We start from the raw sequence: 144,179 nt of genomic DNA on the forward strand, positions 1-144,179 counted from the left end.
AGCGAAAAATGAGGATGACACCAAATGTGAGATTTTTTTTAAGAATGAGTTGGTAGATTGTCTATGTGGTGAATTGGAAGAGAGGAGTAAGAAAGCTGAAGCAAGGTGTGTTGAGTTGGAATTGGATATTCAAAAGAAGAAGAGCGAGTATGAAGTGCTTGAGGACAAATTTAGGGCATTGGAGGCTGACAAGCTTGCAATTGAAGAAGAACTTAAGGTGTTGAAGAGAGAGAATGATGAAACTAAAGAGCATGTTGATGGTGTTGAAGGTGAAATGAAGGACAGTAGTAGAAGAGAGAGGGATGTGGAAAAGATTGTTGATTTGACGGAGGAGAATGAAGAGGAAGATAAGGTCGTTCAGCTTTTGATTGAGAACAAGGTTTTGGAATGTGAGAAGAAAAAGGCTGAGAGTGAGGTTAAAGTTTGGAAGCAAAGGTTTAAGGAGTTGGAGTCGCAGGTTTTACAGTTGGATGAAAATTCATTTGTGAGGTATGCGGAACAGCCATTGATGGGAGGGACAAAAATTGAAGGGATTAGGCCTAGAGATGGATCGCATGATGAAACCGACTTGGACTATATGCAAAACAATGCAAATGTTGAGAGTTTGGTGGATGTTGGCTCTACTTTTTGTCATTCCCCCGGTAAAGGAACCGTTGATCTGCAAGCAGCAGGTACTAAATTACAGGACACAAAATATTTGTGTTTTCTTTTCTTAAAAATGCAAGCTTTAGGAGGTTAGGTTTTACCTTTTTGTTAACAAATAGATTGCGTTTGCCATTTACTCCCCTCCCCACAAAGACTTAATGATAATAATAACACTAAATAAAATGATCAACTGTTTGAGGAAATATGTTAGTGCACAAGTATCTCATTACCAATTTTGCACCTTTGGGACATTTAATTGATTTGAACTGTATTGAAGTTGATAATTAGACTAGGTGAGCCAATGATTTAATCAATTGTGTCTGCTTAAGTTGTATGTAAACAGTGAGATTAGCTGCAGATTGTTACTTCTTTTTTAATTTTGAAATATATAATTAATAATTATGCGCTCCTAAGGATTGGACCTTAAACATCCTCTGTGAGCTACTTTAGCAGCATGTTTATGACTTCTCTGCACGCAATTATCAAATTTTATTACGGTCTTCTCCTCTGAAGCAACTATCTAAACAAAGATTCTAATCTAATGCAGTCTCTTAATGTGACTGCAATCTGGTATTTCCTTGAGGGGTGAATTTCATTTTGGTGGGGAGTTTGGGTTTGACTATTGTTTATAATTCAATGCATGATCATAATGTTTCAAAGCTTTCTTCTGTCAGGAGGAAAGATATCTTAAATGATCACATAGGTAATGACATTGCCTGATTGGGTGAAATTGGCTAGTTGCTGACAATGTTTGTTTTTTATTTATGTTTTTTGGTAGGCACACCTTTCACTGACTTGCCATGTAAGCGTGATGTTTGTATTGAGGAAGGAAAAAAAGGTGTCTGTTTAGAATATGAAGTGAAATATGCTAGACAAGTTAGAAAACAATTGTCTTTTGAAGAAGAGAGAAGCCCTAGCAAAAAGTTGGCTCCGTCCACACCCGGTGGTGCTAGGCCTGCTTCTCTTGGCATCATTGATATCAGTGATAGTGACAGTGAAGTGGATAATTCTCATGCTAAGAAAATCAGAAAGGTTCGAGTTTTAGAGGATTGCATATTAGGAGGATGTGTGGGTAGTGAAAAAGAAAAATTTTCTCAAAATCGTGTGAAACAGACACATTATGATCAGAATGACAAGGAAGATATGGATGCTCGGGAGGAGAATATTTTAATTTTTCCGACACCCAAAAGAAAACGAGCTTCTAATGTTGTTAACAGTGACACAGAGAGTGATGATGATAATGTTCCTATCTCTAAACTCAAGTGGATGCATCTTCAGGAAAAAGTTCCTGAGATAGTAGGTTCTGATTTGAATGACTGCTCAGTTACTGATACTATTTCTGTGGGCAACAATGTGATGGATATTATAACACCTCCAAGGCGGCGTCTGGTGACTTTGAGAAAATGTGAAGGAAAAGGTGGGGCAGGAAGAAACAATTTAAGTCAGGCTAGTGAAACTAAATATCATCAAGGAATCCCTACAAGGGAGGATGTTGAGGATGAGGATTCAGAAGAAGCTGGGTCAGAAAGTGAGGGTGAAAGTTTGGGTGGATTTATTGTTGAGAGCTCTGATGTTTCTCATGCTGATGATGCTTCTAGTGAGTCACAAGATGTATCGGATGACAATGTGGACTTTGATGAGATCCTATCCAAACTTCAACGGAACAAAGATCATAAATCAGAATGGGAGTTTGAGGCAGACATGCTTGCGGCATTCGGAAAGGATATTGAACTTTGCATGAAGTCTGTATGTGCTCTATATCGACAACAAACTTCTGAGGAAAAACATAGTAAGGAGACATTCTACTATAATGGTCGAGGTTTTAGCAAGTTTGATGCTGAAAGGTATGCCTTTGAATGCATATAGTCATAATTATTTTATATAATTTATGAATTAATTGAATTGCTCTCACTTTTAGATGGAATTATACCATTGGACCTGTACAATAAGGCCAGGGAAAAAATATTTCACAACTTGCTGAGTTGGGATGTTGTGATTTGTGTCAATAAAAGTTATGTTAGTGGTGAGCTCATGTGAAAGTTGTTCCAATAAAAATTGGCCACATGAGAAGTTGTGAAAAAGAATTTGAAAATTATTGTGTGCCCAGCATTTCTGGTTGGTTTGTGCATACTTATTGCCAACACATTACGCTCATATTCATCTTCATTAGTAGAATGCACTGAATTATCTTACATTCTCTTTGTTCTACTGAAATTGGGTTTGTTTTTTTATCTGTAGGCAATCTGATGTAGGTCATTCAAAATAAAAACGGAGCTCTATTTAATAATGGCTTCATACTCTAATTAAATGCAAACTGCTGATATGGTTTATGGTCATCTTATTTTCTTTTATGAACTTTCTTCATTCTCACTTTATTTAAATTTTATGTATATGATTCATATGAAGAATCTCTAGCAGATCTTCTGGTTCTAAACTTTCTGTGTTACAAAGGACAATTTTCTGAAGAGCTCTTTAGTGGGCAAAATAGTTCTTCTTACTGGTGCAATGAACAGTATAATCCCTCACTTTATTGACTTAAGCAGAAAACCTTTCACTTTTCCATAAACTTTCCCATTTTGGACTTAACTGCAACCTTTTGGTTTAAAGGATTATTTCTGAATCTTCTAGTTTTCAATTTTTCACATTCTGGACAAGCAAAAAATTTACCACATTCCAGACCATGTAATCTCTGCACAAGACAAAATTTCCATCAATTTAGCCTGACCTGTCTTTAGTTTGAAGCTTCAACAACCTGAGTCAATGAGATTCCCCTTGTATCACTTTTTACTTTTTGTTTATATTAACATATAAAAAGTCTCTGTATTTTTACACGAACTCTTTGAGACCCTGTGGTTTTGAACTTTTCTTTCACTATGCAAGTGGAGCAAGGTATGGTTCCTGCATTTGCTTCCAGGCATTGAGTTTCTGGCTTTAGGCAGATGAGATTTCCAATTGTATCATGTAGAAAACCTAAGCAACAATAGCATTTACCCTTTGCACTAACAGGGCACCAATCCAGCTGGTGCCATTGCTGCCGTCATAAACTTTGAATTTCTGAGAGCATCTAGGCCTTACAACCAGATGAAATGTCATTGTTGAGTGTAATATTGAGAAATAAAGATGGGATGTTGTTTTGAATGCATCATATTTCTGATTTTTCTGTATTTTACTGATGTGTCCTCTTCTTTGGTCTCAGTTAATATTCTAGTGAGAACAAAGCAATACACGTCTCTATCCTTTTTCCATTTCTTGCCAAAATTATTTATGCAATCATATTCTACTGCTCAATTGATTCCACTGGTTCCAAAATTATATATTTCTGAAATATCTGTACTCTCGTATAGGGGCTCTAGATTGGCTGAGTTTCTGACTGACGGAGACGCAACAGGTGATGTTAAGAAATCTGCTAAGGAGTTGCAAGAGTATGACCCAAATGCAGTTGAGCTGTGCCGAAAATTGGCAACTCACTACTCTAAACAATTGTTTGAGATCTACAAGAACAAGGAGGATGCTCTTTTTCTCTCTTCTTGACATGACCTGCAACAAATTCACTGCTAAGATGTTAGTTTTAAAATCCTCCACAACAAGAATATCCTTGAGAAGGGTGTTTTGCTGGTTTTCTGTTCTCGGCTAGGCCTTCTGGTTATGCATGTTCTGTTTGTATATATAGTCATTTAGGTTATATATCCTAGAGAAGGGTGTTTTGCTGGTTTTCCGTTCTCTGCTAGGCCTTCTGGTTATGCCTCTTTTGTTTGTATATAATCATTTAGGTTATATGCTTGTATCTTTATCAGAGTTAGTGAGTTATCACTTGAACCCCCCTTCGAATGTTAGTTGTATATAAAAAGTTAATATATAATATGCTGTTGTCTATAGGTAAATTTAGTGTAGTTTATTTTCATTTATCATTGAATAATTTGCAAACTTCAACCTGTAAATTTGGAATAGAGTTGTGATGGCTTAATGGTCAAATACAAAGGCACCCGAGTTAGAAGTCTCGTGTTTATTGCTAGCAGTATTGAAATGAGTTAAAGAAGCTATTTCAATGTGAAACTGATAAGAAATGGCTAAGCTTGATCTTGTGAATAACCCACATCATACATCAAAACCTAATTATATCATATGGCTTGAAGTACATGATAAGAAATTTGGCCATATAAACGTTTGGTTTTATCATTCACAATATATAGTTCATGGCTTCATGCAGCTTGTCTAAGTGTATCAAATTGAAAATACAGAACAGAGACACCTCTTGTGTAATATCATGCTAACAGTTTTTCTAGCGCAAAATAAACATTTACAAAAAAGTTCATTCATCCTTTGTTAGATAAACCTGATAATTAGTGGACTTTCATATGATAATCTAGAGAGTTTAAGCACTCCCTTATGCTCTCTCAAAAAAAAAAAAAAAAAGTACTCCCTTATGTTAAGATCAAGTTTATATATATTGGTAAAAAATTTCATATCCAATGATAATTTGGAGATTTTCACTCTTTTAGTTATTTTAAGGAAAATGCTAAAACTAGTACCAAAATTATTATAAAATTAAATAAATAAAAAAAGAAAAAGAAAGAAGGACTTACAAGTTAATGTAGTAATGAATGTGATTGATGCTACATCAACAACAATAAATAAAATTAAAATTTTTTTTTGGTGTGTGTGTGTTCAAAGGTTAACACAATAACACCTCCTTAAAAAAAAAAAAAAAAAAAAAAGAAAAAGAAAAGAGGTTAACACATTAATTTGTAAAGCTTTTTATTTTTTAATAGGAATTAATTGGTAAAGTTTAGTTACTAAAATTTGTAGTTGGTGTAATATCTGTCATGTTTTAAAGTCTCTCCCTGTATGCAATTTCCAGCTAAAAACTTTATACTGTTATGTTCTGGTGACAGGTTCCTCATAAATTTTGGTGAGTTGTCTTAGGGTGTTTTTTTTTGTTTTTTAATGAATAGTTGTCTAAGGGTGTTTAAGTCACCAGAGAATCTTCTTTAAGAAGAAGAATCAACAAAAATGGAAGGCTTAGAAGCATCCATGCTGGCAACAAAAAAAAAAAACATATAAAACAGATTACAGTTTGTCCTTCCACCTAACACAGCTTGTAACTACCTTAAACGATGAACAAAAACAACAAAGCAAAAGCATAAAAAAGTTAAAATACAACACAGCAAAAGCACAAAACAATTGGATACAAAAAAAACAGAACAAATAAAGGTAACATGGGTGTATGGATCCCCTAAACATGCGGTTTGCCTCAAACACTATTTTCATGCATAAAACTAAAATATAAAACAGCCTTTCCTTCTCTCTCTCTCTCTCTCTCTCTCTCTTGTCAAAGCCAATGCTATAAAAACGCTTCCTCTCTCCCAACCTCATTCACCACCACCCTTTGCTTTCTAGTTCCTATAGTGATCGATCCATCTCTTTGTATTTGGTACGGGGTTTCTCTCTTGATTTCTCTCTCTCTCTAGGGAAAAATTATTTGTAAAGAATAAACATTGAGAGAGAGAGAGAAATGGCTGTTGCAGGGGCTTCATTCGGAATGGTTGCCATTGTTGCTGTCATTTTCGCCTTCATTTTGCAAGTGGCTCAGGCACAATCTCCCTCTCCTGCTCCTGCACCCACAAGTGATGGTGTGTTGTCCTTTCTTTTCCTCTCTTATTTTCTGTTTCATTTCTAGGAAAGAGTTGAAAATATTTTGGATACTATCCTAAACTTTCATGACTACCAAACAGAAGTTATCACATGCATCATTCATTTCACAATATACAAGTCTTACACAATTGTGGAGCCCAAATACAATTATTTTTTTTTTAGAAAGATCTGGAGTCCAAATACAATGAAAATATAAATGTATATATCGGATGAATAAAATAATTATTGACAAAATCGGCTGACTCTTTTCTTCAGAAATCTTTCACATGGCATGGCATTCAATGCTTTTAATTCTTGGTCTTATAAGGATCATCCAATCATTATGTTTGTGAAAATGGCATGATGTTTTTATTTCTAATTATATATGTCCTCTTTTTTAAATAAAATTAAATAAATTATCATATATATATTTTTTTATGTTTTTCAAGATCATATTTTATGCTATATGTCATTTTTTATTATTAGTAAAGTTTCTTCTTGTTACACAACAGATCTAGAACTAGAATGGAATGTCGCCTGTTATACCAGGAAAAACAGAAGTTTAAGGAAAGGAATATGACTATTTTCCATTGAATAGACAACCTATATATAGAAAATGAGCCTTTAATGAACAAAAATAATACCCAAAAAAGCAATGATTTTTCTAAGAAAGAAAAGGTTGAGAAAAACTATGCGAGAAACGGTCCATTTAAACACCTTGGAACCAAAAATAACCGCATCCTAATCCTAAATTTTAGCTACCATCCTATTTTCTGAAGAAAGAAAAGGTTGATTTTGCAAGTTTAATTTCTTTTTATAGTTTTTTTTTAGAAGCATTGCAATTCAGCCAATTTATTTCCAAAACATTTCGTTTTCATGCTTCAACTTTCTTGAATAATCATTAGAAAAGGGCAGGCCACAGTCCTATAATATTTTGAATCCATGTCTAGTTCGGTTTTTTTTTTTTTTTTTTTTTTTTTTTTTAAGTAGATTCCATTTACTTTACCATTAATACCTCTTTCACTCACTCTTCTTTGGTCAATATCTTCTAGATTAATTTTGTTTTACAATGATGATGATGATGATAATAATGACATTTGATCATCTATATATGTTTGCAGGGACCTCAATAGATCAAGGAATAGCGTGTGCTCTAATGGTTTTGGCTTTGGTACTCACATACATCATCCACTAATTCCACTCACTCGACGCCTCACCATCACCGTAGAAGTTTATATTTGATCATTAGTCGCACAATAGCAATGATGTTTAATGCTGAATGTACTTTACCTTTTGTTGTTAAATGTTAAGTTATAGGTGAATGAGTTTTTTTTTCCTGTTTTTGTGGTGGTCTTTATAAACTTGGGGCCGAAATGGGACGAAAAGGTTTAATTTGGAAAGTGCCCTATATACTTAATTATATACTGAAATGAAAATTTCTTTGTTCATTGTGCTGTGGGTGTTATTTATCTATTTATTTTTTTAATTTTTGTTTGTATTTTGCATTTTGTAGTTTCTTTATGAATTGAAAAATTATATTTATCTAGAAAATTTGGATGCCATTGACAAAGTCAGAATATGTATTAGTTTTTCGGAAAGCAAGAAAATAGTTTAGGCTCTTAAAGTTAAAAGCACCCAAAATTTTGGTCTAATTCATTTTGCTTAAACAAGGGCCACCCTCAGTAACAGATTTATTGAAAAAATAAAAATAGATAAACGGACTTAACTATAACAGATCCAATCTTGCATCCAAACACAACCTGGTTGTTTTTTTTTGCTTGTTTGTGTGCTGTGTAGTTGCGAAGAAGATGAAATTTGTTCTGACTTCCACATGTTAGAGAACGCAAGTGATTTTGTGTGTAAAGGACCATGCTGATTCCAGTGCTCAAAGTGCAAAGTTAGGGGAGAACATTCAAACAAACACTGTAGATTGCCAAATGAAGTTAATGATGATAATACTTGTTAAGAATAAATTAAGGTACAGTGAATACTAGTTTCCATAGCACGACCCTTTTCTCTTAGATCCTCAAATATGTTATGCATAGTGAGGTGTCAATTAAGCTGTAAGGTCCTTGGTGAGGATAAAGAATAAAATTGTTGTCTTGAACATGTATTAATAAATAAATAAAATGAAGAGAATGTATTTGCTACTATTTTTATTTTTTATATATACAATTTAATTTTAACTTATAGCGTTCACTCCATAACTCTTAAATCTTAATCATCAAGCAAATTTCAAGATTAACAATTCCCAATCATTTTAACATTTCTACAAATATTATAGCAAACCCCTAACCGCAACTCATCTGCCAACATCAATCGTTTCAACATGGAAATTTATAAATGATGGGATTTTCAACTATGGGGATGAGGATGAGGATGAGGATGAGTCTACATCCAAACAGAGTGTAACAGAACCAGATACGTATTGTTTTAAGATCCAACAACGAGTATGAAAGAGATTGTTATTAACAAACTGAGATTATATCAGAAAAAAACATTGAATGGGGAATAAAACCCAAATGTTACAAAATTTCTGCTCTAACCGAGCTACAAATTACAAACTAAGAACCAAAACCGTGTGGTGAGAAGTTCATTTCTGCCTTTCAAGGCCTGGAGACGAGGATCTACCATGGACAAGAATCAATACTACATATTTTTATTTTATTTTATTTTTTTTGGTAAAAAAAAGTGTAGGTGAAGGGGTTACCCATACCAGGGTTAAGGCAAGCCGTAGGCCTCAAAGAAGACCTACATTGGACTTATAGATCGCCCATCAAAGGAGGACTACTGGCAGCAAGACTCAAACCTAGGCATTTTGGGCAAAGCCTTCAAGCCTTACCAACTAAACCAATCCCCTTTAGCTGCATATTATTATTTGCATACTATGATATCCACAGAACAAAAACTTCATGCTTTCTGGTCAAGTCACTCTCTTGCCAAGTTACCAAAATTGCTTCGAGGACTTCCACAGAGAAGACTAGAAGTGAAAAAGTCAAAACTGGATAAAAAGCATCTCCTGTCAATATTACGAAGTTGCATAATGGTGATGTAGAACACATTTTACAATTTCATAAAATGAAACCACAATCCCAACTGAAGGGCCTGCACAACCAACACGAGGACCGACTACAGTAAATAGACCCTTCATCCCTCCATCCCTGTTCCAAGCAAATTTAAAGTTCAAGAGTTACAATTACTATTACCAACAGAAAAATATCCTAAAGCCAGATATAGGTAGTGGTTGGAGAATAGTGTCTTTTGCTAAAAGTAGTTCATTCAATCACAATAAGAAATTTTTTAAGACTGCAGTATCAAGAGAAACGAGATCAATGGACAACATGGTTGTCTAATTTCTATCTCATGTTCTATTTGCTTATCTTTTTTCTTTTTGATGCAGTACTAGAACATTGAAGAAATATAATTCACACCTTCATGCCCAGAACAATCAAACAGGAATGATCATAAAATTGGTTGTGCCCATTAGACTATGGATTTGCTTTAGCATTACACTTGAACTACAGAAAACCTAGAAGCATTTTTCAACATTACAAATTGTTGAAGTTTATCAATGGGTGAACCTTTTTTTTTTAACTTCTGTCTCATCCAGTCACACACACACACTTATATATATATATATATATATATATATATATATATATGATAGGTAATAAAACTTCTATTGAAAAAAATGAACATCACATTCATGATGATGAACACTCTGGACATGAAAAAATACAAAAATCTCAAGAGCTAAAGCTAACAGATTGTAGGAAAACACACACATATATATTAAAAAAATTAGTGCATAATTAAATAAAGTAGAGATATACCTCCAAATCTCCAGAAGTGTTTTCCTTGTTGTCATGATCAATTGCCTGACTGGATCCTTATGAATAATTCATAAAAGAATGGAAAAGACAGAGTTACTCATAAGATATCTAACCGAATATGGTATAATGTTGTTCGAATCTTGCCAAGGATGCAGACTATGCAGTTATATATAAAGATTAACCCTAAGCTAATTAAAGATTAACTCTAAGATGTGCAATATAAATACTTGTATAACACATTACAATATGCATTGAATTGAACCTAAACTAATATTTCTAATATCAACAAAAAAGAATAGGAATCAAAGAAGCCACAACTCAATAATATTAATCTATGGAAGAATAACACCTCAAATTCACAAACCTATCACTATCTGCATCTCTTCCTCTAGGCTTATAATTATGCTACTATATATTTTAACCATTCATGGATCCCACATGTAAAAAAAAATTGAAAATATCACTCTCCGAACCATCTTAGACACGCTATAATTAGCCTACATGACTAGACTTTCATAATTGGCTATTGGGCATGACTTTGCTTCACACAGCAATTCTGGTCCATCCACTAGGAGACATGAGGACCTCTAATTTGTAAAGATGTCAATAAGTTTGGTTCCTGGTTACTATCAAGAACAAACATGGACCAACATGCTGACATCTTGTTCTTTTTAATGGACCACTTCACAGTTCATAGACTCTGCATATTCTCTCCAAGAAACTCTACGATTTACAATCCTTCTTCGTTTAAGGAAACAATTAAACATGGTGTTCCTTCTATGGAACTCATTGTAATAATCCTGTTTTTGATTATACGTATGTTCTTTTTCTATCAATATAAAAGATATTATGGTTTCTGTAAGTTTAGTCTTTTGAGGAAAATATATTTATTGTCAACCAAATCATTCAACATTTGCATATTATCATCCTTTATTGGAAAGAAAAAAAAAATAGCTTCCATTACTTTAAAACCTATTACAGTATTAGATACTACACCATATCTATAATTTTGGATTTGTTTATTTCTGCTGATTGAGAGGTTGATGGACCTATATATGTGAGTATAATGTAATAAAGATTTAAAGACTACTATGTTTGAATGGTAACACAAGGGAAAAAAGAAGTAAATAAACAATAGTCCATGAATAGGACCAACCCCAAATTCAGATTTACGAAATTTTCAGAACTAATTAATATGGTCATATTTCTAAGAATGAAGAAAGCAACTTGTATTTGTAAATTTCAGAACTAATTAATAAGGTCTTGCCCCTATTTGTAAATTTCAAACTATATTGAAAGGTTGGACCGATACATGTGAGGATAAATGTATAATGTAATAAAGTCATATGTTTGAATGGTTCCACACATGGAAAAGAAAAAAGGTACCCAAACAAATAGGACCAACCCAAATTCAATTGAAAATTTTCAACAGTAATAAGGTTTTATGACTCTTTTCTCTAAGAATGAACATGTATTCTGGGGACTATTTGTAAATTTTTACTACTAAATTTTTTTTTTATATATATATGATATAATTTTTAACTTATGACATCCACGTCATAACTCTTAAATCTTAATCATCAAGCAAACTTCATGATTAACAATTTCCAATCATTTTAACATTTCTACAAATATTATAGCAAAAACCTAACCACAACTCATCTGCTGATTCTTCAACATCAGTCCGTTCAACATGGAAATTTATAAACGATGGGATTTTCAATTATGGGGATGTGGATGATTCTACATCCAAACAGTGTAGCAGAACCAGATATGTATTTTTTTTAAAATCCAACCACGAGTATGAAAGAGATTGGTATTAGCAAACTGAGATAATCTCAGGAAAAAAAAACATTGAATGGGGAATAAAACCCAAATGTTACAAAATTTCTGCTCAAACCGAGCTACAAATTACAAACTAAGAACCAAAACAGTGTGGTGAGAAGTTCATTTCTGCCTTTCAAGGCCTGTAGAAGAGGATCTACCATGGACAAGAATCAAGACTGCATGTTATTATTTGCATACTATGATATCCACAGAACAAAAACTTCTATGCTTTCTGGTCAAGTCGCTCTCTCGCCAAGTTACCAAAATTGCTTCGAGGACTTCCACAAAGAGGGCTAGCAGTGAAAAAGTCAAAACTGGATAAAAAGAACATTTCCCGCCTATATTATGAAGTTGCATAGTGTTGATGTAGAACATATTTTACAACTTCATAAAATGAAACCACAATCCCAACTGAAGGGCCTGCACGACCAACACGAGGACCGACTCCAGTAAATAGACCCTTCATCCCTCCATCCCTGTTCCAAGCAAATTTAAAGTTCAGGAGTTACAATTACTACTATCAACAGAAAAACTTCCTAAAGCTAGATATAGTAGTGGTTGGAGAATAGCGTCTTTTGCTAAAAGTAGTTCATTCAATCACAATAAGAAAAAAATTTTAAGGCTGCAGTATCAAGAGAAACAAGATCAATGGACAACATGGTTGTCTAATTTCTGACTCATGTTCTATTTGCTTATCTTTTTTCTTTTTGATGCAGTACTAGAACATTGAAGAAAACTAATTCACACCTTCATGCCCAGAACGCTCAAACAGGAATGATCATAAAATTGGTTGTGCCCATTACACTATGGATTTACTTTAGCATTACACTTAAACTACAGAAAACCTAGAAGCATTTTTCAACATTACAAATTGTTGAAGTTTATCAATGGGTGAACCTTTTTTAACTCCCTGTCTCATCCAACCTCACTCACACTTTCTTTTGATAGGTAATAAAACTTTTATTGAAAAAAATGAACATTGCGTTCATGATGATGAACACTCTAGACATGAAAAAATACAAAAATCTCGAGCTGAAGCTAACAGATAGTAGGAAAACATACACACATATATATTAAAAAAATTAGTGCATAATCAAATAAAGTAGAGATATACCTCCAAATCTCCAGAAGTGTTTTCCTTGTTGTCATGCTCAATTGCCTGACTGGATCCGTCTGCATAATTCACAAAAGGATGGAAAAGACAGAGTTACTCATAAGATATCTGAGTGAATATGGTATAATGTTAAACTTACTATCCGTATCTTATACGAAAACTGTATTTCAAAATCCTTACTAAAATATATTAATAGTGCATGAATTGAACACAAGACCCCATCCCATCCCAAAATTGTGCCATGACAGCATTGGCAATTCAAAAATTTATGCTATGATTCAACAAATCATGTAAACAATCCACCATTTCCATCCTCAACTAAGTTCTGAAATTTTCCTCATTTATTTTGCTCTATGAAAAATTCACATTTTCTCAGTCATCTTAAGAATAAAGTATCTATCAAAAGAAGAAGCACACCAAATGAACCTCTAAGACTTCAAGATAATATTAAAGCAGAAATTAATGTAAGTCTAAATCCCCCATAATCAAACAAAGCATAAGTTTCATTTTAAAAAGAAAAAGGGGGAAAATACCTCTATCTGCCTTCGAGTTTTTGCAACATCTAGAGGACATGTGGCAGCAGCTGCAAGACTTCCTGCAACAAAACCGGCAGAAAAATTTGCCCCAAGGACACTGACTGCATTGGCTTCATCCCCCACCAGACCAAGGAGTTTTCTCCTAATCTATACAGAAAGAGAACAGAGCTAATCATCAAAACATATACACAGAGCAGAAATATGCATTAAAACAGTTTGAAGAATAAGATCATACTGGTTCAAGAGTTGACCAACAGATTGCAGAGAACGGAACATCACGAGCAAGCTGTGCTCCCATGCCAGTCCAAAGAACACGATAGCCTTGAACTGTAACAGACAAGAGTATGTCAATTACAACTGAAAATGAATTACAACATCCTTACGGGTAAAATGCTAAAACAGCAAATCATCGTGTGTGGTACTGCCAAAAAGAAAACAAAGGTGCATAATAAGTACAATCCTTTCTTTCCTCTTCCTCTTTTTGCGGGTGATTTATTTTTTCCTGAGAACTGCTATAATGAAAGAACATTATTTATGGAAACTGCCAGTTTCTTAAAGCATCCAAAAGAATCTAATAGTTTGGTGATAGCAACTAGTTCATTTTCCAACCATAGCCTTAAATTGAAGCCTAGACCTCCAACATTTAAATAGGAAATTCCAGTTTAAAACTTCAGAAGTTCCACAAACAAGCCCCATGTCCCAGATTTCTAGTGTTAATGGAAAACTTTGCACAAGACAACATCTAGCAGATGGTAATCGAAATTAGCTTTTCCAAAATCTACTTCAACAAATACAGTCCTTCGGCCACAAAATAGAGTTGGAATACCAGAGAAAAAAGCAGTAAAAATAATTATATCATGTGACCAGAAACTTTGCGATCATGCCAAGCCCAGTGCCATAATCATACTTACAATTGTTTTGAACACCAGTGCCATTGACATGAGAGGTGACCCCAAGAAGAGTCTTCCAGACTCCAGGAGGCTTCATACCAGTTTGGGTAACCTTAAATGCCTATTATCAAGACAAGAAAGTGAAAAGATAAGAAGCCGCCACGAAAGCAAGCTGGGAGCCAGACTGATATAAAATATTCTGAAGAGCGTATTCCACAAACAAATGGAATTTATCATGTTTGCAAAGAATTCTAACAAATGCGGAACACATAATATGAAACCAGAGACTATCAACCACGTAGATATGACTTATGAGAAACACGTGGCCCTAAACAATAAACACACAGGACATATAGAATGTACTGCAATAGACACAAGAAATGGATTAAACAGAAAAGGCAGCTCTGACATGGTCTATCAACACAGAATTGTAATCCATACCTCTAATGGATTCACAAAAGTTACCCCAATGGTTTTATTATTAATTACATACATAATTTATTGTACCCCTATAACATGATATATCAACATGTCACCACGTCCACTGCATGCATAAAGATAGAAATATAAGGCACACATCTTGCTGTCTACAGGGATGTTTGACAGCAATCTTTTATGACCAAGCTATGTCCAAGTCTAATAAATATCCACACGGTCCTTCAGCTTTAATAATTACAAATCAAGAAAAACATTATCCCTATGAACTTTTGTAATGTCCAAACTTCACAGATGAGACTATAGAATGAAAATACCAAAGTTTAAAATTACCTGCATGCGAGTTCTAGCAAGTTCAATAGGATAACAAGTTGCACAAGCTAAGGAGCGTGCCAACGCGCCTGCAACCAAAGGGGCATATGGAGTCAAAGTTGGAACATTCTGGGAAGCAAGTTCCTCAAACCAATTTCGGAAAATGTCATAGCAAGGTAGGTAGATTCCCACCTGGATATCAAGGAAGAAAGTAAAAATGATATCAGAAGTTTTGTACACACAACAAATTCTGAAAATGCAATCCCTTACCCACCCACCCACCCAAAAACAAAAAAAGCTATGCATAAAATGAGGAACTTACTGTTGGTACAGCAAGTGCTAGACCTGCATTTGTGCCTCTCCATAGCCTGGCAAATCCTTCCTGTAAAAAATACTCTCCCATTAATCCATCATATTTGTAATGTGTGGTGAACACAAAAATAATACTTAAAACAGCAGATAGAACCTATTACATTCTGAAACATAAATTAAATGTGTTTTACATCACTTCAGAACAATATTAAGTTCCTGCAAGTTTTAACTTCTCAACGTTTCTGTCAACATAAATCTAGCAGTTGCCTAGTACAGGATATATATATATACAAGTAAAACATATCCCCATCAAGCATTTAGGAGAAATACAAACCTTAATGCACTTTAGAATGCAGCATAAAGATCATTTCTGCCTAACAATATATATTGTTAACTCCATACTCAAAAGGACAAATCAACTAACCTGTCTTACAATTTTGTAGAAGACATCCAGCGTTCCTTTGTATTGAAAACAATCTGGAGGACATAAAGCTACAGTACCATGAATTCCAGCATGTGTGCATGATGGGGAACATCTTAGATCTGCAAACATCTGCACAAACACATAGGAAGGCAAAATTGATTGATTAATTATTGGATGAGGATACGCTTAGATGAAAGAGAAATTCCAAAAATAGTCAGTACATAAATTTTCTGTAAGAAAGCCCTAATTTATATTTTTTTTTAAAAGACATAAAACCTAGTAAAAGGAAGGCCTTTTAACATCCAGGTAATTCTTTCCCTTCACACCCCCACACTCCAAGAACCCCAGAACACCATAAGAAAAATTTAACAAAGAAGCACATATAACACTTTCTCATTGGTAATACTTTAGGCACAGAAAGCAATAAACTAGGTTTATGTCTCCTTTGCTCCATTAAGGTTTATTTCAACATCATAGTAAATAGGATAATCACATTTGGTTTCCCATAAAATTTGAAGGCATCACTATTATGGACTCATTACAGATTATTAACCTATCACTTCAAGAATTGGAAACAGCATAAGGGGTATTTGCATCCACCCCCCCACCCCCCCCTTTTCTTTTATTTCCATTTTGCAAAACTCTTCTACTTATCCAGGGAAAAAAAGTTAAAGAGTAACTTCATAAAATCCTACAAAAGGATCCAACATAATAAATGAAAGATCCATTAATTGTTATACGGTATTTGAAATTACAAGGGAACATTCATTTTCACGGGGAATTCCAACCAAGCAACTATTCAATAATTCCTAAAATCCTAAAAGTATCAAAGTGCCTAGGTGAATTAAGGCAATGGTCTTACTATCACCAAAACATTTCAGGCACTGAACAGCCATCTCAGAACACGTCATATAAAGAGTAATTATTCAGTTCTCCGAGAGCAATGCTCCTTCCTCTCACTTGACAGTGGGTCCCACAAATTAAATTCATGGTGAATCTCCCTTTCACGTGAGAGGAGGGAGCATTACTGCATTACTTCCATTTTTGATGATTCAATAGTTACAATGGGTAGGGCGGATTTAAAATTTTAAACCTAAGATGCCAACTAATTGAACTACAAGGTACTAGGGGTGAGCATTACTTCCATATCCGAATAATTTCCCACTCCAACCGCCTAGAAACTAGAATCATCGATGGTCCGTTTAAGGAACCTAAGAAATCCTAGCTACTAATGTTTACACTAGAATATCAAACAAAAAAGTCACAAGATATACTACCACAATAAAATTTACATTTTTTGCAATATGATTAAGGGACAGAACTAGAGTATACTTACCGTTTTGGGTCCAAAATATGCCATTCGATTCATAATGTTACTCAGTGGATGTGAGTAAGCAACCCCTGCAGCCTGTGCTTGCAACCTCGTCTGATAGACAAGACACAAAAAAACATTGTTTTAGACACAAAAATCTTAAATTTGCCATTCAGAACAACAACAAGATCGAAACTTTTCACTAACCCAGATTGTCATTATATCAAATACATAATTAAAAATCAAAAAACAGCACAAAGCTTTTCATTTACATAATCAAAACCCAATCTTTTTTTTCATTTCTTTTCCCACAGTTCCACACGCCAAACCAAAAACTAAGAAGAAGAAAAAAACATGGGCATGTGAATGTGCCTACCTTGACTACATCGAGAGGGTTGACGATAATAGCAGAGAGAAAAGCGGCGCCGGCGGCGGAGACAGCTCGCTCTCCGAGCCCCAAAGTCACATCCGAAGTAGAACTCTGCGTTGCAGTTGAACCCAATCCCACCTCTTCAACTCTGCTCTCCACCGCCGAATCCTGACCGTTCATCCACGGGTTCTGACTTTTCTCTGTCTCAGTCTCCACCATCCTATTCTCTCCTAACCAACTTTCTAGAATTTTATCACTCAGATCAATCTGAAAAAACAAAAACAAAAACAAAAAACAAAAAATGTTTTTATTTGTTTTTCCTGGTTCCTTGGAGGAGGGGGAAGAGTAAGGAGAATATTAAAAAATAGAGGAAAAACGCATACCAGGAAGAGAGCGAGAGAATCGTATTTCTCTCTGTTTCTCTGTAGTTTGGGGAGGCCACGTTTGTTGACACTTGCAAAAGGAAAACGACTCTCACGGGGTTGTAGGACCCTGATACACCAGCTGGCAAACGCAGGCTCCTAAAAGGTCAAGCCCACACAATTGGGGACACTAGAATCTGTTTGATAAAAAATTTTTATTAATGTTATTTAAGTGTCGTGAAAATACATGTGGTGAAAAAATGTTGTGAAAATATATATTATGGTGTTTAAATAATGAAAATGACTTATAAAAAAAAAATAATGAAAATGGTTTTTTAAATAACAGTACCAAACGAAGTAAATAACAATACCAAAAAGACTAGGAAACAAAACAAATTTAACATTTATTTATTTGACTAAAATGTAAAATTTACTTTTTATGTTTTATTAGAATTCATTTTAGCCATTTTATTTTATTTTCATTTATTCTTTAAGATTTAATTTTATTCAATTAAAACATCTCTATTGACTTTGTTAAATGTTATGGCTAATTTTTCAATTTTTTTTTATTATTTTTTGCTTCAAATTTTTTAAATTAAAAAAATTTAACTAATTATTGAAAAATATATATTTTTAAAAAAATTTAATAAAGGTTGACAAAAAGGCCTTAATTAAAAAATTTTGAAACTTAGAGGATTTAAATGAACGAAAGTAAAGTTAGAAAATTGAAATGAATTCTAATGAAACTTAGAGTGTATTTTTCATTTTAACCTATTTATTTTTAGTATATATGGTTGGACTTATGTCCAGTATTCCTATAGATTAGATCTAGACCTATGGTTGATCCAAAAAAAAAAAAAAAACACTAAATTAAATATGATATGCAAATACATGTTTAAAAATGGTCACATGTTATCATTGCATTGAATCTTGTATATTGAAAGAGAGTGGTCAATAAGATGTGTTTGGATTTTCAGTATAATTATCATTGGGAGTTCAAGTGATAGATAATGACATTTTCTATAGTGTGGAACATAATCTTCTAATTTTGTTTATTTTTCACAATCCATATTTTATTTTCTTGAACAAACACACTAAATCTGTAGTGTCCCCGTATTTGTGTGTTTGCAACCAGCTTCCCCTCTTCCTGAATCTGCCTATTTAAATTTTTTTTTTTAAATTAATAAATTTAAGCAAATAAGTCTACACCACTAGAAAATAGGACCTTTTGGCCTTTTGTTTATAAAGACTTAAAAGAGGACTTTTTTTTTATTGTGGAAACAAACAAGGCCTTAAAATGTGTGTGGGTTTTATGCCGTTGGGGCTTCTAGGGCTTTCCATTGTGCTCGAGACGAGGCGGGATACCCGATGTGGATTGTGGACCGACATGGAGCAAATTAATGTATGGGAATTTTAACGTTAAAAAAAAAAAAGAAGGAAATTAATTGTAATAAATATTAAATACTCCGAATCTAAAATTGGGGTCAGTACAAGTAAAAATTGCATTCTTTCTTTCTTTTTCTTCTTTATTTAATTTATTGTCTTAAATTGCTAATTTCCTTTTTTTTTTTTCACAACTTATATATGCTCTTAATGATAGTTTTTTATTATCAGATCAAGATATTAATCAGTTTTTTATGTAGGTAGAAATGGAACCCTAAATCTCTTACTTAACTATTAGAAACTTTACCAGTTGAGTTAATTGAAACCCACTAAGTGGTGCTACTTTTTTTTTTTTTTTTTTTGAATTTAATTTATACAAGATAGAAATTCTACTCTAACATAATCTGAGGGTCCGTTTGGTTGGAGGAGTGAAAAAGTGGAAGGATGGAAAATTGTGGGAGGATGGAAAAGTGGAAGGATGGAAAATATTTAGTTTTCCCTCATGTGTGTTTGGTTGGAGGGATGGAAAAGTGGGAGGATGGAAAACTCTTTTGTTTGGTTGAAAAGAAAAGTGGGAGGATAGAAAAAGTAGTTTATATAAATTGACTATTATACCCTTGTTACATAATTGGTAAAAAATAAATTTATTTATACTCATTAAATAATATAAAATTTACCAACTATTATATTTTTCAATAAGAAGTGTTACGTCCACAACATTTTTTTCAATATTTTCACAACAAAATTTTTGTGAAAAGTTGTTATTAGTTCTAATTTGAACCCACCACAGAAATTATTTTTTTGCTCACCAATATTAACTAATAACAATCTATTACTTAAAATTTATTGTGAAAATATTATAGTAACATTTCTCAATTAGGATTTTTTATTTTTTATATTATTTATCTTTTCAATCTTTTCATTACCGCCATACGTTTTTCTTTTTCTTTTTTTTCTTTTTTTATGCTATCTCCTCCACCACACACGTTATCTCTATCCCCACCCCTTCTTTTTCTTTTTCTCCACACACGTTCCAGCACTCTCATTCTCCCTTCATCTTCTCTAGCTCGCTCTCTCTGGTTTTTTTTTTTTCTTCTTCTTCTTCTTCCTCCATACACGTTTTTCCTTATCTCTTTATCTCCCCCTTCTTTTCTTTCTTTTTCTCCCTCATTCAAGAAGTGCTTTCTCTCTTTTTTTTTCTCCAGCTCTCGGTCTCTGGTTTTTTTTTTTTTTTTTTTTTTATTTACTTGATTCCAGGACAGCCGTTGTATTTGTGAGGAGGGTAGGTGGGAGAGGGCATTTGTGTAATTTCACGGTAAGAGCAGCTTTCTCTCCACAGTTTTCCTCCCGATTTGGGAGGAAAAAAATTGATGGGTCCGGGAGGAAAATTTTCTCCCGGATTTTCCATCCTCTCTGTTTTCCTTTGCTTCCCAAACAGTGGAAAACACTGTTTTCCACACCATTTTCCACCCATTATTTTCCATCCTCCCTATAATCCCTCCAACCAAACATAGTGTAAGTGTATATGTGTGTAAAACTCCCTCTTGGAGATTTGAACCCCAACCCTTACCCTCCACACCTCACAAGCATTTATAGTTATGAAGTGACCATCGCATCAAAGATATGTAGTGATCTAAGTGGTACTACTTGAAAGGTGGGATTAACCAACATTTTAGAAACTTTCTCTAACAGCAATTATTATTATTATTATTATTATTTTGAATAAATGGTCTCATCACAAACTTTTGATTTGGGAAGTTGTGATTGGTAGGAAAATAAACTCTTTACTACCATGTCAAATAATATAAATAAATAAATAATATTTAAGCAAAGTAACTATATTAAAAGGATTTAGTTGTCATCTTCTAAATATGACAAAGTACAATTCATAAAAATAAAAAATGACAAAGTACAAGGACACATTTTGCCTAACAATGATTCAATATTTCCATAATGAATTAAGAAAAAAAAAATGCATGCGCTTTCCCTCTCATGTAAATTTGGTGTAACACATTATTCATGTGAGAGAGGAGGGACATGCATTTATTGTATTTAAAGAGCATTAAATAATTACATCATTTTGTTATACACTTTGTCACAACCCGCATATTTGTCAAACGGTTATTGGAAAATTTCATCAAATACCAATGATGAAATATATTATAAGCCTGTTTAAAAAACTTTATATACTACTTTCGTGTTTGTGTGTTTTAATAAGTATTACTATTTCCTAAAAAAAAAAGCATCAATGATAAACTCATGTGTAAGTAATATAATCCAATCACTAGCTAACACATATGCACATTGTTGCAAGGTGTGTGGTAAAACATGTGTCCCTAGAAGAATTATATTAGGGGAAAAGTTAATGGATGTATCAAGGGAATTGATTTAGGATTTATTTTTAGAAATTTTTTATCAGAAAAAAAAAAATTCAATGTTTTTGACAGTACTTTTTTATAATTTCCATAAAAATAATATCAAAATGTTCTTAAAATAAATTATTAACAATTGTCCTAAATGCACTCGTTAACAGGACCATTGTTATAAATATTTGGAGCCTTACAACTTTTTACACTATTTTTTATATATTACATTTCTATTTTCGATAATTCATTCTACACCGAGTGGGGGGAGGGGACTTGAACTTATTTTTCCTCCTAAAAGAGTTTTTTTTTTTTTTTTTTTTTTTTTTTTTTTTTTTTTTTTTTTAAGAACCTAAAGAAGTAAAGTTAATGTCAACAAGTTACAAAACTACAATAAAGTAAAGTAATGTTTTTTTTTTTTCTAATAGTTTTTTCAAAATTTATTTTATATTATTTTTATGAAAAAAAAAAAAAAAAAAACTCCTTTGTTTGCTCTAACTATACATTTAAGTATGGTTTCTTTTAATAAAAGTCACTGTTTGTTTTTTCTAAAAGGAGGGGTGATCAATTAAGGCTTTAGAGTCATCCCATTGAATCTATAAAAATCTTGAAGAAAACTTTAGTGAAGATCCTTTGAAACTATATATGGTTGAGAAACACCTATTGTACTTTTAATTGAAATTTTTAAATAGTCTTTGATTAGGAAGGACATGTATTGTCCTATTGGTAGAATATTGTAAATTTCATTGTTTGTCATGTTGCATCCTCTCCTCCTTTATAAGAGGTTCATATCATTTGAATAAATTAAACAGCGAAACTAATAATACTTTTCTGGTTTTCTTCAGATAACTTAATAGTCTAGTGCACAGGAACACTAGAATCTAGACTTTAGACGCAAGTCGTATACCAAAAAAAAAAAAAATTGTTAGTCCATCTACAAGGGTGGTTGCCTTCTTCCATTTACTGTAATTGCTTTTTATCCCAAAGCTTTTGACTTTCATGTAAAAGATAGTAGTAAGGTTCATGAGTCATGAGGTTAATTACTTTTCTTTGTGCAGCTCACAAGAAATTTGGTCGGGAAAAAAAAAGGTGAATGACCACATAATCTATACACATCTTACACACACACAGATTAATTGACACTTGATTTTGATTCTATATTGTTACATGCTGATTTTGTATTAACAGCTTGCATCAAATACCCACTCAAAATTCTGTCCAACTCCAAAGTTGAAGCCCAAAACCTTAGCTCCTTTTATATTAACAGCTTGAACAGAACCAATAGCAAACCAGAAAGCATTCCAATACTATTGTGTATTGAATTGGCCGAAGACTTGGTAATCATCCCATATATACCACCACCGCCCGAAGACTCACCTCCTTTCATTACACTGATTCTTAACCTTTCCCCATTTTGGCAATGATTTTTGAGACCACAAATGAAGTAGTGATCACCAGGTTTGGTGACCTCAAAAATCGCTGGTCCATTATCATACTTTTTGATCACATGGTTTTGAGTGCAGTCATCATAATCTTCCTTTTTAACCTCTAGCACGTTGTGCAAGCCCGTAGTGTACAAGAAGACTGCAATTCAAGAGGGAGAATCAACGTTAAGATTGAATTGAATAAAGATCAAATAATCAGAAGATAAGATAGAATTTGAAACCTATAATGTAATTTACGTCTACTATACGATGATTTTTTTTAATTGTTAGGCTAAGATATCAATGAGGTTGTTTTAGGTGTAAGCATATAATTCAAATCTAGGTCATTTACCTATAATATAGAAGATTTTATTAATTGAACTAACTAAAATTTTATATCAGCCCAATTCCCTCCTCCCAAATATTTATTATCTAAGCTAGGCCTAAGGATATATATATATATATATATATATATATATATATAAAAGTGTGTGTGATTTTCAAGAGCCTTTTAATTCAATCTTACCTGACACTATTACAATCATAGGTGAAAAAGTAAAATAAAGATGCTAGAAAATTGTAGAGTTGCTATTATTGTGATGAGTTAGTAATAGAGATGTGACAAAGCTTATGTCATGTATGACATGTTACTATTTGTCTAAAGTGACCAAAAGATGAAAATTTTAAAAATAGAAAATATATAAATAAGAAACTTGGTTTACCACAAGATATGGATGAGCCTACTATCGAATTTGACATAAACACTATATTATGTTACTTACCACAACAAAATGCAATTAAAAAGAAGCATATTAAGAGATTGTAGAGTTACTACTCAATATTATGTAAGTGATCAACAAATGAGACAACGTTATACATGCATTCGTATTTATGTTTTAATTTTAATTGCATTGTAACTAAAGTTTGTATTTTGCAGTTGATTCTATGTTGAATTTTTTTTTTATAGAGGAAATCATACGAAGATCTTTGAAGGAAAATATTCTTATTTCCTTACAAATGATGAAAACTTTTGCATTAAGATTCTCAAATTCCTTGTATATAAGTTGCTTTACAACCAAACATGACGGATACTAATTGGAAGGGGTATCTGATAATTAAGATGGTCTTATGAGACCACCCCTCTCGTAGTTTATGGGTCCCATATATGAAGTGTTAGGAGAGACGGTACCTTGTTAGGGGCTCTCAATAAGCCCTAAACTTGTGACACATTTTGGCATAATAATTGCCTCAAAACTTTTAGTATCATTCTGTAAAAACTTCCAATCTTTGTCATTGAAGCATTGACTAGTGAGCAAAGTCTCAATTAATTTGTCTTTTCTGATTGTTATTATCTTTTTCTTTTGATCGGTAAATAGTAGAAGAGAAGGAAGATGAGGTTCGAATAACAAATGTAAGACACTACAAAAAGATGTCATTATTGGTGGGTTATCACCACTTAAACTCATGAGAAATTTAGAAAATTCACATTTGCATTTTTGCTCATCAACCCAGAAGAAGAGGCACTTCAGGCAATCATAAAATCTTAATAAGAACTTACTCAGTTTGTCTCCAGAAGTGAAATTTCTTGGCTTGGCCCAGGCTTGGTAAAAGGAAGTATTTGCAGGGAAGCGCCAACCAAAGCTTCCTCCAACAATGTGTGTCATTGCACCCACCTGCCCAGTTAGAAAATAGCCCATAGTTACCCACAAAATTAAAGAAAGCATTTTGGCCATATTTTTTTTACAATATCTCCTTCCCTTTCTTTTTTTACTTTTTTTTTTTCCTGGGCTTGGTGAGCTTTGTGTTGGAAGAGATTTTGAACTTTCTTTATCTCCTCCAACAAAGCAGATGACTGTGGATGGCTAAAATGTTACGGAAAGTTTTTTATAGCTAACTCTGTTATTAGGTCATTCCTAAAATCATCCATGGGATACCATCACACAGACCTGTATAACAATACCAACAATGATCCCCAAAAGTTTGCAAATGCCACAATGTGCTTTTGTACGTTAATACAATACCAATCAAATTTACTGACATTTAAACCCATTTCTCATGACATGTGTATATGTTCATGGAGATCACCTAGAATATATATATAGTATCAAAATTAGTAACTTTGCTATATATACTTGTGCTGTTATTTTATTTTATTTTATTTTTTTTAATTGTTAATCAAATGTCAAATGATCCTAAAATTTTGGAACTTAGACTGGTTGTTGGTGTTTATAATAAAATGTCAATATATATAACAATAACAATGGCAACAACCTAAATTAAAGCCTGTGTCATGAATCTCATGATCATAATGAGTGTTCGTTTGGGAATAATCTATTTAACTTTTTGTTAAAAGTATGTTAAAATATACTTATGCTTTGAAAAAATGAGAAAAAAATTGAGAAAAAGTGGGATAAATTAAAAATGAATTCAAAAAGCTATACATAAAAAATAAAAATTAAAAGCTAGGAGCTTATAAGCTAGGCTCCAAAGAATCAATTGGCTTACAAATGTCAAACTAGTTTTTGTATCATGGAGATTACAATAAGATATATGATGCAAAATTTACTTTTTACTGTATATTTAATGGATCGTATAAGTCTTAGAAAAAAAAAAAAAAAAAAAAAAAAAAAAAAAAAGAAAAAAGAGAGAAGAAAAAGGATCGTATAAGCACTCCTACTTCCGTTCTCAACCTTTGAAATATGGGGTACCAAAATAACTTTGCCATTATCAATGATTACACTAAGTAACGTGAACCTATATATCATACCACAAGTTATACAGTAAAAGAAACAAGTAAAATTTAATTAAATAATAATAATACAGAGACTTTAATGGTTTAGCTAGTGGTACAAAGAAATCTCTATCTTAGACAATATTTGCCCTCACACAAAAGTTATTACAAATTCGTTTCTATGGTAAATAGGAATTTTGGAGAAAACCTACATGATTTCTAATATTTTTGAAAAAAATTTCACTAGAGGAAATAATGATTGTTTAAACAATATATATAGACCATAAAAAGTCAAAATTAAAGTATTATAACTGTTAAAAAATAGTTAGAAACAATCTTTTTAATGTTCACCTATTTAACTATCAAGTGATGTAATTCTTGGCAATTTTTTTTTTTTTTAAATACAAGATAGAATTCTACTCTAATCTAATCTAAGTATATATGTGTGTAAAGCTCCCTCCTGAAGATTTAAACTCCGAGCCTTACCCCTCACACCCCTCAAACATTTATATTTATAAAGTGACTATTACACCAAGGGTATGCGATAGTAAAAATGCAGTTAGTTAATCGAGTGTTTATTGAAATCAAATCAAAACTTTCGCTAGACACGCAATAGACTCTCAGTCAACTGCGATTTCTGTCATTTCTTTCTTTCTTTTCTAATTTAAAGTGGACTCAAACAACATTCTTCCACTGCTATTAAAGTGGGATCGAACGTTTACTGCAACTTACTTGAATATACAAAATATCCAACAAGATTAAGAGAAAATTTATTCGAAAAATGGATCTCTCCATCTCCGAAGAAATGGAAAAAAAAAAAAAAAAAAAAAAAAATCAGTTCCAACGTAGGAAAAATTCTCTACAGTGTAAATTTCTGGACCTCACCCTCCAAGGAACTCGTTTCAATTATGTTTTCTTTTTAAGCAAAACATTTTTTTTCTCCCTCAAATGTGTCATGTTGGAACAATGGGGAAGTAACGATAACATAGCCTTTTGGATCCTCTCTTTGAAAATTTATTGGATCAATGAATATATATATATATATATATATATGAAATACACCCTTGGCTTAGTTATTAAAAAAATAAAGTAAAACAACATTCTTTGTCTATTTCCTTAAGATTAAAGACTCTTAGTTGTCTTGTTTCATTCTTTCGAACTTGTGCAACATCGACACAAACAAGGTGGGAACAGCTTATGGTTGATCAGACTCTATTCTCTAGATAGTAAGAAAAGAGGCCAAGTCATATTTACTTAAATTTAAAATTACAAGGCAAATGATAAGGACTTCAAAATTTCAATTGTTGGAAACTTAGAATTGCACGATTTCACAACCTCAGAATCTATGTCCAGTTGGGTCTGATTTGATCTTAATTATATATGATTCTTATCTGTGCCATTATACAGCTATATATAGTGTCCAATAAAACCGTAAGGCCATAATCGTACCATTGGTCTTGTACGATGTGGATAAGAGCAACATGCCAAACTCTAAACGTAACAGCACTAAAAATCAATATCATGTTAGAAAATGACATCCATCATTTATGAATGTTGTGGTTAAAAGTCAATATCATGTATCAAACCGTAAATGTGTTTGAGATATTCAAATTGAGTCTTGTAATTATATCGACATTTTCAACGGACACTTCTAAAATTTAAATTCTTTTTCTCCCATTATGGTAAGTTATAGCTATCAAATTATGAAAAATATGAAGTGTTTGGTATTGCAAAAATATCTTAGTATAAAGAATGTCTTTGATTTTAATTAAAATGTAACATATGGCGGTGACTCTAAAAAAAGAAAAAAAGAGTATCCAAAACCTAAAATTTGTATTTTGTCTTCATTGCAAAATTACATCACTTACATCTAGACAAATTGATACGTACTAAATCTATCATATTCAGACAAAATGAAAATAGGTTTATTTAATAATTTTCAACTTTGATATTCCAACTAGCAAGATTTCTACAAAGTTCTGGGCTAGCAAATGCATGGCTGGTGATTAATCAATGTGACAGCTTAAATACTAGTTAAGTGATAAATTTTTCTTCATTTCTCGATTAGTCAAATTCTCGATTGTATCCATGTGAGTAGAATATCACTACAAGAAATTTGGTCTTTAGCAACGGCATATAGTCGTCACTAATGCTTTAAATATCGTTGCTAATTATATTGGCGACGAAAAATGTTGTCGCTAACTTTTGTTAAACGAATTTGGTTACAAAAAAGTTTTTTAGTAACAATATTAATGTCGTCACAAATACAATACTATTAACGACGACAAACGAAAAATGTTGTCGCTAACTTTCGTTAAACGAATTTGGTTACAAAAAAGTTTTTTAGTGACAATATTAATGTCGTCGCAAATACAATACTATTAACGACGACAAAGTTGTCACTAATAGTGACAATTGTCGTCATAAATAACTCGAGACCCCAAGACGAAATGTCGTCACTACTATCTCATTAGTAGTGACAAATTTTTTTGTCATCGCTAGTAGATTATTATTAACGACGACATGTTTGTGGTCATTTATATATCATTACTAGCGACGACGCTTGCTGTCGTCACAGATAACGATATATAAGTGACCACAAACATGTCATCACTAAAAATTGCATATTAGCGATGATATTGTTTGTCATCACTAATGATATGATAAAATATTAGCGATGATATTGTCATCGCTAATAATATTTTACATTTTTTTTTCCTTAAAATTTACATTTTGAATTTTACATGGGTACTTGTTGGGTAATAACAAAGCACAATCCTATGCACATAAAAAATTTTCAATCACAAATACTCATAGAAGCATAACAACTGCTCAATCAATAACTACTAATAAGGGAAAATAATACCCAAGTTCAATATCACATACATAATAAAAGCTCCAATCTATTCACTTAAATACTAATCAAATGATAATGAATTCCTCATGAAGATATGCAATCAAGCTAAAACTTGTTGCAATGAACAAAACACAAAACAAGAGCCAACAAGGAACAAGACAAAAGAAAAAGAAAAGAAAAGTAACCGCTAAAATTCCATATCCAATTTTCTCAATATTTCCAAACTAGTCTCCTTTTAAAAAGTACTCCATAACTCAAATTAAATTAAGACCCTTTTTACAATTCACGAATCAGTTACACCCAAAACACACAAAAACTCCAAAATTCATTCAAAACCCATGAAACTCTAAGACACAAAGACCTATAACTAAACCATGAAACGGTTGCTGATTTTCAAAGATACCCACAACTTGTTTACCAAAATTAAGGAATACCCAGAAGGTAAAATGAAGAGAGATCATCAAAAGTACCTCAATTTAACACAACCAAGAAAGATGTGAACTTTGACCCTCCCCAAAGTTGAAGTGTCAGACTTTGAGTTTAGTTTCTTTCTTCTATAAAAAATAAAAATAAAAACTTTGTTTCTTTCACATAGTGTCTGGTAAACGCCTTGGACTTACAAGTTGAACAAAAGAGTGAGATCGTACTCTTTTCTAATCACGTTTGTGCCTTCAAGACGAACCACCACTGGTACTTTCAGCATAACCTTCAAAACAAGTATAAGATAAAGAGTTATAACCAAAAGGTGTATAAAACTAAGAACATGGGTTACCTCTAAACCTTCCACAAAAAAACTTTCTCAAGCATTAACTTAAAAAGATTTTAATTTTTAGAAAGATGAGATAATGGGTCTATGCAGATTTTTATACTCCCTCTCCAAATTGAGAGTCCCACTTTGGGAATTTAACAATAAAGTGAAAATGATAAATGGTCAAAACTATACCTCAAAAGCTAAAAATATACTCAGATTTTCTTTTCTTTTTTTAAATGATTCATTTTTTTCCCTCCAAAAAGATTAATTCAAGAAGGTTCTAATTTTTTAACTTTACTTTTCAAAAGACTACATTTAGGGAAGGCAGGGCGGGGTGAATATTCTTTGTTGGAAAGATTAGGGGTAGGTTCATGCTTTACTTTATACCACAGGTTTGCAGTACAGGTGTACCTTTCAAATGCTGAGAGAAAAATGCAATACATGAAAAGCAACTCACATATATTTTGAGTGAAACTTAATCACAACATTAGTTAACGTTTGAGTATACCTATATAAGTTTGCATGAATGCAAATTTTGTTCACTTTTACAAATAAAAAATGAGAAATAGAAATTTGGATGCGATGTTTAATTTGTAAGTGTAAGAAAATTAGGGGCAAGATAGAATTAAAAGGCAAGCATCCTAATAAACAAGAATATGTCAGGCTTCTTCATGGTTTTACAAGGAAATGACATCTGATGACACCTTTAAAATTTTAGATTTATATGGAATAATTTACAATAACATTGAATTATAGAAGTAAACACAAAAGGAGGGAAAAGAAAGGGAGACTACTCACAGCCTTTGAAGACTAGGAGACCCAAAACCAAAATGTTGGAAGGCTTTGACACTTCACCAACCAAATTGTTCAGCTCCACAATAGCAGCAGAAGCCAGTTCTTTTGCTTAAAAAGCCTCTTCAGCCAATTTTTGATTCTACACACATAACCCACTATTCTCCTCTGAAAGCTAAACATGTTCCAACTTAAGTTTCTCATTCTCAATCTCCTATCCAAACAAACAAACACAACAATGAGTTCCAAAAGTGCAGGCATTTGTCAAAATGTAGAATGACACATAAACAATGTGCTTTAATACCAGACAACTGTGTAGTATATTTTGTAGATGAATCAGGAAGTTTCATAGCATGAGTGGGTCAAGCAACTGGATCTTTTACAAGGATCACACGCTAGCCATTTGTGAATTAGATTTAGCCAAATGGATTGCCATGATGTAGAAGACAAGGTGTTATTTGCATGTTATAAACAGGAGTTTTAAATTGGGTCAAAAAAGTTGCTGCCATAATAATCCGACTTTAATAAACCATATTGCCACACATCACAAATTTTCAATCACGAATACTCGTATAAGCATAACAACTACTCAATCAATAACTACTAATAAGGAAAAACAATACCCAAGTTTTATATCATATACATAATTTAAATTCAAATCTACTCTCTCTAAAATAATAAAATAATGATAAATTCCTTAAGAAGATATACAACCAAGTTTGCAATGAAAAGTGTCTCCCCTCAACATCATCCGTAGCCCAAGGCATGCGACATTTTAACCTGAAATAAAAAGAATAAACCAATGTAAAGGTGAACTAAAGTAGATGACAAAAATGTGTACAAAATAGTTTCAACATCCAAGTAAAACTTTAACATTTTTATTTTTCAAAAATACCATAGCTGAGAAGATATGAAAGCTTTATGTATTTAACAAAACTTAAACTGCATCAAAACTCAACTTAATCTTCATCCCCAAGATCTCCAATAGATTCATCATTGCTAGATAAATCTTTTTTCTAATCTGAGCTTGAAACATCGTCATCACTATATGTTTCTTCTTCATTGTTGGAATCTGTATCCCATTCCTCATTAGACAAGTCATCATTGATGAACATACTTTCATCAAGTTGCACATATACATCATCAACAGGTATTAAGTCCCCTAAATCTATTGCTGGCACACCATCTCTATGTAACAAAGTTGAGTCTTCATCATTTTCTTGTTGAACTGTTGCATTAACCCCAATACATTCACTTTCTTGGTATACCGCATTACCATTATCTTCATGCACTTTCTCTGTGCCTGTGGGAATATCATACATGTTTCTGTGCGTCATATGTTGCACTACTCGCCAACTACTGCCCAATTTGGAATCATTCAAGTAAAAAACTTGTGAAGTTTGGCATGCTAAGATAAATGGGTCAGAATGATACCATATACGAGATGTATTCACACTTGTACAATGCTCATCCCTTTGCATTCCTATTACATCCCTAGTGTCCCACCAATCACACTCAAATAAATATACACGATTATTGCCCATGTAGGTTAGTTCCAAAACATTCCTCAACTCACCATAATAGTTAGTTTTTGTTCCACCATCTTCACCCGGAACAAAGACACCGCTATTTTGAGTACGACGAGTATGTTCACGGTCTTTTGTGTGGAACCTAACACCATTCACAATGCAACCTTGGTAAACTGCAACTAGAGCATCAAATCCGCATGCAAGACTATTTAATTCTTTTGACACATTTGTCACATTACTCCCACATATACGATCTTTGAACCAATTTTCGAATTCAACTTCATGCTTATGATCAATGTTAATGATGCCTTCTCCCTGGATCTCCAAATAATGTTCACTACATTATAAATACGTAAAAACACTTCATTTTATTTTCAAGTAACATGAAAATTTTCTTTAAAAAAAATCAATGGATCTTCAGATAACGCTTACTACATAATAAAAACATATAAGCACTTCATTGTATTGCTAAGTAACATGTAAATTGAAAAAAAAAAAAAATCAATGAAACACTTACGTTTTGTTTGAATCAATTTCTGAGCAATTGCTAAGCACATACCATCGAGCCCATGTGAGATGCGTATCATCAAGTCTTACATATTTTGCTACTCCTAAAAGACGTACTGGTTGTGAAAAAACAGACAAGCCTACATCCCTTTCCCCCTGGCACCTGTTGCTATTCCGCTCCTCACAACTCCATACTGTCTCAATCTCACAAAGATACATAGAGCAGAATGTCAAACATTCAATAGATAAATATCCCTCAGCAATTGACCCTTCTGGACGTGCTCTATTTCGCACAAACCGCTTTAATGTACCAAGAAACCTTTCAATTGGATACATCCAGTGAAATTGAACAGGGCATGTAATCTCTACCTCTCGAGGTAAATGAAGAGCTAAATATACCATTATATCGAAAAAAGCGGGTGGAAATATCATTTCCATTTTGCATAAAATCACAACAATGTCTTCCTTCATTTGATTTAAGACATCTAACTTCAATGTTCGTGAACACAAGTCCTTAAAAAATAAACACAATTTAGTCAATGTTGTACGTATATTATCATTGAAATATCCACAAATTGCAACAGGAAGTAATCGTTGTGAGAGTACATGAAAATCATGGCTTTTCATTCCTGAAATCGTACCCTCATTGGTGTTCACACATCTACTAATGTTAGATGCATACCCATCAGGAAATTTCACATTTTTCAGCTAATCATAGAATCTTGTATTCTCAGCTTTTGTCAATGTATACTTTGCTTGTGGCATTTTTGTAGATGTACCAATTTTCTATAAGTGCAAATCTTTACGTATGCCCATATCTTCTAAATCCTTTCGTGCATTAGAAGTGTCTTTATTTTTCCCTTTTCCACTATCATACATCAGTATACCTAAGACACTATCACATATATTCTTCTCAATATGCATGACATCTAAGTTATGTCTTAGTTTCAATATTGACCAATAAGGTAACTAAAAAAAAATACTTTTCTTTGTCCAATTCAACTCAATCTTCGTGCGCTTTCTTTTTCTTGTAGCTTCATAATCTCCAAATTGCACTTCTGGAACATTCATTAGTTGTTGTAACAATTGATCTCCTGATAATTCATTAGGGGCTATCCTATGCTCTTCAGTTCCATCAAAAAATTCTTTTTTTTTGCGCCAGTTATGCTCTTGAGGTAAGAATCGACAATAACCCATGTAACACAATTTGTGGCTAAACTTCAAATAACTCGACTCTGTATTCTCATTACATATGGAACATGCTAACTTTCCCTTGGTAGACCACCCAGATAAGTTCGCATATGCAGGAAAATAATTTATAGTCCATAATAACGTTGCATGCAACTTAAATGAATGTTGCGTTGATGCGTCATATGTCTTGATGCCTTCATTCCATAATTCTTTTAAATCATCCACCAACGGCCGCAAGTACACATCAATTTTGTTTCCAGGTGCCTTACGTCCAGGAATAAGTAAGGACAAAATCATATATGGATCTTTCATACACCTCCGTGGAGGTAAATTATACGGCATAAGTACTACTGGCCACATGCTATATGATGTACTCATGTTACCAAATGGATTGAACCCATCGCTTGCTAAACCAAGTCGCACATTGCGAGAATCTGCAGCAAACCAAACATGTTTTTTATCAAACTCTTTCCACACTATTGAATCAGCAGGATGTCTAAGGTAATCTCCATCTTCAAGTCACTTATCTTTGTGCCACCTCATGCCTTTAGCTATATCTTTCGACATAAACAATCGCTGCAACCTTGGTTTAATTGGAAAATACCTTAAGACCTTCCAAAGAATTTTTTTACCTTTACCATTGTCCTCTTTCCATCTTGAAGTATGACATTTTGGGCATTCTTCTTTATCAGCATGTTCCTTCAAGAAAAGTGTACACACTTTTTTGCATACATGTATCAACTCATAGCTAAAACCCAAGTCTCGCCTAAACTGCTTTGCTTCATAATACGATTTTGGCAATGACTCTCCATCTGGGACCGCCTGCTTTATCAAGTCAATCATCAAATCAAACGACTTATCACTCCAATTGCAAAGTTTCTTTATATGAAGCAGCTTCATACAAAAAGAGAGTTTAGAAAACTTCTTGCAACCTGGATAAAGCTCAAGTTGGGCATCTTCCCACAACTAATCAAAAGGTCTTGCTTTGTAATCATTGTTTGATGGACCTGGAGAAGTGGAGGATTCACCTATATTTGCATCTGGAAATGTCCCCCTATAAATGTCATCTAACATTTTTCCAACGTCATCAATGTCCTTTGCTTGTGAATTATCATCATTATGCTCAGCTTGCACGTGTTTAAAAAACGGATCTTCTTTCCCATGAAATATCCATTCGATGTAATTCAAATCAAATCTATTCACAATCAAATGAGTCTCCACCGCATCTATATGTTGATAATATCGATTTGTGCATTTACAACATGGACACTTAATCCTACCAACTCGATCCTCATGGCCACGTGCCATGTTAATGGACTGCTTAACACCTTCACTATATTGTGTACTAGTTCTATCAGTTTCATGCGTCCAACTTTTATCCATCTTGATGTTCCTATCATAATTTCAACAAACACATTCTTACTAGAGATGAAGTGGGTCGATGAGTTAAACAAGTTCTCTATTATGATGTCTCTATCATAATTCATAAATACAAAAGAAGTGAACTACTTACCAAGTATAACCCAATTTTCTTCAGAAATAAAATCAATTAAAAAATATAAACAAAATTGCTTGTTATTGAAACAAAAACAATCATAATAGACTATTTTCAACTAGTCCAACCAATTCATTGTACAAGACTACAAGTGCCTCAAAAACAAATTAATATTTTTTTTGATAAGTAAAAATAATAATTATAATGAATATGTACATTGTACATACTCAATTTGTAAAATTTCAGGGTGACAGCCATAGTTTCAAAACCAAACCTGATCAGTTGATTCCACTAGTTTAGCCATACCTATAACAGACTAGTGATTACCCTAAAATCGAAAAAATTCAAAAACTAGTCAAAATTAGTAAATAGGAGGTTCAATCTCAAAACTGTGTACCAAAATTGGTTTTGGCCAGTCTTGATTTTTTTTTCTCTATTTTTATAAATCCCTCTCCTCATATCAAAATGGAAAAGAATCTCTAAAAATATTTGGACTCACAAAATAATAAATTGAGAAATATATATCTAATTACAATTTTTTATTATTTATGAGATGATACAACCATTGATCAAACTCTAATCTGACCACAAAACCAGAAATCACTCTATCCGGTTCTCTATTAAGAATGGTTTTAAAACAATGTGACTGCCAAAACTCATACCCAATTCTTTGTAACTGCCTCAGTTATGCATCAAAACTTTAAGCTGAGACTACCAACTAAACAATTCAGAAACAAACAGAGAGCATGAGATTTTCCTCAACAAAGCCTTTTTCCCATGTATTTGATCAGTTTAATGAAGTTCATTTAGTCATTCCATCTAGAAAGCACCAACGCAAAACTAGGCAATCCTTATATACAACCATGTACATGGCTCTGACCTTAATTAAGAACTCATGCCAATCTTGATTACATTTACCTCAAAACATTTATGGTTATCAATATTCATGTATGGTTCAAGTTTTTATTTCCAAATAAAGTGGTTGAAGTGTGTCTGCTTAAGTCTTGTCTAAATAGTGTTTTATCTTTTTTGCTTAGGTACAAAATAACTAATCTTGAGATTGTTTTTGTATAGGTGAATTCCTTTTTATCACCTGTAACCAACATAGAGATGTGATTCTCCTAGCTCATGTTTTTCTGATCAATATACTGTTGTGTGTATTACTCACAGAATTCTAGATCCTAATTTTGATTACTGGATGGTTCTATCAGGTGAACCTTTTAAACTTCGTCTGATGGGGGCTTTTATAGGGTGTTTCGTCATTTTAAATAACATAAGCATCTCATTAGATAAATCAAAGGTGCTTTAGCCTCTTGCTAATTTTGAGAAGTAGCACAAGGATTGCTTCTCAAAGTAACTAAGCTTCTCATAATATTAAAAAAGAAGTATGATAAAGATACGGACACAGTATAGGCAGTTCTTCAAAAACTAGGAGAGGATATTGTGGGGAAGCAACAATTAACTATTTTAGGTCTACTTTATGTTAATTTTAGGATTAGAAACAAACAAATATCAAAATATTTGACAATATTTCAGAAATAAAATCAAAAGCAATAAGAAATATAAGACAGTCCAACTAGTGTAATTGAACTCCCTTCAACCACAAAATAACTATAGAGATAAAAACAATATGAATATCTAACCTTTACACACTTTGTAGCGGCAACCCAATTACATTTCCCAAATCGCTAACCTGCAAAGTACAACAGAAAAAAAAACACTCTCAATGCTCAATTATGTTTCCCAATTACGAATTCAAGGATTGAAGGCAAAGAAGCCGAAGGAAATAAACAGACCAAACTGTTCAACATTGAGAGTGTACCTGATCGGCGCCGAAGTCTATGACAGTTGAATGGATCTTATGAGCTTGTTTGAACAGTGATGGAAGAGGAAGGTCCTCTTTTTTTCTTTTTTCTTTTTTGCAATACTCACCGATGGGATTAGTGAAACCCTAGAAATTGAAATTAAAATGGGAATTGAATCTGAGGGGTGGGATTTGAAATTTGTGGAAATTGAGAGCGGTAGAATTGAGATTTGAGAAGATCTGAAAGAGGGTGTAGTCGTGTAGAAAATTTGAGAAGAGGAAGACGATGACCCAGAGGGTGTATGTTAGTGCACTATTGTCTTTATTCCCTGCCTAAGGAATTAAGACAAAGTTACAATTTCTTTACCCTTTTTCTCTAAACCAGTGATAGTTGCATTGGTTTTTGGTTTGGCTTAGATGCAACTTAGTTTAGTTGAAAACCACCACATAAATAAAGCCTAGTCTAGTTTAGTTGAAAACCACGACCACATAAATAAAGCCTAGTCTAGCCTACAGAGTAGAGATGGACAGATGGCTTTACTTTTAAGTATACTTTAGAGTTTTTACTCTTTTTCTATCAATTAATTTGGGTGGCACGTTACTCTTTTCTATCAATTAATTTGGGTGGCACGGCACGTGTTGCATTTTCATTGAGAAAATTAAAATAAAATTTCTATTTGAAGATAAATAAAACCATGTATTTAAATTTAGAGTAACTATTTTAATATATAAGTATTTATTTGTCATGAAAATTTCTTAAAACCTATTTGCTAAAAGCAATATCCATTCACTAAAAACTTCTAAGAGTGATAATGAATATCATCTTCTTCCAATAATAAGCAATTGAGTTTTGTTAAGACATTATCACTCTATAAACTTTTGCAATGAATGATGTGATCATATATTACAATTGAAGGGCTTCATCAAATACTTGCAATTATTCATAATACAGATTTTGTTATTCTTGCTTCATTTTTTGTTATATTACATTTTATGAGTCTAACCACGATATTTAGCTTACTTAGTTTTTAATGAACACCCTTTTAAGTAAGAATAGAAATAAAAAAAAAGAAGAAGAGAATAACAAAGACGTGTCATTGAAGTTTCAATTAGATAAAATTTCAACTCTAGAATATTTAAACCTAGGAAAATCAACGTTCTTTAGGTAACAAATAGAAAGTCATATATCACCATTCAAACTTTCCAAGTATGACTACCACATAAAACTCAAAATACATAGAAATTTTTTTGGTATATTAAAATTTAGTAAGGTTATTTTAGACATTCTACAATAGAATATTTTAAGAATCATAAGATTTCAAAATGGTTTAACTAAGAGGGTAACAGTTAGGGGTATTTCCTCAATTTTAAAGTTTAGGGAGGAATAAAATTACCCCAAACTTAATTTACTTTTGGTGTAAAACTATCTTTTTATTTTATTTTATTTTATTACTTTAAATTTTAAACAGTGTGTAAAAAAAAAATCAACCCAAGAAAAATGTGCTTGAAAATGTGAATTTTGGCTTACCAAATTTGACTAAATGGAAAAAAAAAAAAGAAAGGGTGAGAGTAGCTTTTTATTTTTCAAATTATACCATGTAATATCAAATGTGTGTATAGGCGCTAATTATAAATCTTACCTCCTAAAGTTATATCCTAACCTTGTCATTGGTTAGGCTCCCCTATCATATATTATTCCATTGTAATTTAGTAGTATCTTTTCTATAAGGCAATTTTTTTTTTTTTGGGTAAGCATTACACAACACCCTGAATTTTTTTTTTTCTTGAACCTATTATAATTGGTTTCTCTAATTTAATGCAACTTTTCTCATTATAAAAGAAAGAGAAGACAGAAATATTGGTAAATTACAATTTAAATCTTATAGTTTAGGGGTAGTTTAAAAAGTTTCAATAAAACTATGAAGTATAAGACCTGTCCATGAAGTTATTATCTTTTATTTTATATATATACACAATCTGTCAGTCATTACATGCAAATTTATCTCTCTTTTTTCAACCTTAAATTCATTCTCCCAAAGTTTAAGTGATGGATGAGCTGCAACTGACGGCATATAATATCTAGGGTGCCAAAATTTTGAAGTTATTACTTCATGCGGTGGAAAGTTAAGTTTAAGTTTAAGTTTCAATTCAAGATTTACAAATACTCATGAAGATCTAAGCAAAAATATAAAATTTAGTAATCGGAAGTAGATAGGTTTTCTAGTTTAAGCATGAAGCACTGATGAACATTAATACTCCCTATAATTTAGGGATGGCACTTAAAATGATTGTGAACTTTTGCCATGCAAAAATCCCTTTCAGAAACCTCTCAACTCCACTTCTCATATCTACAAAATACTTTTTCCTTGTAAACTAAGACGCAAAAGTGAAAGTTTTGTGCATTGAGTATGACTATAAAGCCTCAAACTTAAGATAACTTATTTTTCCTAAACTATCATATCACAGGAATGGTAAAGATCCATAAACCAGATCATAAACCAAACACATTCAGTTAGCAGTACAATTAAGGAAATAAAATAAATAAATTAAATGAAATCCCCACAATCATTTCCTAATTGATTTTCCAAACCTTCAACTTCCACCACTGAAAATTTAGGCACCGGTTTTTGAAAAGTTAAAAGATATAAATTAATTGGAGCATACCAACAAAAAACAAAAACAGTAAATTATAGTGATAAAAAATGGAGATTATGTTTGGGAAACAAAATGGAAAGACCTGGGAAACCATCAAAGGAATAAGCAATAACTACAAATAAGGAAAAACAATACCCAAGTTCAATATCAGATACATAATTTCAATTCCAATCTATTGTCTCAAATACTAATAAAGTAATAACAAAGTCTTCATAAAGTAATAACAAAGTCTCAAATACTAATAAACTAATCACCTTATAGACTAGCTACCAAACCTTGCCATCAATATAGCTAGTTGCTGACATTGTTCCTCTACCTGACTCTGTAATTGTGCCACTTGGTTCTGTGTTTCAGCAAGTTTTTTATCCGACTCACCCTGTTTTTGCTCCGCATTGGACAGTTTCAGCATCGTATTGGACAAATCTTGCTTGCAGGTTTCCAACTCCATATTCATGCTTGTCTCATATCGCAAATGAGAAGAAGGGGTTGGGGTCGGAATCACAAATTTCCCCATCCCTCTTACAAAGCCTCGCCTTGTCCCTAGCACTTCTATAAAAATTTCCTCCTCAGTGCTTTGGTTCTCTTCATTAGCTACTTTTTCTATCATTAGATTCTGCACAGGTGACAAAATTTTACTAAATAATTTATGCAATTAATTCAAGATTTACTCTATAAATTATCTATATGAAATCAAACTTTCATATATATGAATACAAATTGGAATATTAATTACGTAATTTTCTTCACTGGTAGCAGTCACAAAAGAACCATCTTTCTTTGTGTGGGTCATCTTATAAAAATCCACTTTTCCAATCTCTTTACCACCTTGTTTTTTCTGCACATAATAAAGATAAAATTAACATGTATATACTAGCATTATTATAAATAATAAAGAATTAAATTGTTGCAACCACTTCTTAGTAAGCAATAAATGATTTGGATCCATAAGTGTGACCAGTTTTGTTCTTTCCTCTGTTATCCTTATTCCAGTCTGACTTTTTCTAACAAGTAATAGATAAAAAAGAAAAAAAGATAATTAAAACGAAGAGAATTAAAAATCATAACAAAAAATATATGAAAATATACTTTTGTTGAAAATTATTAACATTTTAGTATGAACAAGATTTACCTTCCATGTGGTTGTTTCATATAGATCACATAAAGCATCCCATTTGTCCTGTGTCAAATCTGGTGGAACATTGGCCCTCACTTCCTCCTTACTAAATGTCAAGTACTCCTTGTAATAGTTACTCCGAATATTATTATAGCTACTTGACAATGAAATCTCCATACACTTCTTATCCTCAATGCGATTTGGGTCCAACGTGAAATCAGCCTAAAACATAATAATTAAAAAAACAATTATCGTTCATTTTTTTACACAAATTTTAAATACCATAGCCTTTGTAGTAACAACTTACCACCAAACGATTCTTCAACATTTGTCAGTGTTCTTATGGGGCCTTAGACCAAGATTGATAGCTAAGGTTCGCATGTTCACGAACGATGAAGCCCACCCTTCTTGTAAACACACTAGCATTTTCGCCCACAGGTCCTTGGGCCCTTGGAGGGATGGTTATCGGAACAAGTCCATTTTCCCTCAATTTTTTAAACTTGGTGCATAGATTTCTACCTCTTTTCCATTTGTTGGTCATATTAACTATTAGAAAAAATAAGATAGCATAGTTAGTAACATTTTGGCAACGTAACTTATTCAAATTCTATAGTAACAAAGACAACTACATGAAAGCCCTATAATTCCCTTCACTGTCACATTCTCCTTCAGTGTCTGAGTTTGAGCTGTCAGAATCACTAAGGGTAGTGGCAAACACTTTACCCTTCCCTCTCAGGTAGTTAGGACACTCCTTCTTGAGATGCCCATGGCCATTGCATTCGTAACACACAATTCCTTGAGGGGATTGAAAATCCTTCCCATCTTTCTTCTTAAACTCCTTCCTATCACCCTTGGAGGATGAAAACTTTCCTTTGCTGAAAGGCTTCCTATTGTTTTTCATCTTCAGAAATTTTCAGAAGTTCTTTGCAAAGAATGCTACTTTTTTCTCCACATCATCCTCTTCAGAGGAGTCGTCCATTCTCTTGATGATGGTTTTAAGAGTAAGAGATTTGCTCGATTTATGAGAAGGCAGTCCCAGCTCATATGTTTGGAGAGATCCAATTAGCTCTTGGATTTTGATCTCATCCAAGTCTTTACTCTCTTCAATAGCTGTGACTTTTGCTCGGAAACTCTCCAATAAAGACCTCAAAATCTTTCTCACCACCTTAGAATCTTCAATCTTCTCTCCGAGATTGAGCTTAGCAATTACAATTTCATTGAGCTTTCCATAGAAAGAATCAAAAGCCTCATCATCTCCCATCTTAAGCTATTCAAATCTGGTGGTAAGCATTTGGAGCTTCGTGTCCTTGACTTTCTTGGTACCCTTATAGGTAGTCTCAAGGATTGTCCAAGCTTCCTTGGCTGTCTCCACGTGCGATATCCTATGAAACTCATCAAGGGACACACCACAGAATATAGCATTAATGGCCTTACTATTCGCATTAGCTAATGCAAGAGCTGCCTTGTCCCATTCGGACTTGGCTGTTATGGGTTTAACATACCCATTCTCAACGGAATCTCATACGGACTCATCTATAACACACAAGAAAGCCCTCATTCGGACCTTCCAAAAGGCATAATTGCCCCCATCAAAGAATGGTGGGGCATTGAGAGATTGTGACCGGTCCATCACAAAGGGTCAAGGATCACACTTAGGTAATTAAACCACAGCGAGTGTACCCGCTCTGATACCAATTGAATGCTTTGAAATGTGTGAAAACACAAGAACTATTTAGAACCCCAAATTAAAGTTACGGCTCGATTGATTTTACTTTAACTTAATACTAAGTGTGGAATAGAGTTAATGCGAGTGGATAAACAAACAAGCTACTGTAACCCATAAACATTATAACACAGCAATAAAATGAAAGATAAAAGAGTAGGGATGAAGAATGCAAACACAAGATAACACGCCGATGTGTTATCGAAGAGGAAACTGAAGAACTCGGCAAAAAATCTCTCCGCCGCCCTCCAAGCGGTAATCAATCCACTAGACAATCAGTTGGGATACATGGGTTAGCAAGAGACCCTCCAAGCCTATTCTACCCGATGTACCTAAGCCCTTCAAGCTCCTACTCCAACAAGGCTTCTTGGAACCGTGTCTTGTCTAGCTCTCCAGATCCCACAACAAGCTCCATGTTGCATCTGCCATCCTTGAGTTCTTCCAATGCTTCCCAGCTGTACCAAAACCTCACTAAACACTCTGAAAGGGTGTGGTAAGTATTTGGGTTATCAACCTCTCAATGATATGGTAATGAAGAGGTAGGAGTTAAGGAAAATCCACAAGCAATTGTGTAGAGGATGGTGGGTATAACAATTTCTAACTCTCAAGGTTTGTAGTTAGGGTTTTCTCTCTGAAGCACTCCTCAACTTTTGTGGGTAAAGTGGGTATATATAGTGTGGGTATAGAAAGTGTGTATTAGATAGCACAGTCTGGCAAAACAGAATGTTTCACGAGTGTCTTGCGGGAAGGCCTTACTTGCGAGCTACTCGCGAAACACAGCTGTCTTCATCTGTCCTAACTCTTTGCATTCCAGTCATGTGCAGGGCACATGCATCATTTCGCGGGATGCTTAGTCGCGAGTTACCTGCGAAAAATCTTCTATCTTCAAATGCTTAAGTCTTCACACACTCTTTCTCTCTATCACACAACCCTTACAGTTAAATCACACAATAAATACAGGATACAAAAGATTGAGTAAAATTACAATCAAATTTGGCACGGAATAAAAGCTAACAAAACACATAGTTGTAAATTACAACTTTACAAATTTTAAAATAAAAAGTTTTATAAATATAACTCTTATGTTTTTAAAAGTAATAGGATATGAAAAAAAAAAAATATATATATATATATATATATATAAGTAATATGTTTTTTAAAGTAAATAGTTTTATATATTTTGAAATCCGAAACGTCCTGAAATGGTACATCGAAATTGGTAGGTATTGAAATATTTCAATCCACTGGACAAAGGTATTTATAACATTGGAGAGAACATAGCGATACAGGTACACAACATATGTCCATCACGCACTATCCTTAGATTTGAAATCTAACCATTGGATTTGAAGAGTGCAATGAAAGGTTCATTCTAGTAAATTATGGTTACAATCAAACGGTTGGATTTAGAGAAATGTGCGGTCAAAGTTTAGTTAAAGTTAGTCAAACTCGGTCAAACTTAATAGATGGTCCCGAGACCACTGGACTTGGTGAAATTCATATTCGAATCTTGATCATTGGAATTGAAGAGTATGGTAATATATTAGTGTTGGTGAAATTTGAGAACAATTGGATAATTAGATTGAGAGAACATAGCCATACAGGTACACAATACATGTCCATCACGCACCATCCTTGAATTTGAAATCTAACCATTGGATTCGAAGAGTGCAATGAAAGATTAATTCTAGTAAATTATGGTCACAATCAAACGGTAGGATTTAGAGAAATGTGCGGTCAAAGTTTAGTTAAAGTTGTCAAACTCTGTCAAACTTAATAGATGGTCCCGAGACCACTGGACTTGGTGAAATTCATATTCGAATCTTGATCATTAGGATTGAAAAGTATGGTGACATATTGGTGTTGATGAAATTTGAGAACAATTGGATGGTCAGATTGAGAGAACATAGCCATACAGGTACACAACATATATCCATCACGCACCATCCTTAGATTTGAAATCTAACCGTTGGATTCGAAGAGTGTAATGAAAGGTTAATTCTAATAAATTATAGTCACAATCAAACGGTTAGATTTAGAGAAATATGTGGTCAAAGTTTAGTTAAAATTGGTCAAATCTGGTTAAACTTAATAGATGGTCCCGAGACCACTAGACTTGGTGAAATTCATGTTCAAATCTTGATCATTAGGATTGAAGAGTATGGTGACATATTGGTGTTGATGAAATTTGAAAACAATTGAATGGTCAGATTGAGAGAACATAGCCATACAAGTACACAACATATATCCATAATGAGCCATCCTTAGATTTGAAATCTAATCGTTGGATTTGAAGAGTGCAATGAAAGGTTAATTCTAGTAAATTATGGTCACAATCAAACGGTTGGATTTAGAAAAATTGCGGTCAAAGTTTAGTTAAAGTTGGTCAAACCCGGTCAAACTTAATAAATGGTCTTGAGACCACTGGACTTGGTGAAATTCATATTCGAATCTTGATCATTAGGATTGAAGAGTATGGTGACATAGTGGTTTTGGTGAAATTTGAGAACAATTAGATAGTTAGATTGAGAGAACATAGTCATACAGGTACATATATCCATCACGCGCCATCCTTAGATTTGAAATCTAACCTTTGGATTTGAAGAGTGCAATGAAAGGTTAATTCTAGTAAATTATGGTCACAATCAAATGGTTGGATTTAGAGAAATATGCGGTCAAAGTTTAGTTAAAGTTTGTCAAATCCAGTAAAACTAAATAGATAGTCCGGAAACCACTGGAGTTAGTGAAATTCATATTCAAATCTTGATCATTGGGATTGAAGAGTATGGTGACATATTGGTGTTGGTGAAATTTGAGAACAATTACATGGTTAGATTGAGAGAACATAGCCATACAGTTACACAACACATGTCCATCATGTGCCATCCTTAGATTTCAAATCTAACCGTTGGAATCGAAGAGTGCAATGAAAGGTTAATTCTAGTAAATTATGGTTACAATCAAACGGTTGGATTTAGAGAAATTGCGGTCAAAGTTTAGTTAAAGTTGGTCAAACCCGGTCAAACTTAATAGATGGTCCCGAGACCACTAGACTTGGTGAAATTCATATTCGAATCTTGATCATTAGGATTAAAGAGTATGGTGACATATTGGTGTTGGTGAAATTTGAGAACAATTGGATAGTCAAATTGAGATAACATAGTCATACAAGTACACAACATATATGCATCACGCGCCATCCTTAGATTTGAAATCTAACTGTTGGATTCAAAGAGTGTAATGAAAAGTTAATTCTAGTAAATTATAATCACAATCAAACGGCTGGCTTTAGAGAAAGAGGCGGTCAAAGTTTAGTTAAAGTTAGTCAAACCCAGTTAAACTTAATAGATGGTCCTATGACCATTGGACTTGATGAAATTTATATTCAAATCTTGATCATTGGGATTGAAGAGTATGGTGACATATTGGTGTTGGTGAAATTTGAGACCAATTCAATGGTCAGATTAAGAAAATATAGCCATACAGATACACAACACATATCCATCTCACGCCGTACTTAGATTTGAAATCTAACCGTTGGACTTGAAGAGTGTAATGAAAGGTTAATTTAGTAAATTATGGTCACAATCAAACTGTTAGATTTAGAGAAATGCACTATTAAAGTTTAGTTAAAGTTGGTCAAACCCGATCAAACTTAATAGATGATCTCGAGACCACTAAACTTTGTGAAATTAGGTTTAGTGGGAAGGTTTTCAATGGATTATTGGGTATTGGAGTAGTTGTTAGAAAATGTTAATAAAGAAATAATTTTGAAAGATGATGAACATCTTGTTAACATTGACTTAGATAAAATTGATTAGGCAAAATGATGAAAAAATTTATTATTTTAGCTCATATATCACGTATTATCACTTTCGATTTTAATTAATTTGAATATGTATGTTATAAATATATATAATTTGAATTATTTACTTACTTTTGGTAAATATCATTAAATAATTGATGATTGAATTGGTTATTAGTTGAATATATTGTGAATTTATAATGAATATACCTTTCATATATTTATAATGAATTTATTAGTTTGGTAAATGTTGACTGATACCTTTCTTATGACACATGATACAGAAAAATCAAAAATTGATTCCCGATACGATTCACATTTTGATAACTATGAGAATTAGTCAGTATTTTGAGTGGAATCAGAACTTTCTCAATTTTTATTATTTTATCGATTTCAAGTTTCAAATGGGTAACATTATGATTTGAGAGTATATTGAAGCAACAAGCCCTCCGTTGTCTCATATATATATTTTAACGGATTTGAAAGTTTTAAATTACTTTGGAGGCTTCAAGTTTATTTTGGTCATTATATAAGTTTAGGGGTATTTTGGTCATTTTGATGAGGTTAATGGTATTTTAATCATTTCAAAAATTTTAAAGGAATTTATGTCATTTTTAATATTTTAAGAGGCATTCGGAGGATTTGATATAAAAAAAAAAATCATATTATATCAAAATTGTTTTGGCCACATATTAGTGACGACAATCTTTGTCTTCATTAAAAAATCCCTTATAGCGACAACCTAATTCATTGCTAATATAAAATCTGCTTCCCTCTAATAATTCCCACCACTTTTTGAGAGTGAAAATTTTACCCTCCATTATATTTAGATAGATATATTTGTGACGACATGTTGTGTCATCGTTAATAGCCTTCTAATAGTGATCACCAATGTGTCATCACTGATAAATAAAGCATATATATATATATATAATATTTACTATATATTTTTGGCCACATATCTATGACGAAACATTAGGTCGTCACTAAAGATGATTATTAGCGATGATAAATGTCATTGAAAGTTCAAAAACGTGTACAAAAACACTTTTGAACGTTTAGACCCCCAAAATTCAACTTAACCAATACTAGCAATATGTCAAACAACTAGTGTGCGGAAACTTAACACATGCTATAATATGAAATTGGTTAAACAACTATCTAAGCCATCACAAAATAAAACCACAGCAGATAAAATAAAGGCAAAGATAGAGAGGAAGGAAGATGCAAACACAAAGACAACACGCGATGTGTTATCGAAGAGGAAACCGAAGTCCTCGGCGAAAAACCTCTTCGCCGCCCTCCAAGCGGTAATCAATCCACTAGAAAATACAGTTGGGATACAAGGACAGCAATAGACCCTCTAAGCCTAATCTACCCAGTGCACCTAAGCCCTCCAAGCTTCTTGCTCCAACGAGGTTGCGCCGAACCTTTTTCTTTTCTAGCTTCCCGGATTCCGCTACTAGACCGTAGCATCAACCAATGAAGATTGGCTCCTTCCTAACTGCTTCCCAGAACTCCAAACGACTGTCTCACAGAGATGATGATGGTGAGAACCAGGTTTGGTATAATGCCTCTCAAGGTTTTGACAATGGAGAGGAAGAGAGTGAGGGAATTTGAAGAGACTCTAAGGTATAGATTGTGGGTAAAACAATCTGGTTTTTCTTTAGGGTTTCTCTCTCAAAATTCTCTCTGGAAGCTCTCTTTCAATCGTGGGTTAAAGGGGTATTTATACTAGAGTGGAGAGGAATGTGAAACGTCAGGTTTTGGCAAAACAGGGGTGGCTCGCGGCTTGACCTCGCGGCTTGACCAAGTCGCGAGATCCAGTCGCGAGTTAACCGTATGGCCAGTTGTCCTGTTTTGTCCTGTAGTGCTCCAGCTAGCATGACTGTTCATCTTCCAGCATGCTTGGCACGTGTGCAGCTTCTGGCGGCTTGCAGCCGCGAGTCCACCCGCGAGTCCCAGCCGCGACACTCTGTTTTCTTGCATACTCTTGAGCAATCTTCACTCTATCTCACTCACTACCCTTACAACAAACCCACCTAAATACAGGGTTACTAAATGCTGAATTACAAGCAAATTTGGCACGGAATATAGCCAATTAGATGGTTGAATAAATTCAACCTTACAATCTCCCCCTTTGACTATTCCGTGACAAAACCCTAAAACAAACTCTAGACTTAACATGTGAGTTGGGAACAGTTGAACAAAACTCACTCACACCTAACTCTAGAAGCTGTGAAGCACTTGAATCATATGAACATAAACTCCTGAAACACAACAATACACCATGATCATTGTAAGCAGAAAATTATAAATGCATATGAAACAGGCAATATGAGATCAAGCAAAGATGGAGTTAATAAACAAACCATGGCTTGATCAACCAAGTGAACACCGCAAGATAGTGATCACAGTGCTCATTCACACTTGGAATGAACACAACGACATACAAGTTAACAAGCACAAGGCAAGACACTTGTATGCTCAACACTCAACCAATGCATAGCACACAAGGCATATGCATCTAGGAACAATCCTACAAGGGCACAAGAGTGACAGTACATAAACCAAAATGCAGAACATTTAGATTAAAGTACTGATTTCAACATAGTATAAAGGCTGCACTTAAGCAAGGTACATACCATAAAGCCTACAAACTATGCATAAAACATTAACCCTAAAAGCTTACAAAAGCACATGGGTACAAACCAACAGAATATCCTGAATAACAGTTTTACAAAACACAATATATCAACTTAAAGAGAAAATGAAACAAACAAAAAAAATAAAGACACTCCCCCTTAGGGTAATATCCTCCCCCTTTTTGTCATGGAATAGGCTAGTCATCCTCTTCTAGCTTTCTCTGAATTTGATCCAATTGAGTTTGAAGAGAAGTAAACTTCATATCCCATCGGTTGCTTTGATGGTGTAGAGAAGCAGTGAGTCCAGACATCTTTGTATTCAACTCGTGGACAGAGGAGACAATGCGATCAAGTTTCTCATCGAGGGAGAGATTGCTGAACTGAGAGTCACTGTGAGATGCAGAAGTTTCTGGTTTGGCTCTCTTCCGACTATGTCCAACACTTGCATTGTATGTACGCATGTTGATGGGACTCGGTTTGGGGATAGGAGACTCATCAGCCGTTGGATAAATTCCCTTGAGCTTCAAGATCCGTGAAATGAGACTGCAGAAAGGAATGCATATCCGAGACTCACTTTGAAGAACCGTTTTGCGCAGAACATGAAAGATATGAGCGCAAATGTCGATTTCTTCATCAGAGATTAGATCATGAAGAAACAAAGCACGTCCAAGGTTCATATACCCAGTACTTGATAAAGGGTACAAATTGTGAAACATCACAATTGTAAGCACTCTCAGTTTCGGAGAAAGGGAGGAAACACTGATGGATTTGCCATTGGGTGAGAACTCCAAGTCTGGACCAAGACTTTGTTTGAGAAGCTCCTCATCAGGACATAGATCATCATAGACCGGTGAATGTCGAAAAATGGGTCTGTTGATGTGAAGAATTTCTGCCAGGTATGTAGGAGAGACAGAAAAGCTCCTTTGCCGAACCCAGCACTTAAGTTCATCTCCTTCCACAATGGCGTTAGCATAAAATTCTTTAACCAACTCTTCATACACGATATCCGGATCAGAGAGAAGGTAATTCCAATCCTTGTGAGCAAACCATTTCGGAATGTCAGTGTTATGAAGTGAGGACAGATCCACAGCTCTTTCTAGTAACGGTGTGGCATGAAGAAAGAAATTCTCATATGACTGATAGGCTGCATATGATCTGAACTTATTGGGATCGAATCGCTGTGATGAAGAGCGAGTCACTTTCGGGAGAGGTGTGTCTTCATCAACATCAATTACAGGTTCCTTCCCTTTGGAAGAACCTCCTTTCACAGCAGCCTTTTTGAATGGAGACATGACCAGTCTGCATTATAAACAAGGGAAATGACAGAACACAATCCAACAGACTATATCAGCAGTGGGTTAGTGAAAATTTAGGGAAAATGAAGAAACCCTAACAGCTGGATGAAAATGGTCAGACAATAACAATGAGAGACACACATGGCCCAAATTGAGCTACACAGAAGAGGGAGGCCAAAAATAAGCATATAATTAGCTGGAAAAGGACCCACATTCAACAATACAGCAATGGATTACCACACAGTATCAAAGTGGAACATGATATCAACAGCAGATCAGACAAAAATTAGCTAACCCTAGCTAAGCACATGATGAAGAACACAACCACCAACATAAACAAGCTCAACCACAGAAACACAAGTATCCAAGCGAAGCTAGAACACAGAATAATAGTTGAGCAAAAGCCCATCACAAAATCACAAACAACTGTGAAAGAACCAGAGGGAAAACCATAACAACAAGTAAAATAGAGTGCAGGACAGAAAACCATACCTGTTAGTCGATGATTTTGAGCTGAAATGAGACAAGTATGGGAGATCGAAAATGGAGGCACGGTGACACAGTGTAAGAGCAGATGAGAAAGACAATGAACAGTCACAAAAGATCGAGGGAAAAATAAAAAGTTTAAAAAACTGCCCCTGTTTATCCAAAACACGCGATTTTCGCGACTGGAACGAGTCGCCAAAAAGTCGCCAGATCAAGCCGCCAAAACACTGAAGAACAAAATTTTGAAAAATTTTTCTAAGTGTTTTTCGCGACTGGAAGGTCTACCCGCGAGTGAGTCGCGAGCTGAGCCGCGAAAATCTCTGAGTGAACCTCGCGACTGGACCTTCCACTCGCGAACAAGTCGCCAAAAATGACCAGCGAGAATGCGACTGAGGCTCGCGACTTGACATACCCGCGACTGAGCCGCCAAAACAGGGCAAAACAGTATTTTTGAAATTTTCAGATTTTTCAAACAAAATACTTTCCAAAAAAACACCTAAAACACTCAAAAATCTTTTTGTGCTTGAATTAACAAAGATTGAGCATGTGAAAACACATTTTATCAAGTACAATCACACAAATGAATATGGCATTTATTGAACATAAACTTGTGTGTTGTGTGTGGATATCAACAATGAGATAGTCCTTTGTCTAATGTGAAGCTTCAATGATCAATTCAACCAAGGCATACACAATTAGCACTAGATCATGTGACCAATCTCAACTATAGAAATATGAATATATGACCTCCCACACATCTTGATAACATAACTTGGAGCTTTTCATTTGACTCCACTATCAATCATAACATTTGATCTTTTTGATCTTTTGAGGCAATCATCTCTCATTGTGAGAGGGATAGATAACATTTCTCTTTGAAGAACAGGCCTTTGGCCTTTTTGAATGAAATTTCACTTTTAATATAAGGTCGCTTACCCTTTTTCCTAGTCAAATACTAGAATGTGCGACAGGCTTTTGCAGCTCAATATCTCTTTTCATTTGGAGATTTACATTTGGTGAGCTCTTTTTAGCAAAACAAAAATAAAAAGTGGGAAGATATATAGACACAAGTCTATGCATGTTTCAAGATCAACATAGCCATTCACTAATCATTCATGACAAGTTTGAAGATCTATTTACAACAATCACATAGGTTTCAAGATTTTTCCCACAGTGATAAACGTGCATGAAAACAAACAATGCTCGAGAATGCACAAAGCCATTAGCACAAAGGTACAAGGCAAAACAAGTTTTGAGACAAAACTCAACAAAGTCAATCAAGCTTTTTGATTTTCTAAATTTTTATGTGATTTTTGGATTTTTGACACAAGAAACAAAAATGATTGAACAAACATAAAAATAACCAGCAGTATTCACAAAAGGACAAACAAACAAGAAACATGTTGCACAAAACGGCAAAAAAATGTGTGCCCCAACACAGACAGATATATCATATTATAAAAATGTGAAGCACACAACACACAAGAGAGTCAAGGAATTGTACCGACACCAATGGTCTTACGGAGTGATTCAAACCGTGGACCATCGAGAGGCTTGGTGAAGATATCCGCCTTTTGATTGTCGGTGTGTATGAACTCAAGACACACAACTCTTTCCTCTACCAAATCCCGAATGAAATGGTAACGTATCTCTATGTGTTTGGATTTTGAATGCTGAACAGGATTTTTGGAAAGATTGATGGCACTGGTGTTGTCATAGAAGACACACATCGTTTCTTGAGGAATTCCATAGTCATGAAGTAATTTCTTCATCCAAAGAAACTGAGTGCAGCAACTTCCAGCAGCGATGTATTCTGCTTCTGCAGTAGATAGAGACACTGAATTCTGCTTCTTGCTCATCCACGAAACAAGATTGTTACCAAGATAAAAACAGCCGCCTGAAGTGCTTTTTCGATCGTCTACACTGCCAGCCCAGTCAGCATCTGAATACCCAGCAAGACACGCATTTGAGTCTTTTGAATACCACAGACCATAGTTTGCAGTACCGTTCACATATCGAATGATTCGCTTAGCAGCATTCAGATGAGATTCCTTCGGATTAGCTTGGTACCTGGCACAAACGCCCACACTGAAAGCAATGTCCGGTCTACTTGCTGTAAGGTAGAGCAAACTTCCTATGATGCTCCTATACAATGTAGGACTTACTTCAACTCCTGATGAATCCACATTCAGTTTAGTGGAAGAGCTCATGGGAGTGGAGGCATGTTTTTTGGAGTCTAGGCCAAACTTCTTGACAATGTTTCTGGCATACTTCTCTTGAGATACAAATATACCCTCCTTCTGTTGTTTGACTTGAAGACCCAAAAAGAATGTGAGCTCTCCCACCATGCTCATCTCAAATTCCTTCTTCATCTCCTCAGAAAATTCAGTAGCACGATCTTCAATAGTTGCTCCAAACACTATGTCATCAACATAGACTTGTGCCACAAGGAGATAATCTTCATCATTTTTGACAAACAGAGTTCGATCGGCGTACCCTCTCTTGAAACCTCTATCTAGAAGATAATGTGTAAGACGATCGTACCAGGCTCTAGGCGCTTGTTTTAAACCATAAAGTGCTTTCTTTAATCTTAATACATGATCTGGAAAATGAGGATCCTCAAATCCTTTTGGTTGCTCAACAAAAACCTCTTCATTTAGATATTCATTCAGAAAAGCACACTTAACATCCATTTGATAAAGTTTGAAATTCAAAGTGCACGCAATGGACATGAGGATTCGAATGGATTCGAGTCTTGCCACCGGAGCAAATGATTCATCAAAATCCACCCCTTCTACTTGTGTGTATCCTTGAGCCACTAACCGAGACTTGTTTCGAATTATCTCTCCATCTTCATCAGTTTTGTTTTTAAAAATCCACTTTGTGCCTATAACATGAACGTTCTCAGGCCGTGGAGCAAGTTCCCACACATCATTCCTCACAAACTGATTCAGCTCTTCATGCATTGACTCAACCCAATTCTCATCTTGAAGAGCCTCTTCAACCCTTTTTGGTTCAAACTGTGCAAGATAACAGTGATATGTTACATGATTGGCTAGCAGAATATTTCCTTTCCTGAGGCGAAGACCGTCATCAAGTGATCCTATGATATTACTTTCCGGATGATTCTTGATAATTCTTGAAGATGGCCTTTTTGAAGTGGAAACTTCATCACTACGAGAGATAGGAGGATGAACTTCTGGAGGAGTAAGAGGACTTGAAGTTCTAGACATCGATCTCGTTTCCCTTCTTGGGTTGATGGGAGTCGATTCTACTTCTGGTATAGGTTCTTCACCTTCTATATCCAAAGCTTCTACCTCAACATCAGGCTCTTCGGTGCTCGGCCCTTCTACATCATCAATCATTTCCACCTTAGGTAAGGCATCATCAATCTTGACATTTATGGATTCCATCACAGTCTTTGTTCTCTTGTTAAACACTCTATACGCTCGACTTGTAGTAGAGTAGCCAAGAAAAATACCCTCATCACTTCTTGCATCAAACTTCCCAAGATTCTCTCGATCATTTAAGATATAACATTTACTTCCAAATACCCGGAAATACTTCACTTTAGGCTTCTTCCCATTCCATATCTCATATGCAGTCTTCTTTGTACCAACTCGAAAGAAAATCCTATTGCCAATGTGACACGAGGTGTTGACAGCTTCTCCCCAAAATTTTTGAGGTATTTGCTTGTTAAGCAACATGACTCTTGCCATCTCCTGAATCACACGATTTTTTCTCTCTACCACTCCATTTTGTTGTGGAGTTTTGGGAGCTGAAAACTCTCTTTTAATACCATTCTTCTCATAGAAGGACTCGAATCTTGCATTCTCAAATTCTCTCCCATGATCACTTCTAACTTTGGCTATTGGAATCCCCTTTTCATTTTGTAGTTTCTTGCACAGAATCTCCAGCCTCTCACAAGTTTCTGATTTTTCTCTAAGGAATTCAACCCAAGTGTATCTTGAGTAGTCGTCCACAATGACCATAATGTATCTTTTTCCCCCTAGGCTTTCAGTTCTGGTGGGCCCCATCAGATCAACATGAAGTAACTCCAAACAACGAGAGGTGGCTATCACATTTACCTTGTGATGACTTGCCTTAGTTTGCTTCCCCATTTGACATGCACCACAAATGGTCTTCTTTACTTTTCCAAACTTAGGAAGTCCCTCGACTGCTTCAAGTTTGGAGACTTTTGCTACTTGTTTGAAGTTGGCATGCCCAAATCTGTGATGCCACAGCTCCAACATATCCACCCGAGCACTTCTACACGATATTGGTGCCGTGGGAACTATTCCATAACAATTATCCGTAGTCCGATTTCCTTCCAAAACCTGAATCCCCTCTTCATTGATGATCAAACATCCTTTCTTGGAGAATTGTACCAGGAAATCGTCATCACAAATTTGAGTGATGCTCAGCAAATTCGCCTTCAGCCCTTTTATGAACAGCACATCTTTCAACAGAGGCAAACCGGGTATCTCAATGGTTCCTTTGCCTAGGACTTGAGCATGGCTTCTATCCCCAAAGGTCACATAGTCACCTACCTTTTCTTTGAGTGACTTAAACAGTGACTTATCCCCTGTCATATGGCGAGAACACCCACTGTCAAGATACCACAAACATGCATTAAACACCTTTAATGAGGTATGCACAAATAGGTTCACATGTGACAGACAATCTTGACCTTCAAACACAAACTCATCATCAGGTTTCATGCTACTTTTAGATTGATTTTTCATTTTCAGATTCTCAATCATCTCACACAACATTCTATTCTTTCTTTTATATTTCTTAATCAATGATTTTGATTCAGATATACTACTGTGTAAGACAAGATTCTGATTCTCAAGATATTCCAGCATGTGAACAAAAACTCTAGCATGTTTCTTAGTTTTTAATAACTCTACAAGATCATCAGTAAGACACCTTTCAGACATATGCATAGAGACATTTTCACAAACACTTGAGCTACAATTCAGCATGGTATAAACGAAAACAACAACCATAACTCAGGGGTCTAGGATCACACTTAGGTAATAAAACCAACAGCAGTGTACCCGCTCTGATACCAATTGAAAGTTCAAAAACGTGTACAAAAACACTTTTGAACGTTTAGACCCCCAAAATTCAACTTAACCAATACTAGCAATATGTCAAACAACTAGTGTGCGGAAACTTAACACATGCTATAATATGAAATTGGTTAAACAACTATCTAAGCCATCACAAAATAAAACCACAGCAGATAAAATAAAGGCAAAGATAGAGAGGAAGGAAGATGCAAACACAAAGACAACACGCGATGTGTTATCGAAGAGGAAACCGAAGTCCTCGGCGAAAAACCTCTCCGCCGCCCTCCAAGCGGTAATCAATCCACTAGAAAATACAGTTGGGATACAAGGACAGCAATAGACCCTCCAAGCCTAATCTACCCAGTGCACCTAAGCCCTCCAAGTTTCTTGCTCCAACGAGGTTGCGCCGAACCTTTTTCTTTTCTAGCTTCCCGGATTCCGCTACTAGACCGTAGCATCAACCAATGAGGATTGGCTCCTTCCTAACTGCTTCCCAGAACTCCAAACGACTGTCTCACAGAGATGATGATGGTGAGAACCAGGTTTGGTATAATGCCTCTCAAGGTTTTGACAATGGAGAGGAAGAGAGTGAGGGAATTTGAAGAGACTCTAAGGTATAGATTGTGGGTAAAACAATCTGGTTTTTCTTTAGGGTTTCTCTCTCAAAATTCTCTCTGGAAGCTCTCTTTCAATCGTGGGTTAAATGGGTATTTATACTAGAGTGGAGAGGAATGTGAAACGTCAGGTTTTGGCAAAACAGGGGTGGCTCGCGGCTTGACCTCGCGGCTTGACCAAGTCGCGAGATCCAGTCGCGAGTTAACCGTATGGCCAGTTGTCCTGTTTTGTCCTGTAGTGCTCCAGCTAGCATGACTGTTCATCTTCCAGCATGCTTGGCACGTGTGCAGCTTCTGGCGGCTTGCAGCCGCGAGTCCACCCGCGAGTCCCAGCCGCGACACTCTGTTTTCTTGCACACTCTTGAGCAATCTTCACTCTATCTCACTCACTACCCTTACAACAAACCCACCTAAATACATGGTTACTAAATGCTGAATTACAAGCAAATTTGGCACGGAATATAGCCAATTAGATGGTTGAATAAATTCAACCTTACAGTCATCATTAAAATAGACCTTATTTTAGCGACGTAAATGTCGTTACAACAAAAATTTATTATCGTTGCTAAAAGTTTCCCTCCAATTTTTCCAGAAGTAAATAAAATTCCCTCCTTGGCGTTAGCGACGACTTATTAGCGACTACCTTAGTGTCATTGCTACAATACACTTATTAGCGATGACCATATATTTTCGTTGCTAATGTATTCCTAATAGTGACGACTTTTTGGTCGTCACTAAAACATTGGTCACAAAAGACCAAAATTCTTGTAGCCATCAAATGCTATTGTTAATTTCTTGTCCACTCCTCCATAAAACCTAGAACTATACGTCCGTCTTTATTCTTTATCATTATCATATTTCCCTTCATTGATCAACTATAAAAGGAGCAAATATACACTCAAACTTCATCATCTCCCTCATCATCACTAGCAATCAATCAAAAAAATAGCAAAAATGGCGTTAGAAGTGCTCGAAGCCCTTGACACTGCTGCACCCAATATTACCACGTCAAAGCCATTATCATTGCCAGAATAGGGTTTTTCACTGATGCATAAGATCTATTTTGTATCTCAGCAGTGGCTAAACTCTTGGGTCGCCTTTATTACTATGACCCTTCCACAGGAAAGCCCGAAAAGCTCCCTGTAAATGTTAACAATTCTGTGACTGGTGTTGCTCTAGTTGGTACCTTATGTGGCCAACTAGTCTTCGGCTATCTTGGTGATAAACTTGGCTACAAAAAGGTTTACGGCATCACTCTAATTCTCATGGTCATTTGCGCCATTTGCTCTGGCTTGTCCTTTGGTGCAAGCTCAAAATCTGTCATCGAAACACTTGTTTCTTCAGGTTTTGGCTTGGATTTGGTATTGGTGGAGACTATCCTCTCTCTACTACAATCATGTCCGAGTATTCCAACAAAAAAACTCGTGGGGCATTCATTGCCGCAGGGTTTGCAATGCAAGGTGTGGAAATTATATTCGCTGGGCTAATTTCGATGGTACTCTCAACAATCTTCCTTCACACCTACAAGGCTTCGGCATTCAACGTTGATTCTGTATTTTCCACACAACCATAGGCAGATTATCTATGGAGGATTGTGTTTATGCTTGGAGCTTTTCCAGCAATCTTAACCTACTATTGGAGAATGAAAATGCCCGAAACAAGTCGGTACACAGCAATAATCAAAGAGAATGCCAAACAAGCTGCTCCTGATATGGGTAAGGTTCTTGACATTGAACTCCAAGTTGAACATGACAAATTGGCACAATTCAAAGTTGCAAACAACTACACATTATTCTTTGGCGAGTTTGTTCGTCGACATGGGAAACATCTTATAAGCACCACAACCACATGGTTCTTGTTGGATATAGTTTTTTATAGCCAAAATCTGACCCAAAAGGATATTTTCCCCACAATGAAATTAACTAAGGCGGCCAGAGCGGTGAATGCACTCACAGAAGTCTACGAGACCTCACATGCCATGTTTGTTGTGGCATTGCTTGGTACCTTCCTTGGTTACTGGTTCACTGTGTTCTTCATCGAAAGGCTAGGCCGATTTATCATCCAACTTGAATGCTCGAAAATGTGTGAAAACACAAGAGCTATTTAGACCCCCAAATTAAAGTTACAACTCGATTGATTTTACTCTAACTTAATACTAAGTGCAGAATAGAGTAAATGTGAGTGGATAAACAAACAAGCTACTCTAACCCATAAACATTATAACACAGCAGTAAAATGAAAGGTAAAATAGTAGGGAAGAAGAATGCAAACACAAGATAACACACCGATGTGTTATCGAAGAGGAAATCGAAAAACTCGGCGAAAAACCTCTCTACCGCCTTCCAAGTGGTAATCGATCCACTAGACAATCAGTTGGGATACATGGGTTAGCAAGAGACCCTCCAAGCCTAATCTACCCAATGTACCTAAGCCCTCCAAGCTCCTACTTTAACAAGGCTTCTCAGAATCGTGTCTTGTCTAGCTCTTTAGATCCCGCAACAAGCTCTATGTTGCATCTGCCATCCTTGGCTTCTTCCAATTTTTCCTAGCAGCACCAAAACCTCACTGAACACTCTGAAAGGGTGTGGTAAGTGTTTGGGCTATCAATCTCTCAATGGTATGGAAATGGAAAGGTAGGAGTTAAGGAAAATCCACAAGCAATTGTGTAGAGAAATGTAGGTATAACAATCTCTAACTCTCAAGGTTTGTGGCTAGGGTTTTTCTCTCTGAAGCACTCCTCAACTTTTGTGGGTAATGTGGGTATAAATAGTGTGGGTACAGAAAGTGTGTATCAGATAACATAGTCTGGCAAAACAGAATGTTTTGCGAGTGTCTTGCGAGAAGGCCTTACTCGCGAGCTACTCGCGAAACACAGTTGTCTCCATCTATCCTGACTCTTCACATTCCAATCATGTGCAGGGCACATGCATCATCTCTCGGGATGCTTCGTTGCAAGCTACCCCGAAAACTCTTTTGTCTTCAATTGCTTGAGTCTTCACACTCTCTCTCTCTATCACACAACCCTTACAATTAAATCCCACAATAAATACAAGATACAAAAGATTGAATAAAATTACAATCAAATTTGGCATGGAATTAAAGCCAACAAAACATATAGTTGTAAATTACAACTTTACACAACTTATTGGGTTCTTCATGATGTCTGTGTTCATGTTTGCGCTAGCGATCAAATACGAATACTTCAAGGCGCATGTCCCGCTATTTGCATTGTAATACGGGCTAACATTCTTCTTTGCGAACTTTGGTCCGAATAGCACAACCTTTGTGTTGCCAACGAAGTTGTTCCCGACCTGGGTAAGGTCCACATGTCACGCTATGAGCGCGGTGGTGGGCAAAGCCAAGGCAATGGTTGGAGCTTTTGGGGTGCAGACCTATACTTTGTCTCGTGAGACAGGAAAGATTAGGAAGGCAATGATGATTTTGGCAGTGACCAACATGTTAGGTTTTTGCTTCACATTCTTACTGCCTAAGACCATGGGAAGGTCTTTGGAGGAAATATCTGTTGAGGATGAATGTGGCAATGAAGCCACGCAGGGAAGCGTTAAACCCTCGTCGGTTACACGAACTGCATTAGCAGGAACTAACTACAAGGAGTCTATGTGATCAGCATTCAGCCATATAATCAAGTATACGTGGGAATTCAAATAAGTGAACAAAAGAATATATTGTCTTTTGTCTTTTAATTTATATGTAACTTGGAAGTTCAAGTAGTTTTGGAAGAAAATTAACGTGAAAATAGAAATACTAGTGTTTTAAACCGGATTTATAATACATTACATAATCAGAATACAACTATAAAATGACCTAACTTTTGTAGTTGTAAACTGAGGTTATAAATAGTGGACACTAGACACACACAACCAATGTGAGATAAATATCCCACTTAGTATAACTCTAATGATGTTACACCACTAAATGTTATGTTTTTTCATTTGATGAGAATTTTGAAAAATTTACTGTTAGATTACATTTTCTTCTTCTATCCTTTATACTTGCAAAATTTGAAGATGATAAAAAAATCAATAGTTATATCATCAATCAAATGTTTAATTTTCAAGTTTTTGTAGTTTAAAGTATGCATAAAAGATGAGTTTATAGATTAAAGAATAAATAACTTCCAATTGCTAAAAACTTTGACATGCTTATTAAAAACTTATAGAACATGTAATCCAATGGTAGAAATTTCAAAATATAAATTCAGGGAAAAGTTCTTAATATTTAGCACACAAAAAATTAACTTCTTAAGCTTTACAAAAAATTTGAACAGTTTATTCTATTAGATCTAATGGTGTTCAAGGCATTATTAACAAGTCATCTAACTTCTTGAAATTCTTCTTGTTCCTCCGTTATCTCTCTCTCTCTCTCTCTCTCTCTCTCTCTCTCTCTTCCTTTCTTTTTCTCTCTCCTCTCTAGTTTTTACGAGCAAATAGCAATAGCGGTTTGTTATTACGCACACAAAAACTAGTCTTGCGTACAAAGTTTGATAATGAATTTAGACCCCTGGTCGATTGGTTTTAACTCAATTAGCTAACTTGATTAGTTAATCAATTATGCTCGTACAGTTTCAATTTAGTTAAACATGTAAACAGCCATATAAATATCAAAAACAGTGTAGGCCACGGAAAATTAAAAGACATAGACGATATGGTAATTACAAAAAGAAAATCTCGATAGAAAAAAACCCTATAGGGTTTATTGATAACCACTCGACGGAAGAATCTATTATAGTAAAATGGAAGTACACAACAATATAAGAATATATTGATCCTAGAATTAATACCTATAATAGGACATACTATAACATGAACACATGTTTGTAGCTACAACTCCAGTTGAACTGTTCTACCTTCGTGGATCTCTTTAATGCACACTATTTGATTCATGATTAACACCACCAACAACTTGGTATAACAGCTTCCACTTCAAACACTAAAAGGATCTTTTAACTGTTGTTGCTAGAAACTTTGCTTAGTACAGTAACTCCTGGCGTGCGCACACACAACAATATCTCCTCTTTCTTGTATATAAATAATAACGTAAGATAGCCTTTTATATGTTCCGTGCAAATAGGGCATAAATTCCAAGGTTTGGTTCATTATGGGCCGAGCCTAAATTTGAAATATCAAAATTTCGATACTAATCGGTCAAGTTGTATCGAGGTTGTTGTCAAGTTATGTATTGAATTAAAAATAAAGATGAATTCAATACATAAATAGATGTATTGATACTAACCATATCAAAATAATTTTAGATAGAAGATCAAATATCATGATTTATGAGACTAATTTTGATCATTAATCATAATTCTGTACACTCACATAATTTTTTTTTTATTTGTTAAACAATTTTAGATCTTAAATGAATTAAATTTCTAATATCCCACAATTTTTGAGGCCTTCTTATAGTGAGGCACAAAGGAAGTTCATCCTCTCTTTTTTTGTTCAATTTTTTTTTTTTTCGAAATTTTGGAGCCTATTTTTTACTGGGGTCCTACCCATACAAGGATTGATTTGGTACAATAAGTAATACTAAAGTTACAAACTTTTTTACAATATTTTTACAAATTATTGATATGACTAGCATCTTATTGGTTTTCATTTACCAATAACTACTTATTATATCAGCAGTTTGTAATATTTGTTGTAAAAAGGTTTGTATCTCTAACATCCAATTGTGAAAATACTAAATAGAATATCCTTCTTAGTTCTTACCTCCTAGCTATTTTCTTATCGATGGCTAATAGAATATCCTTCATATACCCTTTTTTTTTTCCTCCATTTTCCCAAAACCTAGGAGTAATTAAACGTTCCTTATATCTTTGTTATTTCCTTCACAGATCACGCATAAGAGGAAAAAGACAACCCACACCAGCAAGTCAACAACCAGGCAAATAGCTAGACGCCTACACCAGCCCACAAAAATGGCCTTAGCTGTGCTTGAAGCCCTTAACTCTGCCCACAAGCAACGGTACCGCATCACAGCCATTGTCAATGCAGTTGCCATAGTTGGACTTGGTAGCCTAGCAATCCCACTAGTCTCCGGCTGGCTTAGTGACAAACTTGGCTGTAAAATGGTATACGGCCTCACTCTAATTCTCATGGTCATTTGCGCCATTTTCCGCGGCATGTACGTCTTTTGGTGCAAGCGAAAAAAATGACCTCCAAATTGAACTTGACAAGTTAGAGCTTGAACTCCAAGTTGAACATGGTAAATTACCCTAATTCAAGGCTACAAATAACAACAACCTATCACTCTCTCAGGAGTCCCTTCGGCACGTGAGTCATGTAAGACGACCTATAAAGTTCTCGTTAAACTCCTGGTTCTTGTTGAATATATTCTTTTATAGGCAAAATCAGACCCACAAGGATATTTTCCCAGCAGTGAGATTAACTCAATGATTATAATTTATAAGCGGACCAAGTAAATGCTCTCCTGTGAGTCTTGTCGGTACCAAGGTCCATGTTCCTTGTTTACAATGTTATCCCCATCAAGTCAAAAGACTCATCTCTCTCTTTTTATTCTCTAATTATCTTTTAGCTTCCTTCTCCAACCCAACAAAAACTGAGGGCCTTTGACGCTAATATGTATGTGCTAATTTAATACAACTTTTTTCTTTTTACAATTTTTTAAAATGTGATTAATTGAAAAGGACAAAAGGTTGTCCCAAACAAAAGTGAAGTTTAGACAATACTGTATATTGAAAAAAGTGCGGTTTAATTTGGAAACATGTGGGTTCCATACTCAATATCACAAATTTCATAACAAAATGTGAAATTTTACACTCAAGAGACTTCGAAGATATCAATTTAAAAGGTGAAACTACTTAACTACCACTAATAATAATATATAGGTTATTCTCAAGTTAGACTTATGAGACATGCAGGATGTGTGGGTACGTGTAAAAGAAATGAAAGAAACTAGGCCCAAAACCCAACGGTGAACCCAATGCACCTAGCTACAGTGGTGCATATTAAGGAAATAATTAGTCATACGTGATAAAAGATAGATTTTAACTAGTGGTAAATAATCAAGAACTAGTGGTGGGAAATGATATTGAATAAGAGATGAGAGGTGATATTGAGCAAGTAGTGAGACTGAGCCTATCTTTTAATAAGTTGTCTATGTATTCAAACTGAAATCAGGTCTTAACGTAGTTCGTGAAAATGATTATGTTTAAAAATAAAAATAAAAAAACCAAATTTAGCTTCAACTCTCTCTCTCTCACTCTCTCTCTGTCTCTCTCTGTCTCACAACAGGACGTAAGAAACATTGTTAATTAGTAGATGTCACATTTACAGCTACTGGGCGTCACACAAGGAAAACAAAGGGAAAGAAATGAATGTTACGTAAGAAACATTGTTAGTAGATGTCAAACTTACAGCTAGGGGCCTCATACAGGGCAAACAAAGGGAAAGAAATGAATGTCAATTGTCATTAGGTTAAACTTCAAGAAAAAAAAAGTTAAATGTACTACAAAGTTTTACTACATAAAACTTATAAATTAATGTGATAATGAATGTAATTTATGGACTTTAATTACTTTATAAATGAATATTTGAATTATTATTTTTTATTAATGACACAGTGATATATAAGTTGAATTTGATAATATATATATATATATATATATAAATATAAAAGTTCAATTTAGTAAAAGTTGTATTACAGCATTGCTCGAACTTCAAACATAATACCTTTTAAGCTAAAGAAGTTATTGACTCAGATAATTGAGTGCCACTAATCCCAACGATCATATTATTACCCCAAAGACAAAATTCCCAATGATAAATGAACCTCATTTAGTCAAAGTGTCAAACCCTCTATCTTCAAATCCCTCAGTGGACCTCAATCAACTTGACTACCATATTCTGTTTCTTGCTTGATCAAGTTAACCTAGAAAACAAAGGTTAAGAAAGAAAGAAAGAAAGAAAGAAAGGTGACTATGAGCAATATTGGAAACTGATCTAAGGAGATTTTCCTGGGAACAAGTGGAAACATTTTATATATATATATATATATATATATATATAAACCTGCTGAAACAATTTAGATTATTTGAGCAACATAAGTAGGTCAATGATGTCAGTTTCTCTGATGATAGGTTGGGCTAATTAGCAATCATAGTAAAAATATATATAATGGTTCCAAGTCCATTTAAAATTCAAATCTTGTAACCTTGAGACACAAAAATACTCAAACAAAACAATCAGTTCAAGAGTTTGGTTATGTCGTAGGAAGATGTGAGGCACACCCTGCCCTCTGCGCACTTACTAGTCCCTACTAAGTGAATAAGCGATATTTGATGTTTGATAGATTACTAAGTGGACATGTTATTATTTAAATTTATTATATCAACTTAAACAAGTGGTAATTTTATAGTATATGGTGGCTTAAAACTAAATTTAAGGACAATACAAGATATAATAAAAGTGACATAATGATAAAATCCTAGCTTAGGATAAAGGACTTGTTGAGTTGAGGCTAGCTAGTTGTAATGGTACAATAGTGCAAATAGAATATCCTTCTTACATTCTAGCTATTTTTTTTATCGATGGATATTTGTATATTCTTCATATACCTTTGTTTTCTTATCGATCTCTCCAACACCTCGGGTTAAACGTTTCCTCGTTTAACAAGCATAAAAGGAGCAAGAATAACACACAATCTATCCACAACACAGCAAGACAGCAACAAGGCAAACAAACCAGCCCACAAAAAATGGCCTTAGCTGTGCTTGAAGCCCTTGACAATGCCCGCACGCAATGGTACCACGACACAGCCATTATCATTGCCGGAATGGGCTTTTTCACCGATGCATATGACCTCTTTTGCATCTCAACCGTCACAAAACTCTTGGGTCGCCTTTACTACTATAATCCTGACACTAATATTCTTGGAAAGCTCCCCGCTAGTGCTAACAATGCTGTGGTTGGTGTTGCTCTAGTTGGTACCTTAGTAGGCCAACTAGTCTTCGGCTATCTTGGTGATAAACTTGGCCGTAAAAAGGTTTACGGCATCACTCTAATGTTCATGGTCCTTTGGTGCAAGCGCACATTCTGTTATCGGAACACTTTGTTTCTTCAGGTTTTGGCTAGGATTTGGTATTGGTGGAGACTATCCTCTCTCGGCCACGATCATGTCTGAATAGGCTAACAAAAGAACTCGCGGTGCATTCATCGCTGCCGTGTTTGCAATGCAAGGTGTGGGCATTGTATTTGCGGGGCTAGTTTCCATGACACTCTCAGCTATCTTCCTTCACTTCTTCAAGGCTCCTACATTTGATGAAAATCAAGTATTTTCCACACAACCAGAGGCAGATTATCTTTGGAGGATTGTGCTTATGCTTGGAGCTCTTCCTGCACTCCTAACATACTACTGGAGAATGAAAATGCCCGAAACAGGTCGATACACAGCCTTGATTGAAGGGAATGCTAAACAAGCCGCTGCAGATATGGGTCGGGTTCTTGATTTTGAACTTCAAGTTGAAACCTGACAAATTGTCACAATTCAAAGCTGCAAACAACTACACATTATTCTCTAGCGAGTTCGTTCGTCGACACGGGAAGCATCTTATAGGCACCACAACCACATGGTTCTTATTGGACATAGCATTTTACAGTCAAAATCTGGCCTAGAAGGATATTTTCCCAGCAACGGGTTTAATTAAGAAAGCAAACCATGTGAATGCCCTCCAAGAAGTCTTTGACACCTCAAAGGCTATGTTTATAGTGGCTATGTTGGGTACCTTCCCTGGTTACTGGTTAACTGTGTTCTTTTTCGAAAAGCTAGGAAGGTGGGTCATCCAACTTGTTGGGTTCCTCATGATGTCTATCTGCATGCTTATCATAGGGCTCAAATATGACTACCTCAAAAACAATGGCAATTTGTTCGGGTTGTTATACGGGCTAACGTTTTTCTTTGCAAATTTTGGACCTAATAGCACAACCTTCGTGCTACCAGCCGAGTTGTTCCCGACACGGCTGAGGTCTTCATGTCATGCTTTGAGCACGGCATCCGGGAAGGCTGGGGCTATGGTTGGGGCATTTGGAGTGCAGTACTTTACTTTGGATGGTGATGTAAAAAAAATTAGGAGTGCTATGCTGCTTTTGGCATTTACCAACATGTTAGGGTTTGCCTTCACATTCTTGGTGTCTGAGACCAAGGGAAAGTCTTTGGAGGAAATATTTGGTGAGGATGACCTAGGCAACGACACAACACAAGGGCCTGCAGTTAAACGCTCAGTGTCTAGGTCTACATCAGGAACTTATGTGTAGTCTTTAATTGTGAAGGATAAGGATATATTTGCTTGATATTTAAGCTGGGATGCACGGACGCGGCAAAACCCATGCCGCACCCATGTCCGACGCGGCCCAATGCGGCGACGCACAAGGGACACCACTGCTTGCACATCGGTGCCACGTCCAGCTTCTTTTTTTTTTTTTTTTTCCACGACTCGCGTTGACGCGGCTCAGACTCGGGCCAAATCGCACTGAATCGGGCTGATTCACGTCGACTCGGGCCGTATCGGGCGAAACTGCCGAAACCGCCGATTCAGGCCAAAACTCAAAAAAAAAAAAAGGGTGCAAAACGCACCGTTTGAACTTAATAACAAACCCTAAAGGGCCTAAACTCTCTCACGCATTCTCACTTCATTCAAACTTCAGCTCTCTCTCATTCATCTCATGTGCTCTGCTCTCTGCCTCTCTGTCTCTGAGACACTCAGCCACTTAGTCACAACCTCACCGACCCACTCTCAATCTCAAGTCTCAACTCTCAAGCTCAACCCACTCTTAAGAGTCTCAACTCAAGTATCAAACTAAAGCTTTCAATCTTAGTTTTTTTAATTTTTTTTAAGCTCAAGCTGATCTGATTTTTTTAGTCTAAAGCTCACGTCACCTGATCTGATTTTTTTAAAATTTTTTATATAAGCTGTAATGTAATAATGTTGTGACTTGGGTTTGATTTTTTATTTAGTTAATAGTTATTACTCATTGTGATTTGTGAATTTGTGAACATGGGTTTGATTTATTATTAATTTATTTAGTTAATACTTAATAGTTATTATTTGTAGGTTATATTGAATCTATTGAATTTGCAATGGACGAAAGTTACTAGCACAGAAACTTCACCTTCATCTAATCAAGAAGTGCTAAATGATGAATCTCCTTTTTGGCAGTATGTGAATAAAGTAGAAAAACCACCTGGTGCTACTGTTAAATTAGGTGGAAACACATACTTTAAGTGCAACTATTATGGTTTAGTTTATATGAGATCCTATTCTAGGGTTAAGGCTCATTTATTAAAAATTCCTAATAAAGGTATTAAACCATGCCCTAAGGTGACACCGAGTCATAGGTTGGAAATGCAGTGAATGCATGATTAGGTTGAGAATGATAAGTTAGAGAGAGAATGGAGAAGTCAAATTCCCTTACCCCCACCTCCCCTAGGCCATGAGCCTATACCTATTTCCCCATTTTGGAGACAAGAAGGGAGTGATAGTACAAATCCGGTTGATGGTAAGAGGAGGAAGGTGACTCTGAATTCTCCTTTGGAAAAAGCATTCTAGAATAATACTAGACATGAATTGGATAGCAGAATTGCTAGGATGTTTTACACCAGTGGGCTTCCGTTTAACTTTGCAAGGAACCCATATTATCGTAATTCCTATGCATATGCTGCTACCCATAGCATTCAGGGTTATGTTCCTCCTGGATACAATGCCTTGAGAACAACACTTTTGCAAAAAGAAAGAGCTCATGTCAAAAGACTTTTGTAACCAATTAAGAACTTTTGGCTTGAAAATAGTGTAAGTATAGTTTCTGATAGATGGTCAGATCCACAAAGGAGGCCTCTTATTAATATTCTGGCTATATCATATAGGGGTCCAGTGTTTATAAAGGCAATTGATGGGTTAGGTGAGTTCAAAGACAAACATTATATTGCTGGGGTGTTGAAGGATGCTATAAAAGAGATTGGACATGAAAAAGTTGTCCAAGTCACCACTGATAATGCTAGTATGATGAAGTCTGCTGGAGCTCTTATTGAAGGTGAGTATCCGAAAATATTTTGGACACCTTGTGTTGTCCACACTGTCAATTTAGCTTTGAAGAATATTTGTATAGCAAAAAACATTGAAAAAAATGAAGTTACATATGAGGAATGTAGTTGGATTATACGTATTATTGATGATGCATCCTTCATACGTGTTTTTATCATAAACCATTCAATGAGGTTGGCAATGTTTAATGAATTTTGTCCATTAAAACTGCTTCAAGTTGCTAATACTAGATTTGCTTTAGTTGTTGTAATGCTAAAAAGGTTGAAGTTGATAAAAAAAATGTCTTCAAGCCATGGCTATTAGTGACCAATGGGCTTCTTATAGGGAGGATGATGTTGGAAAAGCTCAAAAGGTGAAAGATATGATTCTAAGTGATCTTTGGTGGGATAATATTGATTATATCCTTGAATTCGTAGCACCTATTTATGATATGCTACGAGTAGCCGACACAGATAAGCCTTGTCTTCATCTTGTGTATGAGATGTGGGATTCAATGATAGAGAAGGTGAAGACAGCAATATATCGGCATGAAGGCTTGGAAGATGATCAATTTAGCTCATTTTGGGGTGTGGTGTATGATATATTCATTGATCGATGGACTAAAAATTATACACCACTACATTGCTTGGCTTATTCCTCAAATCCTAAGTAAGTACATTTATTTTTTATTTTCCTTAGTTCACCCTTCTAGTAAAACACACGTTTCATCTATATTTGTTTTTTAATCTTTAACTAGGTATTACTCCATTGAATGGCTTTCAGAGAATCCAAAACGCATCTTTTCATATCGGGATCATGAAATTTCTATGGAAATGAGCAAGTGTTTGGATCGATATATACTTTGAAGATAAGAATGAATTAAAGGTGGTGAAGTTTGAGTTTGCTGCATTTTCAGGAGGGAGGTTTCCTTCACCAGATGCCTTAGCAAATAAGTGGGCCTTACAACCTTTGGTTTGGTGGCAATACCATGGCTCTGCATTTCCAACTCTTCAAACCCTTGTCCTTAAACTTTTTGGACAACCTTGTTCATCCTCATGCGTTAAGAGGAATTGGAGCACATACAAAATCATTCATTCCTTAAAAAGAAACAAAATGGCTCCTGCACGCGTTGAGGATTTGATATATGTGAATTCTAATCTTCGGCTCTTGTCAAGGCACAATGAGGAGTACGTAAATACAATAACAAAGATGTGGGATATTGCAGGAGACTCTTAGAATGAGAGCGACATACATGGAGGAGCTAGAATTCTTGAGAATGTAGCCCTTACACTTGATGAGCCAGAGTTGGAGGCCATGGTTATTGGAAATGCTAGCACTAGTGTTACTACTATTGAAAGTGAAGTTCGAAGTGAAGCTATTGATCTTGATGATAATGATGTTGGTGTTTGATTGTCTTGTTGATTATCTTTTATTTTGTTTTAGTTTCAAACTTGTGAGTTGTATTCTAATTTTCGAACATCATAGAATGTTTTAGTTTCAATTTTGTGGGTTGTATTTAATTTATGAATATCATGTTTTAGTTATTATCTACTATTGCTCTTAAATTTGGTATATGTTTATATAATGTGAAAAAGTATACTTAGCAATATATTAAAAATATAAATAAAAATTTTTTTAATAATTTTTTAATCGCCGCACCCCGCCGCACCCACACCCACCTTTTTCAAAAATTGCCGAGCCGCACCCGAGTCCCGAAACGCACCTGTGCTTCATAGTAATTTAAGTAGTCAAATAACTGAGCAAACGACAATAGTTTATGCTTTGTCGTGTACTCGTCTTTTTATAGTTGTCTAGGGAAAAATATCTCCTGTAATAAAAGCTGCAAAATGTTTGTGAACTTTTGATTTCAACGAAGTTTCGGCAAAGTGGAAGGATGTTTTTTTTTTGGAAGAAATTCATGTGTTTTATTTTCTACTTTCTTTCTTTTTTCATGTAATGGTGAAATTATGTAGCATTTTGTTAGCGAAATACTTTTGGCAACCATCCTTTTGGCAATGGATTACCAGTCCTTGGAATTTTTTAGATAAATTGATGGTAGAGTCTTAAAATCCTTAAGGTCCATGATTAAATGAATTTGAAAAGTAATTGTTTAGGCCCCATAGTTAATTATGCAACAACTTAATCAATTTGTTACCAATTATGTGATCACAATTATTAAGATATAAAACACAAAATCAGCAAGTCACCAACACTATAAAGCAAGATAATCAAAGTAATAAATAGATAACACATTAATATGATGACAAAGTGGAAAACTAATGAGGCACACTTCAAAGGAAAACTACTATGGAGTATACCCTTACCCTAACAACCATAAAAAGTGAATTTTTACAATCTAGTTCATACCCGCACCCACACCTACCTTTTTCAAAAATTGCCAAGTCTCGCACCCACACCCGAGTCCCGAAATGCACTTGTGCTTCATAGTAATTTAAGTAGTCAAATAACTGAGCAAACGACAATAGTTTACGCTTTGTCGTGTACTCGTCTTTTTTATAGTTGTCTAGGGAAAAATGTCTCCTGTAATAAAAGCTGCAAAATGTTAGTGAACTTTTGATTTCAATGAAGCTTCGGCAAAGTGGAAGGATGTTTTTTCTTTTGGAAGAAATTCATGTGTTTTATTTTCTACTTTCTTTCTTTTTTCATGTAATGGTGAAATTATGTAGCATTTTGTTAGCGAAATACTTTTGGCAACCATCCTTTTGGAAATGGATTACCAGTCCTTGGAATTTTTTAGATAAATTGATGGTAGAGTCTTAAAATCCTTAAGGTTCATGATTAAATGAATTTGAAAAGTAATTGTGTAGACCCCATAGTTAATTATGCAACAACTTACTCAATTTATTGTTACCAATTATGTGATCACAATTATTAAGATATAAAAGACAAAATCAGCAAGTCACCAACACTATAAAGCAAGATAATCAAAGTAATAAATAGATAACACATTAATATGATGACAGAGTGGAAAACTAATGAGGCAAACTTCAAAGGAAAAACTACTATGGAGTATACCACCCTAACAACCATAAAAAGTGAATTTTAGTTCATACCCATCATCCCAAATTCTATTCGGTAAATAAACCTATTAATGTGACCCCACAATTAGCTTCAAATCTAATCTTTACTTTTTTTTGTTCATATTTCCTTCTTATGAACCACTTCCATAATCATAGTCAAACCCTTTGACTAACTCCAAGGACTACTTCGAAGGTTCGGGCTCCATAGCAACATATTGGGATTAATTTTGTGGCTTCAAATTATATTCTTGATCTCAAATAATACCAACACCGTTGTTGAATATCACCTTCTAAACTCACAAGTTGATCAAGTTAGGTTTGGTTTTTCCCTCATTGAACTGCCTTATATATGTTTGCAAGTAGAGCACAAAAAGCAAGGCAACATTGATTCAATTCAAACATGTCAAATTTCACAATTCTTGATTCTTGATTGATCAAGCTATTGTCAAGGATCTACTAAGAATATTATTTCTATTGATTAAGCTACGATTCAAAGGTTGTCAAAAACACATGTTTGATCTATTGAAGAGCGGTCAAAATTCTCAATTTTATTTATTTATTTTTTTTATAACTTTGATTGTTATAATGGAGATGGAGAATTCTAACTTTAAATGTTTATGTACTGAGAAAGTCTATAAACACAAAAAAAAAAAATAATAATAATAATAAACTTCACATCCGATTGATGTAGAAGATTATCAATAATAGATAAAAAAAATAATGTTAATGGTGGGTCTAAATAATAGCTAGTAAAAACTAATCAACTCAACTATATATTTTACAATCCTTTTACAAACTGTTATTGTGACAAAATTTTACTAGTTTTCATATGGAATTACCATTAACATCATTTTTTTGACTTACCATATCAATAGTTTGTAAAACAATTTGTAAAATTGTTTGTAACTCTACCAATTTTCCCCCAAAAAATGTCAATTGAGAATATGAGATAAGAGGTTGTCTAAAGTCTCTTGACTATCAATAGGGGTGTCCAATTAGACTCGTAAATCAACCCAATTGCCTAACTTGTTCGAGCTAACCCAACGCCAATGATGATCGGCAGCTGGTCTTTGTCTCCTACAACTGAGACAGCAGGTCTTCTCATTAAAACTTGGTTCTAGTCGATCTATGCATCAAAATCTTGTCCTTCTTTGTCAATATGAGCAATTCTTGATTATTTTTTATTAAATTTGTCAAGATCCGCCCAAATCTCTTTAAAACCAGACGAGATCTCGTAGAGATTTGACCAAATCTCTTCAAGATCCAACCATATTCAACAAGTTTCAGCTAACCCAACTCTAACCAAGGACCAACTGCCATCCGAGAAGGCCCGACCCACCTAATTTAACTCCTATTGATCGTCGGTAGGTCTTGATCTTGGGGATCCAAAGTGGTCGGGTCGGTTCCAGGTTAAACTGATCTATGGACAGCTCTAACTCTCGACAACACTTAATTACACCCAAAAAAAAAAAAAAAAGACGTGTGGTTATGTTAGAGTTGGATGAAGTACAAAATTAAAACAGAAATCCAAACAAACCCTAGAAGATTCTTTTCTTCCCCCCAAATTTCCTTCTTTATTCGCGCCCTCACTTTTTTCCTTTTCTTTTATTTATAGACGTATTGCAATAAAAGACAAAAATTAAAAAAGAAATCGATGATGAAATGGGACATGGAGCTGGAAGAAATCGAAGCGGTTCTGGAGAAAATCTGGGACCTTCACGACAAGCTCAGCGACGCTATCCACTCAATTTCGCGGACTCACTTTCTCAACTCCGTCAAAGCTCTCAGAAAGCACCACAACAACAACATCAATAAAAAGAAGCAATTCAACCTCGAAAACGACGCCGTCGAGGACACCGGCCGGGCCGGGTTCGTTTTCGTCAAGGACTTCCGGGTCGACGATGACGACTCGGCCATCCAGGAAGCCAAGAGTCTCAATGCGATTCGGACCGCGCTCGAGAACCTCGAGGACCAGCTCGAGTTCTTCCATGTGAGTCTGTCCTCTCATTTTCTAGGGTTTCCTTCGATCTTTTTATGCAACTTAGGAATCGGCTTCGATTTTATATATTTGAGATTTTTTTTCTTTGAGCCAATAGCTTTGAATTTCTTATGGATTTGATTTCATATACATTTGGTTGCTGCTAGAGATAATCGGGTAGAGATAGAGAAAGAGATTTAAGCTGCTTAGTGGTATCCGAAAAATGAAGTCATTTCGGTCAATTAGGTTGCGAGTAATTGTTCTCGCACACTCGTTGATATACACTTTGTATACCCAACATCGTCTGCAATTTCACGTGTGATGTCCATATTTTTAAAACGTGAAATAGGTGATAGTGTACTGATGATGTACAATAGTGCAAAAGGCTTTGTCGAGTTTTGTTGTTGTTGTTGTTGATGATGATTCGATAGTTATAATATTGCAACAATGAGGACAATGGGAGAGAGGGGATTCGAACCCCGGTTCTCCTCATAAATGGGAGCAGACAGTGCCATTGAGTTACAGACTCAGTGCCATTGAGTTATGATATTGCTCTATAATGTAGGCTTTAGGTGGTGGAGATATGAGTTTAAGGGAACTGGAGATGTTGACGTTTACGTGGGGAGATGGATGAAAATTTGTAGAAATGAGAATTGTTTATTGGTTTGATATATTTTGTATTTTCGGGTTGAACCATGTTTGATTACCAAGAAGATTTAGGAAAAAGGAAAGGGAAGGGATTAGTGCTTCTAAGGAATTTTAAAATTTAACTTGGTTACTTTGAAGTGAGTTGCATTTCTTGGGTTTTTCGCTGGTGGTATCTTGTATTTTCATTACATTCTGTTTGTTTGCTGTGAGAATGGAGGAGAATGAAAGGAAATATAGTACTCTTTCCTAATGTTGTTGTTTTGTTGGTAGACATAAACTTTAAAGATCTTGACATTAAGCTTGAGTTCAGTTACTATGGAAAGATAAATGAAAATCTGGGTTTTGTAAATACATACGGACCCAGTGGGTCTTCAATACACAACCTGACCCTCTACTTTGCTCATTGGTATGGTTCTTGTTATTTTTTGGATCTTATATGAAAATGCTTTACTTGGGTAAGCAATTTGTTTTGGATAGATTAATTGAATACTGATTTAATACAGGGCAGAAAATGAAAACATATGTTAATAATTAATGAAAAAGTGTCTGAATGTCCTCTTGTTCGCTGTGATCAAAAGGGGAAGTAAGAAGGCTGTTAAAATTGAGTAAATTGGAGGACTTAGGTTTGATTAATAAATGTCCATGATACTAAATCTGGAATTCATGCACCAATTGCATGAAGTTCAGATGACTTTGTTGAGTTGATTGGGTTTGGTTGTTTTGAGCCAATGACAATATGGTGCAAGTGTTTGAGTTTGGGGAAGATAAGAGAAATGCAACAAACTAAAAGTTTAGGAAGTCAAGAAGTAAAGGGTGGCATCAATTGATTACAAGATGAGAATTATGGTAACTTTGGGAGGTCTATAGCTTTTTAATAATGTGAAAACTTGGTGGCTTCTCAAGGAATTGACAAAAAGCTGAAGCACCTCTGTGTTTCCTAACAAGATGTAAATAGTTTCTGCTTTTTAATAGCTGAAACACCCTTGATAAAGCCCCACTAAACAGAGCCTTTGTCAGCTGACATGTCTTGCATATTCATATTAAGGAGTTGAAATGGGGAATGGCATTTGAATTTGACAAGAATGAAAGAAAGACCGGAATCATGGAGTTGTCCACACAGGACTTGTTATTGTTGGATAGACATGGCATGTATCTCTTTCTCAATTTCTAGTGGTTTCTGGAGAGCCACTAACTCTCACATGATAAGCCACATTCTTGTGCAAAATGAGTAGTATATAGTGAAATTATATATACATGAGTAGATAGTTGGGGCATGGCATTGTTGACATAAGTTGTCTCTAGCTGATGATAGAATTTACAATGAAGCTCTTATTGTGGAATTGCAATTTGCAACTTGCTGACCAACTCTGTGTGGTTCTCTTTCACAGACTGTTCAAACACAGCAGCGGGCTGAGAGAGATGCTGCAATTGCCCGATTAGAACAAAGCCGTATCGTTCTTGCAATGAGATTGTCTGAACATCATGGTAAGAAATACAAAGTCATTGAAGAAGCTCTTACTTTTGTGGGAGATGTACGTGATGGAGGTCACTTTGTTTCACCTGAAAACCTATATGGTCCACCATTTAGTCCGTCTGGTGAGAAATTTGTTTCTCATGAAGGGAAGAGGTCTAATATACTGATCAAAGTTCTTCTTTCAAGTTTTGATTTTGTAAAGAAATCCCTTAAATTGGATCACGTGGGTGGGATAGTGGGCAATGCTGCTTTGGTAGCAGTTAGCATGATTGCATGGCTGCAACTGCATCAGCTGGCTTATAAACAACTCCCTGAGAAGCATGAAGATAATATCTACAACAACAGAAATCTGAGACAGACTTCTTGGCTGGAGGGATCTTCATCTGATGGTCGTTTGAGACAGCTGGATGTGTTGGCAGGCAAGGGTTAAGGTGAACAATTGAAATCTACTACAGTTTTATGTGGATGACTCTGATTAGTCTATTCATAGCCAATCCTAAAGTAATTTGACAAAGGCTTTGTTGTTGTTGTTGTTGTTGTTGATAGTCCAATGATTTAAGGCCTTGTTGCCTCTCAACCTCTTCCCACGAATGTTTTAAAAGTTTTGGCAAAATAGTTAGGATGTCATTTTCAATTTGTAGAATATTGTTGGAGGCTTGGAGCTGCTATGGAGGCATTAAATAGTGATAGTCGTATGTGTGTATTTGGTCCCTGTCCGGTAGTCATTTGAATTCATTGTGTATATCCTAACTTTTGACTGAGGTTAGTTATCTGTATGTGAATGAATGCCTTGAGATTTCCAATATATTCCATCTACGATTAAATTTATTGTGATTACTGACAATTTTAACAATCTTGAGCAATTCATTATCACTACTTAGTTTTTGGTACATTATAAATGCCTTCCGAATCAAATTTGGAATAACTTAATATAGATACGTGAATGATGTCTAGTCTTATACTGTAATTGCCTAAACTACAAACTGAGGAAAAGAATATGGGACATTAATAGCTCACCTTGCAAGTTTCTGCATATTTATCGTACTTGAAATGAACCCCTTATAACGTCCTTTTCTCTAATTGGAAGAATAGGGATGATATAAGTTAAAACCATTACAGTGTTTAGATATTGCATGAGTTTTAGAACTGAGTGGTTTGGGATATCATTTGCCTATGCAGTGGAAGTGAAATTTTTAGCTGGAATGGTTGGACGAGTAACTTATTAGAGCATCCACATTGGTGGAGCTAAAAATTTAGCTATTTAGCACCTAAAAAAGTCATTTTATCTATTTTACCTTTTCATTTTACAATACATCAATAAATCTATATTTTTAGCTATTTGATTAAAATAATATAAAAAACTCATTAAAATTAAATAAAAAATATCCACCACAACAACCTTTCATCCACCCACAATCACCTCCACCAACATTCCACCAGCAACAACCTCCATGTGGCAACTACAACCCACGGCAAGAAACTACTTTACTTTAGAGAATGCTTTAAGATTTGCAAATGAATAATACTGATGGGTTGAGCTGGGCCTTTTATTTTTCATTTTTAGAAATTTGGATTGAATCAGGTTCGTATTTTGTACTAAAGAAACCAATCGAACCTATGCCACTAATTTTTTTAAAAATCTGGAATTTTTAATTTGATTTATTTTATTATTTTAGAATTATTTTTTATGAGCTTGGAATATTAGGATTTTATTGTATAAAATGTAATCATTTATTGGATGCACTTAAATTGTCGAATGAAATGTTTATTTTATTTTTGTTTTAATTAAGCATAACAAAATAGCCCCTGTATGGCTATATCTGATTATTGTGGATTGGATTGGGTTGGTTTTTTAAGCTGCCACATACTGAGTTGAAGATTTCTCAACTAAAAGGGGTCGGGTTGAGTTGAAAAATATGCCAAACATGACCAAACCCAACACATACACACACTCCTATGCGTAAAAAGGTGTAATGGAGCAAGTGTTAGTCACAAGGTCATAATAAATTTTCTGGCCTCTAGACTCTAGACTCTAGACAGTGGCTCATATTTGCATGCAAAGAAAGTGGGAGTCAATTGGTCCGGGAACATGTACCAAGGAAAAATGATCTTATATAGCTGTTGTATGGGGCAATTCCTTCAAAACATGTGGATTTCACACATCTTTGGGTTACTATGAAGGAGCCATTGCATACGTTTCCATAAGATACTGCCTTTAAGAGAAGGGAGGTGCCTCAAGCCTCTAGGTGTAGCGATATCTCTGTAACAACTTAATGGTGCACCCATCTCTCAGACAGTGGACTCCGCAGGCCACATGTGTTTGGGATCCACATTCTCTGCAAGAGATATCCCTTCGTAGTTGTAGGTTACTAGTCTCATGGGCTACACATTTAGGATTTTGAGCTCATGGCCCGAAGATTCCTTCCCTCCTATGGTGCTGATCCAACATAATTGGGCCTCACCTCTACACCAAACTATTTAAATGCTGGAAAAGATTCTCTCTATTTGAAATTGATTTATTTTTCTATTCAGGATAAAATTTATTAAACTTAGAAAGTGTATTTAGTATTACTTCATTTCAATAATTGAAGTGTCACTCTATATAGTATATACTGTACTATCCCCAATTAAATCTTTGTTGTGATTGACGCAGGTGGTCCAAATATTGGGGGAAAATGGGTATTTGTCCATAGTTTACAAATTATTCAACAAAATGCCTATGTTTTAAAACTATTTAACAAAATATCTCTGTTTTTAAAACTCGATTTTAACATAATCAAGTTATAAGTCTCAACATTAGTAATGTCGAGCTCTATGTATATTTTACCACTTAAATTTTTTTGGAAATTTAAACCAAACTCGACATTGTTAATATCGAGTTTCACTTAAAAATATACATAGAACTTGATTTTGATAATATCGAGTTTTACATATAACTTGATTTTATAAAAATCAAGTTTAAAAAACAAGAGTATTTTGCTAAATTGTTTCAAATATTGTGAGTTTAACCAGTGTGATTGATTTAGATAGGCCAATTTCGCGTCATGTACAGCAAAGAAGGCCCAGTTTGAGTTTATCTCAATCTGCTAGTCCTTCGATCACCCAATTGAAAATTAGAAAAGAAAAATACAAGAACAAAAGCATAAAAACAAAAAACAAAAACAACAAACACCACCTACATACACCAGCAAACTACACTAACAACGACAACAAGTCCATGCTAAAATTTGGAAGAGCCAATCCAGTTTTGCGAAGATTGACTCTTGCTTTGAAATGTCACTGTAGTAAGCCTATACATGACTTCATTGTATGAACACAGCCCAATAATAGGAATGATAGCTGCTGTGCATGGCCAATTAGCCATGGACCCATCCCTTGTGTGAGTCAATGCATGACATTGTCAATGAGGCAATTAAGCCACAAACCACGTTGACCTGTCTACCAAATTTGATCAATTTTTTTTCTTTCATTCATTTCATACCTTGTCACTATAGATCACATTCCATCAAGAGCAAAAAGCCTTTTTCTTGGCACTTGGCCGCGTAATACTTTTTCTTATTACTGATCATATTCATGTTTAAAACACAATCTGATTATAAGAAAGATAGAGAGAGAGACAGAGATTAAAGCCAGTACGTAAGTAAATGGCAAAAAAAAACATTAACGAAAGGAATGTCGGAAAGTTTTGTTGCCTTTTTTTTACTCTGCTTTTGATAATTTGTTAAGAGGCAAAAACTATAAAGTTGAAGTTTGAACACATAATTACCCTCATAATTTGCAGCTGTTTTAAACACTTTCTTTGATAGCTTCCCATTGGATATTATGCTGCATGACACAAAAAAAATGAAAAATCCAATGTAGAAAAGCACAAAACGGAGTTCTCTTTTTAGAAGTTGAAAGACAAGAAGAAAACACCTTTCTCTTTTTTGTCTAACTTTTCTTCCTCATTTCACTCTTGTTGCAAATCTAAAATCATACATGAAAGATTTTGTGTTTTCGGTGCAGGAGTAAAAGTTGTTTGAGATTGCACTAAAAAAATCATATAAATAAAGTCGTAGTTTGAGATATTAGGTCAGCTTTGATAAGAAATGTGGAATTATGTGTTACTAAAGGCAGCTTTTTTATTCAAAGGTCAACTTTTCTTCCTAATTTGCCTGCAATTTGCAAGTGGTACAACCCGACAATCCACTTTTAATTGAATGAAAATTGATTTGAAAGATGATGATTAAATGCCTTGAATACATGGTAATTAAGATTTTTTTAATGCTAATCAAATTATTAAAAACATAAAAGATGACAAATATGGTTGCCTGTCGTCCACTCTTTAATATCCAAAACGTTATTATCTAATTAGACTCATCACACGAATTTTGCAAATGTAATAATGCTCTTTATTTATTTATTTATTTATATTTTTGGTTTAGTGTTATAATGTCTAAAAGTGATATATAAATAACCGTTTGTATTTTTTGTTTTTAAGAAAGGGTTAAGATAATATAGAATAGTGTTTGAAAAGAGATAAAGATAGATAGTGTTCTAAGTTTTAGGCTGAATGAAGAAAATAAATAAAAAATAAAAAAATCTAAAACTTAGGAACAATAAATTACTCTTTTAACTTAATTTAAAATTATTTAACTAAAAGTAAGGATATTTTAGAAAGTTTAAAAATTTGTGTGAAAGTATTTTAGTACGTAAACTTTTGAACCCCAAATTAGGAGAAAATTATTAGGTACTCCCGGAGTACCATAAATGCGTACTCCCCCTCTTACATAAATGGTGAATCCCACCATGAATTTAATTAGTGGGACCCACCATTCATGTGAGAGAAAGGAGTACGCATTTATGGTACTCCAGGAGTACACAATAATTTTCCCAAATTAGGAATTGTGTTATTAATAGTAGAGATAGATAAGGTGGAAATATATAAATGCCCTTTTCATACATATGCACTATGCACGTGCAGTCAATAACCATGATGATTTACACACATACATAGTTATCTACTAATTTTGCATAGGATTATGATGCAAAAGCTTAGGCCTATTATCTCTCTCTCTCTCTCTCAGTCTCTCTCTCTCATATTATGGTTTTTAAACCTATTGAGAGTGGATTATCCATTGTGAAGGAATAATCTAAACAATGTTGTGGGACACACTTGATTTGGGAACCATAATAAAAAGCTCCCTATACCATACCAATCTAAACAATGTGTTACTTGTTACATTGTATGATTGAACATTTTCAACTTCTTGTCACGCACCCTCTAAAGCAGCCAAATATTCAAATTTAAAAAGTAATTTGGGAATAATAAAAAATCGCAATAAACAAAGAGAGTAATTGGACATTCAAGTTAATCAATTAAGTTCTAGATTATTTTTATATAAACTCATATACCACATTTTCAAATTTTGGAATATCCCACAATAAAGGAATTATCTTTGACATGAATTTGTAGTGTGTGACGCGCCTTAATGCATGTGGAACTTGCATTTTTATTTTTATTTTTTAAATTTCTAGTCATAAATATTTATAATAAATTTAGTATTATTAAGATCACAAAAGAAAAAGGAAAAATCCACCACGGAACCATGTGTTGTCGGTCGGTAGGTACAATGGAAGTCTTGCCTTTGGCTTGCCTTTGCTAATTGCTATCCTCTGATGATACACTTGATTTATATAAATATGGACATCACTTTATACCAATGCCACTTGTCCAAATGCTGACCCCTTGATCATGAATCATGATTACCACGTAAACAAAATTAGGGACAAATTGTATTTGGGTACAGACTACAGAGGTCCCCATACACATTTCACGTGTTACCGACCCCCATTGTCTTTCTCTAAATTTCTTTATTCTCTGCTATAGCTAGGGACCCCCACTTGAAATATGGACTCTCTCTGAAAAAAGGAAAAATCAAATTTTTAAAGCTCACATGTCATGTGTGTGTGCATAGGTATAAGGTATCCAATAAAAGCAAGATAGTAAAACCAACAAGGTGATTTTGTGGGACCCTCTAAAGTAAGATTAGGCGGCCACCGTACATATGGACACGTGTGTGATTAATGTTCCACGATTTTTGATTAGTCAACCTTGATTAGATCCTTGGGCCTAAAAAGGTTATGATATTGCCTACAAAAATTTATAATACAATTTAATGGAAGCATATGACTAGTTCTGTCAAATTTTAAGGCCATTTCATGTGGGTCACAACCTAAGGGTCAAACTAAGCTATATAGGCTCTTTATTTATTGAATTTATGTAGTGTATAGTGTTCCAATGTTGTCAAATTACATTGATGATTGAACCCACAATACACACTAATCTCTATGTGTCTTTTTCCTGGGTATTATTAGTATATGTCATACAATATGCACATATTGCGTATGTGTATATGTCATTGTGTATCTCGTGCACAGTGCTAATAAATGGGAGCTTAAGCAGTTAAGCTAATCTTTGAGTTTGAATTAATATATAGGGAAACACTAATGAGTGAGGCACTGGTTAAGAATCCATTTTTAAAAAAATTTTGACATCATTTTTATGCGAAATAAAAAAAATTTATCAAAACATTAATTGTTTTTTTTTTCTTTTCCCATAAAAATTTTCTATATCTGGATTTTTAATCAATACCTTAAGAGCACTCGTTAGCATGACCCTAATATATATTAGGGTGAGTTTGATGCTTAGATAGAAGACAAAGAAAAGGTTTTACAACCTTCAATCTTTTTAGATTTTATTCCTCAATTTCTTTTAATGCTTTTCTTGTAGAAACTATAGAAAAAGTTGGTTGAAAAACTAATTCGGTTCAAAACTAAGAACAATGCTCGCCACTGACATTACTTTATTGTTTATTATTTACCATTCGTTACTTTAATGGCTGTTAAAAATTTTGAAAAAAAAAAAAGTTGTGGCTCTAAATTTATTTTTCAAGAAAATGTGTTTTAAGGAAATAAGTAGACAAAAGGTATTATGGAAAATTAATAATATATATTAGGATTTTTAGAATTGAATAAATGGTCTTGGAAACCTAATAAAAATCCAAGTTAAGTTTTATATTGTTTGACAAGCTTTGAATTTAAAACGTAAACCCCTCACTTGGGAAATGCATTAAGAGTATAGGCTGATGTGATGCCTAAATGGGGGACCAAAGCATTGGTGAACATAGGTTGAATTGGAGAGGGGGAAGCCAAGTAATATCAAACAATGCAAGTAACATAGGTGCAAACAACTTTATTGATATAAAGAAGTACTAGTTGTGTTTCAATTTTTAATCAGACTATTCTTACCTAATGAGACATTCTAAAAACCTGACGAACAATAGTGTAGAAGGTTGAACTTAAAGACATATGAATTTACGTCACATCATAAACAAATGAACCAACCATCCAAAACCCGCCATGGGGGGGTAGGTGGTCGCTATCTTTGTTCATTAAATTGCATTACAAGAGTTACTTGCAGTGTGTGATAGAGAAAAGACTGGGCAGGCACGACTCACATGCAAACTACGCAAAGTAAATTGATTCAGTGACTGAGCTCATCACTTCCTTCACTGTTGTTTACTCTATCTATAAAGCCTACAATGTAGCCGTTTTTTAGCTTCAGCTTCAGCGCAACAAGTGGCCACTTTCACGGCCCTTCTTTCCAGCTATGTCGGCAACCTGCATTAAATAGGTGACACATCATTGCAGAGGGAGATAGGCTTGAAGTATATATTGTACTTTTTTAAAAAAAACAATTAAATTAATATTGTACTGGATAAAGTTTTTTTTTTTCATCTAGCAAAGATATTTAAAACCATGTAATATTTACAAATGCATTTACCTTAAAAACACCATATGTTCCTATATATGCATTGTTTTTAAAAAAATTTCAAAAAAATGTTTCTAAATAAGTGATCTTAGGGCATTTGTTAACAAAATCGTTAATATTAGTTTATGTTTGCCTTCAATTAATTTATTTGATGAGCTTTTAACTTTTATATACAATTTTTTAAAATCACACTTTTTCAAAATGCAAATACAATTTAATTCGTTTTTAGCAAAAAGATAAATAATATTTTTTAAAGGGAAAAATAGCTAAAAAAGTTGATATCGAATGGCACACATAATCAAGAAATCTATATATATATATATATATATATATATATATATGTGAAGCTGAGAGAAATTAAAATTAAAATTTCAAATTAAAGTTCCAATTTTGAGCCAAGTGTTCTAAATTATTTATTCTTAAAAAAATTTTATTTCTTAATTTTAAAATTAAATGTGGGACTACATCATAAATATTCATCTTGGTGAGTTATTAAATACAAAAACCAAAGAGTCTAGAATAAATGAATCGTAAAAAAAAAAAAAGTATTTCACAATAATTAAAAAAAATGTACAATTTACATTTTATACATAATAATATTCTTACAAAAGTTTTTAAAGAGTTAACAAAATACAAAAATAACTATCAATAGTATTTAAATTTTATATATATATATATGAATTGTATTATACATCTTATTGTATATCTTTAAGTGTATTTATGCATATACATGAAGTTACAAGTTAGTACAATAAATAATTTGTCTTATAAACCAAATGTTTTGTAATGAGGAGACAACGTGTTTAATTCTTGTCGAGGATTCAATTTGTTGAGCTTAGATTTGAAACATTAAAGTGGTACTATCTAATTCAGCCAAAAAAAAAAAAACTGGGACTAATTTCTCAGTGCATAAATAGCATGTTTACTGATATTTTGAATCTAGGTTGAAGGGAATTTATTAAGCCAGAGGCAACAGTACTCAAAGGGAGTCAAACCACGAAGCAATTCATTTATAATGGTCCCTCAAAGCTGAAAAGGGTTTCAACTGAATCAACTATAATGATTCATGAAAGAACCCAATGTTCGAAAAATTCGTCGGCTAAAGTTTGAAAATTAAAGGAAAAAAAAAAAAAAAAAAGATAAAGAGCAAATATAAGTGTCAGAGAGAAGAGAGATCGAGAAAGAGAGTGTAAGAGAGGCAGATAGAGAAATTATTATAAAAGTTTTTGTTGATGAACAATATACCACAATAAATGTATTGAGGACCAGGTACCTAGCTATCATTTTCAAATATTTTAACAAAATTTCCTCAATATATATATATATATATATATATATTTTTTTTTTTTTAACAAAATATTGAACCTATTGCAAGGTAGTTTTAAGAGTCATTAGCCATATTTTTGTTGAAATGCTGTTTTGTGAAGCCTAATGCTAATACTCTAAAGTGATTAGAGAAATTTATAAGGGAAAAAAAAGAAAAAAAAATGATAGTTACACTTTACTATCTGAACTATACCCTAAATTACAATTTGCATCATAAATTTTTAAAATACACAGTTAGCACCTTAAACTATAATCAATTTTATTCTTTGCACTCTATTATTAATTATGCCGTTAATTTGGTGGAAAATCAAAATTTAGGGTGTAAAGTATAATTGAGAGTATAATTTAGAGCGGTAAAGTATAATTTCTTATTTGTTTTTAAGGAATTGAGAAAATGGACAATTTGATCTTTTCATGCTATGCTTCAAGATAACAGTAGAATTGACGGCAGGATGCAAAGTGTAATATGAGATATAGTTTAGGGTGTAAAATGTAATTTGAAACGTAGTTTAAAGTGGTAAAATGTAATTTTCCAAAAAAAAAAAAAAAAAGAGAAGAACAAGGTTGCCTTTGGCATTAGCTTAAAAATCTAGTTTTTTTTTAACTATTTAGCTTATTTTACTATTATTTATGGATCCTATTGCACTTTTTGGATCCTATGAATATTATTAATAGGTTACACTTACTATTTTAGTGACTTTTTAACTTTATTTATAATATTTTCAATAAAAAAAAATTAATTTCAACTTAATAAACTATTTTCAAATAGACTCAGACAAGAGCCAAGATTGGTAGTTCTTTTTGGGCAAAAGAGGGAGGGAAAAAATGGATTTGTTTAGCAAGGAAGTAACTTTAAAAAGAGAAGGTTGTAAATTTGGCAACAAGCATTGCAGGAGCCTTTAAGGCAAGAAAGCATATGGGTACGGACGGTAAGTCAGTAAGTGAAAAAGGTTGTCATTAGAAGTAGTTGGTTTTTACCAGAATTGTCAGTTCCTTCCAAAAGTAATCACTAATCAGTAAAATATATTAATTACAGCAACTTTTTTTGCACCTTGCAATTTTGGCACATTGATTTAACCATGAAAATTTTATTTAACAAAAAAGCAAATTAAAGAACTAAATAAATGTCTCACGTGAAGAGGAACATCATGGAACTGATGAGACTGAAAATAATCATAATTGCTCATTAAAATATCCTAAGATAATGTTTTTAAAATTTTAAAACACTGTTTTGCAATCATAATGTTATGATTTATTTGTGTCCTTTTTTTCCACCATTTGTGTTGTACTGATGGGCATAGCCAGGCTGGTGAGAGCTCCTAGTGTTGTACGCCATGAACTTACCTCTCTGTGTGGTTCTGTCCACATTGTATTGAAGACCGTTTGGTAATATTATTTTAATAATATTGTTTAGGTGACGTAAAAATATATGAGTGAAAAAGTGTTATGAAAATATGTGTTATGTTATTTAAACAACAAAAATTGCTATTTAAACAACAAAATCAAACACCCCGAGCTTTCTGTTTTTTTAAACTTCTTTGTTTTTGTTTTTCTGTGTCATAATATTTATAGCCATCTAATTGCACTAGATTTAAATGTGACTTCATGGCCAACAATTGCACCGAGTTGTTATTAAATGAATGTCATTAAACTAGAGGCATTGCTTTTTGTTATAACTTACAAGTTATAATTCCACATGTTTTGTGAGTGGTTCATTTTTGGGGCCAAAGAATTAATCCTCAAGGGTGTTTAAAGCACTATGTAGATGTAGTAGGGGATATTTCCAAATTTGATATATATTTACATATATTATGCACTTGGATGATTTCTTTACTCGGGTTGCAATTTTTTCTTTTCTATTACTTGTGAGTGTCTAAAATCTATACACTAGCTATCTTCCCTTTTATTCTCTAAACAGTGCCGGCTCAACAAGTGAGCTAAATAGGCAACCGCCTTAGGCCTCCAATAAAAAAAGACCCCTAAATTTTTACCAATAGAGATATTCTTATACCAATAGAAGTATTAATTAAGCCCTAAATATTCACCAAAAAATAAAAAAGTAGTTGTTTTTTTATCAAAGAAAAACTATTTAAGAAAATATTTTCATTGAATGGGTCAATCATTTAATCTCTCACACATAAATGTTAAAAGAACTCATTAATCTTACACTAGTAAATAAATTTATATTCAAATTCTATTTAGAAATATCAAATATATAACTTCATTAAAATTTTCAATCATAATTTTTTAGTATTTGGTTACTTTATTCAATGAATAGTGTTTATTTTAATTGTATAGTCATTGAATAATGCGATGGGTTCGTTTTAATTCGTATTTTTTTTTCTAAAAAAATAGATTTTAAATGAAAAAAGAAAAAACAAAAGTTAAATAAATATTCTATTAATATTCAAAATATAAGAATAGACCTCACTTGAAGTTGTCGCCTTAGACCCCACAATACCTTGAGCCGGCCCTGTCTCTAAAAAGATATTTCATGCATCGGATTTATGTATCATCCCTTTCACAGTATGTGAATTTCAACAATAATAAAGAATCTATAAACGGTGAAAAGGATATGTATATATTTGATGAATGTGGTACTTAATCCATCCAAATATACCCTAAATGTAAAAATAAATTAATAAATGAAGCTTTGCGTTGTAGTACGAATTTAATCATTTTCCTGTCCAATTCAAATGGAATGGGGGATAAAGTATTGTGGCATTTCAATACAATAGCATTATTTAACACGCAAAAAGAAACTAAGTTCAGATTTCATAGTTAGAGTTGTATGGAGCGCAAAACCATGCTATATCCTAGAAAAATATTTCCCCTCATGTAGATTCATTTTGCAATTACTCTTCCCAGAAGCTGTAAGAACTCTAATTACTGATGTAGTACGAAGTAGGAAAAATGCAATGCCAATCAAGAGCATTTATCACATTGATATTACTCTATTGGGAACAATATGAGTTGATTTATCATATTGCTATTTTTCACATTGCGATTTCTCTTCATATGTCATATATGGATAATAAAGGCTTTTACTTGCCATAGCACAGATGTATTTGAACTTATAATGATTTTGACAGACAATTTATTGAGTTCAATAAATCTTCAAAGAACAAGTAACAACCATATCAAAGAACAAACCTAAAAAGTGTTAATGTAGATTATAAATATAAGGGTGCTGTTAATGAGTGCTGTACAGCATCCGTTAATGTGATAAAATTTAAAATAAACTATTCACGTTTATTTTAGGGATTTGGAAAAAATTGAATATGTATTAAATGTGTGTCAGTTTAAATGAAGAAAGTCAAATCATTTTGCAAAATCACAACTAAAAAGTAAAACTTTACCAATTTTCTATGCAGGTGAGATTTGTGATAGATCATAAATGAACCACAACTGGTTCACTAACAAGTGTTGGTCGGCACCTGTTAACAAAGTCCTAAATATAATATGGGTTATGCTAACGAGTGCCCTTAGGGCATTGGTTAATAATTCATTTTACGAAATTTTTGACACCACTTTTATATTAAAAAAAAAAATAATAATTGCTTTTTTTACTTTTCCCCAAAAATTTTCTTTAAATGGATTCTTAACCAATGCACTAAAGACATTTGTTAGCATTTTCATATGATATATATGTCAATGGAAATAACTGAGGTCAGAGAAAATTTAAGAAGGGATGACATTTTAGTGGTTAGTCATTACTTTTACTAACAAGTGGCACAAGAAATTATAAATTTGCTTTTAATTAGGTCAGATCAAGTTCGAGGGCCAAAATGGGCATTTGTCCTTTTCGTCAAAACTTTCCAGCAAAATGTCTCTGTTCTGAAACTATCTAGGAAAATGCCCATGTTTTAAACTTGATTTTCTAAAAATTGAGTTTCAATTAAAAACTCAATTTTTAGAAAATTGAGTTATGTGAAATCAAACTTTTAAAAAAATAAAAATAAAAATTCATGAAACTCGAGTTCCATGTAAAATTTCTCACATTACTTGATTTTCATGAAATCGAGTTTTTCATTGAAACTCAATTTTCTAAAAATCAAGTTTCAAAACAGGGGTATTTTGCTAAATAGTTTCAAAATATGGGCATTTTGCTACATTTTTTGAGCGAAATGGGCAAATGCCCATTTTGGCCAAAGTTCGGGTTAAATTTATTTTGATTTAAACGTATCATTATCTTTTAAGACCCATGACAAGTTTGTATGAATTTTTTCTTTTTAAAGAGTTTCAATCTATGGCGTTTGCTCTTAATGATAATTCTTTATTATCAGACTAAGACACCAATCGGTTTTTGGTGTAGGTGGGGATTGAATTTCAGATCTCTTATTCAATAATCAGAGACTTTACCCAATTAAGCTAACTGGAACTCACAAGTTTGTATGGAGTTTAGTCTACCTACGAAAAAAAAAACCTATGTGTATCTTTTTTATTTTTTATTTTTCTAAAATTAGTAAATTACACAAACTAATTAAATAATAACAGGGTCAAAAATCTTATAGCTCAAATGATATCTCTTGGTATTTTTAGTGAAAATCTCGTGTTCAAATCTTACCACTTCCATTGCTTTAACTATGATATTACCAACAAAAATTATAATGGTGAAAATCATGGCTGTCAAAATCGCAATCTAGATCGTAGAATCGCACGATTTTACGATCCCACCTCACCAAAACGTTTAAATTCGCACTAAGATCGTAAAAATGGTAGGATTATACGTAGGATTGTATAGGATCGTAAGATTGTATGGCATCGTAAGATCGTATGGGATCCTACCAATCCTACCAAAAACATAAATTTTTGGTTTTTTATGGAATAAATTTTTTGTTTTGATGAAACTTTAAGGATTTTTATTTTTTTATGTTGTGATGGTATGACTTTTTATTTTTTATTTTATAAAATTATGTTAACCTAAGCAAATATTTTCTAGTTTCTAGTTTGCTTGTAATTAAAATGAAGGAATGCTTCATTATTTCTAAATGAAAAATTTGATGTTGGCTTTGCTGCCTTTTAAGCTATAATATTGTTAAATTTGTTTGATCAATATGCTAATTTTTGTTCTAATATTACTAAAATATTTTTTTAATATAGAATTTTATCAATTACGCTTGTATTTGTATATTGATTGATTAATTTTTTTTAGCATGCTCTTTAATTGTTGCTGAGTGGTATAACTTGAATAACTAAGTGTGAAATTGTATCTTGATATCTTTTTTAGCTCTAGTATACAAATATATAATGTCTACGTAGATGATGAAATAGATGATGATGATTAGGTATTCAGGACGGTGGTTATAAGAACCTTAGAATGAGAATAATTAAATGCTCACTTCACCTTAATATTCATTTTGCTTTTGGATTCCATATTGTAGTTAGCTAGTTTCCATTTGCTAATTTATTTTGGATTTCAAACTTGGAACTTAGAACTTGGAAAATATTTTCCATATGTTTTGATAAATATTTTGGTATTTGGTTACTAATTAAACATTTATTGAACTTTTTAGATACATTGGATCAAAACTTAAATATATTTATTTTGTTAATATAGATTTAGCGATGTATAACATGCAAATTACATCAAATGATGCAACACTAAGTTTTTTTTATTGATGAATTTATAATTTACGTGATTATTCAATGTACAAAGCAATTATCAATATGTTTTTTACTTTAAATCTAAAAATATGTAAGATCTTACGATTCACGATCCAATCCTACGACTTACGATCTCATCTACCTTTAACGATCTTACGTAGGATCTTGATTTTGACAACTTTGGTGAAAATCAAATATTTCCTATCACAAGATTAACGCAACTTATACATTCAAATCAACAACTACAATGAAAATGAAAGAAGGTCTGTATTATGAATCAATTTTCATTTATCACACATTGTATCTTATATGATATATGAGCACTTTATAACTTTTTAAAGATACATATATAAATATATATATATATATATATATATATAGTATTTTTGTTACAAACCAGAGCAATAGAGCATAATAATCTCATACACAGGAACAGGATGCCATTTCATTCTAACATTTGCGTCGCTGCCAACCCATGGTGTGCATTCCACCACGGAGCAAGAGTTTTTTTTAAAAAAAAAAAAACAAAAGAAAGAAAAAAGCATTCTTATTTTTTTTAGAACAAAATTTAACTACAAAATTAATTGTAACCTAAGACTACAATCTTACTCAATATCGTTAACATTACTATATATATTGAAAATCTAATTGTTGGATTGCATGTTCTTTACGCTTTTAATACATATGTCAAATTTTGTTACAATCTAATATTATTTACTATATGATCTATAAGATTATATTTTATGCATAATTTTAAATTACAAAAATTTACAATTTAAACAATTTATTGATGACATAGCTATTGATTTTTAATTTTCTAGAAATTTTGCAAGTATGAAGGATATAAAAAGAAAATGTAATCTATTTGTAGATTTGTCAAAATTAACTTCCAATAAAAAGATATTGACTAAAGTTGTAGTCTTAGAATACAACCAATTTTGTAACTAAACTTTGTCATTTTTTTATACAAAATAAAAATTCTACTCTAGCCGGCCTATTCTAAATGTATATGAATGTAAAGCTCTCTCCTAAAGTGATGGTTAAAAAAATAGGAAAAAAAAAAAGCATTCTTAGCACTCTTAATCATGTTGCTTCAATTAAAGTTTTGAGGATAATTTCAAAAATATTTTGCCATCTTAAACGATTTATTTGCACTTTTTAAACCAGAACCTTATCAAGATGTTAACATGTTATCACTTATCAACACTCCATGAGTTTCACAACTACAAAAGCAGTATTTGAATCTTGAAATGGCCTTTTTTTTAATATTATGAAATGGCGTTTTTATTCTTTCAAAAGAAGTGGCACTGTTAGTATTAGACACTTCTTTTAAAAGAACAGCGAATACAAAAATGACTTTTTAAACTTTTTTTTTTTTAAATCTCATATAAAGAAAACATAATTATTTGAAAAAGCATCCCAATGTTATTTGAAAATACGATAATCAAATAGAAATAGCCTCGTAGGTTTGTAGCCTAATGAATTATTCTGTGAAAGTATTATTTTAGGTATTCTTGTAAAGCATTGTTTTAAATATCATATTAAAGTCAATTTTAACTCATTTTCCTTCGTCCCTTTAGTAGACAAAAGCTTTTTTCCCCACTAATAAAATTCTTAAACAAAGAATACCTCAGCTAAAAATTGTAAGCAATGTGACAAAGCAATTTTGCACGAGCAACAAGAAAAAAGTTGTAAATTAGATGGATTACCTTTCTCAAAAAAATAAATAAATAAATAAATAAAAAAGAAAGAAGAAGATTGATATTACACACTTTCTAGGAATGAAACTTCTACATCCCCATTTGTTTGGTTCGTTGTAATGAGTATCATCTATGTAGCAATTTAGGCGTGTAGAAGAGATAGCACCATGCACATTTCATTTTCATGAATATATGTGTGACTTTTTGGTCCTTATACAATAAAATTTTAATACCCCACAAGACCACAATGAATCACCAAGTTGTGAAAGGAATAGAAAGAACACGTTCCCACAATTACCATTACCTAAACATTTAAAGCTACATGGTACAGATTATCACATGTCATGGGTCACACCCAAACTACAACCTTTTAGGTAAGACCCAAACTACAACCAAGCTATCTATATTATTTCCCCAATTTTGATATACTAGAATTTGTACCAACCGGCATCCACCATAAAGGGGGACCAATTCATGACTGATCAAACCTAGAGAGAAAGTTCTTCGTCAAGTTCATACCAATCGACCCCAAACCCAAAGTACTTGATCCAATGGAGTAAAGATCAATATAACAAAGTAGCCAGCACTTATAAATATTTTTTTGCTTTTTCCCCATTCAAAATTGAGCAAGGTTTTTATGTAAATTGAGTTGTAAAAATTTTTATGCAACTCACTATGCGGTGCTTAAAAAAATCATCCACCTGTATTTATACTTTATAATCATATGACATTTTTAATGAGTCATGTGACTTGTTTAAATAATACATATAGGTGGGTTTTTTAACTGTAGTGGTTTGCATAAAAACTGTCCTTTAAAATAGCACTTTAAACACATTATAAACTGATTTAGAATATAATAATACCAATTTGCCATCTTGCATAATGTAGTAGAACCAATTGGAAGATCCTATGAAATTTATGCATCAAAGAAGGCCTTTTTTTTGCTTGTATATACAAAGTTGTTCCTTGAAAGAAAAAAAAAAGAGTAAATTTGCCTATTGTTCTTGTAATCTGAATATTTTCTTTCTCACCAATTGCTTGATAATAACCAAATTTGGTAACCAAGACCCATCACATAACCCATCTTATTGCAAGTGAATCAAACCGATATGAATTTAGAGGATATTTTTATTTGAAGATGTGTGAGGGTTGCCAATATATATGAGATTTTGTTTGAAGGCTTTTTGATTTTTTGTTTAGGGATCGGATGACGAAAAATCTTATAGTCTTATCCTATCTGCTCCTTATTGTCCTACATAGATTTTTCTTGTCCTGAAAAGATGACAGGATAAAGACGCATTTTACATACCCGAATGCCACCGCGAATGTGTACAAATATATTTTTGTTTAAATAGGATATTTGGATAGCTTTATCTTGAAGTTTTTAAAATTTTATTTATTTTTTTTTGAAATAAATAGATTGAATTTTATCATATTATCAACATTTAAATAACATGTAGATTATCATTAATTTGGTATCTATTTAAATTATTGATGACATCGAAAAATCAAAATTACTCATTTCAAAATGAACCGATAAGATTTTAGAAACTTTATGGTAAAACTACCCTAAGATCTCTAGAACATTGTAATCCATTTACGGGCTATAGAAAGCAAGCAGAAAGGGGATAGAAACAAAAGGAAATAAATTTAATTAAGAAACATTAAGGCAAAATGATTATGATTTTTTGCTTTTCCAAGTTTAAAGTGATGATTGTAAAGAGCGCGTGGGAGTAAACACTGCTATTAATAAGACATAATAATCATGATAGAACTTTTTGCTTAGTCATTTTCCTATGCATCTTTGAGTATTGGTCAAGCAAGTATCAGTGCAAGGACCTGCAAGTATGCTCATAATATCACGCAGGTTTACAGAGATAGCTTTCATGTTTCCTGTGACAAACAAAAGTGTACAGATTGCCCTAAAAATTATTCATCACCATTTTCAATCTTTCATCACTGGGCATGAAGAAGCTGCTGTGTGTGAAAGAGAAAAATGGACACTTGCTAACATGATGACGAATCAAACTCACGCAACCTTCTTCCCAAACAAAAGGGGGTCATCATAGGAATTTTCATCGGTTGCAACAGCATACCATGGGTTACAATCATGATTATGTCAATATGAATATTCATGTGTTCATATTTGCTTTGAATACTTTTATTCCGGCTCTAAAAGAATAACATCTATCTTCCACATGATGGTATATTGTGCTGTCTTTAATTAGAAACTAGAGGAATAGACTTGGAGATACACGTGTGCAAATTTGGAAGGGCTGCTGTGCCCTTTAAATATTTTGAAAAATTAATAAACTATTTGAAAAGTTGAGGATAAGTCCCTCCAGAACTGGACTTTTTGCATCAAACAAAGCTAAAGCCAAGTGTTCATTTAATATAGATTATTTTTATTGAGAAGATAGCACAGTCAAATGAGTTCGAAATCCTCAAATTCGCGTAGGATTTCACTAAAACTTAGATGAAATTTGTATCCAAAATTCATAAATCGACCCCAAATTAAGAACCAAACCCTAATCCCAATTCCAATCCCAATCTCATGCCGTCAAAATTTGACTTGAGGGGGATTAATATATGATACACGTATTTATGCATGTGTATGTGAATATATATGTCACATGGTTCAAATTATATGTCATATACACTGATACACATGTAATATTCGAGGCTAATTAAAGAAAAAAAAAAAACTAAAAAGTCATTTATTTAAATTACTACATATTTTTAGAGAAGATTATTCTTTTTTTTTTTTTTTGGAAAGAGAAGATTATTCTAATACTTTTGTTCTTTCCAAAAAAATAAATTATGATTAATAACTTCCATTACCCACATAGAGCATAGCTTCAAATGATTTTCCTTAAAGTTGAGAGAGACAGAGAGAGAGAGAGTACCATTAAATTTTCCATAAATTAAATATACGCAAAAAAGATGGTGGAGAAGTATGACCTTAGTTATAACTAACTCCTCAATATTTGGCTTTTCCATAAAAGATTGATTTGACTTTTCCATAAAGGTCGCTAATTTTTTATTTTTAATTTGGTAAAAGTTTGATTTTTTTTTTTATAGGAAAAGTTTGATAATTGGTTGACTGCAATTTATGAATAGATTTTAGCGTAGATATTAATTATAACAAAACATCATAAATTGATAAATAAATAGTATGCGAAGATATGTGTACCTATATTTGATAATGAAACCAAAACTTTTTGTGGTTATCAATGGTTTTACCTTCCAAAATCACATAAAATTGATCAAATTGGAACAAATAGTAGTAATAAGAGTGAGAGGATTAAACTTATCAAATGAGGGGATAAAGTCTTTATCTATTGAAAAAAAAAATTTTGATATATGATTGAATGTCATTTACACATGTTAACACATAAAACTTGTGGAATTATGAAGAGAAATGTTATATATGTTCATAACATTTTTATAATATTTTCACAACAAATCTTAAATATTGTTACGAATGGATAAAAGAGTAATTTAAGTAATGAATTCAAATTAGAACCAATAATAATTTACTATCTATAGTTTGTTATGAAAATATTATAAAAATGTTGTTGACACATTATCATAAAATGATCTCTTTTATTTCAAAAACAAACTATGATGAAAGTACTAAGTGTCTATAACATGTTTCCAACAAATACATATATAAACAAGAATTGTCTATAACATGTACACCCCAATTACGACCAATTTCTAACAAATTGTTTAGAAATGCTCACCCGACTAAAGTATAGCTTCCAAGAATTTATTTAGTTGTGTGCTCCTTTGACTGAGCTGTCTTATTTTCAAGGAAGAGTTTCTCAAACGTGTAGAATAAGACTACCCATAGTACAACACACTGTAGTTTGTACTTTGTACGTGCTCTTCATGTCACTTTGAATATTCTTTTAATTTCCACCTTACATATTGAATTATCATTAATCAATTGAACCCAAACAAAAAATCAAAATCAAACCCAATTATTAGTCTCTAATTCTATTTCCTCTTTTGACTTTGTGAAACTTATTAATTAGTATAAGTTTAGTACACAAAGTTGGAGGATTGGTAATTATCATTAATCAATCCCAACCCCATTAATTGCCAGCCATAGTATAAACTTCCTTATTGGTCATTTACAACGTGTATATAAGTCTCATTGTCACAGGTCACATAAATGTTTATTGCCAGCAGCATCATGTGCCAGCTATATCCCAATTTTCCTAACCCCATTTAACTTTCACAACACAAGTGGCCGAGTGAGTATCATAATGCCTTATTTAGTGAGAAACCACATTTACCCTTTTCTCTGGTTTTTGACTGCTAGGATAAATTCATAGAATTTATTCGTATAACGATCTCGTCTCCCCTCGTAATGATTGATAAAGATGGCTAATTTTGATTTTTAGTGTAGACGGGATTCGTATTTCAAATCTCCTAGAATCTGAATTTGATTTAATTATATCGTATATATGTCTTTTCAACCACATTTTAATACTTAGAGATAAGAGAATCAATCAGAGATTATATATAATATAAAAATGAAAACCTTTATTAGGCTGTGTACCATGCTTTACATACATAGAAAAAGAACTAGTTAGTTTAGAAGAAAAGCATAAAATGAAAGGTTAAAAAGACATGGATGGATTCACATTACACACACGGGTAAGCAGACTCAGACTAAATCGACCGGCCTTGCCCGCTAATTGCGCCTGCTCGTGTGGGGACAAATACAAAAGGAATGCCATTGTGGCATTCCCATAAATTTGACCCATTAAAAAAAAAGTCATAAAGTGCTGTCACATTATAGCACCATAAAATTGGAAAAAACCAAATACGTTTTTCCATGTAAACAACCTCTAATTTATACACCTTTTAATTTAATGCCTAAATAAAGAATCTAACAAATGCATCACTTAATTTTGAGTGCAATAATAATAATCTATTTTTAAAAATTTTGAGTGAAATATCGAAACATAAAAAAAAAAAGTATTGAATATTGAAAATGACTTAATAACTTATACTTTTTTCCATTAATCCCTGAAAATTATACACTCTTAACAAAACTTTATGAATAAAAATTAAAACAAAACTCCACTCATATCTCTGCTAATTTAAGCAGAGATATTTAAATAGATAATTAGTACTAATACAACCTATTGCTCCATAATATTAATATTTAAAAAATAAATATAAAAAAAAACTAGCCGATATTACTGTTGTAACCGGTTCAAAATCTGCCGAGAAATCGGCAACGGCGACAACAATCACTCATTCCAAAGAGTCTGTCACTCACAGTGACTCACTCATAAGTCATAGCTCCACAAGAGGGTCCAATCCAAACAAAATGTCATCAAAATAATCATCACCTTGGTTCATCGTTGTCGACGTTGAAGTAGACCCGAAACTATCACCGAATAACGCACCGAAATCGTCCTTAAATATATCGTCCGGTATTGGCTCATCAAAGAAAAGAGGGGGCTCCGAAAGCATCGGCAAATCGGGTGCCGAAAAGTTGAACGCATCGCCGAAACAAGGCAAGTCGAACTGCAAAAAGTCACCCAAATCATCGGACACACTCGTTTCGCCTTGACATTCTTGAAACATGTCTTCAACAACCAGTTGTTGTTCATGTTGCTGCTGTTGGGGTTCACTGTTCGGTACCGGTTCGTGAACCGGTTCAGGTTCCTGTTTCGGCGGCTCGGCTTCTTCTTCTTCACTGGACTGAGTTCTGTATTGAAGCACAGAGGTCGGTGAAGACAGGTTGTGAAACTCATCGCCCGAGTCGTAACCCGAAACGGAAGCGACATTGATTTCGGGCTTTGGTCTCGGCGGTGGCGGTGGAGTAACGAAATTCGTTAAAGCGTCAGGGCCACGGAGTTTAATGGCTGCATTATCATAAACCATGGCAGCCTCTTCTGCAGTCTCGTAAGTCCCCAACCAAAGCCGTACACGCCTCGCCGGATCTCGAATCTCGGCAGCCCATTTTCCCCAAGGCCTTTGCCGTACGCCACGGAACTTTCTGCCGTTCGGCGGAGTAGTAGTAGTTGAAGAAGCTCTACTAACCGGCCGGACCTTTCTGATAGGACTGGCCGCGGACTCAACCGCGGGTCTTTTCCTCGGGTTCGATACCACAGCGGCTTTGCAGCTGGTTTCGATGTTGATCTCGTTCACGTACCGCTTCACGCGCTGCCGGCGGAGGAAGAAGTAGTTTTCTTGCTCTTCTTCGTCGCTGGATGAGTCCGTGGCATCTGGGTCGGTCACGGATATCCGAACAACTCTGGGCTCTATATGTTTCCGGCCATCGGAGACCGCTTTATGTGGCTTTGTGTGCTTTTTTGTCACTTTCCGGTGTTCTGTGTACTTGATTGGACATAGGATACTCTGGTCCATTTCTCTCTTTTTTTCTCTCTGATCAGATTCGGACTATTCGCATCGAAAGGAAAAGCGAATGAAAGAATAAAGAGGTTCGAGAAAGCCTAAGAATCGTGAACAAGAAGACTAAATAGATAGAAAGATCACCACTGAGCCAAAAAAGGATTTACTTGAAAGCAAGCAAAAGACTTTTTGTGATAACCACAGAAGAGCTCTAATGGAAAAAGTTTTCCAGCAAGGCAGAGACTTTAAATGGGTTTGCTCCAGGAAACCAAGAAAGGAAAGAAAATAACATATGATTCAGAGATATACACCTGCCTTGGATATCAAGGATCAACAACTATGTATAGACTTTCTTTTGATACTCTTTACCCGTTTGGGAAAAATCTGAGTTTTTGATCAAAATTTGGAAGGGAAATGAAAATCTTTGCGGTTTAGAAATCAAACCCACAAAGTACACAGAGAAGAAATAATGAGAGATTTGAAGTTTGCAGTGTGTAAAGAGAGAAAAAGATTCTGTGACAAGAGAAATAGTGAAGTAGTAAAAGATGGTGAGTATGAGAAGCCAAAGCAAAAAGAGTTCAGTTGCGGTGGAAACCGAAACACTGAAATTGCTGTTTTATAGGATCCAACAGCCGAAATTGTAAAACCCAGGATACTAAAACCTTTATTGACATTAAATTAATTAATTAATTGAAATACTATTCAATTTTTATTTTATCTTTTTTTTTTCAAAAATAAAAATTCAAAAATGTGGGGGGTAGGGTCATATTAGGGAGCTAGTGGGTCGGGCCAAAGATTCCGGTTGAAAAACCAAAAGTGATAGTATGCGGTCCGCCGCATCCCGATGATGGCTTAAGATCATGACACGTTTTAATGCTTCACTCGTGGCAAGATCTGGGCCAATGAGATGTATCAGACGCGTCTGAGTCAGCAATATGACTCATCTCGAACTCTGTGATGGCCAGTCACGTGAGGCCCAAGATACCCGGCCCTGCCAATTTTTTTTGGTCAAAATTTTAGTTTCTGACCAGTTAGGAAGTCTCTACCCATAAAAAGACCAATAATTACCTTGTATATGAATGTGTGGTTAATTAAGGTAATTAATTTACTTTTTGGAGGGTATTTTAGTAAAATAACCAATGTTTGAAGACAATTCATTTTGTGCTGGCTCGGTGGGTGTTAATATTTTTAACCCAATTTTTTTTAAAAAAAAAAGGTTTTTGAGTTTTGATTATATTGTTCAGATTTTACTTTTTAAGTTTTTTTTTTTTTTTTGGTCGCCGGCCACGGTATCCAAGCAGGGCGTACTCATACTTGACTAATCCGTTGGTCGCCCCGGGTCGCACACCTGGCAATGGTGGGTGAGGCTCCCAACTGGGGTAACTGCATACATGAGGACTCGAACGAGCCCTCACTTAAGCGGAGTGAAGCTGCTTACCACTTCATCCAACCCCAAGTTGGTACACTTTTTAAGTTAATATTTACTTTTTACAGCTAGAACTAACGTGGCGAGCAACCTAGATTTCGCCGCCATATATAATTTGGTTTTGTACGTCTCTGGGTAATTTCTGTGCTCATTGTTCCTTCTTCCGAGATATGCTAAGCTCACGCGCCCTTAAAGCCCGTGCCATATATGGTCCTAATTCCTAGTACTATTTTCCACACCTTAATTACAGGTATTAAATATAGTGATTTATATATTTCCCTTAAAAAAAAAAAGTAGTTTTGAATTGATGCTTTGTATTTCTAAAATTAATCCTAAAATTTAAGGATAAGAAGGTTTATAAAAGTTAAATCGAGAAATTTAAAATTTAAAATTCAGATTGTATTAAATTGGTATTTTTAAAGATATTAAATTAGTACTTCAATCATATACCTGTGATTATAATGTAAAAACAGTTGCTTTTTTTTTTTTTAATATATAATATAGAAAAAATGCTTTTGGACATGCTCACAAGGCTTGTGAGTTGTGAGAAGGCTATTTATTTATTGGTTTATGTTTTAACGAATGTCTTTAAGTTAATAATTAACAATCTATTTTAGAAAAATTTTTACACAACTTCTATGAGAAATAGAAAAAATTGTTAAAATACTAATTGTTTTCTTTTTCTTTTTTTGTAAAAATTTTCTTAAAATAGATTGTTAACTACTGTGCAAAGGGCATCAGTTAACATTTTCCTTATTTATATTAAGCATTTTTTTTTTTTTTTTTTTACATTTACGACTATAGATACCTTTTTTACATGTTTGGAAATTACCATAACAAAATTCAATGATAAATATATTTAGATTTTTAATTCGCGGTAGAATTTGAGCAACTTGTAATTAAATCTAAAAATAAATTTTTCATAAAAGTGTGTTTCTAATACAAGATTAATATAAAATAATCACTTAAAATTTTTATATTAATCAAATTGAAATCTACACAAATTTTAGATTTACTCAGTAAAATTCAGAGTAATGAATTCAAAGCTTACAAGTTACAAATGATAGCTCCTTTTCAATTTTCATTTTTATGTAAGAACTTTGAAAATTACTGATTTTAGGTCCTTCCCTTTTTACAAGACTAGCTAGACGTATTCAGATTCTAATTGATCCAAAAAATGGAAATTTTTTGAAAATCCTTTTCATTGTGCATTCGGATTTTGTAGGAAATATAATCTTTTTTTAAAAAAATTTTATTACAACATATTAAATATACCTTTACAACATCAAGTTAATTTGATAGTTGATATCTGCTCTCAACACAAAACTTGGCTACTAATGAATCAATTTCATGTAATAAGTTTAGGATAGAGCTTAACTAATTTTGATTGTTGAATTTTATGCTCATAGTATACAGCAAATTAAACACAAATAATTTAAGGTTTGGTTAATGCCTGTCTTTAGGGCATTCATTAATCATCCATTCTAGAAAACATTTTAGAAAATGTTTAAAAAGTTGTAAAATACTAAGGGTACGTTTGGTATGCTGTAATAGCTCCTGTAATGGAATAGTTATTCATGTATAATAGTAATTCGGTCATTTGGTTGCATCTTTATTACATGGATTAGTTATTACATTGGAATGACTAACTTTAAATTGAAGAATAGCTATTCCTCTTTAAAATTGATGTAATAGTTATTCCTTAATATATATAATAGGTTTTAAAATTAATATATTTCCAAAAATATAAAGTTTCCTTATACATTATATTTTACAAGCTTTCCATATGTAATAACCAAACTTATGAATAGTAATAGTTATTCCATTACAATATCTTCTATTCCCAGTAATAAAAATTACTATTCCTAATGTAATCTACATTTAATGTACCAAACGTACCCTAAAGGTAAGCCAAACCCAAAAAAGTTAACAACTTTTTTCATTTTTCCATAAATTTTTTTTCTAAAATGGTTTATTAATGGATACTCTAAATTCATATGTTAGTAAAATCCACATTTAATAAGATTCTATAATCTTTCACAAAAGCTTTATTTGACAATAATGCAAAAGGAAAAAAAACTAAAATATTTTGACTTTTAGTTGATGTTATATTATTTTATCATATAAACTTTTGTAACCTCACAATTTTACACACCATTATTCCAATATGTATTTTTAATTGAATTTAAATTCTATTTATTTATTAAAACACTCTATTAAAATTTTTCCACATCATATTTTCTTTAAATAGTGAAACAGATAATCTCATATACATTTATAACCATAATAAATGACTAAATATAACTAACATAATTACCAAATTTCATATTTATAAATAAAAAGATTAATAAAATTATATTTTCTTAAATTTTTCATGTATTACACCACATGAGATACTAACTATTACCAAGAATATGAATTCATAAGTTTGATATCTCATGATAAATATTTAAATTAAATCTTAAATTTATAGTTATTTTAACCCTTGAATTTAATGTTCCTTATTTTACAAAAGGAAAAGAAGAAAAAAAAAATCCTGCAATGTTTGACCCTAGATGGGATGATCTTGAAATTGTTTATGTTTGAAGTTTTAGCAGAATTACTTTGTTCTAATTGAGTTGAAAATTAAGTAAAACAAACAGGCTTCCTTTTATTTATTTATGACTTTGACAGATCAAACAAAACTTCTTTTTGTCCAGGAAAAAACAGTAGGGAAAAAAAAAAGTTTAAAAGAGACAATGACTTTACTCAGATTTTGAGAATTATTATAGAGAGTTAATTTAGTGGTCATAATACGAGCTAAGTTTAGTGGCGCGTGCAAGCCAATCCTACTTTCCATTTTTTTTTTTTCTTATTTTATAGTCTTTCTCAAATCTTATCTCGTCGGTCTGGTAAATTAGTTAAGTTAAAAACAAAAAAATAAAGTATTTTTCCATTAAAATTGTTGCCACTTGTCAACTCAAAATCTCCATTTTTTTTCCCCACAATGTACAATATTGGTCATGATGGGCGTTGTAGCCACCTAACGAGTGGGGTCCCAAAAGTGTGTGTGTGAGATATTCATGAATGTGAATCTGCGATTCGATGCAGAGAATTAAGTTGATGGTTTCTACAGTTTATTGGTTTGGTTCAACAGTGGGTGACAATTAATTTACATTCTGAACTATTACAACTTTTGCATTATACAAAAGCAGCTTTGAATGAAAAATTATATATGGACATTTTGTACAATGTACAATTGCCCATGCATTATACAACTTTTGCATTCAAGATTCATTACTGAAAACGGTAAAGTACTACTTTTATTGGTAATTTATGGATTTACGTACGCGGTGAGCATCATGCACAGAACAAATTGCTTTTTTTTTTTTTTTAAGGAGGAGAATTTAAGACCGACCAATTCTATGATCGTTTTCACAAGAATCTAATATTGTAGTAGAAAAAAAGAAAATGATGAACTTATGTGAAAGTAACCGGTAGTTAATTTGAATCTACACATAAAACAGTTGTTAGAAAGAATATAGAATTAATTGTAATCCTAACAAAAGAATAATGTGTTTAGAGTCATAAAAAATAAAAAAATAAAAGTGCTTTTTTTGCCTTTTGCTAAAAAGAGGAAAAGAAATTTAAGACCAACTAATTCTATACTCATTTTCACAATAATCTAATATTGATGATTATGAGTGGTAGAGAAAAAAAAAGAATGATGAATTTATGTGAAAGTGGTCGGTAACTAATTGTAATCTACACATAAGACAGTTGTAAAAATAACTATATAATTGATTATAGTCCTATAAAAAGAAATACGAGTTTCTGTGAGTAGCTAATCACAATCTACACATAAGACAGTTATAGAAATGAATGTAGAATTTATTGTAGTCCTAAAATAAGTGAATAACTCCACACACACACACACAAAAAGCAGAGATTTTAGAATTTTATTGAATGTGTGTTACACTAAGCGGGATTTGCCAACTTCATGTTATCCTTATAGTTCACTAATTATTTGGTAGAATCTCTTTTATTCTTTCTATTTTTATGCTATTGCTAGGTATTAAAATTATAGGAATTAATTGTTAATAATTTTTAGTATGACACTTTTTAATGTTTCTAATGAAAATGTTAACGGTTGCCAACAAAACTGTTAACTTGAACACAAACTATACAAAACAATCTTCATTTCTCTTTTAGAATAGAAAAATGGGGCTAGCTAGGGTTATGTTTGCTCTCATATATATATAAAAACACCTCACATATAATTTTAATACATTTATAAACCCTTTCTTTTTTTCCAATTTCGATTTTTTTTAGTGGATTACATGTTCAAATATGGTCTATAAATTGCAACTTTGTTTGTTTGTTTTTTTTTTTTTTTTGCGAGAGAGAGTTTCAACTTATGATGTTTGCTCATGATAATAACTATTTATCATTAGACCAAGATACCAATCAATTTTTGGTGTAAGCAGGGATTAAATCCCAGATCTTTTATTCAACTATTAAAGACTTTACTAATTGAGCTAACTAGAACCCATGTTTGCAACTTTGTTATTGGCGTTTGAACATTGTAGGTTTTTTTTGGTTTTTTTTAGTGCATAATTGAACCTTGGAGTTTAAATTCTATTTATGAGATGAAAAAAAAAAAAAAAAAAAAAAAGCTCTCATTAATAAGGTAATAATTCGCTGTATACTGACGTATTTTGTTGATATCAATTACTAGCTAGACTTCTGTGGCATACACTAGAAAACAGTCATATATATATATTGAGTACAACTCAACTGTGCCTATGCCGCGTAATCTCCTGTTGTGATAAAGAAATTATCAGCACATAATTTGCTTTATTTTCTTTTCATGTATAGAAAACAAAAATTAATAGTTTGTGCAGTGGTCATAGTTTTTTTTGGTTGTAATACACTATATGAAACATATATGGTGGGTTCCAGCTAGCTCAACTAGTAAAGTCTCTGACGGTTGAATAAGAGATCTGGGGTTCAATCTCCGTCTACACCAAAAACTGATTGGTGTCTTGGTCTGATGATAAAGAGCGATTATTAAGAGCGGATACTATAGGTTGAAACTCTCACTCAAAAAAATAAAAAATGAAACATATATGGTACGGATATACAAAACCATTACATTCAGTTCAATATTTTTTTTTAATAAAAAAGTGTAAAAATTTCAGCATAAAAAATGAAAATGAAAATAAACTTATGTCAGGATATATTCTGTACTGGTAATATACTTATGTTATCTAGGTATATGATTCTAAAAAGAAAAAAAAATTATCTAAAGCAAAAAAAAATTCCTTAATTATTATTCAATATTTTAAATATTTTAACTAATCTATAATCTATAATATATATAGAATCGAAAATGTTTGACTTTTGATTCACCTCGTAATATTTCCAAAAAAAAAAAATGTTGACCTCATAATATTATATATACTACTTGTGCTTTTGAGGTCATATAATTTTACATGTTATTATTTTAATAAATATATAATTTTATATATAAATTTAAATTATATTCTATATTTAAACCATTAATTAGAATTTTAGCCCATCATATTTTCTTTAAATGTTTGAATATATAATTTTATATATAAGCACAATCATAATAAATGTCTAATACTGATTAATATATATACATTTTTTTTCTTCTATATACATTTTATATATAAACAATTATAATACTGATAAGAATATTAAAATGTTGCTAATTATAATACTGTATAATATGCGTATCTTACTATGGGGCATAGTGGCTAAAATTGGATTGTTAGAGCAAATTAAACGAGTAGTCCAAGGTTTGGGCTTAAAGGTACGTAATTCAATTAAAAGGTAATGGGTTTAACACTTTATATAGGTGGAGATTTATAGGATTATTAGGAAAACTACTATAACATGGGAACCAGAAAAATAAATTAAAACAAAGAAAATTTTTAAAACAATTACTCGATTTTTCGTGTCCGATAATCTAAGATGCAATGGAGTATTATCTCTGTTTAAGACTTTCAAATTGTCGCCGTCACATTCTCGATCACCAAATAATTTAAAAAAATAAAAATAAAAAATTGTCACCATCAATTTGCGTCCTATGCTAAAGCCTGCAAGGAGTGAGGAACTAAGATAAATTGAACTTCCAAAAGAAAAGAACATAATCTACTCTATCTTCCTGCTTGCAACAATGCATACAGGAATTTTTTTTTCTTTGGGAATGGATGAAAGCCATGGTTTACTGCTGAAAATTTGAAGATATACATACATATATATAGGAAAAATAAAGAGATTTTTTTGATAAAATTTAGCTACAAATGCTACAATCTTATTCAATAAAATAAACATTACTACATATTTTGAAAATCTAACGTTGATTTGCATATTCTTTACACCCTTAATGCACATATCAAATTATGTGTCAATCGGATATTTTTCACTATATGATCTATAAACTTATATTTTATACATAATTTTAAACTATAAAAACTTGCAATTTAAACAATTTATTGGTAATAGATCTTTAATTTTTTATAAATTTTGCAAGTATAAAGAATATAACATAGAAGATATAAGAAGAAAATGTAATCTAATGGTGGATTTGTCAAAATTCACATTCAATAAAAAGATATTGAATAAGGCTGTAGTATAAGGCTATAACCAATTTTATAGATAAAATTTGTCATTTAAAAAAAAAAAAAAAATAGATTTGATAAAATTCCAATCTATGGCGTTTACTCTGTGGTGATTGCTCTTAGCATCATGTTTAAGATATCAATTGGTTTTTTATGTTGACGGAATTTGACTCTCAAATCTCTTATTCGACGATAAAAAACTTTACCAATCAAATCAATAAAGAGTTAGACTTGAATCAAAATCATAAAATCTACAAACGATACAACAAACAAATAAGCCGACTTGTTTAGATAACTAAAGACCTAAGTGACAAAACTAGAACTCTAAAAAAAATTGCAATATATTTATGTGCTTGACCCGGAATTGATATGTTTACCCATGCACACGCATGCTTAATTATGTGGTACGTACCCAATGATTGGTTGTTAAGCTCTCACAATCACAATTAGGTACACACAATACATGCTTAGATTTCAAAAATCCATGGAATTGCCGATTTGGATTATATACCACCCGTTTGCCTTTAGATATATGTATTTGAAACCATTATATAGGCTATTTTTTAATTTTCATGCGTGAAACGTTATTGTATGAATTTTGTGGGCAAACATATATGAGTCGTCATGCGTAGCACGCCTGCAAGTGAAAAATGGACCATATGGAGCTAATTATGTGAATCGTGGTCTCACTCTCACATGATGATGTTTTAGTAGCTAGTACCATTTTGTGTTCACATGAATATTCATGGGAACACATCTCTAGGACTTTGTGGACTAAATTACAGTGGCTCATGTGGTCTTGTTTCAGAGCTGGGTATTTTATGTTTGGAATGAATGAAAAATAGTTTTCTTACATTAACTTTTTCCTACTTTACTCACACACAAAATTAAAATTAAAAAAATAAAAACTATGAAAAATGTGTTCTACGTTAAGACCAAATCAATGTTCGTCCTTTACTAAGAACTTAACGTGCATGTAGCCACAAGAAGTTAAGCTACTTTTTCTAAAGCGTCAAAGTACATTTTATGTGGTCTAAGCGTGCGTTTGGATTGGGCATTTTGCTCAATGTGCTATGTTGTGTTTTTATAGTAGGTCTCATGGGTATTGTTCATGGACCACCAAATTCAACAAAATGTAGATTTCTAGGTAAATTTGGGTCCCACAACACTATTTACCCCTTTAAAAATTACTTTGCTACAATATTTTTAACAATAAATTTTTAGTTTTCAGCAAATAAGCAGTAACCAAACAGACCCCTAATTTATTTATCACGTTTGGTTTGGGAGATAAAATGTGATATGATATCCTAATTTTTGAGTTGTTTAATTTGTTTAATCTTTTAAATGAAATGCTCATTCATTGAATAATAAAAAAAGTACATTTTATGTTTTATTATATAAAGTGATTGTTATATTAGGGTTTTTAATTCGTTAATTTCTTTTTCCAATATATATATAAAACTATTGGGACCATGAAAAACTAGGATCAAACAAAATGGACATTGTTTTATAGAGAGTTTTTTTACTTGTATCTTGGTATTTTCCTCCTAACTTCTTTTGTTGTTAATGAATAACCGTTCCATTGATTTTATTGTACTGATAAATTACAAATCATATATGGTTTATAAGGGTTGGGATATGATTCTTGGAGTGTAATTAACTCGTGGTTGGACCGGTGTTTGGGTAGATGAATAAGAATCATTATTGTCTTTATTAATTTATAGTGTTCACTCCATGATAATTGATTTTTATTATTAAACTAAAACATCAATCAGTTTTTTTTTTTGGTGTAGGTGAAATTCGACTTCTAAATTTCTTATTTAATGACAATAAACTTTAATAGTTGAATTAACTAGAACCTTGTATTTATTTTTGTCTTTAGCCGCTATCCTAAGTAGATCACTTACCCCCCCCCCCCCCCACACCCGCACCCGCACCCGCACACACACACACATATATAAATATATATATATATATATATATATATATATTCCAAAACATGACAATGAAAATTGCCATAAAAAGAAAATAATTCCTTCCCTACGTTATTTGGAAAAAAGCAAAAAGGAAAACATTTAAAAGTTTTGTGCAAGATTTTTTTGGGACAACCAAATTAAGCTCCCGACATACTTAAACCTTTTTTTTTTTAGCTTTCCATAATGGAACATGTTGGATGCTATAACAGAACAAAAGATACAATATTTTCCCCAATATTGATCCTAATTCTAATTGGTTAGACCACGAGAGACCTTCCTAGCTCCTTCAAAATCAAATTTTGATTCCATGCATGTTGTGCCTTTCCATTTGGTAATATCAAGAAAGATTTAGTAACACAAGAAATTGGTATTCTTTTAATCTTAAAGGCCAAGCTAAGCCAAAACTTGACTTTTCCTTCTATGTGACCGATTAAAAATTATCTGTACCACTTTCTATGTTTCGTTTTAAACTGTATAAAATCAGGACTTTTTTTAAAACTCTCCAACCTGTTACTCCTTTTTTTTTTTTTTTTTTTTTTTTTTTTTTTTTTTTTGTTTTCTTTTTTGTGTGTGAATGGAATAGATTCACTTCCATCGATACTTTTACCACTTGGCTGCGACAGTATTGTGTCGAGCTTAAATGAGTGTCACTAGGGGTGAGAACAAAAGAAGGAAAACAAATAAATAAAAAGCAAAAACGATAAGGAAGGAAGGGGGAGTTGCAAAACGAGTCATCAGTCTGTGTGCAAGAGAAGAGTTTAAAGATCCCATGTTTTTTGTTTTAGAGAGAGAGAGAGAGAGAGAGAGAGAGAGAGAGAGAGAGATAATCATTCATAAGGATTAGCAAAGACAAAAATGAACAATGAAGCAGGTTCTTGGAGCGTGGCCCATCACCCTTGAGCCAAGTGAACCTTATTACAAAAGACAGCTAAGGAAGTACACCAAATTCGACAAAGCACCGGGTGGTCTGCTTCCGAGTTGTATATAAATAAAATATAATTCAAACAATTTTGGTGTTTGTGTACTGCTCTATCTCTTCTATCTCTACCACTGCAATATTGCCAATATATATCTACTTTGTACTGCATGTTTTTTTTATATATATTTGGTGGTTTGCTACAATTAAGTAGCTATAGGGATAATAAGTCAATGAGCATCAAGTCCAAGATACTTGTTGGGTTCTTGACTCATTACTCGTTACCTTGCTAACGGACCCCTCAATCATCAACAAGTCTATTTCTTGATTTTAGTGAACCAGCTAATTGTGTTACTTATTATGTGTCAACGGATCGAAGTAAGAAGTGAGGTTGTAAATGAGTCGAGTCAAGTCGAATTAAGTGTTAAAAGTTTAGACTCATTCATTTGATTTTATTTTGAACACAGGTCGAGCTCGAGTTCAAGCTCATTACCAAATAAGATTACATATTTAAACTTAGTTCATTTTCTTATCGAACAAATTAGAGCTTGTTCACGAGTTACTTTATTGATTTATTATTTTTCCATATATAGTAAAACCATGATTAAAATTTCATATTCCTTCACAAATTTATGAATGTTATTATGAATGAACAGTTTATATTATCAACAAACTACAAAGATGAATTTGATATTATATGAATTTAGTTACAAACTTACACGTTCTATTCTCAAGTATATCTAAGTATATTTTTGGACATATATACATATAAAAATATAATATTATATATAATTATATCGAGCTTGCATGTTCACAAACATATTATTATATTTGAATTTAACTTGGTTAATATTTGTGCTTAACCTTCAAACATAAATAAATTTTAGCCTAAGTCGAGCTTGAATTGTTTCATAAGCAATTTGAAATATTATAACCCTACGTGATCAAATGTATCACGATTGTATGTTCTAGGCTAGATCGACCAAAATTCTAAATTCTTAATACACTTCTTATTTGGACATCAACATTCAACACACAAAACTTTGGTTTCATTCAACTCATTAATGGAACCACATATGTTGGATGTGAGCTAAATATTACAAAAGCAAATAAACTAAAACCAATTTTGGCCTATAATATAATTAATCTGCTATCTAGCATGTGCAACACGTATAATTACAATCAAATCCAATACGAAGCAGTAGCACCATATCCCTAGTTATAAAAGGCATGCATTATTCCATTCATTAAAACATGTTTAACTTTTATGTTTAATAATAGGCATATAAGAAGCTGAAATTTGTAGGTTTACGGTTGCATGTATGAACAAGGAGAAGGATATCTGTATTTACTATATATTTAGTATTTACTGTGGAAGCTGATACGCGTAATATTAGCAAACAAAGAAAGGGTGTGATTTCGATACTCACTGATATGATGTACTATACAGGCATAATACAAGACATGAGGAATTATATTGAAATACGAGAGAACTATCGAAAGAATATTGGAATACAAGAGGAATAATTAAGTAACAATAGTATATAACAATATACGCATATAATGAAAAAACCCATGACGAAATTAACAAGACCATTACGAAGAAGAAAATTCAGGGATTATTATAATAATAACAACCAAATTAGGAGAATTAGAGCAAATAGATGAAGGGACGAGGGAACCCTATATCCACGTAAAACATTACCCTCAAAGAGCTACATGAATATGATTAATTTCTTTTCCACTTTTAATTTTCTTTACAAAGAAGAAATTAACTAAACGGATAATCATAGTGTTGACAAAATAAATTGAAGAAAAGTAAAGCCAATAGATGAAGAGAAAACAAAATAGCACTTATTATATTATGTAGTTTAGATCATAGCTTATATTGCAGAAGCACAACACAAAGCCTTAGGCAACTACGATATTTTTTTTCTCTCTCATAATTTTATTTAATTTACTCTCATTTATTTGTCCAAATATATGACCAGTTATGGGGATGGTCACGATAATGAAAACCAAAATATTAAGTAGAGAGAATGAATTTAAAAATATTATATTAATCGTACCTTATAATATATCGATAAGGAACAAAGTCTTAAACAGCTACATGATTATGAGTTGTTTTTGGAAACTATTTATTTTCTCTAAGTGGAACCATCCATACTTAAAAGATATTAACATGTTGGAAGCATCAAGTTATATTGTATTATGTGGTCCTGATCATACCTTACCCTGGCACATGAACCCACAAAATAGCTTCATCTTTACTATTTTTTCTTCTTTCTTTCTGCTTCCTCTTATTTTTTTTAAACATAGAATCACTTGTATTTTTAAGTTGTGAATACAAATTAAAACTAATGTGAAAATGAAGTGATTTAAGAGATGAAGGAATCAATCAATGACATGAAGTTCTCTAATCAATATTGCCCATTAGTTATATAAATCAATTTATTATACTAATCATCCAAAACAAGAAAAAGAAAATCAATTTACTATTTTTCTTAACCATGGACTCTAATAAAGATGGGATAAAAATATATGAAGTAGATATAACCAAACACGGTTTGGGGTAGGGATGAGAAAATCATGTATTAATCCCAAAACAAAAAATAATGACAGATCTATTCTAAAAAGAAGGACCACCTCCCACACAAATTTGAAGCTTTATTATTGTTCAGTGTGTGTTAGAACACAAACAAGTTAGCTCGAACTTTGATGGAGAGGCAGGGAAGTTAGATGAATTATATTAAAGAAAATAAATAAAATCTTCATTGAGAAACAAGTCTTCTCTTTGAAGCAAGAGATGTTTGTCCCTCTCTTTCTCTCACTTTCAAGCATTATTTAAAGGCAAATCTCTTTTTTCTTTCACGGTTGCAATGAAAAAAAATAGTTATAAATTATTTGAAGAGTGAATACACTTTGTGAAGAATGAATTTCTACCCCTTTCACTTTGAAGGAAAAAAAAAAGTAGGCTTTCAGAACATTATTCTTCTGCAAATTTATCTAAAGTTTAAAATAAAGTTATCCTTTATCTTGTTAAATTGTCAGAGGAAAAACGATTCTTCCTTTTCACTATAATGTATAATCTAATAATCACTTCTGATATAACATTTTTTGTGTCTTTTCTTTCTTTCTTTTTGGTTTTCTATACTTTATTTAAATTTCTCTGAATTAAGTTGGAAATCAGTAAAGATGACTATTATTAATTTCTTTCTCCGTAGCAAGTGAATACTTTATGTCAAACAATAACTATTAAGAATAGTGTAGTTGTATCATCTTTAATGAATCTTCTCTATTATCATACCCATTAAAATTACACCAACTTTCCTTTAAAAAAGTAATTATACCCACCGCCTAGCTAGAGGATTAATTTCACTTATATGGTATATAGAAAAATAAAAGTACAATTATGTAATTTTTGTTCATGTATCATATCAATTACTCACATACAACATCATAGTGCAGTGTACTCATGAATGTATCTCTCGTTCTTTCTCACTTTTTCTCGAACTTGTGTTACTCGTGATTTCAACATATCTCGTCTATTCATAATGATTACTCTTTATTATCATACAATAATATTGTCATAACATAATCAAACTTCAAATCTTTTATTCAATCACATAAATTTTTAACAATTAAGTTGATGGAACCACAGTCACTAAAATAACTTGAAAACAAATAAATTACTAATTTAAGAGAGGACGTGCGGGCATCATGTGGCATGTGCTGAAGTGGTCAGAGAAGAGCACTTGGACTTAGACACGTAGTCACAGCATCAGATACGCTTGTTCTTAGAACATTTACAGAATTTAGTGCAAGAAAAAAAATTAAAATATTGGACCCTTTAAGACTAACCTATTCTTGAGGTCATTTTTGAACACTAACAAAGGAAAAATATCCTATCAGAATTTCATCTTTTATTTTTGTCTCCAATCGGTCAAATGTCTAATAATTTATATGTACAACTCATATTTAATCATATCTTGTGGAAAAAGATTTTGGGAAAGCCCATGAATTCATTAACTGGGCTTTTGTCCCGAGGCTTCAAAATAGAAGGTAACCGGTTCAGTCGGTCCAACCAAATGGAACTACTGTTCACTTCTGGTGGTGATGACCGGCGTCAATTACGCCTTTTGGATGGCCGGAGAATTGACACGTGTCCTTTCCCATATGGAGGTGAGGTGGCCCCAATTGGACAAAATATTCAATTTTAAGTATCTTATGTGAATGATGAATTAACAAAGATGCAAAGGATTTTGTAATGGGTAATGGAGTCTGTGCAATTGAACCTTTTACTAATTGGTTTGGAATCCATAAAGCTCTGAAAATGACGTTGTGGAATTGGTAAAGATGCAACTTTTTGTGCCTCAAAATGAGGGGATGTGTTAAAGAGGGACATGTTCTTATTCTTTTATATATATGTGCTATATGTGGTTTCAACTTTCAACAAGTATTAATGGGTTTGGTTTGGATGTTTCGTTTTGAATCTATAAAGCCTCAAAAAATGGGAGTATGAGAGAGATTCGGTAAGGAAAAAATCAATTTCTTTAATCTAATTCAACATTTGTCCCATTTTGTATTTTTGTTTTTGTTAGAATCTTGCTAAATATGATAAAGACATTGGTATGTGCTAAATTCATAACTAAGAATTTCATATAGATGCTGAGAAAAACACACGACAATATGAATTCAATCATGTCAACCACATGTCTAAGTACTTTAAATCACAATGTTAATTGGGCAATCCTATGTGGAAAAGTAGTGGACTCCATGAGACACTTTCATATTTTAAGAACAAAAATTTGCAATGCAACTTAACTTTCTGCAATGTAGTCACTTTCTTATCACTAAGTAGCTTGATTTTCTATAGCAGTTAGACAATAATTAGATATTAATAATGATTAGGACCATCATTGGGTGATTAATTAAGCATTGATTATCAGACATGTCCAGCTTGGTGACCACTTTGCAGTTTGCACCCAATCAATTGGGGACTTGGCAATTCGCCACATAAAGATCCTCCAAGAAATGCACTATAAGCGAAGTCATCAGCTAGTAATTTTCAGCTTTGTGCTTTGTCTTTCAGTAGAGACAGCACTGTACTACATGGAACTGAGATTAGGTAATTAATTAATTTTAAAAAAAATAAATTTAATGAAACTGGTTTTAGGGACCATGCTCTCCCCACTCGTGGGCACGACTTGTTTGCTGGATTTATTTTAATCTTGAGCTTAGATTTTAATCTCGAATTATAATGGGGTTGAAGATTCAACGCGTGTAATTAAATAATATTTTGAAAAAAAAAATTATAATTTAAAAAAATGGGTCGCCATGTCGTAAGATTTTGAAGAATAATTGAATAATTAATTAAGATACAAATATAAAAAATATAAAAAAAAGTTCACTAATTGATAATTTTCTATGGGGGAGCTACACTATAGTACAATATTTTAAATTAATCGATGTAATGTAGTGTAGGTACTCCTAGACATTCATTGTCCTTTATTTTTGACTTTCTGGGCTTCTTAATATCTTTGTGATGACTGCTTTATGAACGATACGGTAAAAATTTTGATCGGTACGGAATAATTAATTGTATATAAACATTATTTGCAATTTATTAATGAGAAAAAGCATAATCCTATGATATAATAAAGACTCGAGGTATGACTAAACCTGTTTTTTTTTTTTTTTTTTTTTTTTTTTTTTTTTTAAAGAATCAGGTATGACTAACCCATACAACGGAAACTAGGTTCAACATAAAATAATCTTGATCAATAACATGATAAATACTTTGCGTTCAATTTTTTTTTTTTTTTTTTTTTTTTTTTTTTTTTGAGAAGATACTTTACGTTCATTGTTTTATGATTTTTCATTAGAAAAGAGGTAGTTTACGTGTAATAAAGAAAACAAATTTTTACCATTAACAAAAAAAAAAAAAAAAAAAAAAACTTTTTTGATGCTTGAAAACCAAAGCAAGCCACGAGAAGTTCAACAAATAATGGTCCTTACAAAGTCTTCTACGAACAGGTTTGTCTGCGCCCACTATACTATTGTTTCATCCATACTTCTAAGATTTAAAAAAAAAAAAAAAAAAAAATTAAATGAAGATGAAATTTTGTGCAAATAACATTATTTGGATTTGAAGACAAATACAAGAATCATATATATGCAATGTGAATGAAAATAAAAACAATACTCTAGCCCATACCCTAATGGCCTTACCCAATTTTTTTGTTTTTTAAAATGAAAGATAAGTTTAAGAAGGCAAATAAATATAAGTTTTTAACGTAGGAGTGGTAACTGTCCTCGCACCACTTAATCCTCGCATTGCATTTTGACATGGGACCACCTGAGCATTAATGATACGTGTTACTATTCGAATCTACAACTCCTAAAAGTTATAAAAACTTCTTACTAGTCACCACTAAGCCGCCTCCCAAGGCAGTGTAGTAATAATAAATTAATAATGCTAAATAAAAAAATACTTAACCATATTTTATGGTTTTTTTCCCCTGTAAACTATTCCTCTTTTACTGTCCCAATGGTTGGAGTTGGACCTCCCTTGATTAATCCCACAGAAAATAAAACTATTTACTATTTACACCATCGATACGATTAAAAGTCATTGGTGAAATATAGTTAAGTTGACTCATGGTTGATCCTGGAGAGTCAATAAGGTTAAATCACTAATCACATATAATTATTGGTTCCATTAATAAAATTCTCTGTCGGCCCTTAGCATCCACATTATTGGAGTTCAAGCACTTCACCCTTTACCTCAGAGTCTAAAAAGTAAAACTTAATTGGCTTAAAACTACAAGTAGACTTAGAAATAAGGTTGGATTCAGCGGAGTTTATGGAGGATTTGTACGATAAACATATATTCTTAATTTTTTATTGTAGGATATATCTCATTCCTATCCACGTGATTATAGTTTGAACTTTGCCTGTCCTCCCCTCATACTTCAAAGGCCATTGGCTAAAAATCAATTAATTGATTCAGGATTATTCAGGGGGTTCTATATGATCTCTGATAGGTCCAATTCAATCTGGTTGGCAGATGTGATTGAATTTGTGGACTAGTTTGACTTTAACCTTACAACTTGGTTCTTTTTTTATTTTTTTTGGAATGCATAGTGGGCTGCTGGGGTGGGTGTTTCCAGACTCTGAAATAGATCTATGTAAGTTTCAATTAGCTGAGTTGGTAAAGTCCGATGTAATAAAAGATTTGGGGTTTGAACTTTATCTATACTAAAAAATAATTAGTGTTTTGGGCTAATGATAAAGAGCAGTCGTGATGGATCAATGTCATATGTTGAATTTCTATTCCAACTATAGGAAATGATAATAATAATATAGATGCAAAGTTTCTATCATAAACAAATACAAGATTCTTTCTTCTTATGTTGTATATAGAGGAAAATTATGAGGCTGTTTGGTACATGTATTTAAAAACTGAAAATTGTTGTTCAAAAACATGTGTGGAAATATATATAGGTGAAAATGTGTATGGAAATACGTGTAATGTTGTTTAAAAACTGAAAATTGTTGTTTTAAAACACAAACCAAACACCCCCTATATTTTTCTTCTTGTTTCAGTTTGAATTATACTGCGATTGACTTACACATTTATACAACTAAGGTAGATCCATAATTGACAAGCCTCCAATTGTCAGTAATCCTAACTCCAAAGGGTTATGACATAAGTTAATGAAAAATATGAATGGATATTAAAATGAAAAATAAAAAATGCAATTTATTTGACACGTTCTTAGATGATTATTCGGTGCATTTGAGTGATATATAGTAAGGCATTGCCTCAGTTCGAATAGGCACTTTGATATTTTTTTGGCAGTGCTTCCACCAAATTGCCTGCTGGAGAATGAAGATAGAGTTTTTTTTTTGGTAAGCAGAACGAAGATAGAGTTTGTGGCAAAGAACACGGGGACTTTAAGATGAAAAAAAATTGATCCATATTCGAAATAAACGCTAAGGGCAACAAAAACATAATTGAAAACCATGAAAACTAGCTGAGCCCTGAGCCAAATAAAAAATAGAACATGAAGTGCTGCAATAATAAGAAAGGAGTTGCTTTTTTAGATTGGCCCAACTAGTGTCAATCCAAATACCCACCACTTCAGTATAGATTAATTGTTGTTGTTGAGTGTTTTTGGTTGTAAGAAAAGATTGGTTTTAAAAAGCATTTTGACATTTGAAACTTCTACAAAACAAAGGTTAGATGAGAGAGAGTATTCAGAATTTCAGATACCAAAAATAATTGCTATAAGTTCTCTCTCAAAAAAAGAAAAAAAACATGAGGTGCTGCCATAAGAAAGGAGTTGCTTTTAGATGGGCCCATGGGCCAGACTATTGTCAATCCATTAGCCCATCACTTCAAGATGTATTACTTTTTTTTTCTTTTTTAATTAAAAGATAGAAACATTGTAGATTACTTGAGGTTCTTCTTTGCAAAAGATTGGTGTTAAGCATTTTGACAGATGAAACTTCTATGGGACAAAAGTTAGATTAGACGGAATATTCAGATGCCAAAAATTATTGCTATAACCATGGCATGTAGATATAAAGGTTTGAATTCAATCCAATTGTTGGTCGAGTGATATTCAAGTCTATGTGATTTATGATATTCTAAGTTTAATTCTTTTGATCATAACCTAGGTACGTAACATCTCAATTATCTAGTGTGTATGGAATAAAGGGATGACACACACAATGATTAGTCAAATGCTCTAAAAGTTTTGGACAATCACATTAAAGATTAAAAAAAAACAAAAGCAAAAACATTTGAACCTATTTTTAGAACATTTCATAAAGGAGATGTGTTAACAAAAAATACTCATCCGTGAAATAAAAAATAATAAGGATATTTTACAATACTTCTCTAAATGTAATGAACAATGAAACTCTCATTGAACGATCAAATGGCCTGATTTTCAGGTCATAAATAAGAAATTTATAAGTTAATGAAAAAAATTTGAAATTTCATAATTTACTTGGAAAAAAAAGCACTTTGGTGACATCCTACAGACACATTTTAGAGCATAATAAGGGATTTGTCCATATTAATACAAATAAGAGAAAATCTCATAAGAATTGTTAGGACCCTTACTGTGTTGGCATATTCCGTGAAAATGTACATATAATTTAAATTATAAATTTCACTATAATCATGTTTTGTTGTGGGTTAATGGGTTAATGAAGTCACATTAGTAAGTTTTCTATGTGATAGAGTCTAGGAATAAGGATTTATTCCAAAATCTAAACTACAATTATATTTTAGTGAATTTTTTCTTGGTCTTAGAGAACCTCATAGTATTTTGTCCTTTAAATGTGTCAAATCGGTTTTCCATATCATCACCATATCTGTCGTGTTTATTGCTTTACTAATAACTTTTCATTTGGTGAAATTACATGCTTGTGGTAATTAACAAAAACATGTGCTAATCAGTTTCACATAATTGATTAACTATATATAGCTTAATTTGTTTAATCCGATACATGTTAACTTCGGGATCTAAATTAAAATTTTCATAATTCTTTCAAAAGTACTGTTATCAATCTTGAGAGTCAAAGAAGTAAACTAGAAAAGGATAGCCCTTCAACCATGTTAGAATCAGCACAACTTATTGGGTGATGAAATCTACCAAAGGATTTCGATAATAATAAGAACATTCTCTTATAGCTATACCAAAAGAAAAATGATTAAAAATAGTAAAATACTGTAATAAAGACACTTTAAGAAGAAGGGCATGGTTTAAAATGTTAAAATCTGTTTTACTCTGGGATTTTGAAGGTGTCTGGATCGAATTCCTGGTTGATCCAAACGAACTTCTCCATGAAAGGGTTGGCCATGGACACTGGTGGATACCCTTCAATGCAGTCTTTCCACATATTTGCATCACTCAAATCCAAATCCCTCACCACCTCCCACACACAGCTGTTACATTTAAAGCCAGCACCAAAGCTTATCATCAGTACTCTATCTCCCTTTTTGAGCCTTTTCTTGGCTTCCATGTACCCAAGAACATACCAAAGGCTAGAAGCCGATGTGTTACCAAAACGGTGCAGTGTCATCCTCGACGGCTCTATATCATATTCACTAAGCCCCAAGCTCAATTTAACCCCATCTATGACAGACTTTCCACCAGGGTGGAGGCAAAAATGATCAACACCAGTCTTAAAGTTGATTACAGGTTTTGTTCCCCCACCAGCCTCACTAGAGGTTTGAGTTTTACTCATTTTTCGGATAAGGGACAAACCATAAACCTAAGTAATTCACTTATTGGTAAAATCCTAGGTGATATCTCTCTTAAGTTATCTACAAAAGCTCTTGTAGCTGCTTTAGGGAGATTCTTGCTTAGATAAACGCCTAACCTCCCTTGCTCATCTTCTTGTTGCATGCAACAACCGTATGACTCGTCTCTAGCCCCATGGTGTGTCCTAACTAGACACTTAAATCTGAACATGGCTCTGTGTTTCAAGGCCCTTTTGTTTGTCAAAAGCACTGCACACCCACCAGACCGGAACAAACAATTTGGAAGGATCATTGATTTGTCATTACCCGAATACCAATTTGGAGCCATAGACTCGGTAGTGACAACAAGAGCATACAAGTTCTTGTTGGACTTAAAGATGTTTCTGACTATGTCAACTGAGATAAGGCTAGCACTGCAGCCCATCCCACTGAGATTATAAACTTTGATGTCATCTCTCATCTTGTAATGGTTGATAATCCTAGCAGCTAAAGAAGGAACCAAGGAGAGCATGGAAACCTTAACCACAAGCACCTCAATTTCCAAGGGAGAAATGGCGGTTCTGGCCAAGAGCTTTGCAATACTGTCATGGAAAAACTCTTCCATCTCTGAGATCGCGTCAAGAATTGTGGGATTCTGTTCCCTTCCAGCAATAATGGTTCTTGGTGCATACGTTTGCTCACCAATGCCGGAGTTCACAACCTTTTTTAGGATGAACTTGTACTCAAGGAGACCAAGATTCTTGTTCCTCTTGATGACCGCCAAACACAATTCACTGTCTAGCATTCTGTCATCAGTGGCCTTATAGCATTGGTAGTCTAGAATGCAACATTCTTGGTCTCTTCTTGCATCAACACGCTTCCATATCATGAACAAGAAATAGAAGATAGGGAGAGCATAGAGTAAAATGAGAAGCTCCATGTGAGAGAGAGGAGAGATATGGGACTCTGGGAGGGTTTGTAACTTTGTTACTTTTAAGTTAGGCTTTGTGAGATAAGAATTCAAGTGGAGAACACTTATATAATAAGAATGGTAATAAGTGATAGAGTACTGGTCCATTCCATGTTACATAACTCGTGGCTGACAGAACTCAACCCCCACCACCCCTCTTCCTTACGAAAATGCTACACTTATATATATTCTTCATTCAAATTAAAAATCGTATGGGAGTCCATTCCATCATGCTCATTGCGCATATATTGAGATATGAGTTATCCCAACCTATTAAATTACAATTTTCAATGGCTAGATATGCTTTTGGCCCTCCTAAATCTTGGAAAAATATTTTATTTTATAAATCTATATATCTATATCTATATAATAACTAATAGCCGAAACGTTTGACTTTTTGTTAACCAGTTCTCATTGCGCCACGTGGTTACATAAATTAATGTCATGTCTACCATTAAAAACACAAAACAATGTATCTTTTCATTTGGTTCTTATACAAACCATTTCAGTACAATTCTTTTGCTATTGTTGCATGTTGGTGGTCAATTGCATTGTTCCCGCTGGTGGTTATAAATTTTACACATTTCCTAATAAATTTTAGTTTATATTTCTTGAGACAAAACTCAAAAACTTCAAGTTCATTCTGATTCTTCACCATCCCTCTATGTACGGTGGAGAACCTTTGGTTTTCACAAATATATTTTTGGCAAGTTTTAACGCTATATTCCATTATAGGTTTTTTGGTTTTATTATTTGAGTTTTAAAATCTTCCTCCACAAATCCTAAAGGTAGGTGCTCCACAAATTTTAAACGCATGCAACATAGTAATGTCTTCTCCTGTGTCTCTAGTCCGCTTTCTTCTTCTTAGAAAGTGTTAAATAGCTTTTTCTTTCTTCATTTCTGTGGGGACAATTTTTGCCTAGACCAAGTGTTGCACTTGTAGTCATTTTTGGATTTGGAGAGTCCCACATTGGAAGGAAAGCCTTCCTCTTCATGCCATATAAGGCATGAACCAATGGTTGAAGAGTACCACTAGTATGGTCTTCAACCATTGGTTCATGCCTTATATGGCATGAAGAGGAAGGCTTTCCTTCCAATGTGGGACTCTCCAAAGCCAAAAATGACTACAAGTGCAACACTTGGTCTAGGCAAAAATTGTCCCCACAATTTCTTTTTTCGATTAGGTTTCTGTGTGTGGCATATGGGAGATACTTTGTAACCATTCTAATTGCATATTTTATTGTAAAAAAATTAGATGGTGATCGGCTTAATTATGTGAATTTGACCTTACAAGAGAGGTTTGCATTTTTCATGGTTTTTGGAAGTTCTATGGATTATATAATATTTATTTTGTTTTAACTATTGTATGGAAAGGAAAGATGTTCCTTATAATACCTGAACGAGGTCTTGAAAAAAAGTCTTCAACTCCTTGCCACAAGAAATACAAACACGAAGATGATGCTATTAAAAATTCGGTTAGCCCTCTCTTTTCAAAATATTTTAATTTTTTCCATGTTTTTCTATTTTGTCGCTTCTTATAAGGTTTTTAATTGTTTCTAATTTAAATTTTATTCTTATATGTGTTTGAATCATATTATGAAGGTTTAGTGTGAATTATTATTGAGGATATTTCATGACTCTTGGTTTAGTGTGAATTATATGTGTTTGAATCATATTGTCGCTTCCTCCTTCCATATGGATGGTAGGTAAACCTACTATTCAAAACTAAGAGTACGTTTGGATTGGGCTGAAAACCCAGCGCGTCTGCGTCTGTGTCTTTCCATTTTTTTTTTCACGCGTTTGTGAGATTTGCAGCTACTGTTCATGCACTGTTCAATGAACAGTAGCTGCAAAGTTTGACTTTTCTCACTTTTTTCAGCCAATCAGTGCACATCGTGTACTGTTCACGGACCCACAGATTTCACTTTTCAGCAACTTTTTCATTAAAAATGGGTCCCACAGTACTATTCACACATTTAAAAATTATTTTGCTACAGTGTTTTTCAGTTTTCAGTTTCAGTTTTCAGTTTTCAGCTGTATCCAAATGGACCCTAAGTGACTTATTGAATCCATATATATATTCACTATATTTATAATTGCATTTTTTCTAGACAATGTCAAACTTTTATATATATATATATATATATATGATATGGCTATTTGATATTGGATCTTAGGACAGGGGAAATGATTGCTCATGATTTTAAAGGTGATATTGAAAATATAAATCGAGCAGTTGCTACTTATTGCTTAAAATTACATATTAGGGAGAATTATGCTAGAGACATTATGTTAATCATTACATTATAAACATAAATAATATTGGTTTAAGTTTTGACTCTTTTTTTTTCTTTTTTTTTTTGCATGGAAGGTAAGCCATTATGAACACGTATACATTTAAAAACATCGAACAATTGTGACTTTTCATTTTTCAATAACCACCTTTTCAGTTAATAGGCACATTTTCATTCAATAGGCACATTTTCGGCCAATAAACACATTTTCAGTTAATAGACACATTTTCATTCAATAAACACTTTTTCGATCAATAGACATCTTTTGGTATATTCAAATACGAAGGATTATGACCTTTTAATAGATATCTTTTAGAATATTAGATTTAAAGGGTTATACCTTTCAATAGGCACCTTTTGGTATAAATATATATATATATATATATATTACAACATATCTTATATAAATAAGGTTTTACAACCTATTTAAGTGAAAATCCTACCTATATAAAGTGACATCATTCAGATAAGCATGGGACAGTTTAGTTTTTTTTTTAAACACCAGCCTTCAAAACCACACTATCACATACCCAACCAAAAAAAAAAAAATGAAAAAAGAAAAAGAAAACGTCTTTCATCACCAATCCATTCTTATCAATTAAAAAAAACCATTCTAAACAAAAATAATAAACATTAAAATTTAGAAACCCAATCAATGATCGACGAATGTGCAGCATCACAGATTTACAGTGTAAGTATTATATAAAGGTCATTATTCATACTGCGTGTTTAGTTCATGCATAAGGAACATCCATTTTAGGGTCTTGGAGATCAAATTGGCTTCATAGATTGTTTTTATGAATTTTAATTTGCTTATGTAAAATAACATATCTTTGATGACTTTATTAAACCCATGGGATGCTCCTTATAGAAGTTGACCGGGTACTCAAATCTGAAAGATATTTGTATTAACTTTCATGAAAGTTAAGTGAGTACGAAGAAGAGAAGCATGTTAACACCAATGGGAGAATTGACCAGGAAATCTTGGTGCCATGGGAATTATTAGAAATTTTTGGATTTAAAAATTGTATTAGATTGTGATTTTAATAAACAGTATATGTTTATTTCTTTATTTCTACCATACAATCAAAACAATTATAAAAATTATATTTAAAAATAAAAGCAACAACAAGACAAAACATTATAAGAAAAAGCACACAATATGAAGAAAAGTAATTAATCTTACATTAGTCATTAGGGTCAGTTTGGATAGAACTTATTTTGCTGAAACTGAAAACTGAAAACGCTGTAGCAAAATAATTTTTAAATGTGTGTATAGTGCCGTGGGACCCATTTTTAATAAAAAAGTTGTTAAAAAGTGAAATTTGTGGGTCTGTGAACAGTGCACGGATGCACTGTTCACGGACAAAAAGTCAACAAGTGTGGCTACCAAAAAAAAAAAAAAAGGGCTGAAACGCGTTGAAAGCAAAACATGGACGCAAGAAGCCGAATCCAAACAGTCACTATGTAAGACTCTTATTCCTTCCCACAAAAAACTAATAAATAAAACATAATTGCTCTCTTTTGCCTAACTAATAAAACTTTGTGTTATTTCTTTCAATATCATTTTTTTTTTTTAATTTCATGCATTTTTGCTTACTACTCCAACTAAAAAAAATGACTTTTCTTTTTTTTTTTTTTTCCTGAAACTCATTCTATAGTTATTCCAGTGCATCGCACGGGTTAGCGACTAGTAAGGAAGTATAAGAGAAGCAGGCGTCCACGACATTTTCATAATATATTCACATTGATTCTAATTTGAACCCACTATTAAAATTTTATTTTTTCACCATTAACAACCAATAATAACTTGTCATTTAAGATTTATTAGAAAAGTATTATGAAAAATATTGTGATATGTATTAAAAACTTAAAATATTTAGACATTTATCGTTATTTCAGCAAATAAAAGAAAAAAAAAATAAAAGAAATTTTTTTAAATTTTCTTAGTTTAAAAACAATTCTAGGACTTACTTACAAACAGCTTGGATACCTATTTGCACCACCAGGTTCTGGCACTCAAAATAGGTGACTCTTTGACATTTTATCTATCTCTCTGGTCTCTCAATTGATCTTTTTTTTTTTTTTTTTTGGTTTCTTCTACACTTCTTCCGTTATTAATGAAGCAAGTGGTGTTAACACTTGCAGTTTTAATCCAACCATCCAATTAGTTAATACCTCCAACCATGTGTATGGTTAAGAGGAAAAGCCTACAAAAGCAAGTGTACTGGTGTAGAATCTCAAGGTTTTTTTTTTTTTTTTTTTTTCATCTTCTTTTAATTGGACTTTTCTTCTATATATTTCATTGTTATTAAAATAATAAATAAATTATAAGACATTATAAATATAATATAATAAATTATTAGTAAACCTGATAAAAATATACTACTATATATATATATATGTAACATGTAATTAGTTGTTTCTTTTTAGTATTTTTTTTAGTATTGAAATTCGAAATAATTGTTTGTCTACTATTTAACACTAGTATTTAACCCGTGTTTACGCATGAGAATGATGAATTATACATACAGGACTTTTTTTCAACCAGGACATTTGGAAATGCTAAAACGGTTTTTCCTTTTAATTTTCGTGATATTGGTTATGCCAAATTTCTACTAAATACAACTCAAAATAAAAGAATAAATTGGTCCAATAGTATCTCCGAAATTGAATGGAGATAGGTGCATGAGATCGTTCAGCTCAATTACAGTTTGTTACATTCAAGATCTTCACATACAAAATATCTAAAAAGAAACAGTATTAAAAAATATGCTCATTAGTTCAGAGAAAAAATATCAGCAAAAATCTAAACAATTTAATTTTTATGGAAAGCTAACAAATGCAAATTCCAATTTTGATTAAAATTGAATTTTCTCTATGCTTTGATTATATATGTGTGTGTGTGTGTGTGTGATCTAGTTAGTAATGGACTATAAATAGTCATGGTATATTACATAAATGACTTATAAATTTGAATTATTTTCAGTTACACAAAAAAATGGCTCATAAATATAAAATCATTCAAACTCTCTCTTCCTTTAATTTTATAGATATATGATTATATTTTTATGGTTTATTTATATTGGACTACTCGTTTTCTACATTGAATTAACTCACTTGGCACAAAAATTAAATATTTTAAAATAGATGGGACACGTGGTACAAAATTAAACTCTAATTGAAATTCAATTTTTACACTGAATTAACTCACTTGGCACAAAATTTTAAAAGCTTAGATTAAATGAGACATGTGACGCAAAATTAGACTCTAATTAAATTTCAATTTGAAATTTAATTAGATTTTCTCTCAACTTTTATTATTAATATATACTAGCATGTAACTCGTGCTTATGCACGACACGAAAACATTTAATAGTAGTAATGATAAGATGGTCGTCTCGATTTTCACATTGAGCATTACAAATGCGGTCCATTTAAATGATGCAATTTTTTTTTTCTCATTCACCCTCAACTTTTGTGTAACATGTAATAAATTCCTTTAGTGAAATTTGAAAAAAAAAAAAAAAAATTTGAAGGTAGCTCTGTTGTATCTTACCCTTAATAACTTATGTAAGGACCAAATTTGAGATCCTAGCTCAAGGTATGAATGGACTTTGATTCAAAAAGCCCAAAACAATAAATTTGTAGAGAATGACTTGGAGAACTAGGCTCTAATGGATTAGACTAACTAGAAAATAGGTTTAAAGGAGAAAAAGATGTGAATGAACATGTTTATAATAAAGAAAATCGTCCTCAGCAAAGTCCAAGAAGATCTGTTCTTATGTATTTCTTTCAAGTCTGATTACAAAGTCAGTTCTAGATGCTATAGTAATTTTCCCTCTCTTTTTTCGATCCCGACCCTTTTCATCGTAGGTCTCTTCTATTATATAGTTTCCTTTAAACGATCTTGGCCTTCCACTTGTTGATTATCTGGGCCTCTAATTGAGCGCCTATCCCATCGGACACTTCCTTCTAGCTTCTTTGTGTGTTGGGGCAGCCAATCCAGCCCTGTTCAGGGGTCTTCTCCATATTAATGCAGCCAGCAAGTTAGCTGCAGAGCCTTTAATGCGGTGGTAACAGCTTTCTTCCTAGATATTTTAGGACTCTCCTCTGTACTTTGTTTTTGCAATGCTTATCTGTGTTTGCAGAATTTCCGGGAACGTCCTTATGGACGGCAAACCACCTATTCAAATCTCGGCTTTGTTTACCCGAGGTGACATTCGTCCTCGGCCTACCCTTTTGTGCCATTGTGACCAAAACTAATCTTGTCATCCACTAACATGGAGTCCCTTGACAACGTTTACCCCTTCTTGGACGATCTCTAGTCCTTGGCTTGGACCTTAGGCCTAGTACATACGGTGATAGTGAGCTCTTGGGCCCAATATCCCTACAACTTAGCAAAAATTTCCTAAAAAACTTACTTCGCAAAATAATTGAAAACTTAGATAGGACATATGACACTAAATTATACATTCAATTTAGAATCTAATTAGATTTTTTCTTAGTTTTGATTCCAAAGAGCAAAATAATGACAATCATGGACCAAAAATGGTTTCTCTAGAATAGAAAACAAAAATTATTACGAGTGTAAGGAAAACCTTCAAAAAAGTACAATAAGCAGAAAATAATTCTTGAAGATACTATCCAAGTATTTTTTTTTTTAATGTAAGTTTGCATCTCACAAAAGTCACATACCTAAAGACAAATTTATAAACTCACACTTTGTTCTACTTTAAGTGTTTCCAACCACATTTTTTAATCTTCAATCATAATTAAATTTATTACAATTCCATTTTGTGTCTGTTTGGCTCCAAATTAAAAAGTCAGTTTATTTTACTATTTAGCTTATTTTTGCTACGTACTATTCATGGGTCCTATTGCACTTTTTGTTACTATTCATGAGTCCCACTGTACTATTTTAGCTAACTTTTACATTTATTTACAATACTTTCAACAAAAAGGTTTCAATTTCAACAAAATAAGCGGATCTCAAACATGCTCTTTGTGTTTGACTATTATAGCTAGTAATATATTGTGCAATAACGTTGCAAAATGAAGCCAAAATTTGTGTAAGGAAAAGTCATTGCAAAATGAAGCCAAAATTTGTGTAAGGAAAAGTCATTCCATAAAACTAAAGGACATGGAATTAAAAATCAAATTTTGTTCTGTAAGTAGAATCCTTATTGTTCTTTAATAGTAGTAATATGAAACTTAACAGAGCAATAATAAGACAACTCACAATGTGTGCTAGATAACCAGTTGTTCCCATTAAATCTTACGCACTCGTTGCAGTGGATTTCTTAAAACTTGTCAAGTTTCATTTATATAACCTGCAAGCATAGAAGAAAATAATGAAATGGACTTGGACTTTAAATATCGAAAATATAATTAAACGGTATGGTTTTAATGTTGCAACCAAGTTCTAGGGAAGAAGCACTGTGGGGGAACATAATTTTGAGGGCCCATAATTTTGTTTTCATTTAAAATGAGATAGCCCATGAAAACCAGGAAAGGGGGATTAATTTTCACTCACTTAAAGAATTACACATATTATGCTTTACAGTCATGTCAAATTATCCAAGCTTGTATATATAAAATTAAGGGAGTTAGAAAATGCACAATGCACATTGTGACCATAGTTGGATAAGACATAAAATTGAGGCGCCTTTGTAGACACTTCATTTACTCATAATAAGGTGAAATTTGAAGAGGGGTATCTTTCTAATCAAGTAGCAATAAATTTTTATTTATTTATAAAAAAGGTAGTTAAAAGGAAAATAGAAATTGATTAATTCTTTCCAGTTCAATAATGATGTCTTAATGTTTCTCAACAAAAAAATAATAATAATGATATCTTAATTAATTTCTTTAAACTCCCCAAAAAGAAAACCTCAAAAAGGCAAAAACCATTAATTAATAAACTGCTACAGTGTCATGATACAACAACATAAATAATGCCACAATATCAAAATTAGTCCTCCTAAAAGCAGCTAAAACACCAAAAACCATACAAACTCCCACAAATTATATGCACCCTGCACCCTGCACCCTGCACCCTGCACCCAAAAAAAAACTTAATATGCAAAATCTTAAAATCGGCACTCAAACCCTTCACTTACAAACCAACGACTTTTTTGAGTGAGACGTTGCTTATTTAATAGAAAAAAAGGCCACTCATGCTTATCTGCAAAAATTAGTGAAACCATGATGAAATCAAGCACAACCCAAATAATTCAACAAAATAAAGTAATCAATAGTTTGAAAGATAGAGACTAACAAATAGATAGACAACCAAGCTTATAATAAATATTTGGGTATTTGGGTTCCACCACATTCAAGCATTTTCTCGAACACAAATTGAGAAGCCAAAAAAAAAACAATTTTTTAGGTTTTTTTTTAGGGTTGAGAAACCAAATAATATAATTTTCCAAAATTGAAAACCCTTAAAAGGAATCAAAATTGTTGATCTTCCAAGGAGAGGGAAAGCGATTAGTATAAATATAAAGATATTTGCATATTCCTCTATCTCCTACTATGATAACCATTTTCAATATTGAAATCAAACTAATTGAGCCTAACACTGAAAAACATGGGATATAATATATGGTTTTTTTTATAAGAAATTAATAATAAATAAATAAGGTAATATAATACGAAAGCAACATACACCATAAGAAACGTAGAAGTTGGTGAGGCTGAATCGTCACTCAATTTTGTCTTTGGCTTGGCTTTGTGATGTTTATGAGAAAGGATAAGGAAGTGAAATCTTTGCTATCTCCTGGAGCTCTTGTTCTTGTATTGGTAGTGTTGGGACCGGCCCAGAATAACAAGTTGGCTGGGCCTTGGGCTCGTCTGAGGACGATTATGTCCGAGGAGACGTCGCAGCCCATAATCCCTGCCCAAGCCAACTGGGACGAAGAAAACACGTCCGAGGAGTAATTCCTCCTCGGAAACTCCCAAAGTCCAGATCAATGATGCATCCCAGTTACTGTAGCCCTCACTCCAAACACGTAAAAAGAAAGAAGGCTCAAAATATCCCGGCAAAGGCTGTCACCACCATATTAAATGCACTACAACTACTCTCCTGGCCGCATTAATGAAGAGAGGACCCCTGAACAGTGTTACCTTGGTCACTGCAACTCACAAAGAACTGGTAAGAGCGTCTGATGGGACAGGTGCTCAAGTGGGGGTTTGGATGATCAACAAGTGTAGGGCCCAGATGATAAAAGAGGACCTATATCATATGTAAGAGTCCCCCAAAAAAGAGGGGACGGAAAAAAGGGGAGGAGGAAAGAGAGAAAAGCAAGAAGTCATTGTATGAAATTATGTCCATGAATAAAACTTCCACTTTCACATCCTTTTTCTTGATTCACGTTTCTACATCCACTAAGGACATGCAACGAACCATCTGAGCCAACTGGAACCAAGTTCTTCAGCCCATACTCTACAAACTTCATTGTGTGGGACTTCTTGGGCCAGGGCCTGATCGTCCAGGATCGGGTTAACGAAAATCGTGTCCCTACAATTGGCGCCGTCTGTGGGAAGAACTAGGGTATCAGCTAGCACAACGGTCGAGCATGGCAAAACTAGGTCCACACCAGGAGAATCCTCACCAGGCTAACTCCCAACAGACACAACCCATTGAGTCCCAGAGGCAAAATAACCCTGCCAACCCAAGCGGCAGAGGGAATCGTGAGGGAAGTGTGCATACTATCCAGACGAGCCAGAGTCACACCCAGATAGGTAGTCACGTATCCCAGAGGCGAAATAGTCATCAGGCCATGCAGCGAGAGATAGATGACCTGAAGAGGAAGTTACGACGTGTGCAGCGAAAACGATCTCCCTCTAGCTCAGGTGAGTCCTTTAATGGGGAGGATGTGAGTTACCGACAGAGGTCAAGGACCCCCCCAAGTGAAACCTTTTCTTACGAAAGAGAACCACGCCCTGTACGGAAGTATGAGAGCCCATCCAACAAGGGTTCGGTAAATGATGCTATGAAGAGGGCGCTAGACCAGATTTCAAGGTCACCCTTCATGTATAGAATCGAAGGGGCTAAGCTGCCTTGACGCTTCAACCAACCAGCGTTCGCCGTCTATAATGGCCGAGCAGACCCGGTAGAGCACGTTAGTCAGTTCAACCAAATAATGGCTATCTACTCGCAAAATGAAGCCCTAATGTGCAAAGTCTTCCCATCCAGCTTGGGACCAATGGCGATGAGGTGGTTCAATAGCCTGAAGACAAATTCCATAGGCTCGTACAAGCAGCTCACTCAGGCTTTCTGCTCCCGCTTTATTACAAATACCAGAGTCCCTCGACCCCTTAGTTCGCTATTGTCCTTATCCATGCACGAGGGAGAGACCCTGAAAGCATATTCGGATAGATATTGGGAGGTATATAACAAATTAGATGACAACCATGATAATGTTGCTATCAGCACATTCAAAAGCGGTCTCCCCACCGAGCATGGCTTAAGGAAATCTCTCACTGGTAAACCAATTGCCAACGTTCATCAGTTGAGGGATAGGATCGACAAGTACAAAAGGGTGGAGGAAGATCAGCTGCAAGGAGGGGGAAAGGAGAAGGTCATTCCCCCCAAAGCAAATGATTTTAGGTCGGAACGATATAAACATAACCAGCCGATGAGAGATTTTTCGCGACAGGCTGGACAAAGTAACACGCAAACGGTGAATGCGGTGTTCAGGGAGCCAGTACAACAGGTGCTGGAGAAAGTAAGGAACAAGCCCTATTTTAGATGGCCAGGAAAGATGGCTGAAGACCCTTCCAAACGTAACCAGAACCTGTACTGCCATTATCATCAGGACCATAGGCATACCACTGAGGATTGTAGGAATCTATGGAATCACCTAGATCAGTTGGTCTGAGAAGGGAAGTTACGTCATCTCCTGCACCCCTCGAGCGGCCATCCCGGTCAAGCAATGCAAGAGCCTCGAAAGGATGTGTCATTAAGACCCCCCACCAGAACGATACATGTCATCCTCGCCGCACCAGGAAGAACTGGGCCACCCTTCTCCAGGGTACTGGCTGTTGATCGGCTCCCCTCCGAGGACAGGCAAAGGGAACCCAAAAGGTCAAAAAAGGGAAGCTCTTTGATATTAGGATTCTCGGACAAGGATAAGAGAGGAACTATCCAACCTCACGATGATGCCTTAGTGGTTACGTTAAGAATTGGAGGCTTCGATGTGAAAAGGGTGTTAGTAGACCCAGGGAGTGCGGTAGAGATAATGTACCCTGATCTATATAAGGGGCTGAACCTGAAGCCGGAGGATTTGACAGCTTATGACTCCCCCCTTATCAGCTTCGAAGGGAAGACTGTTACGCCAAAGGGGCAGATCAGACTACCCATACAGACTGGATTGGAGGTGGTGAAGGTAAATTTTATCGTGGTCGACGCTTACTCACCCTACACCGCGATAGTTGCCAGGCCATGGATCCACACCCTGGAAGCCGTATCCTCCACATTTCACCAAAAAGTAAAATACCCATCCAGAGGACAAGTGGAAGAGATTCGTGGAGATCAGGCCATGGCCAGGCAGTGTATGGTGGCCGTCATCTTACATCGGTCCCATGCCGAGTCCTCGGCCCCTGAGAACTTATAGCAACCAGCCGCCTCGGCAGGGCAAGACGATGGGCTAGCCGAGGAGATAAGGTGTGAAAGTTTAGATAAATTCGCTATCAACAACGATCCGGAAAAATTTTTCCAGGTCGGCTCCGAGTTGCCTTCTCAAGAAAAAGAGGAACTGGTCAGATTTCTCAGAAGAAATGTCGATGTGTTTGCATGGGATGCCTACGACGCCCCGGGAGTTGATCCTTGCCTTATTTGTCACCACCTGAACATTAACCCATCTTCCACTCCGAAGAAGCAACCACCCCAACGCCCCTCAAAGGAACATGCTAGTGCCGTAAGAGACGAAGTGGCAAAACTGAAAAAAGCAGGGGCTATTAAAGAGGTCTTTTACCCTGAATGGTTGGCAAACACGGTGGTGGTAAGGAAGAAAACAGGGAAGTGGAGAGTCTGCGTGGACTTCACGGACCTAAACAAGGTGTGCCCAAAGGACCCATTTCCCTTACCACGAATCGACCGATTGGTGGATGCAACCGTGGGTCACCCTTAAATGAGTTTCCTGGACGCCTTCCAGGGCTATCATCAGATACCCCTTGCGTTAGAAGACCAGGAGAAGACGGCTTTCATGACGCCCATTGGAAATTATCACTATAAGGTGATGCCGTTTGGACTAAAGAACACAGGGTCAACCTACCAAAGGATGATGACCAGGATGTTCGAGCTACAGCTGGGCAAAATCATTGAGGTTTACATAGACGATATGGTTGTAAAGAGTAAAAGGGTGTCCGAGCACGTGAAAGACCTTGAAATAATCTTTGCTATCTTAAGGGAGCACAAGTTGCGGCTCAATGCTTCCAAATGTTCATTTGGGGTCGGGTCTGGGAAATTCTTAGGGTATATGGTAACCCATAGGGGAATAGAAGTAAGTCCCGATCAAATCAAAGCAATTAACAGCCTACAGGCTCCTCGGAATCCGAAAGAAGTGCAGAAGCTCACTGGCATGATCGCAGCATTAAACCGGTTCATATCACAATCAGCGAATCGATGTCAACCTTTTTACCTCTTGATAAATAAGTGGAAAGGGTTTGCATGGTCGGAGGATTGTGTTCGGGCCTTCCAGCAACTTAAGGAATACCTATTACGACCACCCATCATGTCCAGCCCTGAGGCAGACGAGGTACTGTTTGCATACGTCGCTGTAGCTCCCCATGTTGTAAGCATGGTACTGATACGGGATGATAATGGGGTGCAGCGACCGGTTTACTATGTGAGAAAATCATTACATGAGGCTGAGGTGCGATACCTACCTTTGGAAAAAGCAATTCTGGCGATAGTACACGCCACACGAAAGCTCCCTCACTACTTTCAGGCGCATACGGTCATCGTTCTAACTCAGCTTCCCCTTTGAGCGGTGCTTCGAAGCGCCGACTACACAGGAAGGATTGCCATGAGGAGTGCGCTTTTGGGGGCCTTTGATATTAAATATATGCCCAGATCCTCCATCAAAGGTCAGGTCCTCGCAGACTTGGTCGCGGAGTTTGCTGAACCCTCTATAGAAACAATAACCGAGAAGAAAGACATGGATGGAAAATCGGTTGGTACAATTTTAGCAGGGGGGACCTTGCATTGGAAGGTCTACGTGGACGGCGCGGCCAACCAGAGAGGATCTAGAGTTGGGATAGTTTTAATATCGCCGGACGATGCTGCCATTGAAAAATCACTAAGACTCGGGTTCTCGGCTACGAACAACGAGGCCGAGTAAGAAGCCTTACTTCAAGGGATGACGATGGTTCAAAGATTGGGTGGAAGAGTAATAAAGGCATTCTCGGACTCTAAATTGGTCGTCGGCCAAGTGATGGGTGAGCTGGAAGCTAGAGATGCTAGGATGCAAGAGTATCTAGGACAAGTCAAACGCCTACAGTCGAGTTTTGAGTCCTTCAATCTGACGCACATTTCCAGGAGTGTAAACACCCATGCAGACTCGCTGGCCACTCTCGCCACGTCCTCGGCGCATAATCTGCCGCGAATGATCCTTGTCGAAGATCTAGTCCAAACGAGTCCCATTAGAAGAAACTCGGCCCAGGTCCATCAGATCAGAAAAAGTCCCAGCTGGATGGATCCCATGAAAAAATTCCTCCAAAACGATATCCTACCAGAGGGAAAATTGGAGGCCGAGAAGATACTGAGGAATGCTCCTCGGTTCTGGCTATCGGAGGACCACAAACTATATCGGCGCTCCTACTCTGGGCCATACCTACTCTGCATACATCCAGAAGAATCCGAGTCTTTACTTGAGAAGTTACACGAGGGGATTTGTGGAAGTCACACCGAAGGGAGGTCGCTGGCACACAGGGCACTCACCCAAGGATAATGGTGGCCGAACATGCAAAGAAAGGCCCAGGAATACGCTAAGAAGTGTGATCAGTGCCAGAGATTCGCCCCAAATATCCACCAACCCGGAGGGGTCCTCAACCCCCTCTCTAGCCCCTGGCCGTTCGCACAATGGGGTCTTGATATTGTCGGTCCTTTCCCCAAAGCTGTAGGGAACAAGTGATACATAATAGTCGGAACCAATTACTTCACCAAATGGGTGGAGGTTGAACCTTTGGCCAACATTAGGGACGTGGATGCCCAGAAATTCATCTGGAAGAACATTATTATCCGCTTCGGAACTCCACACACACTCATTTCGAACAACGGTCTCCAATTTGACAGCAAGAGCTTTAGGGAGTATTGCCGCGAGTTTGGGATCATTAACCGATACTCCACTCCCGCCTACCCCTAAGGAAATGGGCAGGTCGAGGCCGTGAACAAGGTCATAGTAAACGGACTGAAGAAAAGACTGGATGAGGCAAATGGGAGATGGGTAGAAGAGCTCCCACACGTCTTATGGACCTATCGGACAACGCCGCGACGGTCAACCGGTGAAACCCCCTTTTCGATGACTTATGGGGCTGAGGCCGTGCTCCCAATCGAGAACAACTTTCCCACACTAAGGTCTAACTCATTTACCCAAAACAGTAACGACGAGTTATTGGGAAGAAGTCTAGACCTAGCTGAGGAAATAAGGGAAAAAGCAGCGATCCATATGGCCTATTATCATCAGAAGCTAAGACAAGGATATGATGCCAATGTTAAACTGTGACCTTTAGGTCCGGGTGATCTCGTAATGAGAAAGATTCTCGGCAGCGCAAAGAACCCCTCTTGGGGCAAGCTGGGGCCCAATTGGGAAGGACCGTATCGCATCACATCCGTGGCCGGGATAAGCGCTTATTATCTAGAAGATTTGGATGAAAAAACTGTACCTCGACCATGGAATGTAAATAACCTAAGGAGATACTATTATTAATGAAAATGGCTTTACCCATGTTTTGTTTCATGATTATCCTATGCCCACTGGTCTATTTACAATTATTCATAGTTTTAAACTGAACTTAAGTCCTGCATGGCTCCTCGGACCACAGACTTAGGGGAAATTATTACTTATGGCAACTATTCAAAGTTTTAAACAGAACTTAAGTCCTACATGGCTCCTCGGACCACAGACTTAGGGGAAATTATTACTTATGGCAACTATTCAAAGTTTTAAACAGAACCTAAGTCCTGTATGGCTCCTCAGACCACAAACTTAGGGGAAATTATTACTTATGACAACTATTCATAGTTTTAAACAGAACCTAAGTCCTGCATGGCTCCTCGGACCACAGACTTAGGGGAAATTATTACTTATGGCAACTATTCAAAGTTTTAAACAGAACCTAAGTCCTGCATGGCTCTTCGGACCACAGACTTAGGGGAAATTATTACTTATGACAACTATTCATAGTTTTAAACAGAACCTAAGTCCTGCATGGCTCCTCGAACCACAGACTTAGGGGAAATTATTACTTATGACAACTATTCATAGTTTTAAACAGAACCTAAGTCCTGCATGGCTCCTCGGACCACAGACTTAGGGGAAATTATTACTTATGGCAACTATTCAAAGTTTTAAACAGAACCTAAGTCCTGCATGGCTCCTCGGATCACAGACTTAGGGGAAATTATTACTTAAGGCAACTATTCATAGTTTTAAACATAACCTAAGTCCTGCATGGCTCCTCGGACCACAGACTTAAGGGAAATTATTACTTATGGCAACTATTCAAAGTTTTAAACAAACTTAGGGGAAATTATTACTTAAGGGAAATCATTTCAGCGTGTGCGCGCGGTCTAGCATCATTGCAACCCTTATTCAAATTCACTGCACGGCATCCTTTCTATCTCAACCGTTTATATTTATTTATATCGTTGCAAACGTTAAATAAAGGAATGGTACCAGTATACATCCATAGAAAACAGAGAGAACATTTTATATTAATATTCCGAGGTCAATACAAAGAGAGGTCCTTACAAAAGAACACAAAAACAGGACGACTCTCATTCAAAAAAAAAAAGGAGAAGTACAAAAATTAAAAGCCTAAAAGCTAAGCCTTAACAGGAGGATCCTTCTTCTGCTCTGGCTGAGGAGGAGGAGCCTCGGAGATAGAGTCCGCGGTAGGATCCTTCGCTTTATCAAGCACAGGGACGGCATCAGGCACCGCCAAGTCCCGCTCGGAAGCTGCTTGGGCGCCATCAGGATTCTCTCGGATCTCCTGAGGATAGAAGACGTTCTCAGGCAGTCTCAGCGCCGAATCCACAGGAATTCCTACAGCATCAAGGGCGTGAGCCCATGAGATGCTGCAGTAGTCCCTGCACACCTCGGGGATCTCCTCGGATAGCCTGGCCTCCATTTCTTGGACCCCGAGCTGATGAGAAGCTTTCTTTTCAGCCTCTGCAGCCTCTCGGATCAGCTGAGCCTCTTTTTTAACCCGCCGTATCTCGTCCCCAGCTTTCTGCAGAGCGGCCTTAAGTTCCAGTACATTCTGCTTCTCAGTAGCAAGACTGGTTTCAGTTACGTACAATTTCTCGCGCTGATCCTCGGCTTGGGTTTTAGCACTCTTTAGGCCAGCCTCCGCGCTCTTGCGCTGTTTTTCCGACTCTTTGAACTTCTCTGTCAGTTCAAGGATTTCTTGCTTAAGGGACCCTACGGTCTTCTCCACCTCAGTCCGAGATTGAACCTCAACCTCAACCAAGCTGCGGTTGCTACGGCAGAACTCCTCAGCCACAAACACCTGCTGGGTGATCTGCCAACAAAACAAAACCAAAGTTAGGATAGAATGCAACAACGTTGATGGCTTAATAAAAGGGTGCAAGAATGGCTTACCATCGCAAGGTCCCTCTTAAGGGACAGAAAAAGCTCGGGCTGGGAGAACTGCCTGTAGGCCTCCATATCCCGAGGAAGGAGCACTGGCTGCTCCAAGGCCTCAGCAATGTAACCCGCTCTGCCCCTGTTGTACTCTCGAACCGAGGCAGTGTAGGGGATAGCAACCCCGTCTAGCTCCATCTTCGGACTCCATGCGCGAGGATTAACGCGCACCTCAGCCTGATTCTCCTCATCTCGGCTCTCCGTGGAGTTAGCCCTTTTACTCCTCTGCCCCCGAGTGGCTTTCTGCTGCTTGGCTGGGCGGGGGGCCACTTGACCTTCCTCAGGAACGTCAACCGGCCTTTTATTTTTTAGGTCAGGGTTAACCTTGAGGCCAGGGTCGGAAGGAACCTGAGGGGCGGTTGGGGGAGGGTCCTGGGCTTGTGACTTAGCAGGTGCCTTTGAAGACTGACCTTTTCCTCGACTGGACATCAGTTCTCATAAAGATTTTCCCTTGCCAGCCATATTGCCTACTTCCTCGTCTGAAGAGTCGTCCGAGCAAGTTATAATGATTGGAGCGCCAACCACGGAATTTCGATCCTGCTCTCCTTCAGGATTCGAGAGCTGGACTACGGGGACATTGTCAACCTCCTCTTCAAAATAAAACTCGTCTATTTCCTCCTCAAGGGAAAGACGAGATGATTCGGCCTCTTCCTCAGCTGGCACGGCGGCTTCAAGGTCTTCTGGAGGCAGTTGCACGACCGGTGGAGGATCCCGAACTCCAGGTAGCACGACTAGCTTAAGATCTACTCGGGCCAAACACCCAGGCTTGGACACGTCAATCCTAACTAACTGGGGGCTACCAGCTCTAATGGCGTGGTCAATGGGTTGGAAAGCACGGGTTAGTGGTTGATAGCCCAAAACCAAATGACACGCACGCAGCTGCCCGTCCTCGTGGACGTAGATTTCTGACCTTAAAAGATAATTTAGGGCCGGAACGTTCACGTGGCTCAGCCTGGGAGCAACCAAAGCTCTATCTGCAATACAGCCGAGAAGAAAATTAGAATTAAACTAAAAGATTTATGACAAGCGGAAAAGAGAGTAAGTCCAAGGAGCTAAGCCCCTTCCCTAAAGGATTGGGCCTAAAGGCGCCGCACTTGGGGTTCCTGCCTGAGTTAAACAATGAAGACCATCGCTCGATTCTCCTGAGGCAATGAGGAAGTCATCCTTCATAGTCTTATTGGATATGGGGAGACAGGAGATTAGCATAACCACCTCGGATCGAGATTTAAGGTAATACCCTCCATTCTCGACGTAGTGGCACTCGTACATGCGTACCACATCGTGCCAGGTCAGACCCAGACCCATTCGCTCGTTCAAGACATCTATGCAGCCTAATACCCTGAACATGTTTGTAGCGCACTGGTGTGACGTCAACCTATGGTGGAACAAGTAGTCTTGGGTAATCCTACGCATGGGGAGTGTCATTCCCCCTTGTATAAAGGCAATAATGGGAATGACCACTTCACCCATGCCTCTATCTAATAGTACTCCTTCTGGGGGATAGTATCGCAGAACCACCCCCGGCGGGATACGGTATTTTGCCCTAAAAGCCTCCATAGCAGCCGGAGTGTCTACTAGTTTTTTGAATCTACCCATCTAAGCTGAACTGGAGGAATGGAAATAAAGACCGAGGAGAAAAGTAAAATCCGAGAAGAAAATCGAAGCGACGAAGCGAACGGAACTTACGGATATCTTCACAAATGACCGGTGAGGTGATCGAAAGCCTTTTCTGGGAAGGGTGCTTCGCAGAAACGATTATGGAGATTTGAAGGACGGAGGTACTCAAGGATTTCTAGGCGCTGGAGTTCTCTGGAGCTCTCTGTTCTGAGGTGCGGATAAAAAAGAGAAAAGGAGCCTCTCAGGCGCTTTATATAGCAGGAGGGAGAGAGAAAAAATCCCTCCCGCTCACAAATTCAAGGAGCAATGCTGGCCATCAGATCCACATCTCGCCGTTGGATGAAGGAGACATAAAGCTGTCTGGAGTAAATGGCCGCGCCTCGTAAATTGTGGCGCGTCAAAAGTAACCGCCCACGCACGCAGACCAAGATTTCATCCGTTCCATCCTTCATAAATGTCAAAACCCCGCTTTTCTCCTCGGAGGGAGATCAAAACCGGAGTTTTTAGGGGCTATTGTGGGGACCGGCCCAGAATAACAAGTTGGCTGGGCCTTGGGCCCGTCCGAGGACGATTATGTCCGAGGAGACGTCGTGGCCCATAATCCCTGCCCAAGCCAACAGGGACAAAGAAAACACGTCCGAGGAGTAATTCCTCCTTGGAAACTCCCAAAGTCCAGATCAATGATGCATCCCAGTTACTGTAGCCCTCACTCCAAACACGTAAAAAGAAAGGAGGCTCAAAATATCCCAGCAAAGGCTGTCACCACCACATTAAATGCACCACAACTACTCTCCTGGCCGCATTAATGAAGAGAGGACCCCTGAACAGTGTTACCTTGGTCACTACAACTCACAAAGAACTGGTAAGGGCGTCTGATGGGACAGGTGCTTAAGTGGGGGTTTGGATGATCAACAAGGGTAAGGCCCAGATGATAAAAGAGGGCCTATATCATATGTAAGAGTCCCCCAAAAAAGGGGGGACGGAAAAAAGGGGAGGAGAAAAGAGAGAAAAGCAAGAAGTCATTGTATGAAATTATGTCCATGAATAAAACTTCCACTTTCACATCCTCTTTCTTGATTCACGTTTCTACATCCACTAAGGACATGCAACGAACCGTCTGAGCCAACTGGAACCAAGTTCTTCAGCCCATACTCTACAAACTTTATTGTGTGGGACTTCTTGGACCAAGGCCTGATCGTCCAGGACCGGGTTAACGAAAATCGTGTCCCTACAGGTAGTATTTGATTGTAGGCTTGATATATCTTGTGGGTCCTAAAACAATGCAAATGAATAATAAATTATTCACATTTGCATAGGAAAAAACCAAAGTTCTAGATTTAGAAGTGAACAAAGAGAATGATAATTTAAAAAAATATAATAAACAAAGAGAGATAGAAAGAAAGATGATAAATTTTATACCAAATCAAAGATCCCTATTGCGTTCTTCATCAACTTCAAGCATTCATTAACAATAGAGCAACCTCATATCAAAGTTAACATCGAAGCCTCTCCATAATGCTTGTACGGACATTATAGTAGTGTCACTAGTGTGCATGCCTTCCTTCTAGGATGACTGGCCTTGAACTTGCTCTAGAAAGAGGGTTATTCAAGTAATTGGACAAAAATCAATCATTAATCAAGGTGACTAATTGTATTCTTAGCTTACATACATGTATAGGGAAACAGCAAATACCCTTTTAGCCAAACAATGTTATAAATTTGTGTGATGCACTCATCGACTTTTGCACTTAATAATTCAATTGGCACACAAATTAAAAAACTTAAATAAGACACATGGCGCAAAATTAGATCGTAGTTGAAATTCAATTGAATTTCAATTGAATTTTCTCTCACTTTTGCATATATATATATATATATATATATTATCTTAATCATTATACTTTATTATGGTGATAATTTATTTATAAAATCTAGGTTTATGGACAAATTAAAAACTATTGACTCATTCTCTTTACTAATATTGTCTTTTGACTGTTTAATTTTAATAAATACGTATTTCTAGCACACATTAACTTATAAAATATTTAACATGTATTTTGAATTGTACTTACATTACTATTAATATATATAAAGAAAAAAAAATAGCCCCCAAAAATAAATTCCTGGCTCCGCCATTGCACCCATCTCCCTGAACGAAACATTATCTTGTTTTTTTTTTTTTTTTTTGATACAAAATAGAATTCTACTCTAACCTAATCTAAGTGTATATATGTGTGAAGCTCCCTCCTGGAGACTTGAACCCCGGCCCTTACCCTCCACACCCCACAAGCACTTATACTTGTGGAGTAACCATCGCACCAAGGGTGTGCGGTGGTAACGAAACATTCTCTTTATAGCCAACTTCTCACTTTCTTAACACTTTTAATAGATTCCAGACTTACACTAATACACATTATTGGATTTGTTTATATCTAGTGTACCCATATTACACCATTAAATAACATTTATTGGATTGTTTTTTGACAAATCAATCGGATTACATTGTCTCTTTATACTTTACATGCATGCAAATATCAAGATGATAAGTGATTAATAATTACCTTATCTATATAATATTTAAATTTTATGTTTTGAACTTTAAGATTATATACAAAACATAAGTATATGGATCAAAAGGTAAATATCATTCTATTGACATGAAGATTTTTGCCAGTGTTAAAAATATAGAGAATATATAATGTAATGATATGATTTTCAAAATATTAATTCAATAAAAATATATAAAATCGTATAACAATAAAGAAGCACTATAACAAGCGTAACTTGTTCACAAGTGGTGGAGCCACATATATCCAATATCCACTGCAACCTAAAATTTGAACAATTTTTTTGTTATATAATAGTATTAAACTTTTTAAATTTTGTGCATTTAAAGTTTTAAGTTGGCCCACAATAATTTGGGCTAATAATAACTAGCCTCATCGTACACGATTCGTGCATGCGATGAGATTCTTTTTTTTTTTTTTTTAGTTTTATAATTTTGTTTTCATATCAATTTGAGGCTTACCATTTTTTCATTAATATCACGCATTTGTGAACTACTGATACAACTAGAAGTGCCATTAGTCTAACTTCAAAAAATGAACAAATCCACATATGAACATATAATTTTAATGTCATTTCAATGTTCTTTTTTGGAGTTAGACTCATGACACTTCTGATTGTCTTAGTAGTTCGCAAAGTGTGATATTAATAGACAAATGTGTAAACCTCAAATTGATATGGAAAAAAAATTATGACACAAAACCATAAAAAGAAAAGAGCCTCATCGAATTTGGTGGAGGTGGGTTAGGTGTTCTGGTTTTTTTTATCTTTTTTCTTTTTCTCCAATGGTGGTGGTTTTCAAACATAAATAATGTGATTGTGATTTGTTTTGGTGGATGTGGGTGATTTTTTTTTTTTTTTGGGTGGTTATGGGTTTGAGGTGGTGATGGTGTTTTGGTTTTTTTTTTTTTTTTTTTTTTTTTTTTTTTCTCTTGGTGGTGGTGAGTCTAGAGAGAGAGAGGTTTTGAGTTTAAAGAAATTAAATAATTTTTTATTAGTTGTTTATATTATTTTAATGTGTTGTAATGTTAAAATAGAACATTTGATTTATGGTGTATTGCAGAATGATGCAGTAAAATAAATAAATTAAATTTTTGTATGTCAAAATGACATTTGGAATAGCACAACTGATATTAGTGATTATGATGCCATTAAGATTAAATCCACCCCTTTCTCTCATAATCTAAAAGTTCATTGGCTTAAACGTTAAAACCACAAGTAGACTCAAGAATCATGATAGATTCAAGGGAGTCTATGTACAACCCTTACTCCCCCAGGAGCTAGCAGGGGTTGATAGGCATAAATATATGTTCTTAATTTTGCTTGTGGTTGTGGGATAAATCCCATTCTCATCCACGTGAATAGAGATTGAACCTTGTCTCCTCTTCTCACATGCTAGAAAGGTCATTGGCTAAATGCAACTAATTGATTCTATCAATATCATTTAGCAGGTTGGATTCAGATCTTCTAAATTTCTTAGGGTACTCTACCAATAGATTTCCTTAAATCATAACCACTTTTTTATGATTTAAGGGTCTAGATTCTGTCATGTCAGCATTCCACTAACAATACTCTTAAAATAATAAAAGGGAAATGCTAACGAGTGCCCTTAGGACACTGGTTAAGAATCCAATTAAAGAAAGTTTTGACATCACTTTTATGGGAAATGAAAAAAGCTGTCAAAACATTAATTGCTTTTTTTCTTTTTCCATAAAAACTTTCTTTAACTGGATTCTTAACCAGTGCCCTAAGGGCACTCGTTAGCATGACCCATAATGAAATAATGTTGCAAACAAAACAATTAAGATTATTGTTAGTGGAATATTGATATGGCAAAATCTAGACCATTAAATCATTAAAGAATTGTTAAGTTTTAAGAAAATCTATTTGGTAACGTATCCTAAGAAATCTAAAAAATCTGAATCCCAGGGGTTCTATGGTTGGTAGTTGTGATTAATGGCTAAGTTTGACTTTGCCCTTACAACATATGGTTTATATTTTGGAATGCAAAGTAGGGTCATGGTATGGGTGTTTCTTTGACACAGGAATACGAGTTAATATATGCAACTTAATTAGGTAGCTCCAGAATTGATAAGGGTTACTGAATATTGACACAAATTAATGAAAAATTGAATTGATAATGAAATGACAATTACAAAATGTAATTTATAGGACATGTTCTTAAATGATTGTTCAGTGTGTTTTGGTCAAAGTAAGGCATTGCCTCAATTCGAATAGGCACTTTGATATTTTTGGAAGTGCCACAACCAAATTGCCTGCTGAAGAATGAAGATAGAATTAGCTGAGCCAAATTGACCCAAATTAGAAGTAAAACGTGAAGTGCAACTAAAACATAAATGAAAATCACGAAAACTAGCTAA

At 34.2% G+C, this 144,179-nt stretch overlaps 7 protein-coding genes, 1 long non-coding RNA gene and 3 pseudogenes across 9 annotated transcripts in view; 4 read left to right on the forward strand and 7 right to left on the reverse strand.

Annotated features, from left to right (window-relative positions):
* The window catches only part of LOC126699014 (uncharacterized), a 5,228-nt gene extending 724 nt beyond the window's left edge, over nucleotides 1–4,504 (forward strand). The window contains exons 2-4 of the mRNA XM_050396560.1: nucleotides 1–671; nucleotides 1,424–2,489; nucleotides 3,990–4,504. The exon at nucleotides 1–671 is cut by the window's left edge and continues 124 nt beyond it. Coding sequence (XP_050252517.1) covers nucleotides 1–671; nucleotides 1,424–2,489; nucleotides 3,990–4,176 — 1,924 coding nt within the window. The 3' untranslated portion in view covers nucleotides 4,177–4,504. The remainder of the gene's footprint in view (nucleotides 672–1,423; nucleotides 2,490–3,989) is intronic.
* Nucleotides 4,505–9,130: 4,626 nt separating this feature from the next.
* Nucleotides 9,131–18,162, reverse strand: LOC126699507 (mitochondrial carrier protein MTM1). Of its 2 annotated transcripts, none has more exons than XM_050397366.1 (11): nucleotides 18,025–18,162; nucleotides 17,648–17,908; nucleotides 17,296–17,385; nucleotides 15,960–16,088; nucleotides 15,546–15,605; nucleotides 15,245–15,415; nucleotides 14,498–14,597; nucleotides 13,822–13,913; nucleotides 13,584–13,733; nucleotides 13,051–13,109; nucleotides 9,131–9,437 (listed from the first exon to the last, which is right to left on the reverse strand). In XM_050397366.1, the coding sequence occupies exons 2-11, from the start codon at nucleotides 17,858–17,860 to the stop codon at nucleotides 9,305–9,307; spliced, it is 1,197 nt and encodes a 398-aa protein (XP_050253323.1). In that variant the 5' UTR covers nucleotides 17,861–17,908; nucleotides 18,025–18,162; the 3' UTR covers nucleotides 9,131–9,304. The 2 variants fall into 2 exon arrangements, with proteins under 2 accessions (XP_050253323.1, XP_050253322.1); XM_050397365.1 differs by lacking the exon at nucleotides 9,131–9,437 and adding an exon at nucleotides 11,929–12,412.
* A 4,842-nt stretch (nucleotides 18,163–23,004) lies between these two features.
* Nucleotides 23,005–24,906, reverse strand: LOC126700708 (mavicyanin-like). Its single transcript, XM_050398908.1, has 2 exons — nucleotides 24,732–24,906; nucleotides 23,005–23,333 (listed from the first exon to the last, which is right to left on the reverse strand). The coding sequence occupies exons 1-2, from the start codon at nucleotides 24,904–24,906 to the stop codon at nucleotides 23,005–23,007; spliced, it is 504 nt and encodes a 167-aa protein (XP_050254865.1).
* Nucleotides 24,907–29,148: 4,242 nt separating this feature from the next.
* Nucleotides 29,149–30,514, reverse strand: LOC126699375 (uncharacterized). The gene is made up of 2 exons (XR_007646783.1): nucleotides 30,311–30,514; nucleotides 29,149–29,467 (listed from the first exon to the last, which is right to left on the reverse strand). It is a non-coding gene; the product is annotated as an uncharacterized LOC126699375 (long non-coding RNA).
* Nucleotides 30,515–31,320: 806 nt separating this feature from the next.
* Nucleotides 31,321–34,914, reverse strand: LOC126700709 (uncharacterized). The gene is made up of 5 exons (XM_050398909.1): nucleotides 34,560–34,914; nucleotides 34,164–34,463; nucleotides 33,324–33,965; nucleotides 32,351–32,969; nucleotides 31,321–32,170 (listed from the first exon to the last, which is right to left on the reverse strand). Exons 1-5 carry the CDS (start codon nucleotides 34,912–34,914, stop codon nucleotides 31,321–31,323), a joined length of 2,766 nt encoding a protein of 921 aa, XP_050254866.1.
* A 4,785-nt stretch (nucleotides 34,915–39,699) lies between these two features.
* LOC126699470 (uncharacterized) lies at nucleotides 39,700–40,340 on the reverse strand. The gene is made up of 2 exons (XM_050397308.1): nucleotides 40,219–40,340; nucleotides 39,700–40,098 (listed from the first exon to the last, which is right to left on the reverse strand). The coding sequence occupies exons 1-2, from the start codon at nucleotides 40,273–40,275 to the stop codon at nucleotides 39,748–39,750; spliced, it is 408 nt and encodes a 135-aa protein (XP_050253265.1). The 5' UTR covers nucleotides 40,276–40,340; the 3' UTR covers nucleotides 39,700–39,747.
* Nucleotides 40,341–57,196: 16,856 nt separating this feature from the next.
* Nucleotides 57,197–59,869, forward strand: LOC126700710 (low affinity inorganic phosphate transporter 4-like; annotated as a pseudogene).
* Nucleotides 59,870–64,984: 5,115 nt separating this feature from the next.
* On the forward strand, nucleotides 64,985–66,540 carry LOC126700711 (low affinity inorganic phosphate transporter 4-like; annotated as a pseudogene).
* Nucleotides 66,541–72,877: 6,337 nt separating this feature from the next.
* Nucleotides 72,878–76,249, forward strand: LOC126699451 (plastid division protein PDV1). The gene is made up of 2 exons (XM_050397281.1): nucleotides 72,878–73,334; nucleotides 75,359–76,249. The coding sequence occupies exons 1-2, from the start codon at nucleotides 72,999–73,001 to the stop codon at nucleotides 75,872–75,874; spliced, it is 852 nt and encodes a 283-aa protein (XP_050253238.1). The 5' UTR covers nucleotides 72,878–72,998; the 3' UTR covers nucleotides 75,875–76,249.
* A 20,650-nt stretch (nucleotides 76,250–96,899) lies between these two features.
* On the reverse strand, nucleotides 96,900–98,889 carry LOC126699698 (ethylene-responsive transcription factor CRF4). The gene has a single exon (XM_050397649.1). The coding sequence runs from the start codon at nucleotides 98,284–98,286 to the stop codon at nucleotides 97,207–97,209; it is 1,080 nt and encodes a 359-aa protein (XP_050253606.1). The 5' UTR covers nucleotides 98,287–98,889; the 3' UTR covers nucleotides 96,900–97,206.
* Nucleotides 98,890–119,019: 20,130 nt separating this feature from the next.
* LOC126699448 (3-ketoacyl-CoA synthase 12-like) lies at nucleotides 119,020–120,422 on the reverse strand (annotated as a pseudogene).
* Between the last annotated feature and the right edge of the window lie 23,757 nt (nucleotides 120,423–144,179).

This window comes from Quercus robur, chromosome 9 (genome assembly GCF_932294415.1).
Source record: "Quercus robur chromosome 9, dhQueRobu3.1, whole genome shotgun sequence".
NCBI classification, from domain to species: Eukaryota; Viridiplantae; Streptophyta; class Magnoliopsida; order Fagales; family Fagaceae; genus Quercus; species Quercus robur.

What these genes read in the sequence shown, in the direction of transcription:
- LOC126699507 (XM_050397366.1), bottom strand. Translation starts at nt 17,860, where the DNA reads ATGGTGGAGACTGAGACAGAGAAAAGTCAGAACCCGTGGATGAACGGT. An exon ending in TTGCTAGAACTCGCATGCAG is followed by an intron (nt 14,598 to 15,244) that starts GTAATTTTAAAC and finishes TCTTGATAATAG; the next exon opens with GCATTTAAGGTTACCCAAAC. An exon ending in CACTGGTGTTCAAAACAATT is followed by an intron (nt 13,914 to 14,497) that starts GTAAGTATGATT and finishes TGTCTGTTACAG; the next exon opens with TTCAAGGCTATCGTGTTCTT.
- LOC126700708 (XM_050398908.1), bottom strand. Translation starts at nt 24,906, where the DNA reads ATGGCCAAAATGCTTTCTTTAATTTTGTGGGTAACTATGGGCTATTTT. An exon ending in CACTTCTGGAGACAAACTGA is followed by an intron (nt 23,334 to 24,731) that starts GTAAGTTCTTAT and finishes CTTGAATTGCAG; the next exon opens with TCTTCTTGTACACTACGGGC.
- LOC126700709 (XM_050398909.1), bottom strand. Translation starts at nt 34,914, where the DNA reads ATGGATAAAAGTTGGACGCATGAAACTGATAGAACTAGTACACAATAT. An exon ending in ATTTCCAGATGCAAATATAG is followed by an intron (nt 34,464 to 34,559) that starts GTGAATCCTCCA and finishes AGCTTTATCCAG; the next exon opens with GTTGCAAGAAGTTTTCTAAA. An exon ending in GTTGAATTGGACAAAGAAAA is followed by an intron (nt 32,970 to 33,323) that starts GTATTTTTTTTT and finishes GTACGATTTCAG; the next exon opens with GAATGAAAAGCCATGATTTT.
- LOC126699470 (XM_050397308.1), bottom strand. Translation starts at nt 40,275, where the DNA reads ATGACCCACACAAAGAAAGATGGTTCTTTTGTGACTGCTACCAGTGAA. An exon ending in CTACCAGTGAAGAAAATTAC is followed by an intron (nt 40,099 to 40,218) that starts GTAATTAATATT and finishes TCACCTGTGCAG; the next exon opens with AATCTAATGATAGAAAAAGT.
- LOC126699451 (XM_050397281.1), top strand. Translation starts at nt 72,999, where the DNA reads ATGATGAAATGGGACATGGAGCTGGAAGAAATCGAAGCGGTTCTGGAG. An exon ending in ACCAGCTCGAGTTCTTCCAT is followed by an intron (nt 73,335 to 75,358) that starts GTGAGTCTGTCC and finishes TCTCTTTCACAG; the next exon opens with ACTGTTCAAACACAGCAGCG.
- LOC126699698 (XM_050397649.1), bottom strand. Translation starts at nt 98,286, where the DNA reads ATGGACCAGAGTATCCTATGTCCAATCAAGTACACAGAACACCGGAAA.